General features: G+C 52.0%; 3 protein-coding genes across 7 annotated transcripts; 1 reads left to right on the top strand and 2 right to left on the bottom strand.

Moving 5' to 3' along the window:
* Window positions 1-13,789: 13,789 nt before the first annotated feature.
* DDX56 (DEAD-box helicase 56) lies at window positions 13,790-21,563 on the bottom strand. The gene is made up of 14 exons (XM_027045974.2): window positions 21,406-21,563; window positions 21,156-21,317; window positions 20,544-20,704; window positions 20,220-20,390; window positions 20,012-20,102; window positions 19,248-19,492; window positions 18,822-18,941; window positions 18,230-18,343; window positions 18,059-18,153; window positions 16,919-16,992; window positions 16,697-16,786; window positions 16,451-16,556; window positions 14,428-14,504; window positions 13,790-14,118 (listed from the first exon to the last, which is right to left on the bottom strand). Exons 1-14 carry the CDS (start codon window positions 21,463-21,465, stop codon window positions 14,041-14,043), a joined length of 1,644 nt encoding a protein of 547 aa, XP_026901775.1. The 5' UTR covers window positions 21,466-21,563; the 3' UTR covers window positions 13,790-14,040.
* Window positions 21,564-23,620: 2,057 nt separating this feature from the next.
* On the bottom strand, window positions 23,621-26,510 carry TMED4 (transmembrane p24 trafficking protein 4). The gene is made up of 5 exons (XM_015064543.3): window positions 26,255-26,510; window positions 26,035-26,135; window positions 25,746-25,871; window positions 25,345-25,491; window positions 23,621-24,971 (listed from the first exon to the last, which is right to left on the bottom strand). Exons 1-5 carry the CDS (start codon window positions 26,493-26,495, stop codon window positions 24,822-24,824), a joined length of 765 nt encoding a protein of 254 aa, XP_014920029.3. The 5' UTR covers window positions 26,496-26,510; the 3' UTR covers window positions 23,621-24,821.
* An 8,789-nt stretch (window positions 26,511-35,299) lies between these two features.
* OGDH (oxoglutarate dehydrogenase) lies at window positions 35,300-99,908 on the top strand. 5 transcript variants are annotated; one of them, XM_027046052.2, is made up of 24 exons: window positions 35,300-35,432; window positions 50,560-50,808; window positions 60,764-60,955; window positions 62,294-62,384; window positions 68,094-68,138; window positions 75,568-75,683; window positions 80,097-80,251; window positions 80,364-80,510; window positions 80,697-80,787; window positions 81,158-81,337; window positions 84,087-84,215; window positions 92,824-93,003; window positions 93,308-93,460; window positions 93,964-94,066; window positions 94,181-94,309; window positions 94,430-94,580; window positions 94,821-94,948; window positions 95,053-95,231; window positions 95,624-95,695; window positions 96,004-96,132; window positions 96,479-96,551; window positions 98,415-98,578; window positions 98,667-98,821; window positions 98,957-99,908. In XM_027046052.2, exons 2-24 carry the CDS (start codon window positions 50,587-50,589, stop codon window positions 99,075-99,077), a joined length of 3,105 nt encoding a protein of 1,034 aa, XP_026901853.2. In that variant the 5' UTR covers window positions 35,300-35,432; window positions 50,560-50,586; the 3' UTR covers window positions 99,078-99,908. The 5 variants fall into 5 exon arrangements, with proteins under 5 accessions (XP_026901853.2, XP_026901852.2, XP_026901854.2 ...); XM_027046051.2 differs by lacking the exon at window positions 62,294-62,384 and adding an exon at window positions 62,502-62,604 and having other exon boundaries at window positions 35,301-35,432; XM_053218775.1 differs by lacking the exons at window positions 35,300-35,432; window positions 62,294-62,384 and adding exons at window positions 49,491-49,636; window positions 62,502-62,604.
* The last annotated feature ends 8,100 nt before the right edge of the window (window positions 99,909-108,008 follow it).

The following is a 108,008-nucleotide window of genomic DNA, read 5'->3' as shown; positions in this document are numbered from 1 at the left end:
TCGCAGAGGCAGTGGGGTGGGGGGGGAGGCCCACAGAGGCAGGGGGCAGGGAGGGGGTAGGCCCAAAGAGGCGGAGCCCAGATGCGTGGTCTGGGGTCTTCCCTGAAACACACCCAGGGTGAAAGCAGACCTGGGCTCTGAGCAGATGAACTTGCTCTCCACAATCCCACCTCGGCATCTCTGAAGTCACACTGCCACCCAGATCTGAGTTGTGAGTGTGTGTTCGCTCTTGACTGCCACTCTTTCTTCTTTGAGCACACATCCCCCACGCCTCCTTCCCTCTGATCAGCGCATTCCCTCTGGCTTGTGTCCTACAGAGTGACAGATCCAGTCTCCAGGAGCCGGAGGCTGGGCATCCCATTAGTTTTGGGTTAATGTCTTCATGCCCAACTCTATTTTCCTTGACTCCACATTGATGTAAACTGAGACCCTAGAGATGAGGCTAGTGCGCCAGCGTAGCAGGTGCGTGCTAAGTGCACGGCCCAGGAGCTCTTCCCATGCACTAATCTAGAACACGTCGAGTGATTACCACACTCTTGCTTCATAGTATGCGGTTTAGGGCTCAGATGACTGAACCCCCAGGACTGAAATGCTTCCCACAGATGCCAGCAACCCAGTCAGCAGCCTCACCTTCACCGTCTATTGCATGTTGTCAGACTGGACAAACAGAGTCAGTAAGATGACACCTCGTTTCCCGCTCTCCTTTGTTTCCAGGGAGAGGGGTGTGCCTGCTCAGGCTGGACAGGAGTGAACGGGGCAACAGGGGTGGGAGGTGCCAGCTGCCTGCAGGGAAGCCCCACGGGGTTGGGTCTGGTGGATGCCTGGCAGTCTGTCCCGGTCCTGCACTGCTGGCTTGCTGCAAGGTCCAGGGGTGAGGCCGTGACGCTCAGCCAGCCTTTGGCTGGGGCCATGGCACCTGGCTGGGTGTGTGCCGTGCACTGACCAGCCCACATGGTGGCCAGCCTGCAGGGGAAGACCAGGGGTCCGGTCACCTCGGGGCAGCCTTCATCTTCCCCATTGTCCAAACCCTGCCACTATTTGCTAAGGACTGTGTCCTCTGCTCTCCCAGGTTCCTCTGTAGCTGGCGGTGGCCCTGGGACCTGATTCTGGCCCACGTGAAGGTCTTTTCTTTTTACATAGGTGTCATTTTCTTTGAGCAGTCTCATGTTTGCAAATAAAAAAAGTGAGCAGAAAGTACAGGAGCTCCTGTAGACCCATCACTTCCCCACAGCCCGTTACTCTTACATTTGTGGGGCACATCCGCCGCAATTGATTACCCCATAGCGACATGTTATCAACTCAAGTCCGTGGCTTACGTTAGAGTTGTCTCTTGTCTCAATACTCTGGGGGATGTTACAGATACACAGTGAAATGGGACCACTATCCTATCATACAGAATAGTCTCTCTGCCCAAAAACCCCATTCTCCACCTGTTACTCGCCCTTCAAACCCCCGACAGCCACAGCTCTTTGCACAGATGCTATTCTGCATGGCAAAAGACACATAGCCTGGGGGCGCCTGGGGGACTCAGTCGGTTGAGCGTCCGACTTCAGCTCAGGTCATGATCTCGCAGTTCCTGAGTTCGAGCCCTGAGTCGGGCCCTGTGCTGACAGCTCAGAGCCTGGAGCCTGCTTCAGATTCTGTGTCTCCCTCTCTCTCTGCCCCTCCCCTGTTCATGCTCCATGTTTCTCTCTCAAAAATAAACATTTTTTAAAAACTTAAAAACAAAAGACACATAACACAAACATTCCTGTCTTACCCATCTATAAGCACACAGTTCAGCGTATTACGTATGTGCGTTCCATTGTGCAGCCACTGACGTCGTCCATCCTGTGAATATGAACTCCTGTCCCTGCCAAACCCCGACTCCCCCAGCCCCTGGCGACCGCTGTTCTGCTTTCTATCTGTCCGATTTTGGCCACTGCATGCACCTCACATGAAGGGAATCACACAGTACTTGTCTTTCTTGTGATTGGCTTATTTCACACAACATCACATCCTCAAGATTTGTCCATGTAGTAGCAGGTGCCAGAAGTTCCTTTTTAAAGGCTGAGTGATATTCCGCTCTGTGGACACACCACACACTGCTTATCCAACCATCCATTGATGGACACTTGGGGTGCTTCTGTGTTTGGGCCACTGTGAATAATGTTATGGATATGGGTGTGCAACATCTGTTCCAGATCCTGTTTCAAATCTTTGGGGTACAGTTCTAGACGTGGAATTGCCAGGTCATACAGTGATTCTATTTTTAATTTTGTGAGGAACCAGCATACTGTTTTCCACAGTGGCTGCGCCATTTTATATTCCCACCAACAGTGCACGGGGACATTCAGGTCCTCGATCTTCAAATTTTCCACGTGGTTTCCTGTTGTTTCAATGACAGCCATCTTGATGAGTGTGATGTAGTATCTCACTGGGTTTTGATTTGTATTTCCCTGATGATCAGTGATACTGAGAATCTTTTCATGTGCTTATTGATCATTCCTACATCTTCCTTGGAGAAATGTCTATTCAAAATCTTTGCTCATTTTGTAATCAGACTGGGTGTTTTTTAAATTATTATTTGTTGAATTTAGTTGTCATAAAATCTAGATATTAATCCTTTATCAGATACGTAGTTTGCATATATTTTCTCCCATTCTGTAGCTTGCCTTTTTACTCTCTTGATAATGACCTTTGACACGTAAGATTTAAAATTTTTCATGAAGTCAAATTTGCTGATTTGCTAACTGTGCTTTTGGTGTCATAGCCAATGAATCACCGACAGAGCCAATGTCACAAAGCTTTTGTTTCTTCCAAGAGTTTCATAGTTTGAGCTGTTTCATCTTTGATCCATTTTGAGCTAATTTTTGTGTTAGTACGGGTCCAACTTTGTTCATTATTTCACAGAGTGGATATATACTTTTCCAAGCATTTCATGAAAAGACTGCCTTGGCTACCTTGTCAAAAGTCATTTCACCTTATTTGCAAGGGCTTACTTATGGGCTGTTCATTCTATTCCACAGTCTATATGTCCATCTTAAGTCAGCACCACTGTCTTGATTACTCTATTTTTGTGGTAAGTTTTGAAATCAGGAAATGTGATGTCCTCAAACTGTTCTTTTTTCAAGTTTGTTTTTGTTTTGTTTCATTGGTTACTTGAGGTCTCTTGAGGTTCCACTACGAGTTTTAGGATAGATTTTTCTGTTTCTACAAAATATGACTTTGGGATTTTGATAGGGATGCATTAAATCAGTAGCTCACTTTGGATAACAATATTATTCCAACCTGTCCATGAACACTGGATTCTGTTCCATATTTACATCTCCTTTGATTTCTTTCACCAATGCTTTCTCATTTTCAGTGTATAGATCGTTCACTTCCTCAATGAAGTTAATTCCTAAATATCTTATTCCTTTTGAGGCTATTGCAAATGAAACTATTTTTCTCAATTTCTTTATCAGATTGTTCATTGTTCTTGTATAGAAATACAACTGATTGTTGTGTGACTTTGCAACTTTGCTAAATTTATTTGTTCCAACAGGTATTTCTGTGAAGTCTTTAGATTTTTTTTTAATTTTTTATTTTTTTTTTAATTTTAAAGTTTACTTTTGAGAGAGAGAGAGAGAGAGAGAGAGAGAGAATGGGGGAGGGGCAGAGAGAGAGGGAGACAGAATCCAAAACCACTCCAGGCTCTGAGCTGTCAGCACAGAGCTCAATGCAGGGCTCAACTCACAAGCTGTGAGATCATGACCTGAGCTGAAGTGGAGGCTTAACCAACTGAGCCACCCAGGCGCCCCTTGTCTTTAGGGTTTTTTATTCACAAACAGATCATTTTACTTCTTCCTTTCCAGTTTGGATGCTTTTCTTCTTCTTCTCTACTCCCTGCTCTGGCTGAGAATTCCAGCACGAGGTTGTATAGAAGTGGTGAACATGGGCATCCGTCCATCTTCTTCCTGGTCTTACAGGAAAAGCTCTTAGTCTCTCACCACTGAGTATATTTGCTGTGGGTTATTCATAGATGACTTTCATTATGTTGAGGGATTCCTTTCACTCATGGTTTGTTGCACATTTTTATCATGAAAGCATGTTGGATTTTGTCAAATGCCTTTCTCCATCAACTGAGATGATCCTGTGGGCTTTTCCTCTACATTTAGTTGATGTGGCATATTACATGGCTTGATCTTTGTATGATGAAACATCCTTGCATTTCTCGATAAATCCTACTTAGTCATGGTGTTTAATCCTGTTAACGTGTACTGCCATTTATTTGCTAGTATTTTGTTAAGGATTTTTTGCATCAATATTCCCAAGGGATATCCTTTTCTTGTAGTGTCTTTGTCTGGCTTTGGTATCAAGGTAATGCTGGCTTCTTAAAATAAATCAAAAGTGTTCCCTCCTCTTCAATTTTTTAGACAAATTTGAGGAGTATTGGTGTTAACTTTTCTTTAAATGTTTGGTAGAATTCGCCCGTGAAGCCATTGGGACCAGGGCTTTCCTTTGTTGGAAGATTTTTTTTTTTTAATGTTTATTTATTTTTGAGAGAACACGAGCAGGGGAGGGGCAGAGAGAGAGGGGGGAAACACAGAATCTGAAGCAGGGTCCAGGCTCTGAGCTGTCAGCACAGAGCCTGATGTGAGGCTCAAACCCACGAACACGAGATCACGACCTGAGCCAAAGTCAGACACTTAACTGAGCCACCCAGGTGCCCTGGAAGATTTTTTCTTTTTTAAGTTTATTTATTTTGAGAGAGAGAGAGAGAGAGAGAGAGAGAGAGAGAGAGAGCACCATCAGCGAGTGGGGTGGGGAGGAGGATTAGGGTTAGAGAATGAGAGAGAGAGAATCCCAAGCAGGTTTCACACCATCAGCACCAAGCCTGATGTGGGGCTCGAACTCCCAAACCATGAGATCATGACCTGATCCAAAACTGAGAGTCAGATGCTTAAGTGACTGAGCCCCCAAGGCGGCCCAAGATTTTTTATTAATGCTTCAATCTCCTTGCAATGGAGGTCTATTCAGATTGTCTAATCTTTCATGATTCCGTCTCGATAGGTTTTGTGTTTCTAGGAATCTATTTTATCTGGGTTACTCAATTTGTTGCCACACAATTGTTCACTGTGCTCTATTATTAACACTATATATCTGTAGAATTGGCAGTATTTGTCCCGGATTTCATTTGATTTTAGTCATTGGAGGCTTCTTTCTTTAGTCAACCTAGCTAGAGGTTTGTCAATGTTGTTGATCTTTTTGAAGAACCAACTTTAGGGTTCATTAATTTTCTTTGCTGTTTTCCCACTGTTTCATTGATCTTTATGATTTCCTTCATCCTGCTAGCTTTGAGTTTTGTTTCTTCCTCTTTTTCTAGCACCTTAAGTTGTAGAGGTAGGATGATGATTTGAGATCTTTTTAAAAATGTAAACATTTATGAATCGTAACTTTCCCCCTCAGTAACTGCTTTCACTGCATGCTGTTAAGTTCTGGTATGCTGTGTTTTCATTTTCATTCATCCTTAAGTATTTTCTGACTTCTTTTGTGATTTATTCCTTGGGCCATTGCGTGATGTTTTTATGAGCGTGATGTATAATTTCTACAAGTTTGAGCTTTAGTTTTCTGTTTCTGTTTTCTAACTTTATCCAGTTGTGATCAGAGAATACATGTCCGATGATAATTATTTCTTAAATGCGGAGATTTAATTTGTGGACTAAGTGCATGTATATTTGAGAAAAATGTGTATTTTGTTGCTGGCAGGCAGAGTGCTTTGTATTTGTCCATTAGATCCAGTTGGTTTATTGTGTTGTTCGTGCTATTTCCTTACTTATGTCTGGGTGTCCTATCCATTATCGAGAGATGGAGCCATGGACTCTCTTACTCTTGCTGTAGGAATTCCTAATTCTCCTTTCAATTCTATTAATTTTCCCTTCATAGATTTTGATGGTCTGTCATTAGGTGCATAAATGTTTACACACACTTTTCCTGTACTGACCTTTTTATTAATATACAATGTCCTTCTTTGTCTCTTATAATCTTTTTGATGTAGAGCCTATTTTGTGTGCTATCAGTATACTGATATACATAGTATGGTATACTGTAACAGTATACCGATGCCTATAGGCACCCCTCCTTTCTTTCATTTGCATGGAATATCATTCTCCATCCTGTCACTTTCAACCTGTGGGTGTATTTGAATCTCACGGGAGTCTCTTGTAGACAGCACAGGGCTGGATCGGGTTTTCTTACCCATTCTGCCAACTTTTGATGTTTCATGGAAGAGTTTAACTCATTTACATTGAAAGTAGTTACTTTAAATTTAGTAATTTAAAAAGAAGGGACTTACTTCTGCCCTTGTGTCATTTGTTTTTCATATATCCTGTAGCCTTTTGTCCTTCATTTTCTTATTTTATAGTGAAACGTTTAAATTCCTCTCTCATTTCCTTCTGTGTACATTCCATAGCTGTTTTCTTTGTGGTTGCCATGGGGATTACATTTAACATTCTAAAATTATAACAGATTTGAATTTATCCCAGATTAATTGCAAGTAATATACAAAACCTCTGCTTCTTTATAACTCTGTCCCCACCTCTTGCAGTTAATGCAAAATTACACCTTTATACAGTGTGTGCCCCCAAACATAAGCTTATCATTCTTTAACATGCCTTAAGTCTCTTTTTTAAAAACATTTTGTTTTTAAAAATTCTTAAACATGTATTTATTTTTGAGAGAGCACAAGCAGGGGAGGAGCAGAGAGAGATGGAGACACAGAATCCAAAGCAGGCTCCAGGCTCTGAGCTGTCAGCACAGAGCCTAACGTGGGGTTTGAACCCACGGACCGTGAGATCATAACCTGAGCCGAAGTGCTCAATCTACTGAGCCACCCAGGCACCCCATCCAAGCTCTTGATTCCCCTCAGAAATGTTGATAAAACAACAACAGGGGCACCTGGGTGGCTCAGTGGGTTGAGCATTCGACTTCAGCTCAGGTCATGATCTTGTGGTCTGCAGTGCGAGCTCTGTGTCGGGCTCTGTGCTGACAGCTTGGAGCCTGGAGCCTGCTTCGGATTCTGTGTCTCCCTCTCTCTCTCTGCCCCTCCCTCAAAAAGAATTATCACCAATCCTACTTAAACTGTTCCAACAAACTGAGGAGGAGGGAACACTTTCTAATTCATTCTATGAGGCCAGCATTACACTGATACCAAAGCCAGACAAAAACATTACAAGAAAAGAACATTAGATCAAGATCCCTTATAAATACTGACGCAAAAATCATCAACAAAGAACTAGCAAACCAAATCCAATAGCATGTTGAGAGGATTGTATGTCATGACGAAGCGGAATTCATCCCATGAATGCGAAGACAGTTCAACATAAGGAAATCAATCAGTATGACATTGTCACCTTACTAGAACAAAGGGGAAAAGTCACATGGTTCTCTCAGATGACGCACACAAGCTATCTGACAAAATCAAACACCTTTTTGTCATCAAAAACATCAGGAATAGAAGTGAACTTCTTTAACATGATAAAGGACATCCATGAAAATCCCAGAGCAAACATCACACACCATGATGAGCAGCTGAACGTTTCCCCAAGACCAGGAACAAGCCAAGGATGCCTCTCAGCACTGCTATTTGACATCGTCCTGGATGTTCCAGTCTGATCAGGTAGACAAGAAAAAGAAACAGAAGGCGTCCAAACTGGAGAAAATGAAGTAAAACTATCTCTATTCACAGGTCACATCATCCTATATGTAGAAAATCTCGAAGCTACAAGAAAGTTACTAGGGCAGGATAAATGAATTCAGCAAAGGGCAGGATAAAAAATCAGTTACACAAAAATCAGCTGCATTTTCACACACAAACAATGAGCAATCTGAAAAGAGAATTAATAAAAGAATTCCATTTGCAATAGGCTCAAAAAGAATACACTGCTCAGGGATAAATCCAAGGCAGTGGTGGACTTGTACGCTGAAAACTACCAAACATTGCAGAGATGAAAGGAGACACAAAGGAGGGAAGGACATCTCAGGTTCGTGAACCAGTAGAGCTCGTGTTGCCGAGATGTCCACACTACCCCAAAGCAATCTACAGATTCAGTGTGATTCCTATCAGAATCCCAATGACACCTTTGCAGAAATGCATACGGATACTTGAGGGGCCCCAAATATCCAAACAATCTTGACAAAAAGAGCAAAGTTGGAAAACTAACACTTCCTGTTTCAACAATGCCTACAAAGTCACAGTCCTCAAGACGAGTGTGGTACTGGAGGAAGGACGGATGATAGACCAGGGACAGGCTTTCCATCACATGGTGCAGGGAAAGCTGGATGTCCACATGCAAAAGAGTAAGGTTGGACCCTTACCTGTCACCGTACACAAAAACTAACTCAAAATACACCAAATTGGTGTGCCTGGTGGCTCAGTAGTAGCTTAAGCATCCAATTTCGGTTCAGATCACAATGTTGCAGTTTGTGGGTTTGAAGCCTGTGTCAGGCTCTGTGCTGACAGTGTGGGGCCTACTTAGAATTCTGTCTCCCTTTGTCTGCCCCTTTTCCGCTGACTCCCTCTTTCTCCAAAGTAAATCAACATTTTTAAAAAGCAGACCAGGGACGCCTGGGTGCCTTAGCTGGTTAAGCATCTGACTCTTGCTTTCGGTTCAGATCATGATCTCAAGGTTCATGAGATTGAGCCCTGCATCAGGCTCCACGCTAACAGTGCAGACCCTGATTGGGATTCTCTCTCTCTTTGCCCCTCTCCCACTCACACTGTCTCTCAAAATGAATAAACTTAAAAAAAAAAAAAATGGACCAAACTCTCAAGAGGTAAAAGTATAAAACTTTTTTAAATTTTCTTTTTGTGTTTATTTTTGAGAGAGCGAGTGAGCACGAGTGAGAGGGGGAGGGGCAGAGAGACAGAAGGAGACACAAAATCTAAAGCAGGCTCCAGGCTCTGAGTTGTCAGCACAGAGCCGGACGTGGGGCTTGAACCCCTGAACCGTGAGATCATGAGCTGAGCCAAAGTTGGATGCTTAACTAACTGACCCACCCAAGCTTCCCCCTATAAAACTCTTAGAAGAAAATTTAGAGGAAATTCTTCACGATGTTGAATTCAGCGATGGTTCTGATGCTATAGCAAAAGCACAGGCCAAAGGAACAGTAAATAAATTAGAATTCATCAAAGTTGAAGTCCTTTGTGCATTGAAGGACACCATCACGAGAGTGCAATGGTAACCCACAGAATGGGAGAAAACATTTGCAAAGTATCAGAAACATATCTGATAAGGAATTAGTATCCGGAATATATAAAGAATTCCTAAAATAACCAAGGAACTCACCCAACTTAAAAACAGACAAGGGGCCCCTGGTGGGGGGGGGGGGGGGGAGGGTTCAGTCGGTTGAGCATCCGACTTCAGCTCAGGTCATGATCTCAGTCTGTGAGTTTGAGCCCCACGTCGGGCTCTGTGCTGACAGCTCAGAGCCTGGAGCCTGCTTCAGATTCTGTGTCTCCCTCTCTCTCTGCCCCTCCCCTGCCCACACTCTGTCTCTCGATAATAAATAAACGTTAAAAAAAAATTAAACAAACAAAACAACCCACCACCCAGACTCCAGCGTGCTTCCCCTGCTCCACCCAGCATGGCACTTGGTTGGCTGCCTTCTCTGTGTGTGTCCTGCTCCTGGAGGCTGACTTCCTGGTTCCTGGGTACAGGGATCCTGAACACACATAAGGGTCCCATCAAGACATTTCAGTGGACAGATTAGATCCTTTGTCCCTGGAGCTCAGCAGCAGTCAGGACTGACAGCTGCAGAAGCTCGAGAGCTCAGGCTGTCTGCTCTTTTGTTCCCACTTGCCCATGGGGCAGCCACCAGCATCTCAGGAGAGAGCCCACTCCTCCAAGGCCACTGCTGACGTGGGGAAAGGCCAGCAGCGAGGCCAGCTGTCTGCTTTATAGAACCCTTACACGGACAGACCTCAGGTCCTTCCCGAGGGCTCCCTGGACGGGCAGCTAGGACAATCCATCCCTCACTGCTGCCTCCATGGGCACCCCTGGCCCATCTCCGGGATCTGGCAAAAGAAGACGTTAGATGTTAACGTGACAAGATGTGGGCAGGGCTGAGAACACAGAAGTCAGACCACCAAACAGGGCTTGGAGTTCAGGCACCCGGGCTGAGTGGGGACAAGGCCCAGAAAGCTGACCCCGGATGCCTAGTCTCTACTTGACAAGCATGTGGCTCCTCGTGTCCTTCCCAGCCCTTGGAGCTGGCTAGGCAACTTCACGGTAGCCCTTCCATAGTGGTCTCTGTTGGCACTGCCCCTGCACTTTCTAATCTGGAGCTGAGTTGGGCGGCGAAGGGACCTGAAGCAGGTCACCAGCCAGGGGTCCCACAGCCCCCATCCAGGGAATGGGCAAGGGCAGGCGGGGGTGCGCCTGACGTCACTAGATAGATACCCAACAGCTTGGCAGCCAGCCCCAGGCTGGGGCAGCCCCATGGTCTCCGCCCTGAGTCACGGAGGGGACACACAAGGTGCGTCCAACCCGCTGTGTCAGAGGGCAGAGTCCAGCCTGGTCGGTACATCCTTTCCTTTCACTTTTCATTGTAAACAGTCAGGAGCCTCTGGCACCAGGACAGTCCCTTAGTCGAGCCCCTACCTCTGGGTCTTGCATCCCAAGGTGGACAGCAGGACGGCCAAGTCCATACTAGAGACACAGAGGAGGGTGGCCAGCTCAGGTGGGGAGTCAGGAGGGCTTGCTGGACAAGGCTGTGCTCTAGCAAGGGAACTTCCAAATTTAGAAAAGAAGGTCAAGGGCACCTGCGTGGCTCAGTTGGTTAAGCATCCAACTTTGACTCAGGTCACGATCTCATGGTTCATGAGTTCGAGCCCCACGTTGGGCTCTGTGCTGACAGCTTGCAGCCTGGAGCCTGCTTCAGATTCTGTGTCTCCCTCTCTCTGCCCCTCCCCTGCTTGTGTTCAATCTCTCATAAAATTTTTTTAAAAATTCAAAAAAAAGGTCAGCCAGGTAGATCTGAATTTCAGACAATGGATAATTTTGTAGATCACACACATTGCATGGGACGCACTTATGCTAAAAAGTGACAGCCCTCATCACGTATGTTACAGATGATCAGGCTCGACAAGGGATGGGACAGGACTCAACCTGAGCTCTCTCACCTGGGGTTCCAGAGTGGGGTCCGCAGATCCCAACACCAGCCCAGTCTGTCCCTCAGCCAGGTGCCACTGGCCTGGCTTTTCTCTGAGCCTCAGTTTCCCCATCTGTAGAATGGGATAGGTGCATAGACATGAAAGCTCACCTCTCAAGGGGTCTTGAGCCCAGCACCATCAGCCTCCCCTGGCAGGAAGGTCGTGAGGAACACAGAGCCCCAGGCCCTGCCCGAGACCTGCTGGCTCAGACCTGCATCCCTGCATCATAAGGGGAAGCCTGTGCCTCAGGTGTCCGCAGAAGTGAGGGGAGGGGTGCCGTGAGCAGAGCCCCCGTGGGCATGTCCCACACAGGAACACTTGGATGGGTCACTTCACTCCACTCACAGAGACGCAGGGGGAAACCAAGAGAGGCGAGGTCCCCCCCGGAAGCCAGCTGGGCCGGCGCACCGCAGTGTCACAAAGAGCCCCTGCCTATGTGCCCACTCTGCTCAGTGGACAGACTGCTGGTGGGCTCGTGGGCGAGCAGACGCTGAACTCTAATGTCCCGAGAGGCATCTGTCCAGTGGTGCCTGGCCCACTCCCCACGCAGGTGCGTGAGCACCACCCCCTTGTGCATGCACAAATTGCTGTGACAGACAGAAACAGGGCACCCCAGCACTTCCTCCTGCAGGACAGAGGCCAGCATTTGGCAGGGGCGCCTCCCTGCACGTACCCCACTGGACTGCCCCTACCTCTCAGGGACCCTGCCCCTAGGGACCAAAGTGCCTGGAACGCGTTCCCCTGAGTCACTGGCCCGCGGCAGATGGGTATCAGTTAGCTGGAAACACTCTGGGTCCAGAGGTTTCTAGGAGCACAGTGTTCTTCCGTCCTTTATCTCCACGGCCCCTCGGCTATCTGATCCGGACGCTCCTCTGCTCCAAAGCCACCTGTTCCTCCCTCCAGCTTCTCAGCACTTAGCACAGGACTCTTATCTCAGAAATAAATTACTTCCTCAGCCTTTCCCTATTTGGAAGACACCACTTTGTTTTCTTTTCGCCCTCAGATGCGTCAGGATCCCACAGGCTGTTTCCAGTCAGGTCTGTCTCAGTCAGCACGCTGCCCAGCCCCCCACCCCACCCCTGCACCTGGCAGGTCCCAGCAAGTGTGTGGTTTGCGGCTCGGGTGCAGTGAAGAGCGGATTCCCACCTCCCAGAAGCACCCACTCAGGCGTCCGTGTGGGTGTGACTCTGCCGGCTTGGGGTGACATGGTCCCTGCACTCTGCCGACCTTTCGGCTGTGAGCCTTATGCTTCAGGCTTATTGCAGGCTCACCCAACCCCACCCCACCCCTTCTAGGTCCAGGGTGTCCGCCCACACGCCCACATCCCTAGGGCCTGTCCGGCTCTGGTTTGGACACACATTGGATGGACAAGTCTAGTCCCAGAATGTAAATTAAGTTTCCCCACATGTAAATTAAGTAAATGGACACAGCAAGGCCTATCCCCAGGGTGGGGTGGGGACTAGATGACCCTCTGTGGCGTCAGGGTGCAGGGATGCCCCACTCTCTCCACTGCCCCAGCTGGCTGACATTCTAGCTCAGGGAGGGGTGCGTCGGCACAGCCCAGCTCCCATGTGCCTCAGACAGCACCTGCCCCATGGTGGTGAGAGTGCTGGCCAGGCCAGCTGCTCCTCCACCGGGGTGGCCGCTGGGCCAGCACAGGGCCCACATCCCATCCACCAGCCCTCACTTGCCCCGTGAGCTCAGTGCGCCGGGAACTTCTGAACCCTGCTTCCCACCCGAGAATGGGGACCGGCCTTCTCCAGAGCTTGTTGAAGACAACAGGTGTACAGCCTCAGCTCTGTCTCCAAGTGGGGACCAGGCCCAGGGCAGTCCCCTTGGACCCAAACCCTCCTGCACCTGGATCCAGGCTGCAAGCTCACTGGCCAGGAGCATGTGGAGGTGGTAGGGTCAAAGGGACAGGGAACCTTGGGGAGAAGGCTGCTGTGCCCTCGTAGGCAGCCCAGAACACCCAGGGCCCTCCTGTGCTCAGGGCCAGGCCTCGGCTCCTCCCTGCCTCATAAAGCAGCTTCAGGCCTGTTGGAACCCCAGTGGCCCCCCACGCTCACTCACAGAGCCCCACCAGCACACCTCAGAAACCCTCAAATGCAACAGCAGCAGGAAAGGTCAAGCCCCAGCAACCCCAAGCGCCACCACACCCTCACAGGAAGCAAAGACACAGCTTCCTCGCTGCTCTATGTTCTCTCCCAACCAGCCCGGCCTCACAAGGCCCACAGCAGGTGAGTCACACCAGGACACAGCATGAGGGAGACCCCTGCCTTTGGACAGCAGCAGACGCTGGGATCTGCTCCTTCTGGGGCCTTCTGGCTGGGTGGAGAGCCTGGAACGCTGCACATGCACACACCCTGTGACGACTCCCTGGGCTCCCTGCCTCCGGGAGGCATTTACGACGCACCCAGGCTTGGAGGGGGAGGTGTGGGGCTCACGGCTGGGAAGGCCCGCCTCCTTGTGGTGCTCCAGGGGAGCAAGGTCATCCCAAGTCCTGGGCGCAGCAGTGGTTGGGCCAGAGACCCAGGCGAGGTGGGTCACAGCGCCGCACGGCTGACCTCTGCTGGCCCGGCAGGTACCACACGCAGCAGGCAGAGAGCCAGGCACCGCCTCCTGGATTCGGTTTAATTCCCAAGGTTTCCAGGGATGAGCATACCTTCACACAGAGAGGAAGCACAGGCCAGGCCAGCCAAAATCCTTATTCTGTCGAGGAACAAAGTGCCAGCCTGGTGGCACCAGGAACCAGCACCACCACGGCGCTGCCTGCCCCACCATCCAGACCATCCAGGGCGGGAAGCTGGCCTCCGCTCCCTGCTCAGCCCCAGAACGCATCCCCAAGACCAGAGGCTGCACGCACAGCCTCAGGGAGGCACAGCGGTGGGCCTACGTCTCTCCTCTCTGTGCCTGAAGCTGCGCAGTGGGTTCCGGGTCCGTGCCTTCTGCGGGGCAAAGTCACAGGTTAGCCAGGAAATTGGGTTCAGCGGAGACAGACTGGGAGAGATGGGAGGCGTGGTCCCCGCTAGACAGGGTGGGCAGCAGGGGCAGAGCAGACCCTCATGTGTTCTTGAAGCCACTGGCAAGCAGCCCAGGGAGTGTCTGCCCCCACGACTAACCCGCAGCCCAAGAGCATGGGCCGAGTTCTCAGGGCCCTTCCCCCACCTCCCAAGGGCAAGGGACATGCACACCCCTAGGACAACGGAACGAGGTAGGAGAGCCCTGCAGCATCACCAAGGACCCAGAAAACTTACCTTGACCTTGGCCTTCTTAGAGACCAGCTTCTTCCGCTTCTTGGGAGGGTGGACGAGACCACGCAGAGCAGGAGGGACTAAAAGACACATAGACCCCATGGCTGCCACCACCCCTGCACGTAGCCCACCTGCCCACCCACTCCCCCGGTGACCGGCGGGCTGGCTCCAATCTGCCCCTAAGTCCAAGGGGCCCAGGAGCCCCCGCTGCCTCCCGCCACATGCCCAGGGCTGCAAGGGTGGCTGTGTTGTGGGGCGAGATTGCAAAGACACAGGTTAAGTCCCTCCCCGACGGTGTTTGTTTGCTGCGTTAAGAACGTGGCAGAAAGATAAAATCACATGCATTTTTAAGGCAAAAAAAGATACTTCTGAAACAGAAAAAAAGCCCACGTGTAACTTCCTCACATGTGGTCTGTTATTACAAGTTCATACCCAAGCAGAGCACTTCCCCCACATCCTTCCTACACCCACCAGGCCACATGGTCACTGCTGCCACCTGCTGTGATCCTTGGCCTCTGACCTCACCACCACCTGACCTTGGCAGGGCACCCACCCAATCCCCACAGGCCTCCACATCCCACTGCCGCCCTCTCCCACCTCACCTGGCCCCCTAGGCTCCCCGCCACACACTCTTACCAAAGACTTTGCTCCTGTGGGATGCAGGACAGGGTTCCCTCACCCCCTTCTCCCTGTCTCTCCAGGTCAGTCCTTGGGGACCTGGCCCCCACCAGTCCCTCCAGGTCAGTCCTGGGGAACCCAGCCCCCACCAATCCCTCCAGGTCAGTCCTGGGAAACCCTACCACACCAATCTCTCCAGGTCAGTCCTTGGGGAACCTGGCCCCCACCAATCCCTCCGGGTCAGTCCTGGGGAACCTGGCCCCCACCAATCCCTCCAGTTCAGTCCTTGGGAACCCGGGCCCCACCAATCTCTCCAAGTCAGTCCTTGGGGAGCCCGGCCCACACCAGTCCCTCCAGGTCTTTGGGGAACCCAGCCCCCACCAGTCCCTCCAGGTCAGTCCTTGGGAACCCAGCCTCCACCAATCCGTCCAGGTCTTTGGGGAACCCGGCTGCCACCAGTCCCTCCAGGCCAGTCCTTGGGGAACCCGGCCCCCACCAATCCCTCCAGGTCAGTCCTTGGGGAACCCGGCCCCCACGAATGCCTCGTCAGTCCTTGGGGAACCCGGCCCCCACCAATCCCTGAAGGTCAGTCCTGGGGAACTTGGCCCCCACCAATCCCTCCAGATCAGTCCTGGGGAATTCGGCCCCCACCAGTCCCTCCAGTCTTTGGAGAACCTGGCCCCCACCAGTCCCTCCAGATCAGGCCTGGGAAATTCGGTCCTTCCAGTTCAGTCCTTGGGGAACCTGGCCCCCACCAATCCCTGAAGGTCAGTCCTGGGGAACTCAGCCCCCACCAATCCCTCCAGATCAGTCCTGGGGAATTCGGCCCCCACCAGTCCCTCCAGTCTTTAGAGAACCTGGCCCCCACCAGTCCCTCCAGGTCAGTCCTGGGGAACCCGCTCCACCAGTCTCTGTGGCACCTTCCCGTGTTCTGAATCCTTCTGTGCTGCTGGCCCAAGCCTCTCCTGTACACCCACGGGCTTGAGAGGGCCAACTCTTACCGGCCCTTCCCCCTTAACCCGACTTCAGCAAGTTCAGCACAAAAACACATGTGCTTGTTACCAGAGACACCACACACCGGACACCATTACCAGGATTACGGCTGCACAAAGAAAACTAGACACCTGGACCACCTGGTTGAATTTTGGCCTTGACTGTACCCCAGAAGCCGAACTCATGGTCCATTCCTGACATGACGGTAACCTGGGCATCTCTGGTCCCCATGAGGCTCAGACAGGCCTGTTTCCCAATCCCCCACCCCTGCTTCACCGCCTGCCATGACCCCCTTCCACACTGGCCCTGCTGCATAACCAGCGGCTGGGATGGTGCTGCTGGGCCTGGGTGCGGCCTCTGCCAGTACCTGCAGCGTGGGGTCCCTGCCCCCGCCCACACAGGGGTATGCGCTCACCTAGGTAGTCAGGGACATGGCCCAGGTGGGGCTTCACCACAGCAGGGTGCAAAGGCAGATCGTGCCGCAGCAGCTGGAGGTCCCGGGGGTTGTCTTCGAAGTATGTCTGCAGGGGACACGGGCGAACAGCACGCTCGCTCTTCCTTCTGAGGCCCTCCTGTGAGCAGCTGCGCCCCACGTGGTCCCTGCTCAGAGCCACATGTGTCCCCCACAGAGGCCGAGTCCCCCCCCCTCACTGGCCCTCACCTTGAGCCTCTCTGAATGCAGAAGTTCCTCCTTGATCTCCTTCAACCTTGCCTCTCGGATGGCCTGTTTTGTCACTGAGCGCATGGCGTCCTGGGTGTGCACACCAGAGGTCAGGACGGCGAGGCTGCCCAATCCTCCCTCGTGCCCGGCGTTCAGCAGCAGGGGTCTGACCCAGGTCCCTGAAGAATGGACCCCCCTCCCCCCACCCCATGTTCCACTTACCCTGCAGCGATACCGGAAGGCCTCGATCTCCACCATGCGGAACTGGTAGGGAAGCAGGACAGGGGCCTCATTCTCTGTGGAGAGAACAGCACAGAGGGCCCCCTGGGCTGAAGGTTCAGGGTGGGTCTACTGGGGGGTCACCTGCTCAGAGCCCCTTGTAACCCCTCCCTGGGGCGAAGCAGCCCAGAGCCCAGCCCACTGCTTCCCTGTGACGTTCATGTGCAGCGAGAAACCGGAGTCTTGTGGATGGCCCACGACAGCTGCTCCAGGACACTGTGGCTGGGGCAACCCATCATCCCCTGGGTGCCAGACACATCCTCAGCCTCGCAACCTGCCCACCTACCCACTCTCGCCATAAGAGCAGCAAAAGTACGGCAAAGGGCAGCACAGAACACCACCACCTGCAGCCACGCCCCGTTCTGAGCAGGAATGGCCACGCTGGGACACTCAGCGTCCGTGACAAACCAGCGTCCCAGCTGAAGAAGCCAGGGCACAACGCACCCCTCGCACACCTGCCAAGCGGTGCCCCAGCCCATCTTCTGCACGAGCCCACAGGCTTAATGCCACGTGATGAATGGTGTCTTTCCCTCACCCCCAACACAGGCAGCAATGAGACTGCACAGAAGCCCTGTCCGGACCTCCTTCCAGAACCTCCTGGCTGGAGGGCAGCCCCAGCCACGCCCCTCGCACGGACCGCCCCTCGGCCTGGAAAGATGCCAGCTACACTGCTGCAACGTAACCTCGAAGACACAGAGGAGCCCAGACCACGGCTGCTGGGCTACCTGGGGGTCAGGGAAGGACACCCCACGTAGCCTCCTCTCCCAAAGTCCTCTCCTGGGACACCACCAGCCCCCTCCCTTTTCTCCAAACCCCCTCCCCTCCCTTGGCCCTTCTGCCCCTTGAATCAGACAATAAACGTGACTCTGACCACCTGCCCGACAGCTCTGGACCTCGGCTTAATCATTTGTGGGGGATGCCGCCTGCCACCCTGAGTGTGAGAAGGTGGAGCAGGAGGGAGGGGCAGGGCAGGGCCGAGCAGAGCAGGGCCCAGCAGGGGTGCTACTGCCCACGCTGGTGTCCCCGCTGCCATCCCCACCACTGCGTCTGAGGTGTGGCTGGAGAGGAGGGCTGGGCTCTCACCTCCACAGAGAAGCTCCTCGATCGTGTCCAGGTGCGACTGCTCAGCGGGCAGCACGAAGGTCAAAACCATGCCTGGGTTGTTGGCGCGCGCCGTCCTGCAAGGACACGTGGCCCGGCATCAATCTCCAGCCTGAGGCCCACTGCCTGCCCGCCACGCCCCAGCTCTCCTACCTGCCAGCCCGATGAATGTAGGCTTCAGGGGTAGGGGGCAGATCAAAGTTGAGCACAGCGCACACGTGGTGGAAGTCTATGCCCCGGGCCACGCCGGCCTCCGGATCAGAAGCCCTGTGGGGAGACATCCCAGTGTCAGACTGACCTCCTCCTCCCTCCAGACCAGCGATCTCCAGCCTCTCAAGCGTTTTAATTCACAACATCTCTCAATAAAGCCTGATAAGAAACCATAAAACCCTAATGGGTTTAAAACCCTAGAATTGGTACTGTTTCAGGACCTGGGGTAGTGGCGGCGGCCAAACCTTTCACCCTGACCTCAGCGCGGGGGGGGGGGGGTAGGGGGCAGACTCAATGCATCACAAAGCAATCCGAGAGCCACACCTGGAGTCTGTTAGGCTCACGTTCCCTTGGGGAACCTGCTCCTCACCCATCACAAACGCACACCCAGCACAGGACGGCCCACCAACAAGCCAAGTTTAGCCCTTACCGCTGCCCTGGGGCGCGTGCAGGTACACCCTTCACCCCTCTTCTGTGGACCCGCAGGCCTGAACACCAGACTCCCTGCTGGGGCTGGGAAGAGACCAGCACTCACCTGTCTCCCTTGGGGCCCTTGCCTCGACGCTTGCCCTTAACTGGGGCTCCCAGAACTTCGGTGTCGGTCGCTATGACACAGTCATAGAAGCCTTGGTTGAACTGTGAGATGATGTGGCACCTGTGGCCCGAGGGCAGAGGAAGCGTCGGGCCCAGGAGGCAGCTGGAGTCCCCCTCCCACCCTGACATCATCGTAACCACCACCCTGACACTTTCTTCCTCTCCAGCTCTGTTCCTGCTCAACCGTCGTGCCTCAACAGCCTCAGCTGAAGACAAAGCGACGGCAGGAGTTGTAATAGGGAAAGTCAGCGAAGATCAGTCAGACCCACAGCCAGGCCTCTACTTTGTGCTTAAAAGAGAACGCCAGCCGCGCCCACCCCCACCAACCCCCTCGGGCGCATCTCAGCTGGGGGGTGGCGTGGCCCACCTGGAGCGCAGTGGCAGCTCCCCGTTGAGCACACAGGCGGGGATGCCAAACTGCTCCAGGAACAGGCGCAGCCTGTAACTCCTCTCCAGCGTGTTGACAAACAGCAGGGACTTGCCCCGGATCAGCGAGAGCTTGAGCAAGGCGTACAGCAGCAGGAACTTGTCCTCCTCGGTCTCACAGACCACCTGAAACTGCTTTAACTGGTCTGGCCCTGGCAGCTGGGATTCCTGCAGCTTGAGAGTAACCTACGGGAAGACGGCCCCGCGGCCCGTGGTCAGGTCAGCTACCGCAAGCTGCTGGCCAACCAGGGCACAAAAGTGTGAGCCAGGGCACCCTGTGTCCCCTTCATCTGGGCGCCATGACAATTCAACGCACCCTAACCGTCGTATGGGTGGAGGACACAAGACTACGACGCGCTAGGGGCACGTGACAGAGAAACACAACATGAGGAATGGCCCTCAAGAGGAAAGCCCTACGGCAGTGACCTTTCAGAAGAGTCCAGCTCACGTAAGGTGAGAGCTTCGGCCATGCTGCTCAAAGCAGCCTTTCTGACCCTTGGGGGTCCCTGCTCATACCCTGAACCACCCCAGTGGACATACGTGTGGTTGTCTGTAGCAGACAGCGTGTTAACAACCACCGGCCTCTAGCGCCTCAGAACCAGAGAGGCTCACGCCCTAACAACCGTCCCACCCGAGATACCAAAGAGCTCCTTCGAGAAGGGAGTTTCACATCAGCGGCTCCAGCTGGTACTGCAGGGCCCTTACCGGGTTATGCAATACCAGCTCCTTGAGGGCCTGCACGTCCTCGTTGAAAGTAGCTGACATCAGAAAAGCCTGATAAATCCGGGGCAAGTGACTGGAACAAAGCAGAACCTGTCAGACTCCAGCTCCGAGCCACCAAGTGTAGCAGGTGAAGCTCCGGCCCCCTGCTCCAGGCCCTGGAGCCTGTTCCCACCCCACGCATCCTCCTTACCAGAGCAGACTCTTGAGTTCCTCCTCAAAACCAAAGGAGAAGAGAAGGTCAGCTTCGTCCACCACCAGCAGCTCCAGGGAGTCTCGCAGGGTCAAGCTGTCTTGCTGCAAGTGGTTTAAGATTCGAGACGGGGTCCCCACTACTATATCGGGCTTCTCCATCAGCACAGCTCTGCAGGCAGGCAACACCTCAGTATGGGGGAGAAGAGCGCAGCTGGGGCCTCACCCCTGCCTGCTCCTCCTCATGACTGCATAACCCCCCCCCTCACCCCCCCCCCCAGGCCCATGCCCTTCATTCCTCCACGGCCCTGCTGCTCTCACCTACCTCTGAGAGGCTGAGTCTTCAGCAGCAGAGACATCCGCCACCCGGATGTCCCGAGTGCAGTAGGCGGCCAGCTGCTGAACCATGGACCGGGCCTGCCGCGCCAGCTCCTTGGTGGGCACCAGCACGAGCCCTCTCACAGCCTGCTCTACCGCGGGGCCAGTCTGCAAGAGCACAAACGTCGGACTTCAGCGGGCCAGCCCGCGGCCGCAGAGCCATCGGATGCTTTGCTTTCCTTTCCTCCGTCTCTTCCGGACAATCTGACCCAACCGTGGGGGCTTCCCCATAACCACCTGGCTGTGTCCTCATCAAGCCCTCGCTCACTTGTATTCTTCTCAGAACGGAATGCTCTTTCCGCAGGCGCCGACCCTCACGAACGGCAACTTACTTTGCGGTTACAAAGTTACTTAAACGCTAGAGATTCACGTGAGTTAAGCAGAACCGGGAAAAGTACCCGCTCTCCATGGCACAGAGAAGGGAGTGTGATGCAATCTCTACGCAAAGAACAACGCTGGCAGCGCCTGGGCCGGGGCCAGGCAACCTCGGTTACAGCCCAGTGCGCGGACCAGCACCAGGCTCGCCCCTCCCGCCCTCCGGGCTCCCGCCCCGACCCACCGCCTTCCTGTGGAGCAGCAGCTGCAACATCGGAATGGCGTAAGCCGCCGTCTTCCCCGAGCCCGTGCGCGCCCGAGCCAGGAGGTCCTTCCCCTCCAGGGCCAGCGGGATGGCCTTCTCCTGGATCAGCGTGGGGAGCGACCAGCCCAGGTCGGCGACGGCCTAGGAGACACGAGGCGCGGCTCAGGCGGCGCGCGGCGCTGTGGCCGCCCCCGCCCCGTCGGCCCGGCTCCTCAGCCCTCCCTGGTACCTGCAGGAGCCGGGGGTCCAGACCCATGTGCTCGAAGCCCAGCACCTCTGGGTCCGCCATGCCGCCTCTCCGCGACGCCAGCGCAAACGCACCGCAGTCAGAGCGCGACTGCGCATGGGCCACACCCCCCGGAAGTGCTGCGGCCTGGGCTTCCGGCGTTCCGGCTGGGCTGTGCGGCTGCGGCCGTGCCCAGGGTCCGGGGTCGCAGGCGGAGCCTCATCTTCAGGCCCGGCCGGGCCGGTGTTCCGGCGACGGAGGCGGGGCTGCGTGGACGCTGGTGGGGTTTTCTTGGTGCCCGCCTCCACCCGCCCACCAAGGGCCCGGACCCGCCTCCTGTCCGCAGTCGATGCCCCTGGGTCCACCTTCAGTTAGCGCTGCCTCTGTCAGCCTCGCCCTAGGAGTCCCGCCCGCACTGCCTCCACCGGGAGACTTAGCGTCGGGGCCTGCCTGTGTGCACCCTCCGCCGGGGAGGGGGCCCCCCGAACCCGCCCCCGGGTCGCGGTGTGTGCGCCTCGCCTGCCCCCGGGCCGCCGCGCTCGAGGCCACCTTCTCGGCACCTGCGGCGTCCGTGGAGTCCAGGCTGCAGTGGGAACCGAGCAGGGGGTGGCGGCTTGCAGAGAAAACAGGTGACCCTGCATGCACCAGCACAAGGGCTCAGGGCCCCGAGGCACTCCATAGGACAGACAGGCTGCAGCACCTAGGCCGTACTGGGATGAGGGCTGGAAAAACGACTAGCATGAGAGAGAGGAAGGTCGGCCAGCCTGGAGTTCCCGAATGTGGCTACCCATCAGTTACCTGCACAACGTGGTTAAAAATAAGGATTCTCGGTGGCCACCTGTATTCCCTACTGCTGCTGTAACAAATCAGCATAAACTTAGCAACATAAAACAACACAACTATTGTCCTATGGTTCTGTAGTTCACTCTTACGAGGTCTCACCAGGCTGAAATAACTTTGGCAACACTGCATTTGCTTCTGCAGACTCAAATAATTATTTGCTTTGCCCTGCTTGTCTGGGGTCCACTTCCTTCATCCTCAGCGCCAGCAATGGAGGGTTGAGTCCTCACGTCTCATGGCTGTCTTTTGCCTCCACTTTCAATGAACCTTGTGATGCCGCTGGACTCACCCAGGTAACCCAAAATAATCTCCCTAGTTAATAGCAACCTTCATTTTCCTTTGCTCAGAGCTGGAGACCAGGCCTCTCCCCCTACCATTTTTTTGTGGTTAAGGATGTCATACTAAGAAAGGAAGAATTTCAGAATGTAATCAGGGTAGTATTGTGAATAAATCAGATTTCCCTGAATCTAGCCAAACTTGTTTTCTAAAAAAAAAACCCAAAAAACAAAAAACCTTTCATAGACCACAAGGTATGTGAATGTCACACACCAGCACGAAGATCCTCCTTTCCACAGCCACCACTTGCTGGCCCATCATCTTTCATTGATCTGCCCCATCAGTGGTCCATGCCCCTTCCTTTCAAAACCTCACAGAAGAAACCCAGAACTCACAGACCTACTGGCATAACCAAGATCCACTTGACTGTGTCTGTAGTGGACAGACTGGAAGCCTGCTCTGGTTCTTAGCTGTAGTCTTCTGCCCTCCCTCAGCCCGGGCTCCAGCAGAACAGCCACAGTCCCGGCCACAGCCCTTAGTCCCCAGGCGCCCCAATCCAGAGGTCTGCGTGGCTAACAAGTTCCAGGGCCACCTCTTTTTCCCTGTGTTAATTCTCACCTAAGAAAATTTTAAACTAGGAGCACCTGGGGGGCTCAGTTGGTTGAGCACCTGACTTTGGCTCAGGACATGATCTCGTAGTTTGTGAGTTATAGCCCGACACTGGGCTCGCTGCTGTCAGCCTATCAGTACAGAGCCCGCTTTGGATCCTCTGTCCCTCTCCCTGTTCCACCCCTGCTGGCACTCTCCCCAAAGTAAGTAAATATTTTTTTAAAAATTGAAAACTAATTTTAAGTATTCAAAGAAATTTTAGAGAAGTCAGTTACAGTAGTTCACTTACTGGACTGTTACACAACCATCCAGAATCAGAAACAGGAGAAACACTTAATTTTAAATATGCTTACACATATTGAATGACAAAGCCTAGAAAACAAACTTGCATGTGTTTTTATGATTAAAAACATGAACACATGTGGAATAGTATGGGATGCAAAGATTTAGTTCTGTGGGTCAAATAATATGTTAAATGAACAAATGCATGTAATAAAACCATGAAAGAAAAAGCCAAGAATGGGCAAGTTTACTACAACAGGGGGACAGTGTACTAAGATCTGTTAAAGATTCCAAGGGCCAAGAAACAGGTAGTTCATCTGCTTGCGCGATTCCCTGCTGATGGGCCTGCGTGGCCGACCTCTGTGAGTGGCTGAGCAACTGCCCTGTCCGTCCCACACCCATGGACACCCATCCGGCCAAACCCCTGCAGAATGAGGCCACACTGAAGCCCACTGTGGGACAGCACGGGAGCCAGCAAGGCCAAGGGCCTTTCTTCCACTTCCTTTCGTGCCTCCCCTCTGCTCACCACCTCTTACTTCATTTCAAACACAGCTACTACAACACATTTTATTTCACTGGAAAAATCTGTGTGAAGAACCAAACGTGGCTCCTGCGAAAAAAACATTTACCACGGCTTAAATCAAAGTGAAAAGAAGAGGGTAGGAGGGCCCCGCCGGTGCTAGCTCTGTGACTGCCTCACTCTCAGAGACCCTGCGTGATGGAAATCGCAGGTGCCTCAGGGAAGTCTCTGCCCAGCCGCCTGGGGAGGCCGTGAGAGCACCTATGATGTCTGTGAGCTGCTGCGGCCCTTAAAACTGTTTGGAGAAACAGCGTAGGGGAAGCTGCATGGGTGTTTTCACCTAGTCAAACACAGGCAGGAACACTTCAACTAGGAAGTAAAATATATATAATTTATCAAAAAATAGTTCTAATATATAGAAAAACATTGCAATTCTCTGAGGCCTCTGCCCCTTATTTACATTCACAAAGCCACTGAGCAAACCCAGGACTAACAAGGGAATAGGGAGGCAGGGCCGCCCCTGGCCGGGCGTTTCAGCTGCCTACTGCAGAAATAGAAAGAGAGAAATTAAAGGGGTAGCAGACACTTTTTCACTTGCTCTTTTTGTGCCAGGATGGGGGGGAATCCCTGGATATAAAAGACCCAAGACTAAGTCCCGGGTCAGTTCCGACTCCAAACAGACCCCAAATGGACCTTTGGAAACTCAGACCAATGTCCTGGGTCCTTGAGAACCAGTGTGCACAAGTGGCTGACGTGAATGCTTTGTTGCCATGGAAACAATGTGGCTTGTGGTCTTTTTTCATTTTTTTTCCCTCAAAATCCAGGTGGAGAAGTTATCAGGTGGGGAAAGTACCAAAAATTGATGTGACGGGAGGATCGGACGGAGAGGATACTACACCAGCTTCTTGGCCTCAAAGAAGCTTTTGAGGTGACGCATCTGCCAGATTCCAGTGAGGATGAGGATGACCGTCTGAGCAATTGACCACCACAGGACCCTCTGGTTGGTGCTCTCGCTGGTAAGACGGAAGCGCTCCTCACGATACTGCGCAAGACAATAGAGGTGGGTTAGAGGCACAGGGGAAACGTCGCCGGCTATTGTTAGGCTCCTCCCTCCTGCACAGGATTGAACTTCAGGACCAAGTGTCTTTTGAAATACCGCCCCTGATCCCACTGGCAGTGGCCCCAGGGTGGCATGCTGCCCTCCGCAAGCATCCCTGCTGGGCGGGCAACAGCTACTGCTAGACTGGGGACTGTCCTCTCTTCGCTTGGTCTACAAAGCTTGAAGACAGCTATGGAGACCGATACTCCCCCGTGTCAGCTGATCCCCCAAGTAGGAGAGGCCCCAGGCAGAAACTTCAGTAGGCACAGAGGGTACAAAGGTCAGTAGCCATGTCCCAGTACAGTCGCGTGCTTACCCTCTGGTAATCCTGCTCTTTCTGGATCTGCTCCACCTGATCAAGCAGCTGTCGAGCTCGGAGCTGCAGTTCTGTCAGTTTATCCTTGGCGGCAATCTCAGGGTAGTTGTTGGCATGCTCCCCACCCTGGATGTCTAGGTGCACACGCTACAAAGACACGGGGTGAGCGCCCCAGGGTCCTAAGGTCAGAAACCCTCTGAGGTTACAGTGTCTGAGCCCAGGGGGCCTCCGACTCTGTTCCAGGCTACAGAACCTCCTCTGGTCCCTGGCTGTGGGATAGGAGTGCTGCGTCTGTCTCCCTGTGACCGTGTCACAAAGTGTCACAAACAACAATGGTCATGAACTCAAAACTTGACAAAATCAAACTCAAGATTCTGTGGCCAAAGAGAACATTCTCTTACCAGTCTGCCGCCAGCAAAGAGGGACATCCTGGTGGAGTTGGAATGCAGGCAGATCTGGTGGTCACCAGGAGTGTGAGAAGTAAAGGTGAAGCGGCCCTCCGAGCCATACTGCCGGGACAGCACCACCTGCAACAGGACAGAGAGAGCCCCTACCTGTACTGTCACCTGTCCCAGGGCACGCTCACGTCCTCTGAGCTCCGCGCGTCCCAGACAGCTCTAGCGAAGGAAGCCCGACGGAGTCTGCAAAGCGCCCCTGCCCCAGCCTGAGCACGGCCAGCGGTGGCCCTACCTTGCCTTCGGGATCCTTCACCTCCACGTGCATGCCCAGGCCCGGGGTCGAGGGCAGAAAGACTTCCTTCTGCTTGTCCCACATCTGGGTGCGGTAGTTCCCTGCGGAGCAGACAGAGCCGTCACGACCCGCCTGCTCCGCGCGACTCCCACGCTCCGCGGGGCGCCGTGACCGCGTCTGGGGGACACGCTGGGCCCTGTCCTCCCTCGCCCCGCCTGACCGATGACCATGGTCTCGTCGGGGATCTCCTCGATGAAGCAGCGCTTCTCGGTCTCGCCGATGTGGAAGTAGAGGCCCCGGGCGCCAGCTGCGCACAGCGCGAGCAGCAGCAGCGCCAGTTGTCCCATCGCCCGCCGCCACCCGCCCCGACACCTGCCAACGAACGCCCTCGGCCCGCCGCGCATGCGCGCGCCTGCGCCCCAGTCCCGGCGCCGCAGCGGGGCCAGACGCAAAGTGCGCATGCGCTGTGACGCCGTCCCTGCGTCCGTCCGGGTCCGCGGGTCTTCCAGGCCGTGCAGCACGGCCGAAGAGGAGAATGCGCATGCGGGGGACGCCCGGGGCCCCTTCCCGCTTCCCCGGAGATGTTGCTCTCCTTGACATCTACCTAGCGCGCCCTCCTGTGCGCACGCGCACTCCTGCGCCCCACTTCCAAGAGACGCTGCGCAGCCGGGGTCGGAGCGCTCCCGCGCTGATTCGCTCGCTCCCCGACTCTTCGCCTGGCGTCGGGTCCCGCCTGCGTGGGGGGCGTCGCGAGCACTGGCCGAGGGCCCGGCCCTGGGGAAGGAGCTGGGGCCCCGTCCCGCGCGGGGGAAAGGGTAGGGGCGGCTGGAGCTAGTGGGGCTCTGGCGTGACCCGCGGTTGTGCCGACGTTTCCCGACCCTTGCGTCGGAGACACTGGCTGAGCGGGTGCGGGGACAGAGACCACGTTGACCGGTACGGGGACTGATGGCGACAAGGGTCCCTTAGTCAAGATTTTACTGGACCCTGGGCCTGCGGGGTGAGATGTGGCGACGGCCTCGTTTTGTACCCGCAGTCCCCGTGGCTTTCTCAGCCTGTGGACTGCTCGCTGTCCCCAAGGTGAAGATTTGGGACGTGCGTGACCTGGATTCGGGCTGTCGGGCCGCTGGGAGGTACACCTGGGGCCTAGCGCGGTTGTGCTGAGCGCCTTCCTGCTAAACACAAAGAAACCCTGCAATACCGTCCTTGCCGAGCTGGGCAGCAACACTCCTGGGGATTAAAGAACGCGGTCGGCAAGGCAAGGCCTCCCAGGCAGCTCTAGTGGGGGAGGCCCCAAAGCCTGTTTTTAAATCTCTCTTCTTCTGAACCTGGAAATTTGGGTTTGGCATGAAACCTCCAGGTTTTTAAATATAGTATGTGGCTCACTTCTGTCTAATGGAACGGACAGTGAACACACTCTGGCCACGTTGGGCAGTCTGACCTCTGGTCAAATCTCGGGCCAGGCTTCGGGTTACAGGACTCTCCCTGCCTGCTGTTGCGGCTCTCCCTTGTCCTTTCGTTGAACGAGCTGGTGCAAACTGGCGAGAATCTGGGCTAGAGAATGAGAAAAACTCAGAACGAGCAGGGCCATGAGGCGTGTTTACATCTAGTAATACCGCCTTCTGCGGGGCAGAGGAAGACGGAAACCAAAGCACACCATTACTGGACATGCAATCACAGCAGAGGGTGCTACATTTTTTATACTTTCCAAACACATAAACATATAAGTTACAGGCAACATTCATATACTCATCACCTGCCTTCAGCAAAAATCAATTTTTGGCCTTGTTTCATTTTTTCCTGCACTTTCCCCCTGAAGTATATTAAGTATATTTTTTCCAGACATCACATCTATTTCACCCATCAGTACTTCAGGGTGTGTCTCTGACAAGGACTTTACAAAATTAAACACAATTCTTTAATGCCCTCTAATACTTGGCGTATGAGAAGTTTCCCCATTGTCTCAGAAAACTTGAGTTTAATCAGGATCCAAACAAGGTAAACCCACTGCATTCATGATAATCTCTTTTAATATGTAACAACTCCCCTCCCGTCTCTGCTGTTGATGATGATGGTGCCATTTATGTACTAAAGCACCTGCATCGTTGGACATTGTGGATCTGGCTGGTTGCATCTTCACATGTCATTTGACATGCGTCTGTCACTGCTACATCCTGTAAACCATTAAATCCAGAACCTGGGAGGGTTTTCAGTAAAACTAAATGTGTGCATACATGACAATCACTACTCCTTTTGAAAGATACTCAAATCGCCTCATAAGACATCCAGTTTCTCTAAGCCCTTTTAACACAGTTCTGGTAGTCTTAAGTGGGTTCCTCACTTTTGATTTTGAGAAATGGAATTTACATTTATAATTTTGTGCATTTTTTAAAGTTTATTTTGAGAGAGCGCACACATGCTCACACAAGGGAGGAGCAGAGAGAGGGAGAGAATCCCAAGCAGACTCCTCCCTGTCAGCGCAGAGCCTAATGTGCGGCTCAAGTTCACGAACTGAACCGTGAAATCGTGACCTGAGCTGAAATCAAGAGTCAGACGCTTAATGGATTGAGCCTCCCAGGTACCCCTTGTGGGCTTTCTTTTCATAAAGACAAACCCTAAACTTTGTCCTAAGTAACGGGTAATCTTAAAGAGACAGCATTACCCACAGGAGAAAATCTAAGTTAGGTAATCTAAATCTAAATCCCCAGGCCCAAAAACTTCTCAAAGGTGGTGTGGCAACTTCTGCCAACACTTACCTAAACTAGCTACCCCCTCACTCAACCAATATCTAAGAGCAGCTAATTGTGCCAGACGCACTTACCTTTTTTTTTTTTTTTAATTTTATGTTTATTTTTGAGAGAGAGACAGTGTGAGCTGGGGAAGGGCAGAGAGGGAGACACAGAATACCAAGCAGACTCCAGGCTCTGAGCTTCAGCACAGAGCCCAATGTGGGGCTCAAACCCATGAACCATGAGATCATGACCTGAGCTGAAGTTGGACGCTTCACTCACTGAGCCACCCAGGCACCCCTGGAGACACACTATTCTAAGCCCTGGGGACACAACGGTGAAAACAAAAATCCTTGTCCTTGTGGATTTATTTTGATTATTGCCCTTCAATAAATAACATATAGCTTGTCAGCTGGAGGTCAGTGTCAAGGGGAAAAATAAAGGAGGGAAGCTGTTAAGGAATGCAGGGGCTGAATGTCATCTGTGTTTGAATCCCTGGAAGCTATGAATGTGACCTTACTTGGGGAGTCTTTCCAAATGTACTTAAGGATCTTGATGCTTATTCATGTGGGCCCTAAGTCCAATGACAAGTGTCTTTATAAAAGATACAGAGATACCCGCATACCCGTAGGAAGGCTGCTATAAAACAAATGTTGGTGAGGATGTGAAGAAATCAGAGCCCCTGTGAGCTCTGTGTGGCTTTGTGAATGGTACAACCACTATGGAAAATAATATGCAGGTACCTCAAGAAATTAAAACCAGAACTGCCCAATGACCCAACAATCCCCCTGCTGGGTAGATCTCTAAACGTGATGAAGGCAGGATCTTGGAAAGGCACTGGGCACGCCCAGGCTCACAGGAGCACTGCTCACAGTGGCCAAGAGTAGAGGTGACCCAAAAGTCCATCAATGGACAAGCAGACGAGAGAGAAAACATGGTATACACACACCATGAAATATCATTCAGCCTGAAAAAGGAAGGGAATTCTTCAATGTTACCACATGGGTGAACCTTGAGAACGTTATGTTAGGTAAGCCTGTCACAAAAGATGGATGCTGTATGATTCCACTTACAAGAGGCTATCTAAAGTAGTCAAATTAGTAGAGACAGAGAAGAATGCTGGGTGCTGGGGCTGGGGGCAGGGGAGGATGGGGAGTTGTCTGATGGACAGATTCTGATTTGCAAGATGAAAGTTTTGGAGAATGGTTTGACAACACTATGTCACTGAACTGCACACTTAAAAAGAGAGAGCTACACAGAGAAAAGGAAGCAGACGTGTGATCACAAAGGCAGACGCCGCAGGGGTGTGGCCACAAGCCAAGGAATGGCTGAAGCCACCAGAAACTGAGGGAGAAACAAGCAAATCTGTCCTAGAGCCTCTGGACGGAGCACAACTCAGCTGACATCTTGATTTTGGACTTCTGCTCTCTGGAATCGTGAGAGTAAGTTTCCAGTTTGCTTCATTCATTCATTTATTTTTTGGTTTTTTTTTTGAGAGAGAGAGAGAGAGAACATGAGCAGGGGAGGGGCAAAGAGAGAGGGAGAGAGAGAATCCCAAGGAAGACCTGCATTGTCAGCACAGAGCTCAATGCAGGGCTGGAACCCATGAACTGCGAGGTCAGGACCTGAGCCAAAATCAAAAATTGAACGCTTAACCCACTGTGCCATCCAGGCGCCCCAATTTCTGTTGTTTTAAACCACCATGTTTGTGGTGACTGGTTATGGCAGCCACAGGAGACCAACGTAGAAGGTGTCTGGTTAGAGGCAGGGTGGGGTACAATGGAGTGGACAAAGAAGGATCACCAAGAAGGCGCCATGGGAGAGAGGCCCTCGGGGGCAGGTCACATGGATACCTGAAGAAAGAGCAAGAGCCCCAAGGCTGGTGTGGGGTGTGAGAAGGTTAAGGGGGCCAGTGTGGCAGGAGGATTAGGTGTGGGGGATGGGGTATGAGAAAATGAGGTCATAACTGGGGGTGGGAGAATCGGGTGGGCCTGTCAGGCCACTTTAAGGACTTTGGCAAACAAGAACCAAGAGCCTGTAGGGGATTCTGAGTGAAGAATACCTTGATCTAATTCCTATTTTAAGATTTTCATCCTGTCCAGGCAGCAAATGATCACTGCCAAACACAGGCTCATCAATGGATCAAAGGATCAGAATGTTGTTGTAAGTAATGGTTCATCTAAATCAGGTCTTCTGTCCTATCTTCCAGTTCACAGGAAACTCAAGAGTTCAAGGGCAGTGTGAGGAAACAATAAGGAAGTTCAGAAGCTGGAGCGAGTGGTGTCTACCTTCTAACAACTGAAGTCAAGAGGAGATAGAAATGTGGGGCGGGGGGGGGGGGGTTGTACTTGAAAACTACTGAAAGGAGAGAACTAGAGATGCACAATGACAGAAGGTGTGTAAGCCGTCATGGGACCCGTGTGCTAGCATATCTGCCGTGACCTGTGCCAACCGCCCCGCCACCCCCCACCCCCGTGTCTGCACACCGCTCTGCCTGTGAAGAGGTGGAGCGCGTCTCCGCCCACAGGGACCTCCACTGGCCGGTGGCTTGTCCTGCAGACTCAGTGCATGCAGCAGTGCAGGGAAGCTGTGTGGGCCCTGGGCCTGAGCCCTCCTCAGAGGACTTGTGGCTCCTGCTTCCCCTCCCTGGGAACCCAGGAGGTATAAGGCTCAGCGCACCCCAAGCAGCCACCAGTCACTGGGAGGACGCCGTGTTGGGATACTCCCGTCCCAGGGCGGCTGCCCTGGCCAATGCCACATGGAACAGAGATGCGCCATCCCCACCAAAACCATGCTTCACAGTTTTGCAACTGGCAAAGCGAGGATGTGCTCTATGAGCTGATACAGAAAGACACCTGTGATGTATTCCTAAGTTAGGAAAGCAAGGTGCCAAAGAGAGTAGGGAGTGGCTGGAAAACACTGGAAGACTCCATAGAAGATTCCAGCATTAGTAGTCACTTAGAGTAACACGAGTATTCAGCCAACACACACTGGTATGGATGTACAGGTCAAAATATAGAAATACTTTCCGGGTTGCTGAATGGCCACTCCCCGAGCCCCTGGATTCCCTCCACCTCTGGTGTCTACCCCAAGATGATAAATCCAACAAATACAGAGCTACCCCTGGCAGGGATGGGATCTGGCAGGTCAGCAGGCATTGAAGTGGATGGTGACAGGGTGCAAGAGAGACTTTGCAAACTGGACCTTTTAATATCTTACTCATTTCTGAACCATAGGAGTACGTCCCCTATATAATACAATAGAATTTAAAAACTAAACTGCAGCTACCACCACCCTCAATCCATTTGATGGACTTAAGCTGCTGTCAATCGCTAGCTTGTTGGTTTGTCCTAGAATGTCAGCTCTGTGACAACACAGTTCCTGCCTTTCTCCTGAGTTCACCTCTTATGCCCAGAACCTAAGGCCAGACTGGTATAAACACCTGTTGAACGACTGCCAGAAGTATACTTTATAAGAAAGCACACTGAGCAGAGGCCAGAGGATGCAGTGAAGGCAGTGCACAGAGGAAAAATTTATAGCTGTAAATGTCTACATTAAAATCAAAGCGGGGCGCCTGGGTGGCTCAGTCGGTTAAGCGTCCCACTTTGGCTCAGGTCATGACCTCACAGCTCTTGAGTGCATCAAGCTCTTGGCTGTCAGCACAGGGCCTGCTTCAGATCCCCTGCCCCCCCTCAAAAATAAATAAACATTAAAAAAAACTAAAACCAAAGACATCAAATCAAGAGCCTAAGCTAACGCTGAGAAACTAAAGAAGGAAAAACAAAAAAACAAAAAACACTAAACCCAAAGCTAGCAAAAAGAATAAAAATTTAAATAGAGATAAATAAAACAGAGAATAGAAAAACAATAGTCAATGCAAGCAAAAGCCGTTTCTTTGAAAAGATCAACAAAATTGACAAACCTTTAGTTAGACTGACAAAGAAAAAGAAAGAAGACCTCAGTCACTAAAATTAGAAACGGGAAGCAGAGACATTTCCAACGACTTTTCAGAAATAAAAAGGAGAGAATACTGAACAACGTCACACCAAGTAAGGTGATTTAGAGGAAACTCCTAGAAACACACAAGATTAAGAAGAAGCCCAGGACCAGATGGCCTCACTGCTGAATTCTACCAAATATTTAGAGAATTATCACCAATCCTACTTAAACTCTCCCAACAAACTGAGGAGGGAACACTTCCTAACTCATTCCATGAGGCCAGCAATACACTGAAACAGAGAAAATACCACAATAATAGAAAATTAGACCGACTTCACTTAGGAATATAAATGAAAACACTTCAACAAAATACTAGCAAACCCAACATATTAAGAGGATTATACATCACGACTAAGTAGGATTTATCCCATGCATGTGAGGGTGGTTGAACATAAGAAAACCAATGTAATAAATCACAGTAATAAAATGAAAGGGAGAAAAACACATGATTGCCTCCACTGATGCAGAAAAGGCATTTAACAAAATCAAACACCCTTTCATTATCAAAAACACTCAGAACTAGGAATAGAAAGGAACTTCCTCAACATGATAAAGGACATCTGCAGAAATCCCATAGCAAACACCATTTTCAATGACGACAGACTTAAAGCTCTCCCCCTAAGACCAAGAACAAGACAAGGATTCCCACTTTCACTGCTGCTATTCAAGATTGTACTGGGTGTTGCAGCCAGATCAATCAGACAAGAAACATAAGGCATGCAAGCTGGAAAGGAAGAAAACGTATGTTCACAGATGACATGATCCTATGTATGAAAAAAATCCCAAAGAATCCAAGAGAAAGTTACCAGAGCTAATAATGAATTCAGTGAAGCTGCAGGCCACAGTATCAGTACACAAAAATCAACATGCCAGTAATGAACAACCAGGAAAGGGGGCTAAGATGGCAAGTCCACCTACAAATGCATCCAAAAACACACACACTAGAAATAACCAAGGTAAAAAAGGCTTGCAGATGAAAACTAAAAATAGGGGCACCTGGGTGGCTCAGTCGGCTAACCCCCCAACTTCAGCTCAGATCATGATCTCAGGGTTAGTGAGTTCACTCTGTGCTGACAGCTTGGAGCCTGGAGCCTTCTTCAGATTCTTTGTCTTCCTCTCTGTTCCTCCCCTGCTCACGCTCTCTCTCTCAAAAATAAACAAACATTTAACAAAAATTTTTAAGAAGAAAACTAAAAATATAGCTAAATGAAATTAACACAAATAAATGGCAAGAGCCCATGGACTGCAAGACTTGATCGAGTTAGGATCTCAGTACTACCCAAAGTGGTCCACCAATTCAGCACAGTCCCTATCAAAATTCCAAGTTGTTTTTTTTTTTTTTTTGCAGAAGTAGAAAATCCTTAAATTTATATGGAATTAGAAGGGGTCCCAAATAGCCAAAACAATCTTGAAAAAGTGGAATAAAGTTGGAGAACTCACACTTAAGGAGTCCAATACTACAAAGCTACAGTAATCAAAACAACGTGGCCGTGGCATAAAGACAGACCCACGGAATAGAACTGAAGAGTCCAGAAACAAACCCAACTTATATGGCCAACTTATTTTCACAAAGGGTGCCAAGTCTATTCAACGGAAAAGAATCCTCTTTTCAACAGCCGGTGCTGGAACAGCCTGAGTTCATAAGAAGCTGGACCCCTACCACACACCAAACACAAAAATTAACTCAAAATGGATAAACCACCTAAACATAAAAGCTAAAACCAGCCAACAGGCACTTGAAAAGGTGTGCAACATCACCGAGGCACAGGAAAGGTGCTGTTGGCTACCAGCCGTGTAGGGGGGGTGGGGAGCAGGCACAGTAGGTGAAGGGGATTAGACCTAGACTTTCGGTTATAAGCTAACGGAGCGATGGGGACGTAACGTACTGCACAGGGCTATGGTCAAAGCCGTTTATACTCTAGCTCTCTATTTCTGCCCTCCAAAAGTGTTGGGCCTAAGGTCCGCGACCTGTGGACACGGGGACAGGGGGGTGGGGGAGGGACGTGCAGACCCGTGCCCGGGAGAGGAGGCTTCCCGTTGGCAGCGGTCAGCGCGCAGAGCTGCGCGGGGCTGACCTTCCCAGCCGGGGGTCTGCACGCCCTGCCACACTTCAGCAGTACTGCAGGTCCGCGGGATCCCGCTCCGAGACCGGGCAACGTCCCCCGCCCGCGGCCTCCGAGGAGGAGCCCTGCACGACTTCCAGCTCGGAAGAAGGGGCACGCACTTTTCCTGTCTTGCCAGGACTACGACCCCGCGGAAGGCTTCTGGGGGGGGGCGCAGAGCAGAGTCCAGCGCCCCGCCGCCCCTGCGAAAAGCCTTCACGTCCACGACGGCCTCAACTCCCACTCGCGACGCCCCGAGGCCTGCCGTCCAACTGTCTCCTTCCGCTCCGACCACGCCAACCCAGGCCGGGAGCCCACCGCCGGCGACACTACTGGGCACGCGCAAAACCCAGCGCTCAGCAGCACCCGAACCCGCCCCGCCCACCACAAGCCACTGGCACGCGCTGCAGCAACGCCGGCGCGGCTCTATGACGCTCAGGCGGCAGGGGTGGGCCTTCTCCTCCGGGGGCGGGGCTGCGTACTGACGCAACACGCCGGGGCGGGGTCAAGAGTTTGGTGCCCCGGAGTGGGGTGTCGGCGCCTCATTCGGGTGGAGCTGAGCAGAGGACAGGTAAGCGCGCGCTGCCCCCGGGCCTGGCCCGGTGCGAGAAGACCCGCGTCTTTGGGTAGGAGGCGGGGGTTGCAGCAGAGGGCGAGGGCGCCGCGTCCTCGTTGTCACTGGCGCTGCGGTGACAGGGAGTGAAGCCGGATGGAGCAGGGCTGACGGAGGGAGGTGGGCGGGACGGGACCTGACGGACGGGCGTGACAGCCATTGGCGCGGCGAGCGCCGCCTGACAGGCAGAGATTGGCGGGTGCGGGCGCGCGCGGGCGTCGCGGGGGGCGCGGAGCGACGCGCGATTGGCTGAGGCGGGCGGGGGGGCGGGACGCGCGGCGGATGTGAGGGAACGGGCGCCAGGCCGGGGTGACCCCCAAGGTCGGGGAGGCGTCACGAGGCAGCCTCCGGTCTCTGTCTTCTGCGCGGACGGAAGGGTGGCGCGCCCTTGACGGGACGGCTTGAGGGCGCCGGGCCCGTGCTCCACGCCAGAGCCTGTGCGGGGTCCGCCTCTGTTCTGGCTGCGGGCGCCGCTGGGGAGACGCCCTAGAGTGTGTTTACCCTGCTCAGCCCCCCTCGTGCTCAGTACGCCTCCTCTGGACTCAGTACCCCGCCACACCCATCCTCCCCTGTTGCTGGGGAGACGCCCTTGAGCAGACTTCCCCCGGCACCCTGTATATTCAGGACCCATCTTAGTACCCCACCACACCCATCTTGCTTGCACGGCTAGGGTGATGTCCTCGAGTGGACCAGCACCCTATGTGCTCAGTACCCCGCCAAACCCATTGTCTTTGCACTCCTGAGGAGATCTCTGAGCATATTTGATGTTTGCAGCACCCTGTGTACTCAGTACCCTGTCTCACCTATCTTCCCTGAGCCCCTGGGGTGACAGTCGAGCAGAGCACCCTGAAGCACCCTGTACTCAGTACTTGCCCTATGCAGTACCTCACCACACCCATTTTTCTCCCTGTGCTCCTGGGTTGACACCCTTGAGTCCTTAATTTCTTCAGCTCCCTGTGTAGTCAGTACTCCTCCATCCTCAGCACACTGCCACACCCATCCTCCCTGCACTCCTAAGGTAACACCCTGGAGAGATCACCCTACAGCACCCCATGTACTCAGTACTCCTCTGCCCTCAACACCCGTGTAGTCAGTACCCCTCTGTCCTTAGCACCCCACCCACCACACCCATCCTTCTCCCTGCACTCCTAACTAAGGTAACACCCTGGGGAGATCACCCTACAGCACACCCTGTACTCATTACTCCATAATACCCCTCCTTCTCCCTGTGCTCTCAGGGTGACACCTCCCAGCATCACCACCCCACCACATCCATTCTATTCCCTGCGAATCTCCTTGCCGCACCCCTTGGTATTCATCCTTCTTCAGGAGGTTTGATAGCCCGTGTTGAGGTGATGCACATTTCTTGGAGCAGCATGCTAGTCCTGGCCGCCTCCCCTTTGGGAAGCTGCCTGACAGAAGTGTAAGCTGTACCAGAATGTAGTAGAAAACTTGCAGCATGGGGGGGAGAGGTGTGATGTCTGTCTTGGTGCTCCTCCGTGCCTCGTTCTGCAGTCCTGTCCTGTGAAGCAGGGACTGGACGCTTGCTGCCAGGCTGACAGCTCTGAGCAGCTTCAGGACAAGTGGCCTGGAATGAAACCTTGTTTGCACAGTGGCGGGGGCTACAATAGTCAAACCGGTGTTTTTGTGAGGACACACTTCATATGAGAACATGCAATACTATTCTAGCTTTGCCAATTAGCTGAGGATCGTGGAACGTTGGAGAAAGATCAGAGTTTCCTGATGATGAAGAGTGCTTTCCACATTTCAGTTTTTTCTTTTACACACACCTCTATGGAGACACAGTTCACACGCACTGTGCAATTCACTCATTTAAAGTATATGACTAAACAATTTGTAGTGTATTCACAGTTATGCAACCATCACAGTTCAGTTACTTTTAAAACCTAATTTCAGGGGTACCTGGGTGGCTCAATTAGTTAAGCATCTGACTCTTGATTTCAGCCCACATTGTGATCTCACAGTCATGGGATCCAGCCCCAAGTCAGATTCTGTGCTGACGGCATGGAGGCTGCTTAGGGTTCTCTCTCTGCTCTTCCTCTATGTGTGCACGCTTTCTCTCTCAAAATTAGTAAATTAAAAAAAAAAAAAACTAGTTTCAGAAACATGAATTTCTGTTGGTTTCATTTAAATTTGCACAGTTTATTAAATGGCAAATATTTGACATATTTATTAAATGCATATCACATGTATATCATATGTTCATGTATCTGTGCTTATGTGCATATCAGATCTACTTTTAACTGGTCTCACTGCCCCATTAAAAAAAAATGTACCGTCTACCTTTTAAATTTGTAGATAGTTTTTTATTTGGGGATAACCGTATAATTATTGAGATATGTTTTGAGAATTGTACACATAAACATATTACATGCAGTTACAACAGATAGTACAGAGAGATCCCAGTGTTCCTTTATCCCGTTCTTAGAGTGATAACATTTTGCAACAACTATAGTATGATATCACAGCCAGATAATGGCACGGATAACAGTGAAGATATGGACTATTTCCGTAGTCACAAGGATCCCTCCTGTTGCCTTCTTACAGCCACACCTGTTCCCTCCTGCCTCTGTGTCCTTAGCTCCTGGCAACTACTAATCTCTCCATTTCTATGATTTTGGCAAACAAAGCATGTTATGTAAAGAGAATCACAGTATGTAGCCTTTTGGGATTGATTTTTTCCTACTCATGATTCTCTGCAGGTGCATGCAGCTTGTCGCCTGGATCGGTAGTTCCTTTCAGGCTGTGGATGTACCACAGTTGACTCATGCAATAAAGGACGTCTGAGTTGTTTCCATTCTCTGGCAGTTATGAATACGGCTGCCATAAACATTCATATGCAAGTTTTCATGTGAACATAAGTTTTTGTTTCTCTGGGACAAATGCCTAGGAGTGCAATTACTAAGACATAGAGTGTTTGCGTTTTTACTGTTTTAAGAAATAGCCAAGTTTTTCCAAAGTGGCTATACCATTTTACCTTCCCACTAGTAGTGTATTTGAGATCCACTTTTTCCACATCCTTGCCAGCACTTCAGGATGATACTGTTTCTTTATTTTAGCCATTTTAATAGACGTGTAGTAATGTGTCATTGAGGTTCTAATTTACATTTCCCTGATGGTTAGTGACGTCATACATTTTCCCATGTGCTTCCTTGCCGTCCATATATCTTCTTGAGTTATGCCTTTTTTGGGGTTTTTTACCCATTTTATGATAGATTTTTTTTTTGTGTAATGTTGAGTTTTGAGAATTCTTTATAATCTCCAGTCCTTTGTTAGACACATGATTTGCAGATATTTTTCTCCTAATCTGTAGCTTATCTTTTTATTTTCTTAACAGGATCTTTTGCAGAGGAAAAGTTTTTCATTTTGATGCAGTCCAGCTTATCAATTTTGCATTTTATGGATCATGCTTTTGGTGTCAAAATTAAGGACTCTGCTTAGCTCTAGTTCCTGAAGGGTTTCTCTTAGGTACTTTTCTGTAAGTTCCATAGTTTTGTGTTGTGCTCTTAAATCTCTGATTCATTTTGAATTAATTTCCATATAAGGTGTGAAGTCTAGTTTGAGGTGTTTTTTTGTTTTATTTTTCAGGTGGGGTTGGTTGCCTGTGAATACCATTCATTGGTTGCCAGCCAATACCATTTGTTGAAAAGACTTCTGTTGAATTGCTTTGGCATTTTTGTCACAAATTTGTTGTGTTTATGTGGGTCTGTTTCAGAGTTCTCTGTTCTGTCCCATTGGACTTTTGGTCCATCGATACCTCATGGTTTATGATTACTGTAGCTATATAATCTTGAAATTAGGTGGATTGGGATTTTGATAGGAATTGTGTTGTGTCTATATATCAGTTTGGAGATGATCAAAATCTTTCCCGTGTTCATTGTTCCCATCTATGAACAGTGTGTCTTTCCATTTATTTAGATTTTTTTATTTCTTTCATCAGTGTTTTGTAGTGTTCAGCATACAGGTCCTGCACCTGTTTTGTTAGACTTACACTAAATAATCCTTTCTAACATTTTTTTTTTCTTTAGAGAGAGAACATGTGCATATGAATTGGGGGAGAGGGACAGAGGAGGAGAGAGAAAGAATCTCAGGCTCCATGCTCAGCCTGGAGCCTGATGAGGGACTCAATCCCACAACCTGAACCAAAATCAAGACTTGGATGCTAAACTGATAGAGCCACCCAGGCACCCCTGATATTTCTTTTTTTAAAAGTTTTGGTTTTCTTGTGTTAAGAGCATATAGAAATGTTAATGATTTTTGTATGTTCGTCTAGTATTTTATGATCCTGCCAAATTCACTTGTTGGTTCTGTGATTTTGTAGATTCCTGGAAATTTTATATGAAGACAACCATGTCCATATGCAAACAGTTGTAGTATTCTTCCCTAATCTCTAATCTGTATGCTTTTTAGTTTCTTGTTTTTCGTTTTTGTTCTGGCTGCCGTTCTCAGTACTGTGCTGAGTAGCAGGCATAAGCATAGACGTCCTCGCCGGTGTTGCTCCCGGTTTTAGAAAGAAGTATTCAGAGGGGCGCCTGGGTGGCTCAGTCGGTTAAGCATCTGGCTTCGACTCAGGTCATGATCTCGCGGTCCGTGAGTTTGAGCCCCGCGTCGGGCTCTGTGCTGACAGATCGGAGCCTGGAGCCTGTTTCAGATTCTTTGTCTCCCTCTTTCTCCTCCCCTGTTCATGCTCTGTCTCTTCTCAAAAAAATAAATAAACGTTAAAAAAAAACTTTAGAAAGAAGTATTCAGTCTTTCACTGTTATGTATAATGTCAGTTGTAGGCTTTTGTGGATGTGCTGTATCAAATTGACATTCCCTTCTGCTACCGTTCTGAGGGTTTTTATCATAAGTAGCTGTTGAATTTTGTGAAATGTTTTATCTGCGTCTATTGTTATCACGTGATTTAAAAAAATTTTTAATGTTTATTTTTGAGAGAGAGAGACAGAGTGTGAATGGGGAAAGGGCAGGGAGAGAGGGAGACACAGAATCTGAAGTAGGCTCCAGGCTCCAAGCTGTCAGCACAGAGCCTGACATGGGGCTCAAACCCACAAACTGTGAGATCATGACCCTGAACCGGAGTTGGACGCTTAACCGACTGAGCCCCTCAGGTGCCCCTCCTGTGATTTTTCTTTTCTAGCTTGCCAGTATGATAGATTATGTTGTTTTTCTGAATATGGAACCAACCTTACATTCCTGGAATGAGCCCCACTAGGTCATGGAGTATAATTGTGTTTATACATTCCTTGATTCTATTTGCTGAATTTTGTTAAGGATTTTCTTTTTCATCTGTACTCATGAGGAATATTACTTTGAAGCATTTTTTTTTTGTACTGTCTTTGGGTTTGGTTTCAGGGAAATAACAGTTTCATAAAATGAATTGGTTTCTCATATTTTCTGGAGGAGATTGTGTAGGATTGGAATTAATTAATCTCTGAACATTTGGTAGGATTCCCCAGTGAAACCATCTAGGCCAGAAAATTACTTTTTTAAGATTTTTAATTATACATTACATTTCTTCAATAGTTGTGGGGTTGTAAAATCATTTTATATTGGGTTAATTGTGGTAGTTTGTACTTCTGCCAAATTCCTCTATATACTTGTGATCTAATGTCTAGCTGTTCTACCTCTTGTTGAAAGAGGGCATTGGAAGTTGGAAGTCTCCAATTATAATTGTGGGTTTGTCATCTTTTTAGTAGTTTGATTCACATATTTTACCCTTACGTTGTTTGATGCATGCAGTATCTTCTTAGTAGATTGACCTGTTATCATCGTATAATGTCTCTGTCTCCAGATTTTCTTGGCTCTGATGTCTACTTTGACAACATAGCACTTCTGCTTTCCTTTGATTAACATTTGCATGATATGTAATTTTTCATCTCTTTGCTTTTTATTATTCTATATAATTTTGTTTGAGTTGAGTTTCTTGTAGACATGCATATAGGTGGATCCTGTTTTATTCACTTTGCCAATCAGTGTCTTTTAATTGCTGTAATTAGATCGTTTTATGTAATTGTTGGTATATTAGGAGTTGAGCTTGTCATTTTTTTTTAATGTTTATTTATTTTTGACAGAGAGAGAGAGAGCATGAGTGGGGAAGGGGCAGAGAGAGAGGGAGACACAGAATCCGAAGCAGGCTCTAGGCTCTGAGTTGTCAGCACAGAGCCCGAGACGGGGCTTGAACTCAAAGACTGTGAGGTCATGACCTGAGGCCAAGTAGGACGCTCAACCAACTGAGCCACCCAGGTGCCCCGAGCCTGTCATTTTTTTAATCTTCTTTATTTTTTGTTTCTCTGCTTTCTTTTTCCTGACTTCTTGCAGATTATTTGAACACATGTCAAAATTCTACTTTTACTTATAAACGCTGATTTTGAGAATGTCTCTTTATATGGCCTTCTTAGTGATTGGCACGGTATTATATGTACACAATTTATCACAGTCTGTTGGTGTTACCATTTTATCAGTTTGAGTGAAGTGTAGAAAGCGTGCCTCCATTTACATTTCTTTGCCCTCCCTCATTTCAAATTGTCTCAAGTATTACCTCTACGTATGTTTAGAATCACATCAGACATATTGCAATTTTTGCTTCATCCATTATACAGAATTAGAAGATTCAAGAGAAGAAAGAAATTATATTTACCCATATGTTATTCTTTGTTATTTCATGATGTTGGAGGATTCTTTTTTTTTATATAGTATGGTGTAGATCTTTCTGTACATCTGTACATATGTGTATGTGTAGTTTAGGATACTGCACTAGCAATCACTGACAGGCAAAGAGATACACTAAGCCAACAAGAGAGATAAAATGGAATGATAAAACATACTTAACACAAAAGAAAATGAGAACAAATAGAACAAATAAAAAACAAAAAACAAGATGATAGATTTAACCTAAACCATAACAAAAATCACATCAAATGTAAATGTTCTAAAACATGATTCATTAGGTAATTAAAAGGTGGAGATTTTAAGATTGGATAAAAAAGCAGGCATGAGGCTCTGGTCAGCTGACGTAACCACTTAGATGTTAGATAGTCTTGTTAAAGGAGGATTCCTCATTTTATCATTTCATTTCTGTTTAGAGAATTTCATTTAGCCATTCACTTAGGTAGGTCTGCTTATCGTCTCTTAGTTTTTCATCATCTGAGAATGTCTTGATTCCCTTTTCATTCCTGAAGAATATTCTCACTGGACATAGAATTCTGGGTTGACAATGATTTTCCTTCAGCACTTGAAACGAATTGTGCCACTTTCTCTTGGCCTCCATAGTTTCTGGTGAGAAATACGCTGTTCAAATTGTTTGTAGTTTTCAAGTTTGATTAGGGGGGCACCTGGGTTAAGCGTCCGACTTCAGCTCAGGTCATAATCTCACAGTTAGTGAGTTCGAGCCTCATGTCAGGCTCTGTACTGACAGCTCAGCCTGGAGCCTGCTTCTGATTCTGTGTCTCTCTCTCTGCCTCCCCCCCTCTCTCTCTCTCTCTCTCTCTCTCTCTCTCTCTCTCGAATAAACATTAAAAAATTTTGGGGGGGCGACTGGGTGGCTCAGTCGGTTGAGCGTCTGACTTCGGCTCAGGTCATGATCTCGCAGTCTGTGAGTTCAAGCCCCACGTCGGGCTCTGTGCTGACAGCTCAGAGCCTGGAGCCCGCTTCAGATTCTGTGTCTCCCTCTCTCTCTGCCCCTCCCCCATTCATGCTCTGTCTGTCTGTCTCTCTCTCTCTCTCTCTGTCAAAAATAAACACTAAAATTTTTTTTTAATCAAGTTTGATTATAGTGTGTCTTACAGTGGATTTCTTTGGGTTTATTCTTTTTGGGGTTCACCCAACTTCTCAAATCTTTAGGTGGTTGTCTTTTGCCAAATTTGAGAAATTTTTGCCATTATTTCTTTGAATACTCCTTCCACCCCTCCCTTTTTCTTTTTCTCTTGAGATTCTGATGACATTTCATGTCATCATTAATATGATGGCATTCACATTCATCATTAAATCTTGTATGATAGTCCTACATGTCACTGAGATGCTGTTCATTTTTCTTTCAGTCTGTATTTACTGTTCAACCTGAGTACTTTTTTTTGTTCTTTCTTCACGTTCTCTGAGTTTCTTCTGTCCCTTTCATTCTGCAATTTAACCCATCAGATTTTTTTATTTTGGTTATTTTTGAGTTCTGAATTTCCATTTGGTTCTTCTTTATGTCTTCTCTTTCTTTGTTGAGGCTTTTAATTTTTTTTTTTTTTTTTTTTTTTTTTACTTGTTTTCAAACTTGTTCATAGTTGCTCAAGGAAGTGTTTTGAGGCTGGGCTCCTTTAAAGTCTTTGCCAGATATTTCTAACAGGTCTGTCTTCTTGGTGTCCATAGATTGTTCTTTTTTGTTTTGGTTGAGATCACCCTGCTTTTTGATGTGATGAGTGATCTTTGGTTAAATTTTGGACATTTTGGGTGTTCTGTATGTGAGACTCTGGATCTTAAATGTCTGAACACAGGCTTCTGCTGACACTGTTGGGCGTCATTGGGTGCTGCCTCATTACTGCTGGGCAAGGGTGGAATCCAGGCTCCCCACCCAGCCTCTTTGGTGTCTGCAGGGAGGGACTCCTTGTTATTGCTGTGTGGGTGAACGTTCCCCAGTAGGCCTTTGTGATTCAACCCTGCGTGGGAAAGGAGGGGTGCTGCCCTGTTGCTGAGGGCACAGGTGGACTGCAGGCCCCTTCCTGGCCTCCATGGACCTGCTGGGGGTCATCCGGTGGGGATGGAAGCCCCGGATCTTCTCTGACACCATCAGTTGGGGTAGTGGTGGGCCACAGTGTTTTCTGTGGGGTTAGCCGCAGGCTGCAGTAGAGCAGTTATTGTCTAGAAATGTCTGTCCTTTGATCAGAGAGAGCAGGGGCTTCTGTTTCTATCGGTCGGCATTTCTGGATTGCCAGCTTCTTCAGCACCTAGTCTGGGATACATGAGGCAGAAAGAAAGTTGAGGACTTGATGCTGTATCTTTTCAAGCCCCCAGATCCCTTTCCACTCCTGTTTTGTTGGGTTTAAGTGTAACGTCTTGTTTCTTTAGCTGCATTTAGTGAGAAACAAGTCCTTTATGTGCCTTTAAAATGTTTAATAAATATTGACAAATAGCCTTGCTTTAATAAATACTTAATCATTTATACTCTGGTCATTGAAGGATGCCTGCTTGGCTGCACCCCAGAGCACCGCACAGTGGCAGTCTGGGTGAAGGCGCCCCGAAACCTGGTGGGGGTTCTGACCTCGGAGGTGGAAGTCTCTCCCAGCAACCTGGTCAGTTGCCCACTCCATGGTAATCTGGGAACCTTGCACCTTGGGAACTTGGTTTTTAAGAGAGATGAGTTGGTCTTTTTCCTGCCGGTAAGTCGTAATTCTTTAGTCATAGAACACTTTTAAAGTGTGCAAAAGTATTTTCACTTCTGCATCATAATCACAAAAAGCGATGCCAGGGAGCACCCCTGATGGCAGAAGAGCCTAAATGCAGAGCCTGCGATGTGTCTGAGGCTTGCACAGCAATGTGGTCACTTTGCCCGTGTGTCCTGTGGGCTGACCATCGTTTCTACCTGGTACCAACAAGAGTCCTTTGCACTGAAAAGTGGTCCTCACTACCTCCCTGTCCTTCAGTTTGTTGCTGGACGAGTCTTCCCAAGTAAAAGACTTGAGTTCTTTGAGATTGTCTGCCAGCGAGGGGACAGTTGATATCTGTGCTCTCTGTGCACGTTTCTGTCTGTGTCCAGCTGCGGGAAGTACGGTAAAGGTGGCCGTGCAGGCACGTAGCATGCGTTGTCTTCTTGATTCGTTACCTGAATCTTCCTGCATCCAAAACCGTAACAGAAGAGAATGGGGAACGTTTTCAAGATAAGTTGTTATGCTTTTAAAACTGCTGTCCAGTAACATGCACAGGGAACGATCACATCGTGATCGCGTGCTCCTTTCCTGGGACTCCTTTCCTGAGGAACTGCCCGGCCTGTGCTGGTTAGACCTTGCCTCTCTAATTGCACCCCTGCCCAGCTGACGTGACCCTGATAGGCATCAGGAGTCAGTTTATCTCTCCACTCTGTGTACGGGGAGGTGGCCTTGGGTAAAGTGTATGCCCAGCTGGGGAAGGTCCAGGCACAGATAAAGTCCTGTCTAACATCAGCATGTAGGTTCTGAGGGGCAGTAGATTGAACCCTTAAAAACAAAGTTTGCTTTGGTTTGTGTTTATCTTAAATGTTGGTTTTTCAAGTGGACAGGTTTAGACCTACGTCTTGAAATTATGGGTCACAAGTAGTGTCACTTTGATACTGGTAGACTCACTTTTATTTTTTCTTAGACATAGTTCTTTTTTTTTTTTAATTTTTTTAATGTTTATTTTTGAGAGAGAGACAGAGTGTGAGTGGGGGAGGAGCAAAGAGAGAGGGAGACCCAGAATCTGAAGCAGGTTCCAGGCTCTGAGCTGTCAGCACAGAGCCCGACGCAGGGCTCGAACTCATGAACCACGAGATCATGACCCGAGCTGAAGTCGGACGCTTACTGACTGAGCCACCCAGGCGCCCCAGACATAGTTCTTTTTGAAACAACTTTTGGCACAATTCATATACCATACAATTCACCCGTTTAAGTTTTACGATGGGGAATTCTCCAGTATGTTAGAAGGTTGTGTAACCATCAGTATAATCTAGTCATGGAGCATCTTCATCGCACCACCCCCCCAAACTAAAAAACTGCACACCCATCAGCAGCCATGTGTGCACTCGGCCCCACCCGCCGGCCCCCAGCCCTGGGCAGCCACCCGCAGGCTTTCTGAACGTTTTATAGGAGTGAAATCACACAGTATGTTTTCTGTGGATGATTTTCTTCACATTCTCGAAGTTTGTCTGTGTTGCAGCACATAACAGTATTTCCTTCCTTTTTATTGCCCACTCTATTACATTTTGGGGCTAGTATGAATAATGCCACTGTGAACACTCAAATACAAATGTTTGTGTACACATATGTTTTCGTTTCTCTCCTTTATGTATCTAGGAGTGGAATTGCTGAGTCATATGGTGACTTTCTGTTTAACTCTTTGAGGACCTGCCAAACTGTTTTCCACGACGGCTACACCAGCTTCTGTTCCCACTAGCGGTGCAGGGGGCTCCAGTTCCTCCACGTCTTCAACACTGATTTTCTCTCTAATTGTACCTAGTCTCCTTGCGTGAAGTGGTCTCTTACGGTTTTGATGTGAAGTTTCCTAATGAATGATTATTTCGAACAACTTTTAATGTGCTTATTGGCTATTTGTATATCTTCTTTGGAAAATTGTTCATATCCTTTGTTAGATTTTTGATTTAGTTATATTTCCCTTTACTATTGAATTACAAGAGGTGTTTTTTGGGGGTCGCCTGGGCAGCTCAGGAGGTTAAGCATCTGACTTCGGCTCAAGTCATGATCTCATGGTCTGTGGGTTCGAGCCTTGTATCAGACTCTGTGCTGACAGCTCAGAGCCTGGAGCCCGCTTCAGATTCTGTGTCTCCCTCTCTCTCTCTGCCCCTCCTGCACTCACATTCTGTCTGTCTGTCTCTCTCTCTCTCTCTCTCTCTCAAAAATAAATAAACATTTTTAAAAAGAGGGTTTTTTTTTCACGTATTCTGTACATAATCATATGATTTGTACATATGTTTTCCTATTGTTTGTGTTTCCTCTCTCTTGTTGGTGTCCTGTGACAACAAACCGTGGCTTTTATTTTGATGAAGTCCAATTTATCTGTTTTTTCATTTGTTTGTACTTTTGATATCCTAACTAATAATCCATTACTTGACTCAAGGCCACAAAGATTTACTCCATTTTAACTTGGAAATTATGAAACTTCCAAGGGTCTTACAGTTTTTTAGTTCTTCCGTTTGGGTCTTTGATCCATTTTGAGTTAATTTTGGGTATGGTGTGAGATAGGGCCCAATTTTGTTCTTTTATTTGTGGAACCCCACTTGTCCCAACACCATTGGTTGAAAAGACTACTTTTTCCCCATAGAATTTTTTGGCACCTTTGTGAAACAGAAATACTCATCCAAATGAAAGTCAGAACACTTGGACTTCTGGGACAGCCCAAAGGTTTCATGAAACTCTTTGAACAATTGAATGTCTCTAGCAAAGAACACGCTATTCTTACAGTTGACTTTGGAATTGGAAGGACGGAAACTGATTCTTCCAAAGTCTGAATGTAACCCCAGGGTCTGCTCTGGATCCATCCGATAGTGGACAGAGAACAGCTGCTCCTGGTTACCCTGGGGTGGAGGTAAGGGGTCCCGAGCGATATGCTGACAGACAGTCTTTGTGATGAGTCATCTCGAGGGAAGTTTGATGCTTGCAATCTGTCCCGGTCATTGCGCTGGGCAGCAGATTCTGTGACTGCAGACAGCTAGAGAACACGGTTCATTTGCACGTGGGATTGGAAGGACAACTTTGGGTGGAACAGAAGAAACGAGTGGTTTTGTGATTGTCAGTGTGGTCCTTGTATAATTGGGCACCACGGCAGCTGAATGATGACAGTGAATGGAGGTGAGACTGCTGTGTTCCTGGAGGAGAGCCTGACTCAGAGACGGTTGCGTGGTTCTGGAGGTCCAGAGGGCAGCAACACCAGAGGGGAGACATGAGCACTTTCCTCTGGACATAAATAAGAGAAAGAAGACTGATGTCCAGAGCAGCAGGCATGCTTTCTGCCGTCACTGTGTGTGAAGGTTCTGGTCTGCCTTGACATGTTTGTGAATGAGCGAGGGGCGAGGGGCCGGGAGACCCGCCGGCTGAATGTGGAACGTGCGACTTGAGTGAAAACAAAACACAGGCTACGATTGCATTCTGGGGCCATGTTCAAAATACATGGCCTGTCTATCTTTAAATTTTTTTTTTTAATTATTTTACAAAGAGAGCACATGAGTGGGGGAGGGGCAGAGAGAGGGAGAATCCCAAGCAGGCTCCACGCTGTCTATCAGCACAGAGCCCAACAGAGAGGGCTTGATCCCACAAACTGTGAGATCATGACCTGAGCTGAGATCAAGAGTCGGATGCTTAACCGACTGAGCCACCCAGGCACCCCCGTCCATCTTTAATTTTCAATGGGCAAGTTTTCATTTGTTGTTGGTTTTCAGAGCACATGTTCTGCTTTTTCCTTTTTTTTTTTTTTTTTTTGAATTAATTAATACCTATACTCAACGTGGGGCTTAAACTCTCAACCCTGAGATCAAGAGTCACATGCTCCACTGGCTTAGCCAGCCAGGCACCCCCCCTGCTTTTTCCTTTTGCTGACCTGTCTCTTCCAAGCCACAGAGCCGGCTGGCTACCCTCTCCATCACAGGCCTTATGTGTACTCTGATCGTGTTGGGGCCAAGAGGAAGAGTTCTTGTAAACAGTACAGAGGGTAGTTTACTCAACATGTATTTCTGGGGAATTCTCAGCACATTTCAGAGCTTGGATCTCCCTCCGGTAGGTGGGGGGTGGTGCGTGACTCCAGCCAGGGCACCTACTTTGAGGCTCTGGCGTGAGTGATGTGTTAGGCCAGCAGCACACGGGGCAGCCCTGGGCGGGGGTCTGCGGTGAGCCTTGCCTCCCGCCCTCCTGGGGTCCCCGGGGTCTGAATAGAGGTGCCCCTGGGCAGCTAGGATTCCTGGGAGGAGGACGGCATAGGGCCCCTGCCCTCAGACACGCAGGGTTCTTAGACATGGCTGCAAGTGGTTCAGGGTACCCTGGGAACAGTCTGGCTCTCGCATGGTCTGGTGGATACAGCCGCTTCTTTTGTAGTGTGGCTGTGTTGGACAGGTATACACGTTAAGCTTAGTAAAATTATGACCGTCAAGCACTATGACTGCCAAGCACAAGGTCCACTCAGATCAGAAGCAAGTAAGTGGCCCCCTCTCCCCCCTCCCTCCCGGAGTCCCTGCCCTCCCGCCCCGGCCTCTCCCTTCCTCTCCAGCCACTGAAGGGCCAGGCAGAACAGGAAGACAGGGTTTGCATCCTGGCTCTGCTGTTGACGGCCCTGTGACCTTGGGGACTTTCTTTCAAGAAAGAAACTGAAACTCAGAAAGGCAGTCCATAAGTAGAGGAGCTGGCACCTGGCTTCTAGGGGTTTTGTGGGGTTCGTGGAGTCCTGTCGTGTCTCATTGCTGACCGTCTAGCGGCACAGGGCAGGTAGACATCTCTTTAACCATGGCTGTGCGTACTTTCCTTTTGAACCTTTGTTAGAGCCACTCACTCCCCTGGCAGAACCCCCTTGCCTCCCCCCCACCCAGTGCTTGTGAAACATGGCCTTGCTGCGTGTGGGGTGTCAGGATCCTCTGTGTGGTCCTGCCCGGCTCACCCCACCCTCCCTGTCTTTCATCAGACAATTCTTGCTCTTCCTCTGGGCCCCTTCCACACTTTTCCACCTCCGTCTTTCCTTCTACTGATTCTTTTATGATTGTTTTCTCTTCTGCCTCAAGATAAATTATTTGAGGGTGAACACAGTGTTTTTCTAGTTTCTCTGTACTTTCCAGAGTACTCTGGGTCCAGCAGGTGCTCAGTAGTTCCAGGACAGATTAGAAAATGTTTTTCTCAGGGCACCTGGGTGGCTCAGTCAGTTGAGCATCCGACTTTGGCTCAGGTCATGATCTCACAGTCCGTGAGTTCGAGCCCCATGTCAGGCTCTGTGCTGACAGGTCAGAGCCCAGAGCCTGCTCCAGATTCTGTGTCTCCCTCTTTCTCTACCCTACCCCACTCACACTCTCTCTGTCTGTCTTTCTCTCTCTCAAAAATAAACACTAAACAAATTTTTTAACAAAAAAAGAAAATGTCTTTCTCGCTTTGTAATTAATCCTGGTCTAATCCCATTGAATAATCCTTGTTGCCTTTTCTGTGATTGTGTCACACAGTGCACAGACTTGACAAGTATCACATGTCGATCGTTGATTCGTTTCCCTCCTATGAGACCGAAGCTGCGTCTCCCCCTCAGTGTCATGTCAAGTGCGGGCCTGGGCACTGGGGCGGGGCGCAGGGTCCCTGGTGTGTCCGCCAGTCTTTCCTGGTGGCCTTGTTCGCTAAAACACTTTCTGACTTCTCTTCCCTTTCTTGTGCAGACGCTCGCGAGAGGCTTCGGGACGAGAATGTTTCACTTAAGGACTTGTGCTGCTAAGTTGAGGCCGTTGACGGCCTCCCAGACTGTGAGGACATTTTCACAAAACAGACCGGCTGCAGCTAGGACGTTTGGGCAGGTTCGGGGCTATACCGCCCCCGTTGCTGCTGAGCCCTTCCTCAGCGGGACTAGCTCCAACTATGTGGAGGAAATGTACTATGCGTGGCTGGAAAACCCCAAAAGCGTACACAAGGTAAGGCTCTCCGAGCAGATGTCTTCCTGTGTTTGGTGTCTCGGCCTGCCATCGGCTGGGCATCCAGGTAAGTGCCAGTGTGCTGAGGAGCCCTTGGGAAGGCAGGCGGCTGGGAGCCCCACCGACCGGAGTCCTCCACATCAGCCCGACCACGACCGCCACGCCACCGGAGGAGCGCTTCCCTCCCCTTGACAAGCCGTGCACTTGAGACTTGCTTCCAGGAACAGAAGGCCCATCTGCCCTGCGAGGGTGTGAGAAGGACGTGCTCCACCTCCAGCATCTCCCCGAGGACGCTGCAGGACACAGACAGCAGAGACAGGCCGTGGCCAGAGCGGCGACCCTGTTGGATGCTCCCCAGTCCCGTCATGCCAGGAGCACCTCAGAATCATCACATTGGTTTCTGCGCAAATGGCATTTCCAGTTAGCGTGCCGTGTTTTTCCTCCTGTATCTGGAAGTGAATTCCCTGCAGGCTTCTTTCTGATGTACTTCTGTTGCCTGTGAGGCACGTCCTCCCGGTCACCCGTGTGCATGAGTCCACCCACAGGGCAGGCCTGGCCTCTAAACTTGACTGGTTCTGACACCCATTTCTTGTGTTCACATTGGGCGGCGGCCCCACGGTAGGAACCAGAGGGTGGTGGGTCCACAGGTTGCCGTCATGCCCCGACGCAGGCCAGGGGAGGTTTGGCGGAGACAGTGCATGTGAGGTGCTCAGGGCCTGTGCAGAGGAAGCGCCCGACGGAGCCTGGCTGCCATGCGCTGCCGGCCTCGCCCCTTCCTCACTTGTGAATCTTAGGGTCTCATCATCAGAAGGCAGCCTGCTTCCATCAGGCCCCCGAGAATCCGCTTTACCCTGAAATGGTAGTGGTGTGTAAGGTTGGATACGTTCATGTGACTGCCAGAGCCACCGGCCCTGTTTTGTTGCGAATGCCCTCCTGGTCTGACCTCACTGCTCAGGGCACCCAGCCGGTCATTCCCTACCAACCTGGAGGCCACTGGCTCCCTGAACAAGGTGAAGCCTGGTTTCCTGTGAGAGTAGGTGTTCCCTGGCCTGCAGACAAAGACTGCCCACAAGTGCGCTGTAGGAACAGCCGTGCCTGGCCAGCTGGCAGGCACTCTGCAGGCAGGTGTGCATGGTGCGCTCTGGAGGGGTCAGGTCGGACAGTCGTCTGGTGCCCCAGCCTGTCCCTCTGCCTTCCTTTCCCCAAACACAACCTCTTCGTGGAACTAGCCACGTCTTGTATGTGTGCTGATGGGCCCAGGCTCAGGAGCGTCCACACCAGTGCCTGGCCTCGGACTGCGTTGCAGTTAGGAAGCGCACCGTGGCTCCGGCACAGAGCACAGACAAGTGGGGCTGACACGGCACCACGGCTCCTGCTGGAAGCTTCTTGAGAAGGTTTTTATGGGGATCTGATTGTAGACCATGACACCTAAATGGGGCCAGTTTTCCTTGAAAAAAATTTTTTTTCTATTAGGTTTGCTATTGTTGTCAGTAGTTTGAGTTAATATCATTATGACTATTATTACTGGATTTTTTCTTCCAAAATCCTTTTTAATCTTTATTTTTGATAGCGTGAGCAGGGGAGGGGCACAGAGAAAGAGAAACAGAGTCCGAAGCAGGCTCCAGGCTCTGAGCTGTCAGCACAGAGCCTGACACGGGGCTTGAACTCACCAACCACAAGATCATGACCTGAGCCGAAGTCGGACACTCAACCGACTGAGCCACCCAGGCGTCTTTGATTATTACTGGTTTTGGGGTTTTTTTTTAAGGACTTTTTTGAGAATCCAAGAAGTAGTGCGTGCAGTCTGGGCTGTCGGGGAGCCCCCTGATTTCATTCCCACTCATCATCACCAGTAACAGGACTGGTCTTAGGCCAGCTGAGGCCCTGTGGACCCCTGGGATTTACTCTTTAGACCAGCTTTTGGTTCAGCAGAAAAATTGAGGGTCAGGTATAGGGATTCCCCATGTACCCCCGGCCCCCATGCCCGGTCTCCCCTACCATCGGCACACATGCTGGGGTTACGACATTTATCAGGCTGGGGAACCCACGCTGACACATCTTCTTCGCCCAAAGGCCCCTCATGGTGGTATGTGTTCTGAGGGTTGGGACAGGTGCCAAGTGACATGTATCTCTGTCATGGTTTCCCATGGTATCCCAGTGTTTCCACTGCCCTCAAAGTCCTCTGCACCCCACCTGTTCTTGGAAAGTGTTTTTACCACATGGTTTCAAGGAAGCCCCTCAGTGGTTCTCAGGCCGGGAAGGGGTGGCCATGGTGCCCGTCCATCCTGGGAAGGACAGCACACCGACAGGTCCACTGACAGGCACAGGTGCCGTGGGGCCGGGGTTTTGGGGGGAATTCAGGAGGGGCATGGCCCTTGGACTTTGCAGGCTAGAGCAATCACCACATGGAGATGCCACAGAGACATGAAGGACGCCAGAAAGGCACTTTTCAGTTCAATGAGAGAGTACGCACAGGCTATCATCCCCGGGTCCGATTTTACATGCTAGTTTCTGTTGCCAGGGTCTTCAGGGGGTGCACGTCAGTGGGTGTGTCCTCGTCCACCATCCCTACCCTGTGGAATTGATCACTTCTCCAGGTTTCCTTGGAGGCCCCACACCTGTGTACGTGCTGTTGCAGAGACACAATCTGGAACTTTCACCAGATTTTAGAGGCATCAGCGACTACAGCCTCAGAAGTCCTCAGAAATAATTGACTACATTAAGAATGCCTCATTTGTTCTCGTGTTTTAGAACCCATGGTTCAGGAAGAAATGACGATTAGATTTTCAGGTTTAGACTGAGTGCCTCTGATCCCCCACTTGTGCGTTGTTGTGGGGTGCGGCCTCCTTGTCCTGAGGGCTGCTTCTGTCCCCTCCTCCGTTGGCACAGAACTTGTTCATATTCGGCAGGAACAGCACAAGCTTAGCATCTCCCCTCCCTGCCCTACTGCACTTAGCTTTCTGATTACTTCTGTAACATTTCCTGTAGAGAGAAGAGTACGAAGTGAGCCTCTGTGGGGAGACCCACATCCACCTTCAACGGCACTCTACAGTTTGCTAGGCCTTAAACCTCTTCCTTCCCCGCTCATTTGTGCTGGTTGGTTTCTTGGGGGCGGGGGCGGGGGTGGCTGGGAGAGTCTGAAGGCAGATCCAGACCTGAGTCATTTCCACACGGCTCTAACCAACACAGGGATGTCTTCCTAACCACACCTAACAAAGTTAACAAGATAATTCTCTAACACCTAATCCTCAGCCTCAGCCAGCTGCCAACTGGCCAACTTACGGTTGGTTGTCATACCCCTGTTTTTAAAGAACACTTCTATTTTGAAATGTCTAATTGTGGAAATTGGTAAAGTAATTGAGCAATTTGGAGTCATAAGCCCCTCATGCTGCTGGTGCCCAGGTCAGTGGCTGGCCCCGACGGCGCCCGTACGGGCTGCAGGGGCCCCCAGCCCCTCTGTGCCTCCTGCTGCGGCTCCCCCACTGTCCCCTCCAGTCCTCCACACCTTCCCAGGCACAGCTCACCGCCTGACCCCCTAGGAACCCCCAGCCGGGGCTTGTGATGTCAGCCTGCGAAGCCTCCCTCATGGGGTCTCAGACATTCTGGGGACAAGTCAGATGGCAGCATCTTTCGTTTATGTCTCAGAAACGCATAGAATCAAAGGCAGATTGCCCCATTTATGTGTCAGACAGGCAGGCATTGGGAGCCCCTGAGCCCTTGCCAGGCCCCATTTGTGCACGGAGGCACGTGCCCACCCACACACAGAACGACGTCAGCCCTGGTGCTGGCGGGAGACCCGCCAGACCTGTGCTCGCTGGGCCCCCCACAGCCTCGGAGCTTGCTTCCCCCACTGGGCCTTCTGGTGGCCTCGGCCCACTTCCTAAATGCCGTCTTCCTCTTTTCATAATCGCATCCGTTTCTTATGCCATTCCTGGGTCGGCTCCAAGTGTAATGACAGCTCTGGTCCAGCTCGGTCACCTCACGCGAGGTGGAGTCTCCAGACTCGGTCCCACCTCTCGGGGCTCGGTCGTGCCCCCCTTCTGGCCTGGATAGCTCTGCCTCTTCCACGCTCATAAAACACAGTCCTGTCGTTTTTTGTGAGTGAACCAGACCAGCAGGGAAAAACACAGCCCCCAATTCATGGTGACATGTGCCTGCTCGCTCTGTGGTTTTGAACCATCCCGGGCTGTGCTTGGAGAACCGTGGGCTGGCCCCCGGGGGCGGGGGGACACCTATGTTGAAGGTCCTTGGAGCGCTTTGTGGGATTTTGGTGAGGGAGGCTGCGAGCCTCAGCCGTAGTGACTTTGTGTATTAAGTTAACCAAACAGGTGGAGTGCTTTCCCTGACCTTGGTATTCAAGGGGCTTTCCACCTGCATGGTTCAGTCCAAGGACAAAGTGAGCACATGTGAAGAGTGAGAAGCAGGAGTATCGCCTTCCCTTATGCGTACATCAGCCCAAGGACAGCGGGGGGGCGGCTGTTGGGACCCTGCAGGGCCCTGTGTGCCCAGGCCAGGTGCCGCCTCTTCTGGGTGGGCTGTGATGAGCGAAGCCCCGAGGGGTCTAAAGATCCTCGGGCTCTCAGGGGTTGGAAGTGAGCCCGGGACTCAGAGCCCACGAGGGGACGTGCTGCAGGCCTAGGAGGACCCACCGTCACTGTCTGGAGGGACTGCCGCCTTTAGTCCCTCAGGCAGAGGCCCATCACCGTCTGCGGAGTCCACGGGCAGAGCAGAGGCCACTGTCCTTGGCTGGTCTTGGGTGGTTGCTGGCATTTTGCTCGTGCGCCCTCTGGAGAGATGGTGGCAGAGCCTGCCCAGAGATGTTCCCTCCCCCGTGCTGTGCTCTGACTGCACGTAAATTCTTTCAGTCTCTGTAACCAAGGAAGTCCCAAGCAGAACCCCCAGTTTTTAGCTGCTTCTAGTATGAAGTGTTCCACGGTGGCAAGGCAGTTCCCGACCCCAGTGCGTGGTCAGTCCTTGCCTTCCAGACACAGTGTCTGTGGATGGAGGGGTCAGAGTCCCACTGGAGGGCAGGCATACACGGTGTATTCGAGGAAGGCCGGGACCCAGTGTTTGGCACAGATAGAGCACTTCAAGGTGGGTGTGGGAACCGTCCAGGGCAGCCTTTGCATGTACACCCACGCCATGGCTGGGCTGCCGTGCACAGTCACCTGGATGCTTAGGAAATAACACAGGGCCACCAGCACACTTCCTGAGCCCACAGAGCCCGTGTGCAGGGGGCTGGGGAGGACAGGAGCCTGGGAGCAGCACCTGCTGGCCCCAGTGCCACCCTTAGCTTGGGGAGCTGCTGCTGCATGTCTGTAGGGATTAGCCTGAAGCAGCCAAACCCTTGTTTCAGGATGACCTCTGGTCACTTAATGCCCCAAGTTTCATGTTTGTAGCAGCTAAACATTGTTAACATTGGAACTTAGTAACGCGGTTGTCTGTGAATGTGCTGGGTCCAACCCCAATGACTGTGGGTCACTAGATCATCAGCCTCGTGGTGGCCTTTGAGCCTAGGGTTCGATCCGTTCCGAGGTGGCCAGAGGCTGCCTCACCCACACTCCCCAAGCTGGCTTTACAGCAGGGTCCTTGGCAGGATGCCAGCAGAGGGTGGTGGTGGCGTCAGGTGACAACATGTGCCAGACCAGGGTGTGGCGTGCAGGCGCATGGCGCCCCCTGGTGGAGCAGCGTCTGAAGGGGACTTTGGAAAAGGGGAAACGGTCTGGTCACCCTAGAACCCAGAGGCGTACAATTTGGTGTTCAGAATCAGCATCAGTCGCGCCCGTGGTCAGTGTTGATCAACGGCTTCTGCAACAAATCCAAGTATCCTGCTGCTTTTCAAAGCATGAGCAGGTGTGAAAGTGCCAGACATGCTCCTCACACTTGCAGGCGAGGCGTTGGGCACACACACTGTCCAAGCCGCTTCCCTGAGACAGGCTTGTCGCCACAGGGCCCTTCGGTCACACGCTGTGGGGGCCTTCAGAGCTTCAATTACCTAAAATTTAAGAATTGTGGGTTCATTTTGACCAGAATATTCCACTCGTTTACATTCAGAATGTACCGTGTTTTGGTGGTGGTCTCAGCCCCACAGCTCCGCTGATGGCTATGCCCCCTTCCTACGCAGCCTCTGCTGGCTCCAGCCCTTTCTCTGGTCTTGTCTCCAGCAGGTCCCTCGGGTCCTCTCCTTGGGCTCCTCATACCAGCCATCCCCCAAGCACCATCTCTTCTCACCTCTGCACCTGTGCCTGCTGCTCCCGAGAGAAGGGAGGGCTTCCCACAGTCATCCCCCTGGCCCCAGGCTTCCGGGACACTGCATGAGGCTGCCTTGGTGTGACCATGGGACCAGACTTTGGAGTAAAGTGCTCACCTTGTGTGTGCGTCCCGTGTGCCTTTGGGAAGAGTGTTCACGTGCAGGGAGAAGGTCATGGGAACCCTCTGGTCCTGGCAGGAGGAGAAGCTGGCACCTTTTCATATTCCCCTCAGGCCACCACTTCCTCCAGCGGTGGGCAGAGGACTGGGTATCCATTACTGGCCACCGGAGGCCACTCTCCAGACCCCAGACAGAAGCCAGTTCGGCTTGGCTTGTTTCTCGAGGTGTTCAGAGACCTGTGCTTTCTCCTCACTCCTTGCTGGGTCACCCGAGTGACTGCTGGAGGCACAAGTCCCTGCGCCGTGGACTAGGGCATCCACACAAGAGCACGCGATCATTAGGGATGAGTCTGGCTCAGAGAAAAAGAGAACTTCACTGAGGTGGCCAACATGGACAGGGTTTTTCTTGACAAGAGCTTGGGGCCACCTGCCTTGATGGCACATCAGCCTCATACCTTCAGGCTCAAGGAGCCTGTGGGCAGGCACAGCCGTCCTCTTCTGGAAGCTTCCTCCTCAAGGAGGGGAGGGGCGCCCCTGAGCAGTGCTGCAGCCTTGTGGTCACCTGTCCGCGCACAGGTCTGTAAAACCTGCCATCCAGGTGTGTGCGTGTGAGGGCTGTCGTTGTCAGATAGGAAGCTCTCTCTCCAGGTGGTGGCAAGGGGCCCCAGTCTGGAACGGGCGGGCGGAGGTGAGAGAGAGAGAGAGAAAGAGGCTCCTAAGGGAACAGAAAGCACTAGAGGGACAAGATGCGCCCTCCGCTTTCAGGCAGACTTTTCTGAGGTCTGACCGACATGAGTGGCAGCGCGGCAGTGGGTTTGCAGGTGTGCATGGCCTCCCGGGCTGCTGTCCTTGGGCGGATCACATGAGGGCAGGTGCCCAGCCTGGCCGGGTGTTGGGGGTGAGCACCAGGGGAGCGGGTGCTGGCTCCCTGCTTTCTGCAGGACTGCCACCAGCCAGTTTCTTCTGACCGCCTCCAGCGCAAGCAGGGTTCGTGGCCATACGTTTGTTCTCAGCCAGTTGAAAGTCACCTGGAGTTGTATTCTGAGCACAAAAGAAGGTCAGAGAGAGGAGGCCCGATGATGGCGATCGCCCCCTTTCTCAGGGCCCGGGCTGGACGGGCCCCCACAGCCCTTGTCTCCCAGCTGCGCCCTCGGTGTCTGCTGGAGAGGCCTTTCATTTCATCATCTGCTTGGCGGGCGGGGGGGGGGGGGAACGGGTGAGCAGGGCCGTGTACTTGGGGTTGCCCGCCAACCTGGGTCCCCGCTGCTCAGGGCTGGGTGCCGGTGGTTCTTGCCTGGCTGCTGCTGCCGTCTCAGGCAGGGGGCTTCTTTCAGGTCAAGGAGAGCCCTGGGCCACAGCCACTCCCCAAATGCAGGGGCTCCCTGAGACCTGCTGGCAAAGCTCCATGAGGTCAGAAGTTGGGGGGGGGGTGTCCTTGTAAGGAATCAAGTGGGTGCCAAGCAGCGGGGATGAGAGGGTGGGGAGGGCAGCCTCATCTTCCCCAAGGAGTCCACACTGAGGTGGCCTCTCTTTCCCTCCAGAGACTAAGGCAGCTGCCTTCTCTGGTGGACATGTGTCAGAAGGGCCAGCATAGTAGGACGATGTTTGAAGGGAGAGGGGGGTGGCCCTGGGCCTCTGAGTCCTGGATTGCACAGGGTGTTTGGCCTCAGGTTTCATGCCACAAGGTGCTTTTGTGTCGGTGTTAAGGCAGGTGCCCCCAGAGAGCCACACTTCCCTCCCACCGTCAGCTGGCACACTCCAGCTTAACCAGAAAGGTAAAAACAGTTAAAGTGTTTTAGAATTGTTACTGAGTTCTAAATCACATAAAGTATACAACTCAGTGTTGGACAGTCATCTTGTTTCTGGTTTGATTTTTTTTTAATTAATTTTTTTATTTTAAGTGTGTTTATTTTGAGAGAGAGAGTGAGAAAACCCCAAGCAGGCTCCACACTGTCAGCACAGAGCCCGATGCGGGGCTTGAACCCACGAACCCTGAGATCATTACCTGAGCCGAAGTCAAGAGTCAGACACTTAACCTACTGAGCCACCCAGGTGCCCCTAAAAACCAATTTCTCTGAATACAAAAGGAATATGTTCTTATTGTAGAATGGTTTAAATATTCTGCAAAGCTCCCTCAAAAGTGGCTGTAGGGAGAAGCCAGACTGTCCTGCAGGAGGCGGTACTCTGGGCCAGCACAGTGAGCCGGTAACACCGGTGATGAGCTTGTGAGCGGCCACTGAGGGGCCATGGACTCAGTAGGTCTGTGCTGTGAACAGCACTGAAGAGCCCTTCTGAGAAAGCCAGAAGACGGCGAGGACCAGTGTCCTCAGCAGACCTACTCGCTGCCCACCGAGCCCCAGCCAAGCCACTCCGGAAATGGTCCTGGTAGCTCTTCCTGGGCGGACGAGCACAAAAGTCCAGCGACATTCCTCCTGTCCAGACTTTCCACGAGTCTAAATCAGAGCTTACTGATGGAAGAATCTTGGAAACTGGAGTATGTGTGGCCGACAGGAAAGACAGTGTTCTCGTGTTTCTGAATTTGCCACTTTTCAATAGTGTTCTTTTCTCCACAGGAATTTTACTGAGTTTTCATCTCCCTGACTTCTAAAATATTTACCTTAAGCCTCATACCTTCGCATGAGATGATAAATTATTCTAGTTCGTGGTATCTACACAGATCAGAAATTGGATCATCCAAACACAGGATAAGCAAATGTAGGAGGAAGTAGATGAGGTGGCTCACATGGGCCTGGAGGAAACTGCCTGCAGGTCACGTGTGAGCGTCTTTCACCGCGTGAGTTGATCTTTACAGCAGACCTGTGAGAAGTACTTGTGTCTTCCACTCACAGATAAACCGAGCCCAGCAAGTGAGGAGGCTCACCAGGATGTCAGGGCCAACACACCAGGTCCCCTCTCTGAGCTCGCTCCCTGGGCCCTTAGCTCCAGAGTCGCCCTCCTGAATTACCAACGAGACTGTTTGTCTAGGGTCCGGTGAGGGAGCCCGGCAGGCCGCCCGGTACAAGCTCCCGGCTCCTTACAGGCCCTGGTTCCATTTTGCACCTGGGGACACGAGCATGAGCAAAGCCAGCATGGGCTCCCAAGGCTATGCCCAGTCTCTGGGGTTTGGAGACGCACTTAGGATGCCCCTTCCCCCTCAAGTGGTCTTGTGGGGGCAGCTGTAGAGCTGCAGGCCAGGGGCCAGGAGCTCTGGTCTTCGCGATAACTGGACTGGGGGCAGATGGGGTGGGAAGGCCCGCGTTCACCTGCCCCCCGGGCAGCCTGCCATAGAGACACTCGGCATGTCACTGGGGTGTGGCATTGCTGGGCGACGTTGGGCCTTTGGGGTTTTGATGGCAGGGTAGCCTCAAGTCCTCTGCATCTTGGGGTGGGGGTGAGGAGGGGTGTCCTGTGGGGATGCTGGGAGCAAGGCCCCGTACTTCAGGCCTGGGGTCAGGCCGTCCAGTGGAGGAGCACATCAGCCCCCCCAGGATGGGACTTGCCTGCCAAAAACAGAGCTCCTTTGGGCTAAAGATGAGTCCTGTATCCTAAGTGATCGGGATAACGTGAGTTCTTTGTTTGTCTTTAGTCATGGGACATTTTTTTCCGAAACACCAATGCCGGAGCGCCCCCAGGCACCGCCTACCAGAGCCCGCTCCCCCTGAGCCCAGGCTCACTGTCCGCCATGGCCAGAGTGCAGCCCCTGGTGGAAGCCCAGCCCAACGTGGACAAGCTGGTGGAGGACCACCTGGCAGTGCAGTCGCTCATCAGAGCCTACCAGGTAGGGCGCCGGCCGGGCGGTGGCACATCTGTGACACTGGGTACTCCGCGTGAACTGTCCTATAACTAGCACCCCACCAACCCTGAGACACACCCTCCCTGCCCGGGGGCCTGGGGAGCACACCTGAGATGTGCCAAGACGGAAGGAGCCAGGACAGTTTGACCCTGTTTGCAGATGTGAACAGCTCCTCATTTCTTCCCATAAGTTGGCAAGAAGAGCTTGTGGGCAGGGAAAGAAGGTCATGGCTGGGGGGTGGGGCGGGGTCCTAGCCACCGGGAGGGAGCAGTGACCAGGAGGTGTGTGCCCCTTCTCAGTCGCCAGTGCCCGGATACAAGAGAAAACGAACCCGCAGAGTTGGGGACAGAAACTGAGCCCGCAGACACGTGAGGGTGGAGCAGTGTCCAGGAATGTTCCAGTTGGTGATCAGCAGCACTGAAGGGAGTGTCAGGGCAAGTGGGGCTCCCCTGACATTTCTTCACCTGACGGGGAAGAGCCCAGAATTCAAACCTGAGCACCTGTTCTGAGGGTAGCCCCGAGAAGGATAGGAGGAGAATTCAGGCCTGGGTGTCCCTCTGGGGGTCCCTAGACACCCAGGGTGTCCCTCCCGAGGTCCCTAAGCACCCAGGGTGTCCCTCTGGGAGTCCTTCGCACCTGGGCTTGCTGCAGTCTCCTCATCCGTGTTCTGTCTCCAAGAGACGGCACGGCTGGGGCAGGTGGCGCGGGAGAGGGTAGTGGGTCCTGGCGAGCAGACGGAGAAACTCCAAGCCAGTGGCCAGCAATGCTCTCCAGCATTGTTCAGTTGAAAGAGGCATATTGGGTGGCTTCTGACTGTCGCCTGCCTCCTGCAGCCTTAGTAATGTCACCTGGTCCCATGTCCCTCCAGCAGCCGCCCCTTCGCAAAGAGCTAGCACACAATCGTGGGCGAAACAGTCAAGACTTAAAACTGGGAGGGATTTTCTTCCTTCTCTTGCTCCTCGGGCAGTTGGGATCAGACGGGAAGGCCCTGTGCCTCTCGGCGGGCCCGGCCGGGTGTAGGGCAGACCCCCAGTGGCCACTGCCCCCCCAACTCTGGGCCAGCACCTGCTCATCCCCTCTCGGTGCAGAGGTGCTGAACTGTGTGGCTTCATGTGGGAGTGAGCACCCAGCATGTCCTGCTCCACTTACCCAGGGGGCAGCAGGGCTCCCCAAAACTGATCTCTGAACCGCCAGGTTCATCCGTGAGCACAAGTGTGCTTCACGATGACGACTAATCTTGTTGTTTTGGGTTCAGGTTGGACCAGGTGTAACATCCCCCACAGCCCGGGTCCTGCTAACGCCTGCCTGTGTTATTGCTTCCAGGTCAGGGGTCACCACATTGCAAAGCTTGATCCTCTCGGAATTAGTTGTGTAAATTTTGATGGTGCTCCGGTAACTGTGTCTTCAAACGTGGGTGAGAATGCATCTGTAAACGCTAATTTTAATGTAATTTTACTTTTTTTTACCCCTTCCCTCTTTTTTTTCTCCTGTCCTCTTGTGTGTGACCCCTCCCTCGCTGGCCCGCTCGTAGATACGAGGGCACCATGTAGCGCAGCTGGACCCCCTGGGAATTTTGGATGCCGACCTGGACTCCTCCGTGCCCGCTGACATTATCTCATCCACAGACAAACTTGGTGAGGGTCTGGGGGCGGCCAGCGCCGCGCCGCCGCCCGGTGTCACATCTGTGGCGGCCAGGGTGTCTTCAGGCGCCAGGGAGAGACTCTGAAGTTTCCTTCGTTCTGATCACTCAATATTTAGTGCGTTTGGGACGAGTTACGTTTATCCCAGCTTTTCAGCCAGACAGTGTGAGCTCAATTGTGTGGGTCTCAAAATTGGAGAGTAAAATTTGGGGCAGAAAAGGTTTGTGGCACAGAGAAAAAGATGGCCTCGCTGGGCAGGCAGGTCAGAAGACATGCCGGAGGCCAGCTCTGCCGGCTGGGTGTCCAGATCCCGGTGGAGTGCGGCCTCCACCCCTCCAGGGACTCTTCTCGGGGCCATGGGCACGCGCTGTGCTCTTGGGCACGAGACATGGCTGCCTGTAGCGGGCGGATCCGTGCTGTGCGCTGGCTGTCAATCCGTAAATGCTGGTGATCACACCGAGGAAACTTTGGAAGGTGTCCCGGCATGCAGGGAGGCGTGTGTGTGGCGCTCGGGCACTTGCTGTCACACGTCCCCACCCTTCCTTTGCCACCGTGCAGCACAGGGCGCTGGGTTCACCCTGCAGCTTCCTCCAGTTAATCTGCTCTCGGTCACTGTGCCACTAACCTGTGCTGAGATGTGACTGATCTCGAAATGGCCAGGCGTCCACAGACACACTGTGCATGCTACTAAAACTGACGATTGCCTGCCTGCCTAATGCTGCCCTATCGGGGGGACGGAACCCACCTCCTCGAATAACGGTCTCCCGCACCGTAGTGTCCCGGCACCCCATAGGCTAGGTTTCAGACCGAATCGCTGCCGTCTCCACTGGAGAAACGCTGCTGGGGGTACAGGGCTTCCTCCCTTTCCTCTCCACCCTGCAGCACTCAGGCCCCACTCTACCAATGCTTGCCTGTCCTGAAGCCCTGGCTGGCGCCTCCAGTCCTCCCCAGGGAGTCCCCTCCAGGTGTGGAAGGCAGGCGAGCCGCCCGGGGCCAGCTGGGGGCCTGGGGCCTCTCTCCCAGAGACCAGTGAGGGCCTCGGAGGCTAGTGTTCCCAGACACAGGAGGTGGGGGCTGCCATCTCCCACCTGACACCGCATCCCATCTGGGGGCATCCGTGCTGGCAGGGTGCTTGGTATTAAAGTGGACGTTTTCTGCTGGTTATGGGCTCTCATCAGCACTGCAGGGAGGGGGGCGCGCAGCTCTGCTCTGCCCCATGTGAGGCTGGTCAGGCCAGGACCGAGCTGCATCCTGCGGGCTCCGGCACAGGATGCTTACAGGTCCCCCGGCTGGTCTGTGCAGGGTGGGAAGCCTGTGGACTCTTCAGTGTCTGTTCACAGCACTGGCCTGGGGCAGAGGCGGGGGTCAGGGCAGGGCTTACATCATGCTTTCCAGTTCTTTCTGGGCTGCTGTGGCCTCCCCTTAACATTCCATCTTAGAATAGTGTCCCTGGGCATTTGTGCTTGTGTGAAGTTGAGCATCAGCACGGAATAGTTGTGCTGAGTTCTTGCTTTACGTGCAAACACTGGAAATAAATCTGCAGGAATGTCAGTTTGGCACGTGCAGGTCTTCAGGAAAACAGCCGGTCCAGCCTGACTGCTGCTCATGGACCCAGGCACGGGCGCTAACGTGCCCATGGTCTCCTCTGGGCCACGGGCCTGGCCTCAGCACCAGCCCCCTTGGTGGGAGCGGCTGTGCACCTCCGTCTCCTCATCCGTGAGGCTGTTGCAGAATTAGATAAACTCGTTAGAATGCTGCCTGGAGCTTCCTGAGCTCCGTGGGAGTGTGAGCTAGTGCGGTGCTTAGCAGTCTTCTGACGTAAGTAGCTGTCAGACCTTGTGGTCACAATGAGAGCAACTGAGGGGGCAGGCAGCCTGGGGTCACACCAGAGTCAGTAGTGGTGAGGGAGCCCAGAGCCACGGCCGGAGTAGGGTGGCCTGCACATTCCATGTGGAGGTCTCGGGGACGCACCACCCAGTCACGCGGCAGCTTCCCTGGGCCTGGGACCCTCTCGCACCTCCTCCAGGCTGACCTCTCCTTGTGGAGGTGAGCACAATTTGTCCATTCTTTTATGGGGAAACCAAGGCTGGGGAGAAGCTCGCTCCACACACGTTTGAGAGCACGTTCTGCTGAAGAATCACGTGGGAGGGGGCACAGCGCTGGGCAGGTGTGGGCTCCGGAGGCAGATAGCACGCGGTGTCCCGTGCTGAACTCGTGTGCAGTGCCGGCATGGCTCGTGTCCACTCGGAGTTGTTTTTTTATTTTAAAGAAAGTGGATTATGTGAAATAGTTTCCACGAAGCTCTTGCCCCTTGGCCAGTATTGAGAAGGGGAAATGCTGGCCTAGGGTCTGTACCCTACCATCTCGTGCCTTCCAGCACCTGAATAAACAGGTACCAGTAGCCAGGCTCATACCCATCCCAGCAGGCTCTGTGGCCAGCAGTGCTCCTGGACAGCCAGGGCTCCAGGGTTATGTCGGATGTGGCGCACACAGAACACCGCCAGTGTGGCAGGAACGTTGAGGACATGATTATTTTAACTACGATTTTAAATTTACACTAATGTTGGTACAGTTTCTGAATGAGGCCACAGTTGGGTAGGTGATTACTGGGAATGGGGCACCTTTTCCCACCTTTTGTGGGGAGCCAGGTGTCCCAGGTGGGCCCCAGTAACGCATCTTCATCTGTGTCAGGTTGTACTGTCAACCCCACGTCTGTGGAGGAGAGTCGGGAGCGCTGACCTGAGAGGCCCCGGCACACGCTCCACCTTGAACCCCAGGGGAGGCTGTGGGGGGTGCATACAGGATTGGGTTTCCTAGTGAGGCCTCTTCTGCTTGGTGGGAAAGATGGATCAGGGTGTGACGGATGGAAAGGTCTAGACAGAGAGTCCTGTGGAGTCTGGGCATTGCCATCTTCGCTACAGACTGTGGACGCAGCCGCATTGCCTCGCCTGTGTGCGGTTCTGCCTTGGGGCTGGTGTTCTGTGCCCGCAGCCCTCGCTTCCTTCCTTTGGGTGGGGAAGGAGCCGAGTCACCCTCGCATGGTCTGGGGCACCCTCGGAGGGGTGGTTTACCACGGTGTGAGATTTAAACACAATTAAAGGGGGCCCGAGACAAAATCTGTAAAGAGCAGGGAAGAACCTCACGGTGCTGCTCCTGTTTGCCACCATTGTTCACATTTGAGTTCAGTGCAGGGCTGGGGTAGGGCGGGGGGGGGGGGGGCGTGGCTGAAGACCCCTCGAGCTCAGCTCCAGACCTGCACAGGAAAACTGGTGTGACGCTGAAGCCTGCCCCGTGAGCACTTTGGCTCCCTGCGCGTTTGCACAGAAGCGTTCACACTGTGAGTGTGCAGTGGAGCACTGTGAGTAAAGGCCACGTGCGCACCTTAGTTTGGAATACTTTATGCTGAAAAGTGCCGTCCGGCCTTCCTCACATCCAGACCACAGTCACAGTGGAAAGTTTGAAACGGTGAGAATCACCATGTGACACAGAGACAGAGTGCACAAATACGGTTGGACAAACAGGGCCCATAGACTTGCTGGTGCAAGGTTGCCACAAATGTGTCAACTTCTAAAATTTGTTAGACCGATCCTGTCTGTGAAGTCCAACAACGCGAGATGTGTCTGCAGTTACAAAGCCAAGTCAGAAGTGCAAGATCACGGCAGCACTGATGCTTGAGTGCATCAGTGGGGGACAGGGCCGCCCTGCCCATCTTTCTGGTCCTCCTGGTCCTCCCCATCTGTTCCAGCGATGGGGCCTCCCTGCCCATACTCCTGTTCTTCCTGGTCCTCCCCACCTGCTCTAGCAATGGGGCTTCCCTGCCCGTCCTCCTGGTCCTCCCCACCTGCTCCAGCAGTGGGGCCTCTCTGCCCATCCTCCTGGTCCTCTTGGTCCTCCCCACCTGCTCCACCACTCCACATCCCCCAGGGCCAGTTGTGCTCCCTTGATGGCCGGGGAGAATAACTAAAATAGAGTTGATTTTTTTGTCAACTTTCCTAATTTCAGAGCAACAGAGAACAATTCACTTAACGTTTAGGGACTGCCATGTGTGGCGTGCGGAACCACCAGACACCCGAGTGAAGAGCTGGGAATCAGGCTGGAGTCAAGCCAGGGCCACAGGGGCCGTGCCCTGCAGAGGTGTCCTGCTGGACGCCCCAGGGCACCGTGGCCAAATCCCAGCCTCTCCACGTCCAGCGTGGTGTCGCGTGTGGATAGCTAGGGCCCCCATGCACTTTCTGTAAATGACAACCAGAATGCCGCTGCCGCGCCACTCGCCTTCAGCTGGTGTCTTTGTTCACGTTTTATTTTAAAAAGACAAAGCTTTAAGTACAGATGAAACTGAACACGTTCACATAACCAGTACAGAGTGAACAAATGTAAACATTTCAGGACATTTCATGTGTTGCCTGTAGATTGTTAACAGATGTGGCCCCCTACATTTCCCTGTTGGGTGGGGGTGGCCGCCTGGTGTGGCCCTGTGTCTTAATTCTGAGGATAGAAGGAGAAAAATGAAGATTCTTTATTCTTGCCTCAAGCCGAGTATCCGCACTTCTGGGCAGAACTCGACGATCTGTTGTCTTAGGAGCCACCGGCTTTGCGGTCTTTGCTGGGTGCTGCTGTCCCTGTGGGTGGGGAGGGGGGCTTACCACCCAGAGCAGGGGTCCCTGCCTGCCCTGCCTCAGAGTTTTCACTCTCAGCCCCCAAGACGGCATCCACTGGCCTTCCTCTGCACTCCCAGGGCAGGGACCAGCTGCAGTGACTGTCAGTCAGGCCTGGGTGCCCCGCTGCCACGAACCTCCCCGGGCTCATGCCCCCTGCTGGGTGACCAGGGTCAGAAAAGTGCTCTGTGCGTCCAGACAAACGTGTGGGTTTTCGCCAGCGGCCCGGAAAGCGCCAGGAACGGTACAGGCACTGAAAAGCTTGCAGCGGGAGCCATGTGTAGGCCCCCTGGGTGGTTCTCTGCAGCCGGGCTCCCCCCGAGCTCTGCCGTCTAGCCAAGGGGGGGACCGAGGACCTGCATGTGTGCTCTAGGACCCATCAGAGTCTGGAGGTGTAGGTCTGGTCTGTTGCCTGGTGCTCCCGATTCTGAGGACGGTATGCTAGACATTAGGCCTTCTCCTTTTCTGTTCCCAAAGCCAGCTGGGTTGGGTGGGTCTGACGTCCCAGGAGAGGCCTGTGTCAGCCGCTTCTTCCAGACAGGACGGGACGGGTCGGGAGAATGTCTTGCCGCTACTGCGGTGGCTGGCCCGCATCCCTCCCTCAGGATCCCCTCACTCCTGCTCTTCCTGAGCGGTTTCCACACTTACCCCAGCAGCTCTCAGCCCCCAAGCCCCACCCTGTTCCCTTTTGGTGTCTGTCTGTGTGACGGTGTCTGTGCTCCCCGTGACCGTGGTGACGGTGCAGGGTTGGGGTGTCTGGGTCCTCAACTAACTCTTGCTGTCTTTTTCCTCCTGCGCTCACCCATGCCACCTCACTCTGCCTCTCAGACCTTGCAGTTTTCAAGGAACGACTCCGAATGCTAACCGTAGGAGGTAGGAAAACAATGAGCCTCTCCCCTTTCTTGAGCCGAGGACTTCATTTCAGCAGGATGTGCAACTTTTCCCAGCATGCCATTTGGGGAAAGTTGACTGTTGATTGTCCCGTCATTCGGCTGTCACCCAGCAGGGAAAGCCACTTCTGTGTCGTCTCTGTCCCTGTCCATTTTCATCTCCTGGAGTGTGTGGCCGCTGCTTCGCTGGGCTTGTCCGGTGCAGGTGGCCTGTGGCTCCTGCCGGGGCCGGCGGGGCCTGACGCCACACGGTGTTGTGCATGTCGGCTCCTCCTTCCCACCACCTTCCGTGCTGTGCCTTCCACGGGGCTCTGGATTCTTTCAGATTCTGCTTCCCGGGCGTTTTGGACAAGATCTCTCTTTGATCTTCCCGTGTGTGAAGGACACCTGAAGTACTGTAAACACGTACTTCATCGAGTAAGGAATCCTCAGTGACCTGTGCTTCTGGGCAAAGCGCCTTTGAGGAATCCAGAGTGAGGTGCTGGGGGCCATCTGCCTGTCGTCATCCCCCCACCCCCCACCAGTGGCCAGTCTTACCCACGCCAGCTGGCGCTCAGAGGGTCTCTTTTTCCTCCATTGTCCCATAGCTGTGACTCTCATCCTGATTGCACTTGTGAGATCGCTGTAGATTCACAGCAGCTCTAAGAGTTCACAGGGGTCCCCCATGCCGGTGTGGCCACACGTCACCTCGGGTCCTTCCTGCTGCCCTTCTCAGCCCCAACTGTTTCCCCTCCATCCCACCCCGTGGAACCCCTGGCAGCCACCACCCTGGTCTCCATTCCTGTGATTCATCATTTCAGGGTGTTATGCAAATGCAGTCATAATACGTCGCATTTTGGATTTGGCATTTTTCAGTCAACGTGATTTTTCTGGGTTTGATCCAGGCTGCTCTGTCACTCCAGCTTGTCCCTCCTTGCTGAGCGGCACCCCTTGCCATGGGCTCCCACCGTTGTGTCCACTCCTTACTCATTAAGGGACCTTCACGTGGTTTCCATTCTTTGGCTCATAGAGTCTTTTGAGAGGCAAAATTTTAAATTCTGATGAGGTCTGTTTGTCAGTTTTCCCTTTGATGGATTGTGCTTTCGTTGCCAAGCCTACGAACCTGAAGATTGTCTCCTGTGTATTTTTCTAGTGGTTTTTCTAGGTTTGCATTTTACATTTAAATCTGAAAAAAGGCTTGTCTGCGTTTACAGAGCGACTTGCTGACATTTTGGTAACGATGGTGCTAAACATACAGCTTGGTTAAAGAGATTTTCTGTCTTTACTCCATTGCCTCCCAGTCCATGAACGTTGTATGCCTCTCCGTTTATGTAGATCTTTTTTGATTTCTTTCGTCAGCTTTTTGTAGTTTTCAGCTTACCAGTTCTGTATGTGTTGTGTTAGATTTATACCCAAGACTTTTTTTCTTGTTAATGTTAGTGTCTACGTATCATTACCAATATCTAGAAACGGAATTGATTTTTGCATTTATGTTGTATCCTGTGGCCTTTCTGAGCTCGCTTATTCCAGGACCTTTTTTTTTTTTTTTTTTGTAGAGTATTTAGGATTTTCTGTGTAGATAATCATGTCACCTGACAATAGGAACAATTATTTCTTCCTTTCCAATCCGTGTGTCTTTTATTTCCTTTTCGTGCCTAATTGCCCTAGCTAGAACTTAGAGCACTGTGTTGAGTAAGAGTGCTGAGAATGTACATATTTGCCTTGTTTCTGGTCTTAGGGGGAAAGCCTTCAGTCTTTCATCACCAAGTATAATATCAGCCACGGATTTTTTTGTAGATGCTCTTTATCAAGTTGAGGAAGTTCCTTTCTATTCCTATTTTTGCTTATTGTTATTTATGAGGAAGAGTGAAAATTTTCTGTATCTGTTGATATAATCGTATGATTTTTCTTCTTTAACCGTATGGTAGATTACATTGATTGATTTTCAAATATTGAACCCAGCATGCATTGCTAGAACAAACTTCTCTTGGTTATAATTTTTTATACATATTCCTGCAACTGTGCATTTCTTGTATTTATATTAATGAGGGAGATTCGTCTGTAATTTTCTTTTTCAGCTGTCTTTGTCTGCTCTTTGTGTCGGTAATTCTAGCCTCATAAAATGAGGTGTTTTTTTTTTTTTTTCTTTTCTGTTTTGTTTTGGAAGAGATTGCATATATTGGTGTTCATTCTTTTTTAAACATTCAGTAGAGGGGCACCTGGGTGGCCCAGTGGGTTAAGCATCTGACTCTTGATTTCAGCTCAGGTCATGATCTCCCAGTTCGTGGAATCGAGCCCCATATCAGGCTCTGCACTGACAGCATGGAACCTGATTGGGATTCTCTCTCCCCTCTCTCTCAAAAATAAATAAACATTTTTTAAAAGTGCTTAAACATTTTCTAGAATTCTCAAAAAAAACACATCGGGTTTGGAGATTTCTTTTTCAGAAACTTTTTATTTATGAATTCAATATCCTTAATAGTGGCAGAGATATTGCAAATTATCTGTTTCATATCAGGTGAGTAATGCAGTTTGTATTATTCTAGAACTGGTTCATTTCATATGAGTTGTCAAGTATACGTTGTACATGTATAGAGTTGTTCGGAGTATTCCCTAAGTATCTTTTTTATTTCTGCAGGGTCTGTATTGATAGCCGCTTTTATTCCTGATATTGGTAATTTCTGTCTTTTTCTTTGTTAGTCTTATTAAAGGTTTGTCAGTGCTATTGATCTTTTCAAAGAACCAGCTCCTTGTTGCACTGATTCTTCTCTGTTGTTTGCTATTTTCAATTTCAGTTGATTTCAATTGATTTCTGCTTTTATCTTTATTTCCTTCTGCTTTCTGTGTGGGGTTTTCCCCCTCCTTTTCTAGGTTCTTGTGGTTAGAGCTTATATTACTGACTTAAGACTTTTTCTCTTTTTAGTGTGTGTGTTTACTACTGTAAATTTAGCTGTCCCACACATTTTGATATGTTGTATTTCTTTTTCATTCAGGTCATTGTATTGATACCCTTTAATACTTCTTCTGTGCTCTGTGGATTATTTAGGGTCATGTTGTTTCATTTTCAATAATTTGGAGACATTCCTTTTGTCTTTTTGTTACTGATTTCTAATTTGACTCATTTGTGGTTAGAGGGTGCACTCTGTTCAATTCCGCTAAACTTGTTGAGGATTTTTTATGGCCCAGGGTGTTGTCTGTCTTGAGTTCCATGGGCACTTAGAAAGAACGTGTGTTCTGCTACTGATAGGTGAAATGTCCTGTCAGTGCCCATTAGATCCTGTTGGTCGATAGTTGTTGAGTCCTTCTACATCCTTGTCTATTTACTTTTTCAATGAATTACTGAGAGAGAAGAGTTGAAGTCTCCAACTATAGTTGTGAGTTTCTGTTTCTCCTTTTGGTCCTCAGTTTTTGGTGCATATATTTTGTAGCTCCACTGTTGAGTGCATGTGCAATTAGGATTGCTGTATCTTCTAGGTGGATTGACCTATAGTTATGTCATGTTCCCTCTGTGTCTATTAACTTTCTTTGTTGTGATGTCTAATTTAGCTGGTAATAATAGAGCCACTTCTGCTGTTGCTTGGGTTTACATGATATATCTTTTTTCATCCTTTTACTTTTAATCTGCCTGTAAGATTATAGTCAAAGTGGATTTCTTAGACAAGCATATAGTTGGGTCCTGTTTTTTTGTTTGTTTGATTTTTAATCCACTCTGCCAATCTCTGTCTTCTAATTGGTGTATTTAGGTCATTTATATTTAATGTAATTATTGTTATGCTAGAGCTTAAGTCTAACTTCCTATTCTTTCTTTTCTGTTTGTCTTCTTTTTCATTTCTTGGTTCTTTTTCCTGACTTCATATGGATTTTTAAGCCTATATTTTATTTATTCATTTATTAACGTTTACTTACGTTTTTTAGTAATCTCTACACCCAATACAGAGCTCGAACTCACAACTCCGAGATCAAGAGTCATATGTTCTTCTAACTGAGCCAGCCAGGTACCCCAAGCCTACATTTTAAAATTTCACTTTTATTTATATATAGTATTTTTGGTCATATTTACATGTTTTTAGTAGTTTTTTTCTGCCTTTTTTGTGGTTGTCTAGGTATGATATTATATATATAGAACTTACCATAAGCTACTGGTGTCACCGTGTTACAAGTTCAAGTGAAGTGTAGAAAGTGCACCTCCCTGTACGTCCCTTTAGCTTCCCCATTTAAAGTAAAATTGTCTTGAATACTTACTCTGCCTACATTTAGAACCACATCAGGCAGGTCAGAGGTTTGGCATCACATCAAACCAAACTTAGAAGACCCAGGAGGAGAAGGAAATCTGGTTTGTTTGCCTGTGTTTTGCCTTCCATGTCCTGACTTCCTCCTAGTGTTTAAGAGCCCTTTTGACATCACCTCCTTTCTTTGTAGAGCACCTCCAATAGCCATTCCTTAGGTGACAGACTCTCTTCATTCCCTGTAACTGAGGATATCTCCATTTCCCCTTCATTCCTAAAGCGTGTTAAACCGGCACATGGGGTTCTAGGGAGACAGCTCTTTCCTCATGCTCTGGAAAAGTGTGCGGACCCCACTCTGCCCCCTTGTTCCTGATGCAAAACCCTCAGTCATGCAAGTGGTTTTTCCCTCCAGGTGAGGTGTCCTGGACAACTGCTACTTTTGAGACTCTTTCTTCATCTTTAATTTTGAGAAGTTTATGCCGTGTTTTGGCGTGGTTGTACTTGGGTTTCTTGTGTGAGTTCGTACCACGTCTTGAATCTGTGGGTTGAAGTCTGTGGCCATGTTTGGGGCATTTCAGCCATTATTTTCCAAGTCCCTTTTTTCAGCTTCCCTCTCCCTCCTCCCCTTCTGGGATTCATGGGCACAACACAGTCTCTTGTTTTATGTCACGTGTCTCCGAGGCTTTCTTCGTTCATTCCCCAGTCTGCTTTCTCTCTCTCTTTCACATTACTTCATTTCTACTATTCTGTTTTCAGGGTCCCCAGTCCTGTGACCCTAATTCTGCCCCTGAGCCTATCTGCCAGCTTTAACTCAGGGCTATTGCATTTTGCAGTTTCAGAATTTCCCATCTGGTCCTTCTTGGCGTCCCCAGTCTTTGCAGAGACTTGGTTCCCCACTGTCTCTGTCACATTCTCATTGCTCACCAAAGTCATCTGAGGACGGCTCCTAGGGAGCCCCCGCCAGGTAATCCCCAGTGTCCGTGCCACCGGCTGCTGGTGTCTGTTGCTTGTCTTTCTTCATTCAGTCTGCAGTGTTCTTGTTGTGACGGATTCTTTTATTGAGACCAGGACGTGCGGGTGTTACCAGACTTGGAGTCTCACTCGGAGCTCTGTGACAGCAGGGCCCGTCTGCACACTGCTGCGGCAGGGAGGGGCCGCCTCCTCACTGCCAGCTTGGGGTGCGCATCCCGGTCCCCACAGACCCCGCTGACACTAGGATGGGGAAGTGGGCTTGTGCACAACCTCCCGGAGGGAGTGAAGCCTGAGCTCCATCCTGGGCCTGAAGCCTTGGGACGGGCCCAGAGATTGGCATGCATGGCAGCCTGGCAAGGGTGTGGTCTGTGTGCTTGGGTAGAATAGAGCCGTCATTGTCAAAGCTCTCTGTCCTGCTCGGCTGCCCCTCTCCCGACCCTTTAGAGTGGCTCTGATTGGGGCTTTTTTTTTGTCTGCATTTGCAGGAGTTCACAGATCTCTGGTTCTTTGCCCCACATCTGGGGTATGGGAGCCCAGAAGCAAATCTGGGGACCTCACTGGCTGGTCAGCCTTCTTCTCCACCCTTTGACATTGTCTTACATTTTATGTAGGATGTCTGGGTTCTAGTTGCGGTTAGTGGGGAAGAGATACGAAGATGTCTGCTCCACCTTCCTGGAAACAGGTGTCTGAGGTTCCGTTTCTCACGTGAAGCAGGCTGGCCGTGCAGAGGCTCACTGGGACAGCCCCAGAGTGTTCAGATAAGGTGATGGAGGCAAAGAGCCGTGCTGAGGCCAGGGGCACTTTATGCTGAAAGGTCATGGCAGGCTGAGGGTCTCTGGGTCAGAATGTTCCCGAGAGTAGCCACGCCTGGTGTTTTCATCAGCTAGGGAGAATGCCCCTCTCCCTGCGCCCAAATGACTTTGGCTGCCCCCCGTGACTGCCGCGCGCTGGACTGTGAACGCCCAGAGCCTCCCTGGACCTATGCGATGGCCTGTCCTCATTCTTGGTAGAATAGCAGCAGGACACGGACGCATGGGGTCACCCACACCACTGCTGCCATTGCTACCCCCACGTGAAAAAGCCAGCAAAAAGTGTTTGAAAAACAGAATTTGCTTTGAAGACTTACAAAACGTGTGCAGAATTGCTAAAGACATAAAGGCTGTGGTTCCCATGGCAGCTTGAATGGGAACACCGGGGGACTCCTGGCCCATGTGCCGCCAGTGAGTCAGCTCTGGGGATGGGGCCTAGAAATATACAATTTTACAAACCTCCCAGCAGTTCAGACACACAACTGTATTTGCCGGAACTGCCTGAGTCCTACACTGGGCCGTCGCGTCTTGTTGCCACTCGGGTAGGCAGAAACCAGGAGACAGTCTGACCTTGCACAGCCAGGTGACAGAGACCGCGGCGCGCTGGCGTAGAGCTTCCCTGTCCGTCCTGGCATCTGGGATGTTGGTGTGAAGTGACCCTGCCTGCTGTGTCACCCGACAGTCTGCCAGGTCTCCTCCCGTGACACTTACCTTGACACGAAACAAGCTCGTCATGCCTGAGAAAGAGCCCTCCCTTCACATTTTTGTCAGTTTGAAATACACTTTCAGATACAGAGGCGCCTTGTGTGGTTGGCAACGTAGAAAATACTAGTGGTTAGTCAGCAGGTCCTTGCTGGTGTGGTACTGGGGGCACCTGTGCACTTCCACTTGCAGGATGGGTGCAGATGTGCGGTTCCTAGAAGGGAGGGACACCTTCATCCAGGGCGGCCGTGGCCCATGCCCTCACGCCCCAGTCCCCCGGTCCCCCAGCCCCCCCAGCCCCGCCCGCCACCTCCGCACACAAGGTCCTAGCCCTATTTTACACCAGTTCTTCAGTGTCTACCTGAATTCCTCCCTTAACTGCTTCTCTTTTGCTTTCTGATTAACTTACCCAGTGCCTTTCTAAGTCAAAATTTATGTCCTTGGGACCTTGAAGTACAGTGCTTCCTAAATTATGAAAAACTGGTTCACTGGACTAGTACACACATAATATGGACGTTTTTCCTGTTTAACTACCACACCAGTAATGTTTACAGCTGTTTGTTGCTAAAGTTTGTGTTCTTAGCTATAAGACATTACTTATTTTCATATATATCAGAGGTTTTTATGACTTTGCTCTTCTCTTTTCTCTCCCCTGGGGAGTCCCTTCCCCTTTCCATAAACTATGGCCCCCATGTGGCTGTGCCCCTCTCTCCTCACCATGCAGGATTCTATGGGCTGGATGAGTCTGATTTGGACAAGGTCTTCCACCTGCCCACGACCACGTTCATCGGGGGACAGGAGTCGGCGCTTCCTCTGCGGGAGATCATCCGGCGGCTGGAGGTGAGGGGGCACAGGGTGCGTCCACAGAAACCCAGTGCACCTGCTGCAAACCTGAACAGACAGGGGCTTCCAGATAGGGTGGGGCAGGCAGGGGGTGGGGGAGGGCCTCCAGATGAGGCAGTTGTTCGTCTTGTTTTCTGTTTGTTTGTTTTTTAATGTAAGGTAATGGGGAGCATTTTTGCTATTTTATAGATAAAGATTCATGCTTTTTATTTTTACAATCAACCATAGAAGAGAAAAAGCATTTCTGTGCGTCCCAAGCTCAGTGGCTTGCTTCGGGAGTGTGAGGTCCCCCAGAGCACGAGTTCCACCTTCTGGGCCCCGTTGGGAACGAGCCCCAGGCCACCCGGCAGGTCCCCACCCCAGACAGGGTCCTTCTGTGGTTTTCTTCTTTTCCTTCTCCTTTCTGGGGCTGGGCCTCACAGCCTGCTGCGCGCTGCGCGCGCACACACACACACACACACACACACACACTGGGGCTACACAGGGCTCTGCTGTTGGCTGCTGGTGTCCAGCCCCACGGTCTACACAGGGTGGGGGAAGGCTCCATATGCAGACACTGCCCATTCAGACAGACTGAGAAAAAAACTACCCTGCAGTGGGCTCCCCGCGGGTTTGTGCAGCCTTCTGGGGTGCTGCCTGGCACGCACGCTCTGAATCACGGGTGGCACCTGGTGTTCCTGGAATCCCCAGCTGAAGGACACCGGGCAGCGGGTCTCCAGGCTGGGCCCTAGAACCACCACTGACACCTCCATCCACTGAGCCAGAGCCCCAGCCCTGTGACTCAGGTGTGACGATGGGGACCCAACTCCAGCCGGTGGGGTCTGATCAAAATGCTCCTTTCAGTAGTACCACATGTGGCTACGGTGGCCTAGAAAGGTCTGAGTGTCTATTGGTGACATTGTCTAACTTGTGACAAGTGGCCTATGGCATCAGCACCTCAGTTTGGTCTTCGTCACTTCTAGGCTGTGGGGTAAAATGTAGAAACTTGGTGACCTGGTGCCAGCATGAGGGTGTGGACATGGGGAGGGGTGGGCATCAGGGAGGGGTGGGCATGGGGGACAGGTGAGTGTGGGAGGGAAGGGGGGGGAGGGTAGACATCAGGGAGGGTGGGCATGGGGGAGGGGTGAGCATGGCAGGGAGGGGTGGACATTGGGGCAGGGCGGGCATCAGAGAGGGGTGGGCATGGGGGACAGGTGAGCACAGGGAAGGGGGGGGAAGGTAGACCTCAGGGAGGGTGGGCATGGGGGAGGGATGGGCATGGCAGGGAGGGTTGGATATTGGGGCGAGGCAGGCATCAGGGAGGGGTGGGCATGGGGGACAGGTGAGCATGGGGAAGCGTGAGGGAAGGTGGACATCAGGGAGGGTTGGGCAGGATTGGCCAAGGCAATGGGCTTTTGGTCCCTCCTCTTCCTCCGTGTGCACCTTGACTGCAGTGTATAGACCCACTCTGTGCACACGTGGCCAGCAGCCACCTGTGGCGGTTGAGCACTGGAAGTGTACAGAGGATCTGAGTAACCTTTTAGTATTAAAGACCTGACCTGTTGATACTTCACTACATGGTCTGAGAACTCATTCAGCGCTATTAGAAAAATTTTAATTCCATGTGTGCTCATGTTGTGTTTCTCTGGGACATTCCTGACCCAGGCGCTCTCCTGGTCTAGACCCCAGAAACAGCACCCCTTGTAGACCTGTCCTCATCCAGATGAGCCTGTGCACGCCGCACCCCTGCCTGCAGGCACCTCAGCCATCTCAGAGCTGACAGTTTCTCCGGAAGGCAGGGACTGGACCAGTCGGCACAGGAGCTCATGCTGTGCATCTGCCCCTCCTTCCCTTCACAGAGATGGTCTCCAGTGGGGAGCTCAGCCCTCCTCCCCTGCCAGAGCACAGTGGAGATGTTCAGAGCCCTGTGCTTGACCTCCTCAGGCTGGAGTCCCCGGTGGCCCTGACCCCGGCGTTGGGAGGGAGCAGAGCCCCATGGCTCTCTTTCAGCCCAGGAGCCCACTCTTAAGGTGTGGGACCTTGACCATAGCGTGTCCCAAACCCAGGGTGCCCACATCCCCACCCCAGTGCCGTGCTCATGGTGGCCAGGCATTTGAGCAGACCTGCCTGCCTGCCGGTGGTGCGGACGTTCACGCACGCCTGTCCACACTAGGTTGCTGGCGCACGTGCGCTGCCAGAACCACAGGCCAGGCCCGGGGCCCCAGGGCAATACGATCTGCTTGCAGCCAGGGCCGCTTGGCACCTGTTTCTAGGGAGAGAGGCTGAGAACCACCCCTGAAACTCACTGCTGTTTCTCCTGGGGATGGAGCCAGGAACGGGAAAAACAAAACTGCGTCCAGGTCCCAGTAACCACGTGTCCCAGTTAGTAGCTCAATCCACACTGACCTCACTCCTTTCTAGTTTCTGCCTGATCTTTCCTTTGATCTTCTAAGTGTTTCCTCAGGGAAATTATGCCCCACAGGTGTGAGCAGGTGTCAGGGGCACCTGTCATTGCCCTCTTCCCACCTGTGCCCAGAGCTTCCCTGCCTCCTCCTTCCCCCTCCCCTCCCCTGCCCCCTTCTTCCTTCTCCATCCCTTTTCCTCTCTCCCTGCCCCCTTCCTCCCCCTCGTCCTTCTCTCCCCTGCCCTCACCCTCTGTCTCCCTTCCTCTTCTCTCTTTGTCCCCCTCCTGTTCCCTCTAGCCCCTTCTTCCTTCCTCTCCCTCCCTCTTCCTCTCCCTGCCCCTCCCCTTCTCCCTTCCCCTTCCCTCCTCTGCTTTCCCCTCCATCTCTCCCTCTTCCCCCTCCCTCCCCCTCCTTTCCCCTTCTCCCTGCCTCTCCTTCCTCTCCCTCTTCCCCTCCCTCTTCCTCTCTCTCTCCCCTTCCCCCCTTCTGCTTTCCCCTCCGTCTTTCCCCCTTCCCCCTCCTGTTCCCCCTCTCTCCCTCCCCTCCTCCTTCCCCTCCCTCCCCTCCTCCTTCCCCTCCCTCTTCCCTCTCCCTGTCCCCTTTCCCCCCTTCTTCTGCTTTCCTCTCCATCTCTCCCTCTTCCCCTTTCCCTTCCTGTTCTCCCCTCCCCCCATTCTTAACTCCTGACCTCCCCTCCATCTCACTCCCCCTCTCTCTGGGCCTTGAAGATTGTATTGAGACCCCAGGAAGACATTTTTGAAGCTGAGGGAGGAGGGTTCATGTTCAGAGGCACTCTGGGCTGTGTTACATGTTCTGTGGGTCAGCCTGGGCACCGTGAAGCTAGTGCTAACCGTGCAGTCAGGGAGGGCGGCCCAGCAGCCCCAGCCCCGGACTTCTTGCACCCTCTGTTATCACTGAGACACCCTCATTGACCTGGCTGATGAACCGATCCGAAGCACCAAGGCCCTCCCCAGCTCGCTTCCTCTTCATCCCCAGACAAGGTCGTCCTCCTCCTTGCTAGCATGATGGCGTGTATAGTGCTTGACTGTTATTTTGAGTTCAGGGCAAACCTTCCTTTGTTTCACAATCGTGGAGCAGTGTGCAGAGACGCCCACTCTTCCAGATGACAGGATCAAAGGGCTTGGGGCATGTCCCCGCCCTGCCCTGTGCCAGTAGGCTCCGTATCTGTTGTAAAAACCGATGGGGCACAGACAGAACTTGGTACTGAGTGCTTGGACGGTGTGGCTGTTGGAGACGTTTTGGGGTTCATAAAATCGCCCTGTTGCCACACCAGGTGCTTTCTTCTTTAGCTCATGTGTTGATTGGGGGTTTGCTCTCACCCTGAACTGGTGGAGGATACAGACGGGCCCGGGCCCAGGCCCCCCACCCTGAGGCTGGGCCCTCCTGGCCTTCCTGTGTCCCCCCCCACCATTTCCTGTCCAGGGAGCCCATGCTTCCCACAGGACACACGGCCTCCCTCCCAGTGGCAACGTTTGCACCGTGGATGGGATGCGTTCGCTCTGTTCAGGGCCCTTTGCTTTGCAATGTGTGCAAGCACGCTGCTGTAGGACCCAGCCTTCCCGGGAGGAGGCAGTCATTAAAAGTTGAATTTAAAACCTAAGCACCTGCAAATCTTAGGTGGCCATTGAGCTCCATCACCTACCAACAGTGTGGTCCCTTCTTTCTTTTGGCACCAGGCACACTCTGACCTTGGGCTCAGGGAGGCTATCTTCCCAGATCGTCTGGTCCCCTCGCAGGTGCCTCCGTCCTCCTGCCACAAAGGGAAGCACTGTGGCCCCATGGTTCTCGCTGCCCCTCCCTGCTTAGTGGGCACAGCGTGACCCCAAGGAAGCACCTCGCGGCCACACTGGCAGCGAGAGGGGGCTGTGGACCCAGGCCTGGCGCCACCCTGGTCTCTGCCCTGGGTCACAGCCGGCTCTGCTGCATCTGTTCTGGCCTCCTGGCTGGGTGGGCGGCCAATGGCCCTGGGCAAGCAGCCTTGATGGGTTCTGTGTGTGTGAAGCAGATGGCGTACTGTCAGCACATCGGGGTGGAGTTCATGTTCATCAATGACCTGGAGCAGTGCCAGTGGATCCGGCAGAAGTTTGAGACACCGGGGATCATGCAGTTCACCAACGAGGAGAAGCGGACCTTGCTGGCCAGGCTCGTGCGGTCTACCAGGTGGGGGCTGCGCTCAGGGCAGGGGGTCGCTGCAGGAGGCAGGGCTACAGGCCCTGCGAGCCGCACTGGCCCAGGTGACCTGGCTCTTCGGGGTGACTCGGTCCCTGTCCAGGTTTGAGGATTTCCTGCAGCGAAAGTGGTCGTCCGAGAAGCGCTTTGGTCTGGAGGGGTGCGAGGTGCTGATTCCTGCGCTCAAGACCATCATCGACAAGTCCAGTGAGAATGGAGTGGACTACGTGATCATGGGGATGCCCCACAGGTGCCCGCCCCGGTGACCGTCCCCATGAGCCTCCCCCATCCCCGACCATGTGGGTCCACAGCCGAAGGGGCTAGTGGAGCGTTCCCCATGGGCAGCGGCCTGTTTTCCGCCTTCCTGCCTCCTGCCACACCGTGGCCTGAGGTGCCCAGAGCAGCTGATCCCTGCTCACCAGTCTCTGTGTCCCAGGGGGCGGCTGAACGTGCTTGCCAATGTCATCAGGAAGGAGCTGGAGCAGATCTTCTGCCAGTTCGATTCAAAGCTGGAGGCTGCCGATGAGGTGAGGCCCCCACTTTCTCCCAGAAACGTCTGGCGCAGCTCAGCCCACATGGGATCCCCTCTCCGTGTGTTTCTCAGGACGGCCTCCAGGGGTGGGGGCTCCACCCCACTCCACCCCACTCACAGAGGACGTGCCCGGGGCCGTCCTCTCTGAGAAAAGAGGGACGGCCACAGGTCAGAGGCCCAGCAACAACCCCCAGGCCTCCTGCTGGGGGTCCAGGATGTGCCCCTTGGCAGGGGACCTCCTCCCGGTGCCATGGGCGGGAGCCGTCCTGGGAAGAACCTTTGCAGGTTGGGAGTCCTAGGACTGGATATAGCACAGCAGCCTGAGCCCCTCCCTCCAAGAGCCAAGACTGCTGTTTGTGTGTCAGGGTTCCGGGGACGTGAAGTACCATCTGGGCATGTACCACCGGCGCATCAACCGCGTGACCGACAGGAACATCACCCTGTCACTGGTGGCCAACCCCTCCCACCTCGAGGCCGCAGACCCCGTGGTGATGGGCAAGACCAAGGCCGAGCAGTTTTACTGCGGGGACACAGAGGGCAAGAAGGTAAGGCCGTGGGGGGCCGGCCAGGACGGGCTCACAGGCCCAGTCGTATCTCAGACCTCGAGTTTCTGGCATTTAACAAAGTATTCTGAGTGGACCTCAAGGGACCTGTATATGGTGACCCAGGCCTGCCTTCAGAGTGCTCCCTCCCAGGTGGTGAGCACAGGACTGGGCTGGAGGGGCCACTCACTGCTGCCATCACATCTGTGGTGAAGCTGGTCTTCCAAAAAAGGACCTTCTCTGGAGATGAAGACGGGCTAAGGTAGAGGCCTGTCGAGGGCACTGAGGGCAGAGGGGGCCGCTGGCCCAGGGCAACCTTTACACGAGTCAAGCTCATTACAGGTGGAGCCGAGCATTCATTTACTGGGTTTCGTGATTCAAAATCCCATAGGTTCACTAGTACCACACGCAGAGGGTGACAAGGGACATTGTTAGCAGTGATGAGTCTGGGCCAGGCATTGGCAACAGAAAGTGGTTCCTGCGCTGACGGATGCCCTGCAGACAAGGGGCAGGATGTGAAGGCCACACCCAGGGGCTTAGGGGCCTGGGCGGTGCCGTACACACTCCAGGTGGAAAGGGACCCCATGCAGCCCCTGGGACCGGCAAGAACAGGGTGGCCGGGGAGGGATGGGGAGGAGGCCAGCATGACCATTGCCTCCAGCATTTCCATTGTCCTGGACTAGGACACTCGCTGGGGCGTTGGGAGCCGAGCAGGGAGCAAGATGGCAGGAAGCTCCATGTGGTGTCCTCGTTTGTCCCCAAAGTAGCACTCAGTGGGAGTGCTGGGAGCATCCTAGAGAGGGAGGAAACTGGCAAAAGCTGTCAGGCACAGCTAACGTGCTCCAGGCGACGGCACTGATAAGTCCTGCCGTGCAATGTGCGGCCAGGAGAGGCTCCGGTCTTGGGGAGCGCTGCTGCCCAGGCGTGAGCCCGCACCCGCCTCGGCCGTGAACCTAGACCCCACCGTCTGCAGTTTCTGTTCCACTGAGGATGCCGGGCTGGGGTCTGTTACACCACATCACTCGGCGTTTAAGAACAGTCATGTAACCTCTGTTGGCGTGACCAAGGCAGAGTCTGGCCCTATTGGCCCTTTGGGTGTTTGTGGGAAAGCAGCCCCTGGTGTAGAGGGGTGGCTGCCCTGAGACCCGCTCCTGTCAGGGTCCGTGTGGGACACCGGGGGCTGTCAGACACCAGGAACGCTGGGCACCTGTGGCGTCAGCAAGCAGCACCACGCCGAAGGAGCCTCTGGGACAGCCGTGTGGCTTTACCAGTTCAGGAGAGACAGCACGATGGGAGGAGGGCTCCCATGACCTTCCCCCCAGCTGCACCAAGCAGGCCCCTGCACAAACCTAGCACCATGTCCACCATTCCCCTGTCCTCGTGAGCATCCGGAGGCAGGACACGCAGGGTTCTGTTTAATAGATCTAGATTTCGTCCCCAAGAAGGACGTCGCAGACCTTCCCTTCCTGCCACTGAGGACAGACACACGGGAGGTTGTCAGGAGCAGGGGCGCTGGGGATATGTCGAGGAGGCAGGAACAGTGTCTCATGGTGCAAGAGGTGCTCACAGACATGCAGGGAGGAGAGCGCGGGGCAGTGTTGCCATCCTGCCAGAGACACGGACACCAGGAGACACCCTTGTGCGCAAATACTAATCTTGGATCCCGTGCTTTGCTCAAGGACACGGGCTCCCAGAGAAATGTGGTTCCAGGCTGTGCGGGGGCCACACAGCGTGAGGCTGAACCTCGCCCGGCCAGAGAGCAGGAGGCACGGGAGCCACAGAGCCCATCCAGACGGCACAGGGCTCCCATGCCAAATCTGGGATGGTGGGCGCCACGGAGTCACTATCACACTAATCGTTTACAGTCTCCTGGACAGACTAGGGCTCTGTGAGCCCGTGGTGCTTCCCAGACGGACTAGGGCTTCCTGAACCTGCAGTAGCACACGTAAAGGGTGAGAAAGGAAGGCTCTTCTGGAACCCCAGCAAACACGCTGGAGCGACCACAGCCGGGCAGAGTTTGATGAGGAGCGGGGTACTGAGGTCCTCACAGAGGCCGTTCTCATGACACAGGGGAAATGCTGAGTGAATGGGGGACACAGTTGGATGAACAGGGGACACGGCTGGGTGAATGGGGGACACAGATGAGGTGTCCTGGCACAAAGGGCGCCATTCCTGAGCCTGTTCATGAAGCACCCCAGAACCCCGGGCCTGTCTGGGCTGTGGACACAGGAGGGGCAGTGGGCTGCTCCCGGTCGAGGCCTGGCCTGCATTGCTGCCCTGGTGGAGGGTCCCACCTGCTGTGCTCAGCATGGGGTCCGTGGGCTCTGTGACAGGTATGCAGATGCAGGGCAGACACACTGGCAGGAGTCTAGGGGGTCTTGTGTTCTGCCACTTCTTCTAAGTCTGAAATGGTCTCAAAACACGTTATTTTGAGGAGTGCCTGGGTGGCTCAGTCATTTGAGCCACTGACTGGCTAAGGTCATGATCTCACGGTTCGGTTCGTGAGTTCCAGCCCCACGTCGGGCTCTGTGCTGACAGCTCAGAGCCTGGTGCCTGCTTTGGATTCTGTGTCTCCTTCTCTCTTTCTGCCCCTCCCGTGCTCACATTCTGTCTCTGTAAATAAACGTTTAAAAAAAATTTTTTTTTTAAACATTATTTTTGGGAAAGCAGACAAGTGACTGTCTCTGGGGTGCCTTGTGGACGTGGTGGTCGGGGCTCTGTCGGATTTGGGGTGTTCTCTGCACGTGTATAGGTCATGTCCATCCTTCTGCATGGAGATGCTGCCTTCGCCGGCCAGGGCATCGTGTATGAGACCTTCCATCTGAGCGACCTGCCGTCCTACACAACTCACGGCACCGTCCACGTGGTCGTCAACAACCAGGTAACCCGGGCTCCAGGCAGCCTCTGCATCTTGGTGGCAGAGACCACTGAGGCCACAGCATCAGGTTTGTGGTCAGACCCTCCCAAGGGCCCTTGTGCTCATATTAGTCTTACCTAGGGTGGCGTGTGTCAGTTTTTTAGCATAGTTGCTCTTTTCTGATTATAAAAATACATGTCTTTTTATAAGAATGTGGACAATGCATTGTCTTTTTTCTTTTTTTTTTTTTTAATGTTTGTTTATTTTTGAGAGAGAGGGCGCAAGCAGGGGAAGGGGAGGGGGGACCAAGGACCCTGCACCAAAAGCACAGAGCTGACGCTGGGCTCAAATCCATGAACTGTGAAAGCATGACCTGAGCCAAAGTCAGACGCTCAACCGACTGAGCCACCCAGGCGCCCCTGGATCACGTTTTTGATGTCAGATCTAAAGAAACTTTGCCTTGCCGAGGTCACGAAGATTTTCCCCCATCTGGAAGTTTTACAGTTTCATCTTTTCTATAGGGTGTAGTCTGTGATGTATTTGGAGTTTCGAGGTGGGTGTAGATATCCACTTGTTCCGGTACAGTCTGTGGAAAGGACTGTCAAATGAATTGACCACGTGACTGCAGGTGTGTTCTGCCTCTGTTCTTTTCTACTGATGTGCATGTGTCCCTTCTGCTGACACCGCGTTGATGACGTAGCTCTGCTGTGTGTCTGGAGGCCGCCGTGGGAGTCCTCCGGCTTCCTTCCTTCTTCACATTGTTCTGGCTTTTCTAAGTTAGTAGCCTTTTCATCCAAACTGTAGAAGCAGCTTGTCAGTTTCCACAAAGCTCCGGTATTGTGATTAGAAGTGCGCTGGCAGGTATGTCCGCTAGGGAGGGGCCACAGCTGCAACAACATTGAGCCTTCTGATCTGAGAATACGTAAATCTCTCCATTATTTTGATTATTTTTGATTTTGATTTTTGATTTTGATTATTTTGATTCAGTTTTGCGTTTTTTTATCCCACAACTTTATTAAACTCGCTTTTACTAATTTTTTTGTGATAGTTTGGAATTTCTGTATTAACAGTCCTGTCTTGGCGACAGTTTTGTTTCTTCATGTCCAACCTACATACATAAACACCTCGTGTTTCTCTTTCCTGTTGTGCGGCCAGGATGTAAGCAGAGCGTGGAGGGGGGAGGGAAGATGTCCCTTCCTTGTTCCCCATTTAGGACAAAAGCGCTCAGTCTTGGCCGCTAAGTGTGGTGCTTGCAGTAGGTTTTCTGTCCGTGCCTTTGCAGGCGGTTCCCAGTTTGTAGGCAGTATTTATCACAAGGGGCTGGTGTTTCTTAGCAGATGCTTTTCTGCGTCTCTGAAGATGGTCAACTGGTTTGCAGACAGTGAATCCACTCTGAGCGTGGGACTCTTGTGTCCGCTCACACACCACGTGGTTCTGTGGTGTTCTGGCTGTGTCAGCCTGGTCTGGCTGTCCAGGGTAGCACTGGCCTCATAAAGTAAGCTGGGAACTTCTCCCTCGTCTTCTGTTTTCTGGAAAAGCCTGTGTAGAGTGGGTGTTAACTTCCTCTGTAAACACTGAGTGGAATTTGCCGGCAGGAGGCTTGGTGGCCCAGAGTGTTGGCCATGGGAAGGCCTTTCCCTTGTCTTTGCGTTCAGGGCTCGATTGCATGGCACCTGATTTCTTCCCGTCCACCCTGTTGGGGCTATGCTCCACATTTTCTCTGTCTCAGCAGCTTTACTGAGCTGGGATCCCCACAACGGACAGCGGCTTCTGGTGTCCTCACTCTTGTAGAGCATCACGTCGTCTGAAGAAACTCTGTGTCTCTTAGCTGTCACATGCTTGCCCCCCGTGCTTCCCAGGCCTACACAGCCATTAGCCACATCATAGTCAGGACTTCATCCTTGTGATGGCCATGGATGGCTATCCTGTGGCTTTGTCAAGTGCTGTCCACCCACGTGTCTGTTGATGGACATTTGGACCGTTCGTACCTCCTGGCTGATACACATAACGCTGCTCCGGGTGCAGGCTTCTGTGTGTCATGTACCAGGAGCGGGGTTGTGGGGTCACATGGTAGCTCTGAGTACCCTCTGGAGGACCCCACAGACTGTTTTCCCAGGAGGCCGCCATTCCCCCCATGTCCACAGTGTCTGAGGGCTCCCACTTTCCCGGGTCTTCTCTCACACTTCTTACTGTCTCCCTTCTGTCTCAGCCATCAAAGAGGGTGTGAACTGGTTTTTGCATTTCCCTAATGACTGACGATGTTGAGCATTTTCACATGTGTTTATTGGCCATTGGTAGATCTTTGGAGAAATATCCACAAAGATTTTCTGCCCATTTGTAAATTGGATTCTTTGTTATGAGTTGTGAGAATTCTTCATATATTGTGGATACAAGCCCTTTATCAGATAAATGATTTGCAAATGTTTCCTCTTACTTTATGGCTTTTTCACTTTCTTGAGTTGTTTTTTGAAGCCCGAACAAACGTTTTGTACTTTTCCTCCTTTGTTTCCCTCTAAGCTCTTATGTCTGTGACCCCCTGGAGTTAACTTTTGGGTGTGAGGCAAGGAGGGGGGGCTTGCCTTACACCTCACCACCTGTGAAGAAGACGGTCTTTCCCCCACCCACGTGACTTGGCATCATTCAGTTGCTTGAATCTGTAGATTTGTATCTTTTGACAAATTTGGGGAATTTTCAAACATTGTATCTTTTTTTCCAAACCACCTTCACTCCTTTTACCCATGCTCCTCCCCACTCCCACCTCTGGCAACCACCAAAACGTTCTCTATGAGTTTGGGTTTGGTTTTAAATTCCGCATACAAAGGAGTTCATACAGTATTTGTCTTCAACTTATTTCACTTAGCGAAATGCTCTCAAGGTCCATGCGTGTTGTCACAGATGACAAGATTTCTTTCTTTGATTTGTTTTTGGGGTTTTTTTAATGTTTATTTATTTTTGAGAGAAGGAGGGGAAGGGCAGAGAGACGAGGATGGGCAGAGGATCAGAGGATAGGAAGCAGGCTCTGTGCTGACAGCACAGAGCCTGATGCAGAGCTCAAATTCATGAACCTCGAGATCATGACCTGAGCCAAAGCAGGACGCTTAACCGACAGAGCCACCCAGGCGCCCCTCCTTCTTTGATTTCCTAATAATTTTCCATTGTATATATATTACATCTTCTTTATCCATTCATCCGTTGATGGCTACCTGGATTGTTTACATGTCTTGGCTATTGTAAATAAATCTGCAGTAAACATAGGGGTGCATGTATCTTTTTGAATTAGTGATTTTGTTTTCTTCAGATAAATACCCAGAAGTGGAATTACTGGGTCATAAGGTAGTTCCATTGTTAACTTTCTGAGGAACCTCTGTATTGTTTTCCGGAGTGACTGCACCAGTCTGCGTTCCCACCAGCAGTGAACGAGGGCTCCCCTTTCTCTGCATCCTCGCCAACACCTGTTGCTTCCTGAGTTGTTGATTTTCGCCATTCAGACAGGTGTGAGGTGGTATCTCATTGTGGTTTTGATTTGTATTTCCCTGATGATGAGTGATATGGAGCATGTTTTCATGTGTCTGTTGGCATCTGGGTGTCTTCTTTGGGGAAATATCTGTTTAGATCCTCTGCCTGTTTTTTAATTGGATTGTTTTTTGCTGAGTTGTATCAGTTCTTAATGTATTTGGAGTATGAATCCCATATATACAATTCGATATACAGTTTGCAAATATTTTCTCCCATTCCATGGCTGCCTTCTCATTGTGGTAATGGTTTCCTTCGCTGTGCAGAAACTTTTAGTTTGATAGAGCCCCACTTGTTGATTTTTGCTTTTGTTTTCTTTGCTTTTGGTGTCATTTCCAAAAAGTCACTAAGACTAACATCCAAGAGCTTGCAGCCTGTGTTTTCTTCCAGGAGTTTTATGGTTTTCAGGCCTTACATTCAAGTCTTTGTTTTGAGTTTATTTTGTGTGTGATGGAAGAATGTGGTCTGGTTTCATTCTTTTGCATGTAGCCGTCCAGTTTTCCCAATGCCATTTGTTGAAAAGAGTGTCCTTTCCTCATTGTATATTTTTGGCTCCTTTGTCATAACTTAATTGACCATAGAGGTGTGGGTTTATTTCTGGGCTCTCCATTCTGTCATTGGTCTATGTTTCTGTTTTTATGACAGGACCACTGTTTTGATCATTACACTTTGTAGTATCATTTGAAATCAGGAAATGTGGCACCTCTAGCTTGGTTCTTCCTTCTCAATACTGTTTTGGCTCTTCGTGGTCTTGTAGTTCCATATAAATTTTAGGATTGGTTGCTCTATTTCTGTGAAAAATGCCACTGGTATTTCTATAGGGATTGAATTAAATTTGTAGGTGGCTTTGGGCAGTTTGGGCATTTTTAATATTTATTTTGCCAATCCATGAGCATGGTATATCTATTTGTGTCGTAATCAGTTTCTTTCATCAGAATGTCCTCAGTTTCCAGAGGACAGATCTCTCACCCCCTCTTTTATATTTATTTCTGCAGACAGTGTCTCTTACTTCAGACATTTATTAAGCCCCACCCCCTCTTTCTGGGTCTCCAGCGGCACCAACGTCAGACACGTTGTTAGACCCCACATTTCCTGAGGCTTTGTTCATGGTGCCCTTCGGTCTCTATTTCCTGAGATTTGGGGTGATCCCAAGGTCACTGATTCTTTCCTCTCTGCCCTGTTCCACTATACAGACCTCCATTCAGCGTTTTCCCCCAGTTTCCTTTACTTTTCAGTTCTAAACTTCCTCTTAGTTCTCTTTATGTCTCCTGTGTCTTTGCTGAGAGCTTTTATTTTTTTCACGCGTGCCAGGCATGTTCGTAATTTCATCAAAGTGTTTTCCTGACATCTTTTGTGATGTCTTTGTGAGGTGATTCTAACGTGTGTCACCGTGCTGCTGACTGCCGATTGCTTTCTCTCACTCCATGAGGTTTTCCCAGGTGTTGGTGTAACATTCCACTGGTTTTCAAATGACATTGGGATGTTTTGAGCATTGTGTTGTGAGACTCCGATCTTACTTAAATCTTCTGTGAGGCTCACCTCCTAGGCATCTTGGGTGGGGGTGGGGAAGGGCCACGGTGTTTTCTGTGGGTTGGCTGCAGCAGGGTGACGATTGTCTAATAGTGTCTTGGTCCTCTGGCTTTCCTGCCTGTGCCTGCTGGTGTTAGTTTATTTATTTTGAGAGACAAGAGACCGTGCAAGCAAGGGAGGAGCAGAGAGTGAAAGAGAGAGAGGATCCCAAGCACACTCTGCACTGCCAACACAGAGCCCAGCGAGGGGCTCGAACCCATGAACCGTCAGATCATACCTGAGCCAAAACCAAGAAGGCTGACACTTACCCAACTGAGCCACCCAGGCGCCCCCTGCTGGCGTTGCCGAGCAACCTGCTCCAGCACCCAGCCCAGGGTATAGGAGGAGACGTCCTGGGACCTGTCATTGAGTCACTCCTCAGGCCCTATGGTCCCTGGCTAGTCTGACTTCTGTCTACCTTCAGAGTTTTATGTTTACTCTACAGAGTCCTGGGGCTTCTGTTGTCCTTGGTAGGAAGAATAGGGAAAGGTTCACCTCCTTCATCTTCCAGAAGTGCAAGTCCCTATGAGAACATTTCTTTTAAGTATAAATTCCGTTTCTTTAGTATACATAAGACTCTTCAGGTCTGTTTGTTCTTGAGTGAGCTATGGTAATTTCTTTCATGTAAGTCGTACAATTACAATTTGTGTCCTTAGAGTTTGTGATGTTCTGTTATTAGCATCTGTCCTGGAATCCCTTATCTCATTCCTGATATTGATAATTCGTGTCTTTTCTCTTTTTGTTTTCAATTGCTGTGGCTGTAGATTGGTTGTTGTTTCCAAAGGGACAGCTTTGGCTTCATTGCATTTTCTGTATTTTCCTGTTTTTCTAGTTCATTGATTTCTGCTCTTTGTTGTTCCTTTCCTTCTATTTGCTTTGGATTTAATGTAGCCTCTCTTCCTGGTTTCTTAAATCACTGGGGTGAAACCCTCCTTCTCTGCAATAGAAACATTTAATAACATTCCAATTTAAGAATCACGTTACACAAAAACGGTACAGGTAGGCCTTGGGTGTGTCAGACTTCTTGTGACAGAAAGCTAAGCATCCTGGTTGCACCTACCTGAGGCCGGATCCAGGGGAGAGTGTCCTAGGATGGCGGTGTCTGGAAACTACCCTCCCAGGAAGCTGGGCCCGTGTAGCCCAGAAGATAGAAGGCCCAGGAAGCATGAGGGCTCCCTTCCTGTGAGCGAATGATTCACATAGCAAGAATGTGACAGCAGAGTCGGCACCATGGGTGCTAACAACCAGAAATCAGGTCTCGGTGGAGTGACAGGAAGAACTTCAGCAACCAGCTCTGTTCCAGCTGGGGACCAGCCGCAGGGCTGAGGGAGACAGGGCTCCAGCCAGGGCTGACCTCAGGGTCTCTGGCTCTCACACCAGCAGTTCCAGTCAGTGGGGTCTTCCCACTGGTGCCCTCACGATGTCTTTAAAGACATCGCTAATGCAACAAGACCAGACATGAAAATTTCCATCCCTAGATCAATGGGGAGCTGGTTACATACTTTATGGTGTACCCACATGTGTGTCATATGGCTTACGTGAATTAATGCATGAAAATTAATACACATGAAATGTTCAGAATAGTGCCTGGCCCACGAATAAGCACTGACCTAAGTTATCGAAGTGATTAATACCACGCAGTGAAACTGTTTCAACTGTTTCATACACTGTTGAAATGACCTACAAGATCTGTTACGTGCAGAAAGGTATTGTGTGTAAACACCTATCTCCCTATGTCTGTGTGCGTGCACACCCACAGAGCACACCGTCTCCACACACATGTGTGTGTGCCCACATCCGTATGTGCTTAAAGACACAGAAGCTGGTAACTGGCGGACATTGGGGTGGGGGGCAGCCGAGGGCCTGAGGTCTTAACCTTCCAGAGCAGTTTCCTTCCTGTGAGGCACTAGAGACGGCACGCATGCTGTGATCACTAACTCACCAGTCCCTGTGCTCATTTCCCAGGCGAGGAGACTGTTGAAGACATGTCCATGAGAACTGTCATCAGTTAACATCCTCATCGGTTTCTATTTCTCATCTCTTTAGCTAGTGTGATAAAGGAGAGTACGTGAAAGCAACATGTGATAAATGATGCCCAGTCTTCTGTAAAAGCTTCAGTTTAGCAAGGGTTTTCTTTAATCTCTTCACTGATTCTGATGCAACAGTTGATGGCGTGCGTGGGGTCGGTAAGATCTGTAGCAGGAGAAGTGGCTGCCGTCCTGGCCCTTGTCTTGCTAAGAACGTGCCTCAGGTTCAACCTTCTAAAATTCTCTCCTGAGGAAGCCTTCGGGAGCTAAATATTTTTCTGTGTGTGTCAAAACCATGTTGGTACAAGAGTGGGAAATAAGCTATATGCCTGACGATAGAAGCCTTTGCATAACTTTTGGCAGAGCCATAGGAGGCAGTGCCGTATAAGCGTTAGAACATCTGATGTCTTAGAGAAAGAGTCCCCGTGCAGTGAGAGGAAGCACAGGGCACTTGTTTGTGCTGGCAGGAGCGTGGGGCACAGACACGCATGCTCACACTTTTGAAGAGCAGTTTACTGCTGTTCGGAAATGTCCACAGTGCTCGCCCTGTGCCTCAGTTCTCCCTGCTGGGAGAGTTCGCACATGAAGTCCATGTTGCTGGACCAACCCTGTGTAAGAATGTGTCCAGCAACAGCGGATTGACCACAGGCCACCAACATAGACAAATGCCAATGCCTCGGAAAACCGAGGAGGTGGGGAGCCTTCCAGATGAAGGGAGACAAGACTGGCACGGGGTGATGTGCTGGATTGGACGCTGGACCGGGGCAGAAAGGTGGGTCATCAGGCACAGTGTGTGTGGACACCGTGGGTCAGGTTATGTATTTGGGACATGGAACTGCTCAGGCTAGTGAGGGCATGTCCCTGTTTTAGGAAATGGGGATTCTACAACTCAACCCTGAATGCTTCAGGAGGAAAAGTGGGGGTTACGGTATAGTTAGGGTTAGTTAGTATAGGCTGTTAGAGAATAGCATTCAGAATTTTAAACATAGGTTACATGTGTACATGTGCAAAGAAAAACATCACGATATTTCCACTGGCTGGTGGAAAGATACACAACTTTGTTTAACTTTTCATTTTTTTATACTGTTTTCCAAACTCTGTATATTGAACATGTATGAATTTTGTTCATAGAATAAGAAACAACAAAAAATTTTTTTAACGACCTAGGGGCACCTGGGGGGCTCAGTCAGTTGAGTGTCTGACTTCGGCTCAGGTCATGATCTCACAGCTTGTGAGTTTGAGCTCCAGGTCGGGCTCTGTGCTGACAACTCGGAGCCTGTATCCTGCTTCGGATTCTGTATCTCCCTCTCTCTCTGCCCCTCCCCCGCTCCCTCGCGCGCGCGTGCTCTCTCTCTCTCTCTCTCAGAAATGAGTAAACATTAAAAAAATAATGATGTAAATTTACAAATAAATAAATAAATAAGTAACCCTAAACAGGTACTTGGGGACCTGGTGGGGCTGGTGCAGCCGGGTGGCCGCCAGCTGGTGGCGCTCTGCCCACCCTGCCTGGGTGTCCCTTGCAGATCGGCTTCACCACAGACCCGCGCATGGCCCGCTCCTCACCCTACCCCACTGACGTGGCCCGCGTCGTGAATGCCCCCATTTTCCACGTGAACGCGGATGACCCAGAGGCCGTCATGTACGTGTGCAAGGTGGCAGCCGAGTGGAGGAGCACATTCCACAAGGACGTGGTGGTGGACCTGGTGAGCCACCCCCGTCTGCGCCAGGGAGAGAAGGGCCAGGCTCCCTGGCGCAGGTTCGCCTTGCCGCCCCTCCCCAGAGCTCCCGAGGCTCCAGTCTGGGTGAGCCATGCCCGGGAAAGAAAGTAGCTGGGGTCTCCTCCCAGGGTGTCCCCAGGTCGCTCTTGTTCCATCTCCTGTGACAGAGCAACTCTGGTGTGAAGGAGACATAGACCCTAATTCTAGAGGAGGTGCACTGAGGCATCACACAGGAGTTGGGGGCAGGCGCTTGTGTGTCTATGACGCTGGCATCTTGGGCTGTGTCCAGGTGTGCTACCGGCGCAATGGCCACAACGAGATGGACGAGCCCATGTTCACGCAGCCGCTCATGTACAAGCAGATCCGCAAGCAGAAGCCAGTGCTGCAGAAGTACGCGGAGTTGCTGGTGTCCCAGGGCGTGGTCAACCAGCCTGAGTACGAGGTGAGTATGAGGTGCAGCCGGCTGGAGGCCCCAAGTGAGAGCGTGCGCAATATTTACAACTGTCACTTCTTGACTGTCCTGCGGCTGCAGGGAGCCCACAAAAGAGGTGGGTCCTGAGAGCCCGGGGGCAGGCGGGGGCAGGTAAAGGGCCTGTTGTGGATCTGGTCACTCCTGACAGGTTAAGAGAGGCTCGTGCCCATGCTCAGGGCACAGAGGCAGGAAGGGCTGGCCTTGGTGGCCGTGTGGAGGTCAGGGCTGGCGATGGGGTGGCGCTGCGGGCCTCCCCTCTCCCAGTGGTGCTAGGAGTCCTATGAACTGGGCCAGTTTGCAAGGAAGCCAGCGGGGTGGGGGCGGGGGCGGGGGCTCCCCAGACTTGGAGAAGAAGGTGCTGGGCATAGAAAAGGACGGTAGCTCCTCGCTGGCCTCTGAGTGGTTGTGCACACGGGGACCCTGGAGCCTGTTGCGCAGCGCCCCCAACAGCTGTGCTGTGCCCCGCCCTCCAGGAGGAGATCTCCAAGTACGACAAGATCTGCGAGGAGGCCTTCACCAGGTCCAAGGACGAGAAGATCCTGCACATCAAGCACTGGCTGGACTCCCCCTGGCCTGGTGAGCAGCGGGGACGTCACCATACACCCCTCACCCACCCCACAGCGCCCCCAGGGCCCACAGTTTGGTTCCGGGACGGTGGTGGCTGTGCGTCAGCTGGGCCTCCCATCATAGGCTTCTTCACCCTGGACGGGCAGCCGAGGAGCATGACCTGCCCACCCACGGGCCTGACAGAGGACATTCTGACGCACATCGGGAACGTGGCCAGTTCCGTGCCTGTGGAGAACTTCACCATTCATGGAGGTGAGGAAGCCTCTGCCCCCCGGGAGGGAGTCAGGACCCCAGGGGCTGGGGCAGAGGAGACACCACAAGCTCTCATCACGAGGGGGTGTGACGGGCAGCTGGTGAGCGTCGTCTCTACAGGGCTGAGCCGCATCCTGAAGACACGCGGGGAGCTGGTGAAGAACAGGACCGTGGACTGGGCCCTGGCGGAGTACATGGCTTTCGGCTCCCTCCTGAAGGAGGGTATCCACATCCGACTGAGCGGCCAGGATGTGGAGCGAGGCACCTTTAGGTAACTGCGTGATCTCATGGCCCCAGTGAAGTGCAGGGGACAGAAGGGGAGGGCCCTGGCATTTATCCTGAGAAGAAAATCACTGCTGGGAAGCAGCCATGCAGTCCCGTTGTTGGCCCAGACACACCCCTTCCCTGCTCCGATGAGGGCACTTCGGCTGAGAACGGGTTACTGCCTGGGTCTCCTCGTCGGTCCAACGCCCTGCAACTCCCTCGTCTACCCTGTGCTGTTCCACCCCAGCCACCGCCACCACGTGCTCCATGACCAGAACGTGGACAAGAAGACCTGCATCCCCATGAACCACCTCTGGCCCAACCAGGCTCCCTACACTGTGTGCAACAGCTCGCTGTCTGAGTACGGGGTCCTGGGTGAGTGCCACGTCCCTCAGGCCCAGCCCTTGCTGCCCCTGCCCGCCCGCCTGTAGGCTCAGGTCCACTCTCCTCCCTCCACCCTCCTCCTCCGCGCTCTGCAGGCTTCGAGCTGGGTTTTGCCATGGCCAGTCCCAACGCCCTGGTCCTCTGGGAGGCACAGTTTGGTGACTTCCACAACACGGCCCAGTGCATCATCGACCAGTTCATCTGCCCAGGACAGGCCAAGTGGGTGCGGCAGAACGGCATCGTGCTGCTGCTGCCCCACGGCATGGAGGGCATGGTGAGTCCCCGCCCTCCCTCCCGCCCAGGGTGCGGTCTTCTTCCCCCCGCCCCCCAGGGCAGGTGGTAGGTCCCACTCCACCTCTGGAGGCAAGCAGGGGTGCCAGTGCGGGTCACACTGGCTCAAACGCCCTGCCACCTCCCTGTCCCTGCCCTGCGCCTAGGAGGACTGTCCTCACTGCCGAGGCCCCACGGGAGGAGCCGTGTGGAGCCAGGCTGTGGGCCCTGTCCTGACACAGAAGCACCCCTCCATGCTCTGGGGGCAGGAAAGGGGTCGAAATGCCAGCAGGTCAATGGAAGTTGGTGTTTTTCAGACCAGAAATGACCCAAGTCCGTTAAGGAAGAGACATTGCAAATACATCTTCTGCCTGTAACTTGTGTGTCTGGTTCCAGGGTCCAGAACATTCCTCTGCCCGGCCAGAGCGGTTCCTGCAGATGTGCAATGACGACCCGGACGTCCTACCAGTGAGTAGAGCACCCTCCCCCCACCCCCACCCCGGAGTGAGAGGCTCTGTCCTGCTGCTGTGGGTGCTGCCTCGGGGGCCTGCAAGGAGCAGCTGTGCACAGATGGGTTCAGGCAGATGCTGTAGAGGAAAGTTCTGGCAATTTCAGGACTGACGGAGGGAGGGAAGGAGGGAGGGAACAGGACACAGAACCTCAACGAGAGTGTGTGGCTGCTGCCAGAGCTCCTGGTGGGGTCCCCTCGTGTGCGCACCCTGCCAGGGCAGCCATGGTGCCTGAGGCAGGGCTGGGGCCTCTCCCTCATGCTGCAGAACCTGGAGGAGGCCAACTTCGACATAAACCAGCTGTACGACTGCAACTGGATCGTCGTCAACTGCTCCACGCCCGGCAACTTCTTCCATGTGCTGCGGCGGCAGATCCTCCTGCCCTTCCGGAAGCCGGTCAGTCAGAGCGTCCCTGTGCAGAGGCTGGGCCTCAGGAGTCCAGGACCCCTGCCCAGCAGGGGGATGGACCTGTGGGTGGGGGATAGTGGGTGCTACACCAGGCAGGGTCCCAGTGAGTGGGCTCCTGGGCGGGACGTTAAAGGGGAAGTGGGTGTGAAGGACCCACAGTCCACAGAGCCTGGCTGTGGGTGGGGACCTCGAGGAGAGGCTGGGGGCCCAGGGCCAGGGTGCTGGCACTCAGCGCAGCTGAGAGAGTGGATGCGGGGCTCCTGGCCACACAGTGGGCCTCCCTCTGGACCCCATGGGGCCTGACCCATCACGGGCCTGTGCTCCTCCATTCCAGCTCATCATTTTCACCCCCAAGTCCCTGCTGCGGCATCCCGAGGCCAGAACCAGCTTCGACGAGATGCTCTCAGGTGGGTGTGCCGGGGGTAGGGTGGTGACGGTCTCCTGCGGTCGTTGCACACACACCAGTGAACGCAACGGCCCAGAAGCCAGAGTTTGCGCTTGGGTGTTGTGCCCCCGCCCCCGTCTGCAGCCTTCGCCTGGGCACCCCAGGCCTCCTTCAGAGGTGGCAGAGCAAGTCAGCTAAGATCTCCCCCACTCTGAGGAGGGGGCCTGCCGTGAGACCCACAGAGACCCCAGGCCCCTGGGCCGGGCAGCTGCCTTCATCTTCAGTCGAGGTGAAGCCTCCCCAGTCTGTTTGAACCCCCCAGACCCAGTGGCTACCACCCTGCTGCTGTGCCTGGGTCACCCGGTAGGGGCCCTGCACGTGGGTGCAGCCGTGCAGCTCATGTCCTCCTGTGTCTGGCCATTTATGCTCCCGTCCTGCCCCGCAGGCATCACAGAGCAGGTGCCGGGACCATTTCCGCCCTGTGGCTGTTGACCTACCCTGTCTGGGCGGTCTGCTCGAGTGGACTGTTCATCCTTTGGTGCACATGGTGTTGCTCCCACGTTCGAGCAGTTGAGAGTGACACTTCCGTGGACGTGGGTGTACAGACGCCTCTTCTGGAGTCTGCTTTCCACTCACTCGGGCCCATCCCTGAGGCGGGGACCCACGTAATTCTGTTCTTGGGATTTTGAGGAACTGTTGTCCACGGCGGCCACGCCATCTCACGTTCAGCCCGCCAGAGCTCGTCTCTACACTTGTGTGACAGTGATGCTGAGCCCCCTCAAGCACGTCTGCTGGCTATGTGGGCGTCCGCTTTGGACAAGCATCTGTGCGTGGTTTCACCTGAGTTTGAGTTAGGCTGTTTGCCTTGTTGAATTGTGGTTCTTGGTGTGTGGAGGTTACTAATCCAGCATCAGGTACGTCACTACGGAATAGCAATAAGCCTGACCCCCCAGGACACACGTCTTCGTTCACTTGTGTCTTCAGTGCTTTTCAGCAGCACCTTACAGTTTTTATCCCAAGTCCTCACCGTTTCCGGTTATCCCGTCGATGCTGGTGCACATGGGCTTTCTGGTTCGTGTTTGGATTAGTCGTTATTAGTCTGCAGAAATACAACTGAGCACTGAGTATGGACGTTTTTATCCTGCAACTTTGCTGGGTTGGTTTATTCTAATCTCTAGGGTTTTGGCCATCTACACACCGATTGTTTTACCTTTTCCTTTCCCAGTTCAGAGGCCTCTCATTTTCCTTTCTCCCCTCACTGGTCTGGCTGAGACTTCCAGCATGAGGTTGGGCAGGAGTGGTGGCCGTGGGCGTCCCTGTCTTCTTCCTGATCTTAGAGGAAGAGCTCTGTCACCCCCAAGTCTGGTGCTCGTGGTGGGCTTTTTGTATCTGGCCTATATTCCACAGGCAAAGTTCCTGTAGCACGATTGTGCATGTGTCATGTGTGTATCACTAAGTGAGACCCTTTTCTGGATGCCCCTTCCAGAGGGCAGTCTGGTTCTCCTGGCCGGGCCAGCGCTGGAAAGCTGAGTATGTGTTCCAGCTATGCGGAAGGTTCGGTGTTTGTACCTCGTGGGGAATCTGAGCCGAGTGAGCAGAGTTCGTTGCCCTCCTGTTGGGAGGAAGGAACCAGTGTTGCTTGCTGTCTGGGGCTGGCCTTGCCTACTATGTACTGCACACGATGTGCTTCTCAAGGCGCTCTGGGTCCGGAGGGATTCCAGGGCCCCCTCCCCCAGGCTGGTGCTCGTTCAGAGCTGGTGTTCAGAGCTGGTGTTCTCGCGTGGCTGCCCCGGGGGCCCGGCTCCTGCATGAGCAGCAGCAGTGGGCCCTGGGTGCCCTCAGCCAGGTCCTGAGAGGACCCCCGGCCGTGGGGATTCTCTTGTAGGAACCCACTTCCAGCGGGTGATCCCAGAAGACGGCCTGGCGGCTCAGAACCCAGCAAACGTCCGGAGACTTCTCTTCTGCACCGGCAAGGTGTACTATGACCTCACCCGCGAGCGGAAGGCCCGGGGCATGGCCGAGCAGGTGGCCATCACCAGGATTGAACAGGTGGGGGCAGATTGGCACTGCGGTGGGGGCCAGCATCCCTCCTTGCCCGAGGCCCCATCCCCTCTGACGGGAACCCCTCATTCCGCAGTTGTCCCCGTTCCCCTTCGACCTGCTGCTGCAGGAGGTGCGCAAGTACCCCAATGCTGAGCTGGCCTGGTGCCAGGAGGAGCACAAGAACCAGGGCTACTACGACTACGTGAAGCCGCGGCTGCGCACCACCATCAGCCGTGCCAAGCCAGTGTGGTGAGCAGGGGCTGGGGGCGGCCCTGGGAACTGGCTGCCTTGGGGGCAGTGGGGGCGGGGACTGGGAGCTGGCTCAGCGGGGGCTGAGGCTCTGGGCTCACTGTGCCCCCACGGTACCTCCCCCTTCCCCCGCAGGTACGCTGGCCGGGATCCAGCCGCGGCTCCGGCCACTGGCAACAAGAAGACCCACCTGACAGAGCTGCAGCGCCTCCTGGACACGGCCTTCGACCTGGACGCCTTCAAGAACTTCTCGTAGACGCTGCCCAGGCCGCCTGAGCCGCCACCCTCCACGCCACGGCCGCCCCTCGCTTCTCCACTAAAGAATAGTGCCTCAGCGCTGTCCGCACCTCTGCTGTCCACCGCACAGCACACCCTGTCCCGCTTAACGTTAGGCTGCTATACCCCCAGCGCTTGGCCACCCCCAGGCCAGATGCCCCCAGGCACCGTGACTTCTGTCCAGCTGAGCATCCCGCGTGGAGAGGGGCCCTTGCGGGTGTCCCAGGAGGGTCTGCTGTGCCCCGGCCCTCTCACACTGCAGGCCCAGCCTCACACCACCCACCCCAACCCCCAGAGCGGCGGGAGAGGGCAGGCTCCACTGGGGCCCCCACTGCGTGGTGAACCGAGGCGCTGGGTGGGGCTGCGGGCGGGAGGTGGCCTGCATCTGGCCTGACACAGAGAGGGCAGGTCTGCTCTCTGCGGCATCCACTTCTGGCCCTCGAGAGGGGCCTGGGCCACTCGTGGGGCCCGTGCACACTGCACCCACCTGGGGCCAGGCCACACCCAGGCCACAGGATGCGGGGCTCAGGGCCAGGCCAGGGCGTGGCCACTGCCTGCCCCCCGCACACACACCCGCCCCCTCAGCCCACCCTCGTGTCCCGCTTCTCCTGACACCAACGCTGTGGAGACGGAAGCGGTCTTGTCTGTGCCGTGCCGTAGCTGGTCAGGGGGTACAGGAGGTCCGGGGCCAGGGGCGGCTCCCCTCACCCATCACAGGGACAAATCTGATTTATTTATTTTGGTTAAAAAAACAAAAACAAAAATAACTTTGCATTGCATTTGGCTTGACCCATAAACGAAGTTACCCTCAGGCCGTCTGTGTGGTTCTGTTACCCACCCACCCCACCCACCCCCATCCTGCCGCGGAAGCAGCCTCTCACTGCATGGCCCTGTGTCACAGGTACAGATTGTGCCCGGTGGTCCCTCCTTAGACCCCGGGCTGGTCGGCCTGCTCCCCGACGAGTTTGTGCCCCTGGACAACCTCTGCAGGGGAACCAGCCACGCGTGCAGAACCCCCGGGGCCTGGTGTCCCCTCTTGACAAGAGCCCCACCATCTTGGGCTCACAGCACACCATCCTCTGCCTCCTGGGGGGTCAGCAGGTTCCAGCACTGAGCGAGCTCAGGGAAAGGCCTGAGTGTGGACACGGGCTAATGGCCACCCCATCTTCTAGGACGCACTTGGGTCCCTTGTTCTTGAAGCCTCTTGGAATTTTTTCGTGTTGTCCCGTGTGCTCCTTGTGGCTTGGCCGTGGGTCCTCCAGCCCTGGTGTGACTGGCCACACACAGGCGGAGCTGGGTGTGGGGTCAGGACAACAGGACCAGCAGGGCGCTGCATCTGATGGAGTCAGCAGGGTGGATCAGGGTTAAAGGAGGCAAAAAATGAGAGGCAGGAGCCCCTTCCCTTCCCTGGGGTCCCCTCTCCACTTGCTGCAGCCTGGGAGGCCTGCGGTGAAGGAATGTCGCCTCTCAATGCCACCACCTTGTGGTTGGCGCGTAGAGCGAGAGCCGCTGGGGGGCGCTTTGACAAGGCGCTGCTTAGACCTCGCTGGGCAGCTGTCTGCTCACCCTTCGGTCGCCCCTACCTCTGCGCGAAAGAAGAGCATCCTGCCTGCTCCGACAGGGCTTTAGGGAGGGCGAGTGTGAGCATGCACCTGCTGAGGGGTGTTTCTGGACAGAGAGGCCCTTCGGACACCCGCACCAGCTTGAAACCTTGCTGTGCTGGGGGGCCTGGACCCGAGGAGGCTGCAGCCCCAGGACAGGTGACCTGGGCAAGGAGGAGGTTGGGGGGGGGGGGGGGGTGGCCCAGGTGCGGCTGACGCCTGACCCATCTTAGGCAGGTATGGGGTGAGGTGCCCACCCAACTTCTCCAGTGGAAATAGAGGGAATTGGAATCAATGTGGAACCTATTTCTGCCCTAAATTAGGTGGGGCAGTGAGCTCCGCCCTCCCCCACCCCCCACCATCAGCTAGTATTCAGTTGGGCCCAGACCCAGCAGAACGATAGAAAATGGTCTGGGGCCACACTACCCACACCCCCACCTCAAGCTCCCACTGTCCCTTCAGAGCCCATGTCACATAACCCCCCATCTCCCAGCCCTGACGACTTCATCACCTCAGGGTCCTTTTCCTTTTCTTTTCTTTCTTTTAATGTTTATTTACTTTTGAGAAAGCAAGAGACAGTGTGAGCAGGAAAGGAGAACGAGAGGGAGACACAGAATCGGAAGCAGGCTCCAGGCTCCGAGCTGTCAGCACAGAGCCTCATGCAGGGCTCAAACCCACAAATCACGAGATCATGACCTGAGCTGAAGTTGGACGCTCAACTGACTGAGCCCCCCAGGCGCCCCATCAGGGCCCTTTTCTTAATTGAGAGGTAATTGATACATGCTGTTATAGTCCAGGTGTACAACGTGGTTCCATGTTACTAGCATCTGTACCATACATACTTACAATTAGTTTTTCTTACGATGAGAACTTTTCAAACTTACTCCCTTAGAAACTTTCAAATACGTATTAACTACAACCACTGTGCTGCGTGCTGTACCCCAGAGCTCGCTCACAGTGTAAGGAAATGTGTCCCTTGTGACCCCCTGCGCCCAGGGCCCCCCTTTCACTGCCCCAGCCTGTTAGCCCCTGTGTGCCTGGGATAACCACCCGGCCTCAAGCCCTCCCTCTCCCCGTCCCCCCGTCTGCTAGGGTCAGATGGGCAGGCAGAGGCCCCGTCTCCCCAGCCCAGGGTCCCCCTGCCTTTGGAGGCCCTTGGCTTGGACACACGGCCCCAGGGTGTTCCTGCCGTCTCCCTGGTCAGCTGTGGCCACCTGAGGGAGTCTCTAGGGCTGTGCTCTCCCCTCCGCGCTGGGACCTTCTTCACCTTGGGAACGAGGGGGTTCAGATTTCCTGCTGCCTCCTTGGCTCCAGATCACGATTAGCCTTAAGAACGGGGTTTGGCAGCCCCAAATAGGGACATTTATTTCTTCCTTTCCAATAGACATGGTTTTTATTCCCTTTTCTTGCCTTGTCACACAGGCCGGAGTCACGTCACCATGCTGGACGAGGGCCGTGACGGCAGATGGCCTGCTTTGCTTTCAGTCAGGGAGAAAGAGCTCAGTCTTTCAGCATTAAGTATGATGTTAGCCGCAGGTGCTTTGTAGACTTCTTTATCTGGTTAGGAAGTTCCCCTCTGTTTTTATTTTTCTGGGAGTTTTTATCCTAAATGGTGTTGAATTCTGTCAAATGCTTTACCGACAGTGATGGTCACAATCGTGTGATTTTCCTTCATTAGTCTGTCATGTTGGTTGGTTTTTGAACATTGAACTGTCCTTGGATCCCTGGATGAACCTCTGCTTGGTCACGATGTGTGATGTCTTTTATACATTGATAATATTTTGTTACGGACACTCTTCCATGAGGATTCTATTCTCTATGCAGCTATCAATCTATAGCTTCTTTGAGTGCGTTCTGCGTTCTTTACCAGTCTTGCTAGGGATTGGTCAACATTATTGATCTTTTCAAGAAACCAGATTTTTGTTTCATTAATTTTCTCTACTTAGCTTTTCTGTTTCTGGTTCACTGATTTATAGTCTTTATTATTTATTCCTCTACTTGCTTTGGGTTTATCTTGCTCTTCTTTTTCTAGGTTCTTGGGTGAGAGTGTAGGTTATTAAATTGAGACTTTTCTTCATCTCTAATTAATGCATTTACTTCCATAGATTTCCCTGTCAGCACTGCTGTTAGCTGTGGCTCGCAAATTTTGATATGTTGTATTTTTTCATTTTCATTGAATTTGGTACATTGAAAAAGTTTTCCCTTGAGACTCCCTCTCTAAAACATGTGTTGCTTCCTGTTCTCTTTCTGTTATTGATTGTGTTGATTCCATTGTCCCTAGAGAAAGGCACTCTATATGACTTCAGTTGTGTCAAATTCACTGAGATTTGTTTTATGGCCCATGATATGGTCCATCTTGGTGTGTGTTCCATTGGCACTTGGAAAGAATGTGCATTGGGCAAAGTGTCTCGTCAATGTCTATTAGATCCTGTTGGTTGATGGTTGTTGACTCCTTCTACATCATGATGGATTTTCTCTCTAGTTTTCCATAGTTGTTGAGAGAGAGATGGTGAAATCTTCAAGTACAGCTGTGGTTTCTCATTTTCTTCTTTCATTCTTAGTTTTTTGTTCACTTATTTTGTAGCTTTGTTGTTTGGTACATGGACATTTAGGATTGCTGTGTCTTCTCGGTAGATTGGCCCTTTTTTCATTATGACTCCATTAATTCTCTCTACTCTGAAGTCTACTTTATCTGATGATAATAGAGCCACCTCTGCTTTTCTTTGCTTAATATCTCCAGGTATATGCATATCTTTATCTTTTTCCATTCTTTTACTTTCAACCTGCCTATAAGTTATTTTTTAAGTGAGAGTCTGGTAGACAGCATGTAATATTTATCCATTCTTCCAATCTTTATCTTTTAATTGGTATATTCAGACCATTTACATTTAGTGTAATTGTTACTATGTCAGAGCTTAAGTATGCCATGTTATTTTTAATTTCTGTTTGTTCTTCCTGTTTTTAATTTCTATCCTTTTTTTCTTGCCTTTCTGTGAACTACCATGTTTTTTATAATTCCATTTTTATTTATCTGTGGTGTTTTTGACCACTGGTATTTGTCTATGGTATAGCTTCTTAGTGGTTGCTGTAGGTATGACATAATGTGTATGTTACTTGTCACAGTCTATTGGAGTCATCATTTTAACAGTTCAAGTAAAGTGCAGAAAATGTATTTCCCGGGGTGCCTGGGTGGCTAGTCAGTTGAGCGTCCGACTTCAGCTCAGGTCATGATCTCACAGTTTGTGGGTTCGAGCCCCACGTCGAGCTCTGTGCTGACGGCTCAGAGCCTGGAGCCTGCTTTGGATTCTGTCTTCCTCTCTCTCTCTCTCTGTCCCTCCCCCACTTGTGCTCTCTCTCTCTCTCAAAAATAAATTAAAATGGTTAAAAAAATTTTTTTAGAAAATGTAGTTCCCTGTACATCCCTTTACCCTTTCCACTTAAAATATAACCGCCCTAAATATTTCCTTTGTGTACATTTAGAACCACATCAGACAGTGTTATAAGTTCTGCTTCAACCACCAAACACAATTTAGGAGACCCAGTTCTATTTTACTTAAAAACATGGTTTGCTCTCTGTGTTTTTTCCTTTCTGATGGTCAGACGTGCTTTCTTTTATCATTTCCCTTCTGTTTAGAGAACGTGTTTCAGCTATTCTTTTAGGGTAGGTCTGCCTCTGACAAATCTCTTACTTTCCCTACATCTGAGAATGTATTGGCTGCCTCTTCATTCCTTGAGGATATTTTTGCTGCTTTTGCAGTTCTTTTCTTTTAGTGTTTGGAAATGTGTCACTTCCTTCTGGCTTCCCTGGTTTCCAATGAGAAATCCTGTCACATTAATTGTCCTGCTGCATGGAACAGTGTTTCTCAGTCTTTAGTTTTTAGAAGTTTGCTTATGATATGTCTCAGCATAGGTCTCTTTGGGTTTATCCACTCTAGGACTTGCTCACCTTCTTGAAGCTGTATGTGTTTGCCTTTCGTCATATTTGGAGTGTTTTCAGACACTATTTCTTTAGGTGCTCTTCCAGCTGCCCTCTTTCTCCTCTCCTTCCAGGACGCTGATAAAAACAAACGTTAGATCCTTTGTTCTTGTCCCACAAGTCCCTGAGCTTGGTTTTGTTTCGTTTTTCTAGTCAGTTTCTCTCTGTTGTTCAGACTGGGTTCATTTCTGTTGTTCTTCCTTCCAGCTGTGCCATCCTCTGCCCTCTCCATTCTGCCGGCAAGCCCACCCATTGAGTTTTTAAATTTCAGTTATGGTGTTTGTACTTGTAAATTTTCCACTTGGCTCTTCTTCATACTTTCTATTTATTGAGGCTGTTTCTTAAATTTGTTCTAAGAGTGTTCATAAGTGCGTGTTGAAGCATGTTCACGACAGCGGCTTTAAAATCTCTGTCAGATAATTCTAACATTTCTTTCACTTTGGCATTAGCATCTATTGTCTTCTTAAATATGAAGTTCATGAGACCGAGCCCCACATCAGGCTCTCTATCAGTGCAGAGCCCACTTTAGATCCTCTGCTCCCCTCTCTCTCTGCCCCTCCCCTGCTCACGGTCTCCCTCTCTCTCTCTCTCAAAAGTAAATAAACACCAGGGCGCCTGGGTGGCTCAGTTGGTTAAGCATCGAACTTCAGCTCAGGTCATGTCATGATCTCATGGTTTGTGAGTTCCAGCTCTGCATCGAGCTGACAGTGTGGATCCTGCTTGAGATTCTCTCTGTCTCCCTCTCTCTCTGCCCCCCGCCCCCGCCCTGCTCATTCTCTAAATAAATAAATAAATATTTTTAATTTTTTTAATGTTTTTTTAATTTATTTTTGAGACAGAGAGAGACAGAGCATGAGCAGGGGAGGGGCAGAGAGAGGGAGACACAGAATCCGAAGCAGGCTCCAGGCTCCAAGCTGTCAGCACAGAGCCCGACATGGGGCTTGAACTCACAGACCGTAAGATCATGACCTGAGCCGAAGTCGGACGCTTAACCGACTGAGCCACCCAGGTGCCCCAGTAAGTGAATATTTTTTAAAAAAAGAGACATAAATGTAAGAGCTAAAGTTATCAACTGTTAGAAGAAAACGTTAGTATAAACCTTTGTGACCCTGAATTAGGCAATGGGTTTTTTATACATGATACAAAAAGCATAAATAACAAATATATATTAGACATCATTTTAAAAATTGTAAGTCAATAGACACCATCAAGAAAGTAAAAAGGCAACTCAGAGTGAAAGAAAATATTTACACATCATCTATCTGATAAAGGACTTGTGTCTAGAATATATAAAGTATTCCTACAACTCGATAAGGCAACTAATTAAAGTATAGAAATAGGTAATGGGCACATTAAAGATGTTCAACATCATTAGTCATCAGGGAAACGCAAGTCAAAACCACAATAGGGGGCGCCTGGCTGGCACCGTTGGAAGAGCTTGTGACTCTTGGTCTCAGGGGTCATGAGTTTGAGCCCCATATTGGGCATAGAGGTTATTTAAAACACACACACACACACACACAATGAGGGGCGCCTGGGTGGCTCAGTCGGTTGAGCGTCCAGCTTCAGCTTAGTTCATGAGCTCATGGTCTGAGTTTGAGCCCTGCGTCGGGCTCTGTGCTGACAGCTCAGAGCCTGGAGCCTGTTTCAGAATCTGTGTCTCCCTCTCTCTCTGTTCCTCCCCCACTCGTGCTCTCGCTCTCTCTCTCTCTCTCTCTCTCAAAAATAAATAAAACATTTAAAAAAATTACAAAGAAAAAAAAACACAATGAGATGCCACTTCACATTCACTAGTATGACTATAGTGAGTAAGACACAGGATGTGGAAAAACTGGACCCCTCGTGCACTGGTGGGAACGTAAGATACTGTGGAAGACAATCCAGTGGCGCCTCATGTGCTAAACCTAGAGTTCTCGTATGACCCACAACATGTCCACACAGAAACATGTATATGCATTACTCATAATAGCCAAAAGGCAGAAACAATCCAAATGCCCCTTAACTGATGGGTACAAAGGCCTGTCCATCCACGTGACAAGCAGTCCTCGGCCTCAAACAGGAGTGCGGTCTTGCAATAGCGCGGCCGAACCCAGGAACAGTAAGTGAGGCGGCCAGATAGGAAAGACCGCGTGCCATGTGATACCGTAGGTAGGAAATGTCCAGAGAAGTCAAATTCAAGGGGACAGAAAGTAGACGGCTGGTTGCCAGGGGCTGGGGGAGGCTTGGGGAGTGAGCGCCCGGGAGCGGGATTTCTCCCCGGAGGATGCAGATGTCCTCAACTTGTGCCTATGGCGGCACTATTCCGAATACACATAGTGCCACCAAATTGTATACTTCAAGCGGCTGAACAGTATCTCCACTAAAATGATGTTGAGAACTGGGGTTTGGACGGTGGTGGCTGTGGGGGAGGACCTGCCAGAGGAGTGGGATCAGTGGGCCTGGGGCAGGATCCGGAGTACCACCTGTGCACATGCTGAGGCCGGAATCAAAAAGAGACAGACGAGGGTGGCAGGAGATTCGTGAAAGACAAAGCTCCAGGGCCACACGTGTCACCGCAGAGGGCAGCCCTGAGGACTGAGCCCAGGCTGGCCACTGCCCGGGGACGGTGGGGGACAGCAAGTCTGGAGAAAGTGGGGTGGCTGCAGGGAGACAGGTCCCCGAGGGCTGGCAGTCCCCGGTTTTTGGTGGGAGGTGCTGAGGGACCTGATGAAGGGGAGGAGACAGAGGAAGCGGGCCCCGCAGACACCCTAACAGAGGACCACAAACCAGGGGCCCCAAATCACAGCAGTTCATTCTCCCCAGTCTGGAGGCCGAAGTCTGAAATCAGAGTGTGTGGGGCCACACTCCCTCTGGGGCTCTGGGGTAGCACCCTTCCGGGCACCTCCAACTTCCTTGGCTGCTGGCCGCATACCTCCCGTCTCTGCCCATGGCTGCATCGCCGTTTGTGGGTCTGTCTCTAAAGTCGCCTTGTTTCTCCCTGACCGTCTCAGGACCACCTGGCTAATCCTTTCCCAGTCCTTGGTCACACCTCTTGTCCTAGGAAGTGATGTCCACAAACTCTGGGGACGAGGACATGGACATGTCTTTGGGGACCACTAATCTGCCCACTGCAAGCAGCAACCTCCAGGGAAGAGAGGACTGGGTCAGTAGCAGGTGCAGCTGGACAGGGACGCGGGTTGTGTCCCCTGTTAGTTCGATTAGCTCCTGAAATCCCGAGCAGGCCCTCTGGAGAGCGTGCAGGAAGCTGGGGACAGTGGTCTATGTCTGGCAGAGCTGGGTGAATTGACCAAGAACAGGTACACTGTAGACAATGGTGGGGAAGGAAAACAGAGGC

Source organism: Acinonyx jubatus, chromosome A2 (assembly GCF_027475565.1).
Source record: "Acinonyx jubatus isolate Ajub_Pintada_27869175 chromosome A2, VMU_Ajub_asm_v1.0, whole genome shotgun sequence".
Lineage (NCBI taxonomy): Eukaryota > Metazoa > Chordata > Mammalia > Carnivora > Felidae > Acinonyx > Acinonyx jubatus.
This window is presented reverse-complemented; position numbering and strand designations above follow the sequence as displayed.

Bases quoted from the DNA above. Each gene is read 5' to 3' on its own strand.
- DDX56 (XM_027045974.2), bottom strand. From the start codon at position 21,465: ATGGCGGACCCAGAGGTGCTGGGCTTCGAGCACATGGGTCTGGACCCC. The intron at 20,391-20,543 runs GTAGGTGAGAGC...GCCTGCCTGCAG, and splicing joins GAAGACTCAGCCTCTCAGAG to AGCTGTGCTGATGGAGAAGC. The intron at 14,119-14,427 runs GTAAGTTTTCTG...TTTGCCCCGCAG, and splicing joins CTAAGAAGGCCAAGGTCAAG to AAGGCACGGACCCGGAACCC.
- TMED4 (XM_015064543.3), bottom strand. From the start codon at position 26,495: ATGCGCACTTTGCGTCTGGCCCCGCTGCGGCGCCGGGACTGGGGCGCA. The intron at 26,136-26,254 runs GTCAGGCGGGGC...TCTGCTCCGCAG, and splicing joins CGACGAGACCATGGTCATCG to GGAACTACCGCACCCAGATG. The intron at 25,872-26,034 runs GTAGGGCCACCG...GTCCTGTTGCAG, and splicing joins TGAAGGATCCCGAAGGCAAG to GTGGTGCTGTCCCGGCAGTA.
- OGDH (XM_027046051.2), top strand. From the start codon at position 50,587: ATGTTTCACTTAAGGACTTGTGCTGCTAAGTTGAGGCCGTTGACGGCC. The intron at 60,956-62,501 runs GTAGGGCGCCGG...GCCCGCTCGTAG, and splicing joins CGCTCATCAGAGCCTACCAG to ATACGAGGGCACCATGTAGC. The intron at 68,139-75,567 runs GTAGGAAAACAA...CTCACCATGCAG, and splicing joins CCGAATGCTAACCGTAGGAG to GATTCTATGGGCTGGATGAG.